This window comes from Protomyctophum parallelum (genome assembly GCF_964188405.1).
Source record: "Protomyctophum parallelum genome assembly, chromosome: 1".
NCBI lineage: Eukaryota > Metazoa > Chordata > Actinopteri > Myctophiformes > Myctophidae > Protomyctophum > Protomyctophum parallelum.
The window spans coordinates 12,588,397-12,732,575 of NC_139697.1; the positions used below are offsets into that span (position 1 = coordinate 12,588,397).

The window sequence follows — 144,179 nt, forward strand, 5'->3', positions numbered from 1 at the left end:
TTTTTATGTATTTTTGGAAATTATTGGATTTTTAAATTTAATTCATGCAATATTTCTGGCGGGAAAAATGAAATAATAATTGATAATGTTGTGATTTGTTGACTTTTCTTTTAGTTTAAAATGTTTTAAAATGATAAATAAAAATGTAAGGAAACAAAAAGGGGGATATTTCACACAACCCTTCCATAATAATTGGTCCATGACCTGAACATGGGTACCAAATACCAATGTTGTACTTAAAGATGCTCTGCCTCTGTAAATACAGTGTATTTATAAATGCTGTGTATTTATAGCACCTGGGTCATGTTGTTGACCCAGTCAATAATGCTGTGAAATGTCATACAGTAAGTCTGAGTTATTCTGTACCACCGTCCGGTGTCTAAATGTATCATTACTAAACCTGTCTCTTGTGTTCTATACCCACAGAAAAGGGCAGAACTGTTTCAGAAAGGTAAGGCCCTCTCTAGTAAAAAAAACAATATTGCGCCTCCAAGATAATCATTTATTTTCAGATTAAAAAAAATATATAGAGCAATTCAGGGCATTCAATATTTGGCCATGGTTATCGGACCTATCGGTTTGAGCCATATAACCTACAGTAGGTGATGATTTATCTATTCATAGTTCTATTTACCCAGGGCAAATACAGGCTTTTATCACTCTCCTCACTATAGTGCTGCACAAGTAATCTAAAAATTATCAAGATCTAGATTCAGACACCTACCGGTACACAATCTCTAATTTCTCCCTAAATTTGAGCAAGAATGGTGCAGCACTTGTTGGCTGTCCAATTTATTTTAGTTACTCTTGTGTTTTTGCTACAAAAGAGATACTTTAAGAGAGGTTTAAGTCAAGCACTTTGATGTTGTCTGGTTAAAGCCACATTAGCAGCAAGGGCAGAATCCATTTTCTTGCGACCGACGGCCGTCGCGACGGACCTGTCCGTCGGGGGGTCCGCCGGTCCGTCGGGGGGTCCGCCGGTCCGTCGGGGGGTCCGTCGGTCCGTCGGGGGATTCGTCGGTCCGTCGGGAGGTCCGTCGGTCCGTCGGGGGGTCCGTTGGTCCGTCGGGGGGTCCGTCGGTCGGTCGGTCCGTTTTTGCGTCGCGACCGTCGGTCGCAGGGTTAGGGTGGATGGATTCTGCCCTTGCTGCCCAAATGGTAACTCTGTCATTTCTCTACCGTTTTGGACGGGGGTGGTCTCTTTGGAATCGTGTGGCCCCCCTGGAGGTTTCTATGGGGGTCTCGAGGTTCGGGGACCCCTGGGGACCCCCACGGACCCCCAAATGGTAACTCTGTCATTTCTCTACCGTTTTGGAGGGGGTGGGCTCATTTGAATCGTGTCGCCCCCCTGGAGGTTTCTATGGGGGTCTCGAGGTTCGGGGACCCCTGGGGACCCCCAAATGGTAATGTCACCTGTGGACACTAACTGTAATTGTCTCGCTGTCTCGCTGCTGCGCTGCGCCGCACAGACAGCAGCTTGTGTCAGTTGTGTGTAACATGTGCGTGTTGCTGGTATATTATTATTATTATATTTTTTGCGCCGCCGCGTTGTCTCGCTGCTGCGCTGCACAGACAGCAGCTTGTGTGTAACATGTGCGTTCGTGTTGCTGGTATAGATATTATTATTATTATTATATATCATATCCTCCTTCCCAGCCTCCCCGTCCTGGACGGCGCAGAACAGCGTTGGATCGCCGGCCGCCTATCGTTGATCGCCCGCCGTCTCCTCGAGGACCGCCGACGCAGATGGTTTACTGCTATATGCCATAGTGTTTATTATAGCTACTATTATTATTGGGCATTTGCTAACTTAACGGTGTGGCACGTATTATTGTAGTGTACAGTACATTGGGTACAGCGGTCATTCAGGCTTCAGAGGGCTGCTTACAGGGGTGGAATATTCTCAGGGTTGGCTTCACCTGTCTCTTAGCGCCCCTATATTGGTGAACACGCATGTTTGTATTTTACTGCTGTGATTGTCGATAGAAGTGTTATCCTATTTTGATATAGGCTTATTGCAGTGATCGTTGGTGTGCACTTGATTTGCCGTGGCATCTTTTGTGGTCGTGTGTACTAATGTGTATACGATAATCGATAATATATGTGCATTGTGCACTAATCAATCTTTGGGCTGCTTAGGAGATTGGGTGGGAACAAACACTGTGCTATTATCCAGATTCCTGAGGTGGACATTTCAAGAGGAGCTTGTGATTATTGCTTGCCTAGGAATAGGATACAGTGTGTTAAGTTATGAGAAGTTCTGCAGCTTACACGTTGCATTCGGAGAAAAGATTAGATCCATTTAGCCAAGCATGGCATATTTATTATTATATTAAGGGCTCCCTGTCACGCATCATTCTCACGGTGACAGACCCAATACAATACAATCACTGAATGAAAAAACACCGGTCCGCTCCACACACAGGCAGTGGTCATGTGACCCGAGTTACCTGATCACGCCATAGGAGACAAACATGCATCCCATACCTTGCGCCTTGGCGCCTCACAGTGGCACAAGCACAACACTGCATATCACACAGAACAGCAGTACAGAATTACACACAATACACAAGTGAGGACATACATCCCGTCAAATCTCAACACAGTGCCTATTTATATTGCTATTTGCTACGTTTTAATAATTGCCAGTCATACAGTATAAATTGCCACATTGTTATACCTATACATTTACGTATTTTACTTGTATAGTGTTATATTTGATATCCTGCTACATGATTTTATACTTACCTGTTTTATCTCCGAGCTTATAATAAACTTTGTTACTTTTCTATACGACCTGCCTGCTGCTGAATATATTCAGAGTATACTCTTCATTAGCAAACTGTAAATAAAGTACTAAACGAAGGAAAAACCCCCGCGGGGATAACTGACGTTATAAGAAGATAACGCCCCTGCATGACACCTCCCTGGCCACCGTATAGCGCATTGACAGGTCTGTCTGTCTGTCTGTCGTAGCATGCAGATAGACAGATAGGGGGGGGGGGGGGCAGTTTGACAACAGCGGCTGACACATGTTCATTGATGATGATTAATAGGCCTACTGTATATGCTACTGTGCTGCTGGATCGTCGATAAATGGACTATAGGCCTACTGGACTTTGATGTTATACTGCACGGATATAAGCGAACCAGTTTATCAATGTTGGATAGTTGGATACCTGCATGCGCTCTTTGCATGTGCACGGCAGATGGAGAGAGAGAGAGAGAGAGAAAGAGAGAGAGAGAGAGAGAGAGAGAGAGAGAGAGAGAAATGAGCTCCGTTCATTGGCTTTATAGGCAAGTGCAGAAGGTTTATAACGACAGGTGCCCACCTTAGAGTAGCCATATATATATTAACTTATTATTATTTTGCCAGCGGGTGCTTTGGCTCTTGCGCGGAGTTGACGCCGTTGTCTATAGGCCTACGTGCCAGGATGATTTTAAATAAATATGTCTCTGCGTCTCTAGAGCTATAAAATATATAGCACACATCATGTGTGACACATGTGTGCACATACACACACACACACACACACACACACACACACACACACACACACACACACACACACACACACACACACACACACACACACACGCACACGCACACGCACACGCACGCACACACGCACACACACACACACACACACACACACACGAGATTCTGACAGAATGCAGCGGCGCATTCTTAAAATAAACAGATATACAAGCTTATAGTGTACCATAGCGTACATACCAGCATACTTACCGTTCAATAATAATTAGCATGTATTATTATTAACGAAAAACAAACAGTTTTTTCAAACAGTTGTTTGAAACAACTTCTGATTAGTTACTAACTTTACTAGACCAATTTAAAATAGTATTAGATGTTTTTCGTTAATAATAACTTATGCTAATTATTACTGAACCATTTTAGATGTTTATATTTCACCAACAGGCATGATATGAATTTATAGGAATAATAGGCCATCAGTGGCCACCGGTCGACTCCATTTTGCGCATTACGGCGCCTAGATTGAAATGACCACATTAATCAACAATAGACCATACTGTTCATTGAAAATAGCTGCAAAATCACTATAGTTGTGATGGGATAAAGTAGACCTTTTAAGTATAGTTACCAAGTAGGCCTACCATTAACCCCGCGATGCTGAGCGTGTGTTCCAGCTAAAACTAAGGGTAGGTCTATAGATTTTTAGGGTTAATTATTAGGACCCGATTTTTAATTTCATTCAGAGGGAGAGTCAAGGTATATATTTTATATATAGTGAAACATACATTTCATCGATATCCTTCATCGTCTTCATTTCTTTCATAGTTAAAGCAATTGCTAAGTGGTCTATTGTCTAAAAAAAACACACACAAGCATGAACAGTAGACATCTATTCATCATTATTTATTTCAAATCAAAATACAAACCACTGTCACCAACTCGTCTCGAAGTTCGCGCACACACACACACACACACACACACACCCACACACACACACACACACACACACACACACACACACACACACACACACACACACACACACACACACACACACACACACACACACACACACACACACACACACACACACACACACACACACACACACACACACACAACGAACGGTGTGGTCACGGTACCGCTGGCTGGCCTCTGTTTTAACGTTAACGTCAAAGTCCAGTAGGCCTATAGTCCATTTATCGACGATCCAGCAGCACAGTAGCTGTATACAGTAGGCCTATTAATCATAATCAATGAACATGTGTCAGCCGCTGTTGTCAAACTGCCCCCCCCCCCCTATCTGTCTATCTGCATGCTACGACAGACAGACAGACAGACCTGTCAATGCGCTATACGGTGGCCAGGGAGGTGTCATGCAGGGGCGTTATCTTCTTATAACGTCAGTTATCCCCGCGGGGGTTTTTCCTTCGTTTGGTACAGTTTGCTAATGAAGAGTATACTCTGAATATATTCTTTCAAATGAGGTTTGGCCTTATATCAAACATACATGCTCAGTATTTTTATTAATACATTTGCAACTATTTGAATAAAGGTTGTATATCAGTGAAGCCACCACAGCTCATGAAACATAATAGGCTGCATGGCTAACAGGGCTTAGTGCTTCCCTATACCATATCTCTCCTTTCTCTGGCTCTATGACTTATACGCCCATGAAAAATGGAAAATATAAATTTCATTGAGTGTATACCATTTGGAATTATACCAATCGGTTGAGATTTGGCAGATTATAGCCAATGTTAAATATCAACTTTTTGCGCACGGGCCATTGGGACTGTGGCGGCGGTGTTTTACCTATAGGACCTCTGCTTGGATTCATGGTGAGTGCGCACCGAAAAGTAATTGGAATATATTTTTCTTGCCACATTATAAACAAGTTTACTTTACCTCCTCACTGTCCTCAGTGTTTGGGACGGGATGTAGGCCTGTATCATGTGCTGTCTGCGTGCATATAGCGCTGCGCTCCAGTGAAATTGTCATTGCTTGAGAAAAACGGATAAGGGCAGCAGGCAGGTCGTATATAGAAAAGTAACAAAGTTTATTATAAGCTCGGAGATAAAACAGGTAAGTATAAAATCATGTAGCAGGATATCAAATATAACACTATACAAGTAAAATACGTAAATGTATAGGTATAACAATGTGGCAATTTATACTGTATGACTGGCAATTATTAAAACGTAGCAAATAGCAATATAAATAGGCACTGTATCTATAGGCAAGCAATAATCACAAGCTCCTCTTGAAATGTCCACCTCAGGAATCTGGATAATAGCACAGTGTGTAATAATAGTAGCTATAATAAACACTATGGCATATAGCAGTAAACCATCTGCGTCGGCGGTCCTCGAGGAGACGGCGGGCGATCAACGATAGGCGGCCGGCGATCCAACGCTGTTCTGCGCCGTCCAGGACGGGGAGGCTGGGAAGGACAAGCTGCTGTCTGTGCAGCGCAGCAGCGAGACAACGCGGCGGCGCAAAAAATATAATAATAATAATATACCAGCAACACGGCACGAACGCACATGTTACACACAACTGACACAAGCTGCTGTCTGTGCGGCGCAGCGCAGCAGCGAGACAGCGAGACAATTACAGTTAGTGTCCACAGGTGACATTACCATTTGGGGGTCCCTGGGGGTCCCCAGGGGTCCCCGAACCTCGAGACCCCCATAGAAACCTCCAGGGGGGCGACACGATTCAAATGAGCCCACCCCCTCCAAAACGGTAGAGAAATGACAGAGTTACCATTTGGGGGTCCGTGGGGGTCCCCAGGGGTCCCCGAACCTCGAGACCCCCATAGAAACCTCCAGGGGGGCCACACGATTCCAAAGAGACCACCCCCGTCCAAAACGGTAGAGAAATGACAGAGTTACCATTTGGGCAGCAAGGGCAGAATCCATCCACCCTAACCCTGCGACCGACGGTCGCGACGCAAAAACGGACCGACCGACCGACGGACCCCCCGACGGACCGACGGACCTCCCGACGGACCGACGGACCCCCCGACGGACCGACGGACCCCCCGACGGACCGACGGACCCCCCGACGGACCGACGGACCCCCCGACGGACCGGCGGACCCCCCGACGGACAGGTCCGTCGCGACGGCCGTCGGTCGCAAGAAATGGATTCTGCCCTCCCTCCACATTAGTTGGCTCCAGGTGCCACATTTTGAACGTAGTAATGTTTAGCAACTACAGACCAAAGACAATCAATAGAATCGTGATCTTATTTCTTGTGGAGGAAATCAAAATTCACATTTGAGCAAGGATCGTGCAGCACTACCCCTCACCCAGGGAAAATTCAGGCTTGTATCACTCCTCTTACCCAGGGCAAATAAAGGTTTTGTATGTGATAAACGTCAAAGACACTTTTAACTTGAATCAGATTATTTAAAATGACTTGTGATGGGATTAGTTAATAGCCTGGTTTTCAGCCTGATTCGCAGCTTTCCGTGAATTTGTATTGTCACTTTGCAAAGTGATAATACAAAAGAGTCATTAAATCGCACACATGGTATTGTAACAACATCACTTCCAAGTTCCTCTACACAGCTACAATGTCTATCTCGCATGGGATTTCAACACAAATGAATACCTCAACCGGATTATCACACACCACCCCAGCCTGCACACACTACCTGTCTGTCAAAACAGACGAGGGTCCAGTACTTAGAGTTTACAACAGTTACTGTATTCATTAACCTGTAACCTCTGTTCTGTTTTCTTCTTTTTCTTTCTGGATGCTCTCTTCCTCTGGTTTTCAGAAGTGTCCTATCGCCCAGGTAAGATCTTTTTTGTTTGTCATTTTCTGCTTTATTTTGGAAAGCCATGAGAAGGAGTATAATAGAGAGCTAGATAGATTATATAGATGGGGAGAGAGATAATGTTTATATCGCAATGATGACAGACAGAAGTACATAAATAGTGGTCCTTTATTGTGAAGATGGGCCATGCAAAAGCCAACCGTCCATGGACTTCCGTTCCATGGACGGTTGGAGTGTGAGGTCAAGAGGGGACATCGACAACTACCCTTGCTTATATAGGCAAACTCACATGACAATTGACAACCATTTGTTGTTTTTAAAAACTAGCCTCTTTCATGACATGGAGCAAACAGCCTGACTAACTAATCTGTCTATTTGTCTAATAACCATATGTCTGAGTATTCACTCAAATATACAAAATGTGCAATTATGAATCTTGCATATCACCGTATAGTATATCAATTCCATAACAATATCAGACACAAGAGAGAGAGATAGTTTAATTACAGTATTACTTTAATTTTTAATTTACCCAAATGCACTCGCATGAAGGGCGCAAAAAAATGCACTCACAAAAGGGCGAGTCATAATATTAAAATAGCAAAACCGACATCCCAAGATAATGGGGGGAGGGCAGGATGGGGTGCACTTTTTTGCATGGACAATCAGTGAGTAGTCAAGCAGTGAGAAGGGTACAGCCCTTCCTCAAAAGGACCACAATGGAAACAAGCCTACGGTCTTACTTGTGTATTTATCCTTATAATTCATTTTCAAATAAACTGCTCAATCAATCCAAAATGCATGGGGAATGTGACTGTCTTAAGAGAAAAAAAAGAGAAAAAAAAGAGTCTGCAACACTGGTATGAAAAACTCAGCTTCAGGTTTATTATTATTGTGACATTGGAAACTGGCTAATTGGTTTGGGCTTAGGTGGCATGAGTCACCACCCATCGTTAGAGCCAATCAGTTGTACCCCTTCCTGTATATAGGTACACATCCATTCCCTGTCACACTATTCCTGAAGAAGATCCTAAGGGATCGAAACGTTGAATCAAATAAACCAGTGGAGCTGAGTTTTTCATACCAGTGTTGCAGACTCTATTTTTTCTCTTGTACTGCCTTTTGTCTAGCACCTGGGCTAGAGTGGAGGTGCATGCTCTATTTCCTTTGAATGTGACTGTCTTCACACGGAGAAAGAGAGAGACAGAGAGCTACACACGTGTAACCTCTTCCTTTCCGGAATAATCCTTATCCTAAAGAAAGAACGATACCGTGCTGGAGAACTGGTGATGTAATAACAAAAATAGATTAAATAAATCCATGTGAATGGCCAAGGGTTAGACTTTTGTATCACCTGTAGTAAGGAAAAATATCACTTGCTCTGTTTTAGCACGACCACTTACCCTCTACACCAGAACAGAAAGGAAACAAGAGAACAATCCCATAACTCCTTCCAGCCAACCTGTGTATACAGCATAGGGTTACACACGTGTGTGCGTTTTGTGGCTACACAGTTGCAGAAGATAACCTAGTAGAAACCTAGTATGGAAACAGAGAGATGCAAACAACACATACCACGTCTGTCAACCCGCCCCGTTATCTTAATTATTTGTCTCAGTGTGTAGAAGCATGAGTGGAAGCATAATACTTAAACATGGTGATTGTGAGACCTAAAGACAAAACCAAACTGTCACTCGAGTGTTCCAACTTCACCTAGTGCACGGTCACCTCACCCTGCTTTTGTGTGTGTATGTATGTGTGCGGTCAGGGAAGGGCAGGCCTTGTATGGATGGGCAAGATAAGCAAACATGCACGTATTGTTCAGCCCTGATGAAGACCGTTTATGTCGAAACATGTTGGTTGTTCCCTCTTTTTAACACTGAGTGCCCGGATCTCCCTTTTTTTAATCTAATGTCTTATCTCGTCTGATCTAGCAGCACCTTTTACTATTTTAACTTTTTTGACTTGTAAGTCTCCGGTGAGCCCTTGGTTTTCTCTTTCTCTCTGTCTTTGTGCACATATCGTTGCTGTGTACGCTGTGTACTTAATGGTACATAACATGTGTATTGTAATTGTACATCATTGAAGACCCACCTCTTCAGACTCCATCTTGGCCCGTAGCACTTACCGTAGCACTTGCCCTAGCCCGACAACCTTACAGGGCAGCGTATGCGAAGACTCAACTTATTTAACTTAGAGATAGCATTTAATGTAGACATAGCACTATATAGTATACCGGTATATGCATAGTTACATTATATACATCCACTGTTTAGCTTACGTATGATTCATGATGACGATTTTTTGTTCTTGCTTACTGGATCTCGCTCTGGATTAAGAGCGTCTGCCAAATTCCTAAATTGAAAATCATAGCCAGTACATTATGTGCAGACATGCAAAGATTTTTACGTTTTCTTTCCCTGACTTTTACGTTTTCTCTGTATTTGTCCAGCTATGTATTTAATTTTTAATTCTTCAATACATTTAATGTTGTATGAAAATTGTTTTTCAATATTGTGCATTGTTGATGTTTTCCATGACTGACTCTCTCTTACAGTTCTTGTGAACCACATTGACATTCTGGGAAGGGACCCGCAAGTAGGTTAGTAAAGTGTGTATGCGTGTGTTATAAATTCATAAGTCCTATACTTAAGGGAACAAACGATCAAAAACCAGAATATCTAAACCAGAATGTGAGGTAAAGGATGACCACAAACATATCTATTTATATATTTATTTGAAGGTGGCAATAAAATATCAGTACATTAAGTTATAAAAAACTGTTTCATTGCATGTGGGGTTGATAGCCGAGGCTAATTTGCACGCTGAGTCCCTGGTTAGGCCTTTCTATACATCGATAATCGATTACAAAAAGGACATACATGAAGCTCTTGATCTTTAATTGAATTTACAATGGACAAAGTCTCCCTATTATATTAGACTGAGATTATCTTGTGTGTAGTTGACGTGTTTTTTGTATTTGCTTCCCTCCTAGGCTTGTCTCTGGTGACACTGTGCTTGGATTCAGAGGATGGCTCGCTGTTTTACCTGTGTCACGTGTGTGAGCTCTTGATTTCGGGCAGAGTCGCCAACCATCTCCACTCTCCTGACCACTGTCGCAATTACTATGTAAGTGTTCACCACCACTTTATACAGAGATGCACATCAGCTTGGATAAAGGCTCTTTGTGCTTGAGATTTGTAGTTCCTGTGTTGTCCCAGATATACACCAACCCAGACGTTCTGAAGTTCTCCTGGATTCCCGGCCCAAAGAATGACACTATGGTGGATCCTGAGGTCCACCGCAACATCAATAACGAGTGGAAACAACAACAGCCTGGGGACCTGCAGGTCAGTTGGCATGCACAGAGCACTTGGATTTGATCACAGTGAAATTGTGGTAATGACTACTTTATTCCCCCTTTTTTTGTTTGGGAATGAATTCAAAACATCCAGCACACACGCACACGCACATGCACCGCACACGCTCACTCATTCATTCACTCATTCATTCACTCATTCATTCACTCATTCATTCATTCACTCACTCACTCACTCACTCACTCACTCACTCACTCACTCACTCACTCACTCACTCACTCACTCACACACACACACTCTCTCTTTTCTGTTTGTTTCTTCTTTTTTAATGCATAACATAATGCAACGCACCATAATCTGTATGTTAACACAATGTTATTTATACAATTGGGGTGGTTGTATTTTTGTCTCTCTGCTCCTTCTATTGACACATTTAGATTGTGTCACAAAGGTTAGTCTCTCCTAGACACATGATTATACAGGTGAAGTCCAATCGAGATAAAAGCTCTCTTTTTTTTTACGAGGGAGCCCCTTTAGGAGAGAATACGTAGGAAAAAAATCAGCACTGAACTCTGGGTAATAAATATAGAACCAAATACTAGCGACAAATCGACAAGATCAGAATGATCTTACAGTTCTCTGGGATAAGGTTCATGGGTCCACGGAGAGAGATTATATATATATATATATATATATATATATATATATATATATATATATATATATATATATATATAATTTTGTTTGGCATTTGTTAGGTGCAGTGATACAAACAAAAAATAGACTTTGCCTTTAGTTGGCCATTTTCATAAAATGCCTTTGATGTAGATAAGCTGTTTTCTTGTTGTGTGCAGGTTGTGGACCTGCCTCCAGATGTGTTTGAAACGGTGAAAGGTACCAGTTATAGGAAAGGTACAGTGATGCTGCCCTTCTGTTTTATAATATGTTTTTTAAATGTTAATCCTGAAGATCATCAGTTAGATTGACAGCACCATGCGGTCAAGTCGTTTTTGATTTAGGACACATGATCACAGACCTCCACTACAGTTATCCATTGGCTAACGAGAACACGTTTACATTGAATTTCTGCAACAATGCATTAATTATACAAAAAATATAATATTTCACTACCACTTATTATTCTTGAGTGGTAAACTGAACTCATCATTCTCCTCACTGTTTGACAGCAAGGGACGCTCTGAGTCAGAATGGCAACCTTCTGAAGCTGACCACAGGTCAGTTGATAAGTCAGTTATGCAGTTTGACTGAACCCTTCAGTAAGAGATCCTTCTTCCAATCAATATGTGTGGTCCATCTCTTCTCCACAGATGCAACACCAACAAAGATGACTATACAGACATACCTGGAAACCCCCAACAGGAAGCATCCTTTTCTAGGTCAGTGGATCACAAACATTTTCCTTCCTGTCAAGGGTGCCCAATCTGATGTGTATATTTGGCTGTGGACCCCCATTTGAAAAGATTTGTCCATGTTTTGTAAATGGTCAAAAAGTCAAATAGGGCTTACGTATTTCATATGTTTCCCTCAATTTATTGGGGACCCCCCCTGGGCCGTGGAACCCCCTCAAGGACCCCTGGGGGTCCCTGGAGTGGACCCTTACTCTGTGAGAGCCAGTTCTATCTCAGACTCTTCCTGCCAGCATGACCTATTATTCTGAGGACAAAATAAGTACACATGTGCTTTTATGAATGCACACACAGTCTGTGGAATAAAAATGTCTTCAAGGCAGAAGAACGATTCTGTTGATCTGAAATGTCAGGGTCAGACCTAGCTCATCAGAGTAAATGCAGCTTCTTTCTGCAACTGTAGAACCACATGCTGCTTAATTGTTGCACTCTGTTGTACCTTTTGATCCCTGCAGGTCTGGAGCACCTGGTGGAATGCAGCTGTGAGGAGCAGACTGATAGACTTGTATATCTCTGCACCGTCTGCAAACTCACTCTAACCGACCACAAGATCATCTGCCATCTCCTCAGCTTTCATCACATCCGCTGCTACATTGTAATTTGCTAACTCACACTGTTGCATACAATGGAAACGTTCCAGTCAGCATGCTCAATATATAGTTTATCAGCCTACTTTATTATGTATCACGTCTATAACAATGGTGTAGCCTCCCTGTTTGACACTGCAGGGTTGGATTTAGCCTTGCGTAGCTGCTGCCAGCCTTCATCTGCATGCTTTTGCAATGTATTGCCCCAGGCAGATTAAGTCTGGCCCGTCTCAATTGTGGGAGGACTTCACGCCGAAATGGTGATGGCCAACCAGATTTGTCTGGAACCAGGCTATAACCAACCAGGGCCGAGTATTCCAATATGGGTCGGTACATTGCGGAGAAAATAAAAAATGAAAATCTAACACTGAGAGTGGACAGACTAATATCCACGCAGTGATATTAGTATCGCTATGCAAGGCTAGGTTGGATTGGGTGGTATATTGTGTGTCCTTAAGTCCATGAGGTGTGCTTGTACATCAAGCTGCCTCACACTATGGAAACAGCAGACGCAGTAGGCTCCTGACTTACAGATGTACACAACTGATAATGTCAGCACCCCCTTTCTCTCCAGCTCTTGTGTAAACAAAGTGAATGCAATGTCCGAGCAGGATGACCCTGTTAGGCTACTGAACAAACACTCTTTAGCAATGAGTACTATCAGAATATATCTGTAGAGCTACAATACAGAGAGTAAAACCTTTTAAAAACAGAAGTAAAACATTAAACGGAAGAGTGAAATTATAAACGTTATTAGGAAACTATCTCTAGTAATAAATAAATGGTAAATTCTCGATACTAAAATACTAAATACTGTCTGTAACTGGACGCCTCAGTACCTCTGTATACTACTACTACTAAATGGCTTTGTGTCACCTAAAATAACTGGTAGATGATTGTTTATACTTGTTTAACATTGTGGAACTTTAGAAACTCATGGGCAAGAAATACCACAGGAAGGGGAAGTACAAATCTACAAAAGTTGACTATCCAGGATGGAAATAGCAAGACATACCATCTCCGTTTTACTCCCTGTATCGGATTCCTTTTAGGAGACGGGAAGCAGGTCTATTCATTCCAATGGGAAAGTGAAGGTGGAAACGGCTTCTGAACCATTCTTTAGCTCATTCTTTAGTTCACTGAACTAAATATTGGACCCGATCACCACACAATATTCCCAAGATTTTCCTTCAGACAAATCAGGACAAATTTTAAGTTGACTTGAGTGTTGTTTGTGTTTCCAAGAATGCATGGCATCCCTCTACTCTGATGCCGCACAGCTTCTATAGAGAAAACCGTAGGTTTCACAGCATGATGCAGGATTTGGCGAAACAGATGGAAGAAATCCATGGAACGACCATCACTGATATGAAGGTAATGAAGTGCAGTACACTCTAGAACAGGGTTTCTCCCATGTAGATATTTTTGGTGAAGGGATTTGATTAATGTCCCCCCCCCCCCTCCAGAATAGAAGATTCTATCCTAAATAGAGATTGATATCCTCTCATACTTTCCTCATGACATACTGTATCTTAGGGGAAAAGATTTGCATATTTACGTACTATAATATGAAATAAATATCGGGTTCTATAAAAACAATTAATTCAGGGGGTGCTGTGGATGAAAATGTTACAGGGGTAACTGTAAGGTTTGAGAACCACTACTCTAGAAGTAAACTATCTTTAGAACACATTTCCTAAGATGCTCTGTTGGTGTCTCATATAGTTTTAATAATTGTAAGACCTTCTGTTATAGAAAGTGACCCTGGCGCCTGCTTTCTTCTCATCAGTGGAAATGTCTGCCTACGTAGAGGGTAAGTCTTTATTGTCTCCGCTGTGTGTGCGTTGTGCATGCGTGCGTGCGTGTGCGCCACGCCTTCGGAACCGTTGGACCCATCAGCATGAAACTGTACCACGTATACTGCCAAATTCAAACCTGCTCCAAATGTCTCATATTGGCCTGTTATAGTGCCACCAGAAGGACAATATTTTTTTAAATAATGTGATAAAGTCTGACTGTCATATTTCTATATTCCATCCTGATTGGCTAGTATGAGTGGCCCGTTTTAAACAAATGCCTCAAATCATGCATGCAGAGTCCCGATTACCCTGAAACTTTGCACTCATATTCCCACTTTTGCCACCATGCAATTTTCGAAATCTGCCTCATGGTGGTGCTATAAGAGGCATATTCACAATTGGCTTATCATACTATAATTCTATTCTAATACTATAATTCTAACAATGTCTGTCTGTGTGTGTGTCTGTCTGTCTGTCAGAAACACCGCCGTAGCTCCTCATTGCCTGCACCAATCGCTCCCACTTTTCACACAGGCATTGACCATATGAATATGGAGGGCGTAACGAAGCCCTTTTAAAAAGTTAAAAACGGTTACATATTGAGGTAGGGCGGTCTAAAAGCAGGTTATTAAATTGTCCATAGGATATTGGGGTTAATTTTCAGTATTTGTTGTAGAGTGTTCCATGAAGTAGGTGCATCGAAGCAGAAAGCAGATTTCCCCAGTTCAGACTGCACAGATGGAACCTCTAGTGTAAGACATTCACTTGAACGGGTCTGACGAGTATATATTGTCCAGTTTAGCAGCAACGTGATGTTAGGGTGGTAACTTCCCATCAATAGCTTTAGAAATAAACTGATGCCAGTGCCTGGATCTCCCCTCAGAGAGGGAAGACCAACCTACCCTGTCATAGCAGGCGATTCACCCGTTATCACTGTATTAAATATACAAAATCAACCGTTATCAGGACGTTGAGTCAGGTCTGGTGGCCTTCGCAACGTGGCTCAAGGCCACCAGACACGGTGCGCCTTCGTCATTGACATCATTGTCACAAAAAGCAAACGCTCCCATAGTTTCTCTTCCGGATTTCCTAGTATGTTGATTATCACATACTGGGGGTATTTCTAAGGTGCTGATTATGAACATTTTCTGAATGGGGTGGTCATAGACTAGGGTACAATGGTGAATATATGGGAATAGAATTATAGTAAAGCTTACATGTCTTACATAATATGTAAGACATGTAAGCTTTACTATATTATAGTAAAGCTTACATGTTTGTAGATGTCCATTGTCCAGATAAAGGTTTAATTGTATACTTATTGCTTGACTGACAATCTTTAGCCTTGAAGAAGCTGGAAGACTGTAGGACGGAACGCAAGGAGAGCAGCTTGATAACTACCATCACACCAGGAGACAAGCTGGGTAAATATTAGGGTTTGTCTCATGTGTTCTATATCATGTTTAAGGCTCAGATTATTATTATTGTTTATACTTTTGTGGCCTACTGGGTTGGGATTGGGAATGCATGCAATGGAATCCAAAGGAAAGTACGCACATCTCTAAAAAACGTCCAGGTGCTGAACAAAAAATATACGTACAGGAGAGGGAGAAAATGTCCGCACACTGTTGTTGAGTATCTCCCACAGGAAAATGTTACTCTTAAAGGAATGGGATGCAGGCCCCACCATGGCTTTGCAATAGAGGGTATGCGTGTGACGTCATCATACCCGGAAGTTATGCGGGAACGCCTGCTGAGTGGCAAAAACTACTTACTGGCCTTAACAGCCCATACATCCGAACAGAAAAGTCCTATCTGATTGCATTAAACGACATTAAAGTCACTTTGCCACTCGCTTTGCCACTCACTTTATGCATGTGCATTTACAATTTAGGCATTTAGCAGATGCTCTTAATCCAGAGCGATTTACATTAAGCAAGAACAAAAAGCATGGCAATACATCACATACTGTACATAAAAAGTAGTTATCATGAAACATGCGTAAGCTAAGAACATAACCTCTATACCAGTGTTGTGGGGCGAAATCCATGCCTCTGTTTTTCATCTGGTTGAATGCCGCAAATGTGGGCGTCCAGGTCTGGATGTCCGTTTTAGATAGATGGATCAGTCGCCCAGAGGCAGCACAGCAGTTACAGAGTTACAGGTACAGACAGTAAAGAAAGTACTGTTGTAATAGTACTATATACAAAGGCAAGCAAAACAATATGAAGCACCGTCAATTCAGAACAATAGTATACATGTAGTCTCACGGGTGTTAATAATATAGGAGTAGACCAAGCTGTGTGTGTGTGTGTTCAACGTATAGCCCATGTGGTGTGTGGATAATCATTGGATAGAACTCCATAGTGTGTGTGTGTCTTATTCAGTATTTAAGTCCGACGATGTTTTGTACAAGTGTCCATGACAACAAAAATATATGATGTGGAGACAATAAAGACTATTATTATCATTATAATGATACCGAATATTACCGAAATATCTGTAAAATATTTCGGGGGCATATTTAGAATGTTGAGTATGTTGAATCTAGTTTGCATTAATGAGGATTTATAAAATAAAATAAAATGGCGATAGTATTCCATGTGGGGCAGACGGCCTGTCACAGCCAGATTTGGGAGAGCGGCGCAGCTTTGTTGTTGTGAGGAAAGCGGTAAAATTAGACTTTCGTGGTTGTTTTCGTCTCAGATTTAGTCCGACGGAGCGTCACAGTATAACTATAGGGACACAAAAGTGACACAAAAGTAGGACCCGGATGTACTGTATCTCAGGAGGGTGCGCTCACATCACAGCTAAAATACTGAATTAGTCACATGTGGTGTGTGGATAATTATTGGATAGAACTCCATACAAAGGTGGCAAGGTCTCCCATTGATAGACTTTCGAAAGTGGGAACTGCATGACCTGTATGACCTATGGAGCCGTTGTGCACCTTAGTATCAAACTATTTCTTAAACCCAGTCTTCAGAGTATGGCACTATTTGCATGGAATATGTGAACATAGATCTAAAATAGCGTAAACATTATATTACAATGTGAAATACATGACATAACATTACATTATGATGTGGGTGCGATGCGTGTGTTTATTCATGAATTGTTCTAAAAGAAAATACATTGTATTAGATGTTGTTCTCCCCCAGAGGGGGAAGGGTGATGGCTTCTGTGTGTGTCTGGCTGGTGGATTTCAACTTGGGCTGATGCATAGTACATAATTTAAGTATCTGCGTATAATATTTGCGTATAAATATTCTTAAATGAACACCGTTTTGTGTTACTGTTAATTTTGACAATTACCGGTAAAAAAAAACTAACAAATTTAAAATAATATCGGCTATCGGTCTCTTTGATCACTACTAATCGGTATTGGCCATGAAAACTAGGGATCTGTCAATCCCTAGTTCGAATGTCACAAATGTTTTTAATCATATTGGGGTCACACTCACAGAGAGATACTGTACATACATGGAACATTGTTAATTGCAACAAAGTGACAGCGTCATCTAAAAGCAAGAGTGACAGGCTGCCACCAAGAACACAAGACCTCATCAATCAAAGAAGGAGAGAAGACTGGGATTGTTTGCACCAGATAGTGCTGTCATAGCTACAATTATTTTAGCTTAAAGCTGCAATCTGGAACTTATTTTATTATTTAATAGTGAGCGGTAGATGGTTGGTCTCGGTCACACTGGAGACCAGGATTTGAATCCCAGCTAGTATCACAGAAAATGGGTTCACAAGACTACCTCTGTGTGTGTGAGTGACGTGGGTGACGTGGGTGCCTGGCCCTTTAGAACAGTGGTTCCCAAACTTTTTCATGTCAAGGACCCCCAAAGTGACACTACTTAGCCCGCGGACCCCCATTTGAAAAGATATGCCAGGGACCCCCATAAGAGAAGATTGTTACGGCTCTAGCAGTGATTATCATTATCAACCATTATAATTTCAAGGACCCCCAGTTTGACATGCATTAGGCTCCCCCATTTGGTTCCATTTGTACACTCTCAGAGTTCCAGACCCATAAGAGCCATTTGGTTCCATTTGTACACTCTCAGAGTTCCAGACCCATAAGGGTCCATTTGTACACTCTCAGAGTTCCAAACCCATAAGGGTCCATTTGGTTCATTTTGGTTGAGCTCAGCAAATGAAGTGGGGAAATGAGGGGATGTAGGGCAACCACGTACACTTTGGTTACCATTCTGTCCACAGTACCATTTTTGTACTAGCGGAGAGTCTAATTATAAGATTCCGGGGCATAATAAGTGTTAATATCTTTGGTAGAACATAAATGTTACAGATTGCAGCTTTAACATTGTGATCATGATTATTAGTCAAGATCATTGTCTTTTTTTGTTTTTTGTTTTTAGATTAACCCAAATCAAAGCACTCAAAAAACTTGACCTTGATACATTTGGAGGTGATTTTTTTTAATGCCCTTGTTCATTGTTTTTATCTGTGCTATTTTTATGGGTATGAGAGCGTACACTTGAATATCACATGTTTTGTGATTTAAAAGCATGTCTACTGGTAGGCTATTGGGAAGAAAAAAAATATTTGCTTGGAATCATGCTTGGAATGCAAATGTGAATTCCTTTGCTTTGGCCTAGTCCCACACACCTTTATTATGATTAGAACCCTCCCATTGCTTAGATTGCACACTCTATGATGTGGAGGTTGAACAGACTATGATGGTAACTAACAGGTTTACGGAACGATCAGGTTTTGCCAAGAAGACATTCTTGGCAGGGGCGGCTGTGGCTCAGGAGGTAGAGCAGGTCGTCCAATGATCCCTGGGTCGGCAGTTCGAATCCCGGCTTCTCCTGTCTAAATGTCGAAGTGTCCTTGGGCAAGACACTGAACCCCTAATTGCTCCCGATGTGCTGGTTGGTACCTTGCATGGCTTCTGCCGCAATTGGTGTATGAATGTGTGTGTGAATGGGTGAATGTAATGCACAATCTATGTAAAGCGCCTTGGATAAAGGCGCTATATAAATGCACCATTTACCAAGAATACAAAAATAAGCATAGGAAACCAACACATGCCACAGACACTGGCCCACATCATTTAGCTACTTTTGGTGTTTATAACTTTAAGAGTAGGAACCTTGCACACAGTGTGTTACGACCGAAGACGTACAAACTTAGTTTTACGTTATTCCAAGATTATGCATTTTCTGTATTTTTTATGTACACATCTATGTGTGTTTATTATTATTGTTGTTGGAAATGTCTGAGGAATCCAAAACAATTCCTGCCAATACAGCATTATTATGTTTGTTATTATTTTGATGATGATGTCTCTAAGCCCGAATCTGACGATGGATGTGAAAATGTATTTTGCAATGTATTGGTTATTAAATATTATGTAATGATGAGACGAGGGCAAAGAGCAACAGATGACCAAGTGAGATCAGATTTGAAATATTTTTCTTTTCTTTTTTTCAATGTTGCTTGTCTTTTCAGTTCCTGTCCCTGGCAAGACGACAACCACCAGCAACACCTCTAAAGAGCCAGTGTCCGGTAAAGAAAGTAAAGTTGCTACAGAGAAGAAAGTGTCAACAGAGTGCCCTGACACTGAGACGGGTGAGTTTTTGGGAGTGGGAGGTACCAAAACACAATTGATGAGATGCATCTGGCTTTGTAATTAAAGCTTCCATGCTTCATTGATTTTACACGCATACTGTACGTCTTTTTACCACTTTTTCTCCCCAATTTAGTCATGATTCCCCCCACACATTTCTGTGTTGTCTTGTCACTGCTGTAGTCTACTATCCATTGTATTGTAACGCAGAGTAAGTAACGCATCTTGGGTGACCAAAATACGTAACTGTGTTCCACCTCAGCAATCCATCTCCAAGAGGTTTAGCACTTTGAAAAGGGGATAGCCCAAAAATGTAATCCATGTACTGTAACTCGAGAACCGTTCGCCCAACCGACAAATTCGACACACGCGTTCCACACCCCCAGTGTCAGACCCACGGTTGTCCAGACCCACCACAAAAGGCCTCTGCCCGGACTCTTGACAGGGCCCCTGCCCAGGGTCCATATATATAGGGTTGCTGGCCTGCCCTGTTCTGACATGTCACATCACAACACTCCATATTTGGGCATGCCTGGCGCAGAACCATATTTGGGCATGCCTGGCGCAGAACTCCATATATAGGAATAGAGAGATCCATAAATCTCCATATATGGGCATAAATGGGACACAGACAGATGGGTGGACGGGTACTCTGACACGGGTAACAGGTATTTCATAGCCGGGTGGGGCATGGATCTCCAAATTCCATCGTTATCGACTCTGTGCTCTACAGCCGGGCACCGGTCTATAGTTAACTTAATGGCAAAATGGCCGTCATGTGAATATTGTGAATTGAGTGAAAAATTCAGGCCGAGTTCAGGTTTTCAATCTGAAATGACACGTCGGCTGGACTCAACTGTTTAGTCGAATATAGGGGCTTTCCTACTGTAGATGACAGGCCCTTGAACAGGGAATATAGGGGCTTTCCTACTGTAGATGACAGGCCCTTGAACAGGGAATATAGGGGCTTTCCTACTGTAGATGGCAGGCCCTTGAACAGGGAACATAGGGGCTTTCCTACTGTAGATGGCAGGCCCTTGAACAGGGAACATAGGGGCTTTCCTACTGTAGATGGCAGGCCCTTGAACAGGGAATATAGGGGCTTTCCTACTGTAGATGACAGGCCCTTGAGCAGGGAACATAGGGGCTTTCCTACTGTAGATGACAGGCCCTTGAGCAGGGAACATAGGGGCTTTCCTACTGTAGATGACAGGCCCTTGAACAGGGAACATAGGGGCTTTCCTACTGTAGATGACAGGCCCTTGAGCAGGGAATATAGGGGCTTTCCTACTGTAGATGGCAGGCCCTTGAACAGGGAACATAGGGGCTCTCCTACTGTAGATGACAGGCCCTTGAGCAGGGAACATAGGGGCTTTCCTACTGTAGATGGCAGGCTTGAAGGCAGGCAAGAAAAAAGGGAGCAGGACCCATCGCATGCAGAAAATGTACTGTACTAGAATTGTTTTGCGAGCCTCCGCCGCGCTCAAGAAGGAATTTGCGGTGCGATGCTAGGGGTAATATTGGCAAAAATAAAGTAAATAAAAATATGCAAGCACATTGAAGGTAGTGAAATAAGCTTACATTGATGCCAGATCACAGACCAATGACGCGCGAGGGGCATGGAGGCACGCAGAGCGCCGTCACGGTTGGATATAGAAGTGGGAGCAGTGTTAGCCTAGTGCAATGCTACCGAATATGGAGACGTGGAAATGGTGTGAATGTATTTATGATGTAATATCACTGCCTTTCTAGGGATAGCAGTGAAGGAGCTCTTCGTGAACTCTGAGAATAGTGGAATAGCAAGGTATGGGTGGAGCCGAGAGTCGTTGGCAGTTGCCCAGTATGGGTCATATTCAGACCGCAGCCATCTTGCAGATGATTTGATTGGCTGAGCAAAGTATATATTGAGGATAAAAAGTGAAGACAGGGCCCAGGCCGTAGCGTAACGGTCTGGGCACCGGACTGGTAATCCAGTCGCAGTGTGCCGCGGGTTCGACTCCCGGACCCGACACGGCCTTTACTGCATGTCATCCCCCCATCTCTCTCCCGTTTCCTGTCAGCCTACTGTCTGTCCCTTCAAAAATCAATAAAAGGCGTAAGCCGCAAAAAAATATCTTAAAAAAAAAAAAAAAAAGTGAAGACAGAAAAGTGAAGACGGAAAAGTGACACCTTTATTGTTGTAATTCATATTATAAGAAGTTACGTAGACTGCCGATGTTTACAGTTACCTTTGAGGCATCAAAGCGTCGTAATTCTACCTCCTTGTGATGATTATCCAGCTGAAAATAGTCCCATTGTTTGTTCCCCAGTCGACACTTAAGGGCCTTAAGAATGATAGAGAATTACGGAAGTGGCAAAAACAGCCACTACGCTGTTTTGCCACAGACACTATGATGAGTCAAGCAAAAAAAATTGCTTTTCTTTTGTTTGTTGGTTACAGTTTATTTTGTTACAGTCACAAATCAAATGAGATTCTAAACGTGGTGCAGGGCTCGGCCAATCTGTGAATCCGATGGGTTTGGTTGGTCAATCAGGGAGTTAAGGGAGGACCTGCTTCTGGGAGGCCGGTGGACCACGGCCAGGTCACTTGTCGTCAACAATACCATCACTGGTTGGTTTATTGTGTTTTCAGAACGTCGTTGTTTAATGGTAGCTAGTCATTCAACACTCCTCTCACGCTGATACTGATGGTATGTATGCTAATGGTTGTGTGAAAGTGGAACCTCCAGTAATGAGGTGTCCTCCCAATGGAAGAACAACTATGAAGAGAGCTACTGTTGGGGAATAATTGAAGTATAAGAGACCCCCTGGGGTGATCTATACAATATTCAGCCTGTACCATGATGGGCACTATATACTGTAATACCACATGTACCCCTAATGTTCCATGGACTTATACCTATGTACTGTACTGCTGTACTGTTACCGCCGATGCACAGGTTAAACAAGGCCTCTCTCCTCTGACCTCTCCAGTTAAACAAGGCCTCTCTCCTCATCTGACCTCTCTCCCGGTTAGAGAACTGCGCGGCCGCGTGGCAGAAAGCACATCTGTTATCCAGATGTTGTTATTGCAGGATAAGGAATGTATTATTGCGGGAGCAGAGAGGTGAGGTGTCGAACAAAGATCCATCACCCGGGGAAATTGGCAAAGAACAATCGCAGTTTAGGCCGTCCAAGGGACACCTCATATCCCCCTCTACGTGAGTCCACCATATTTGGGCCCGGAGGACCGTTGATTAATGGATGTTATTGAAGGGTTGACGACTGTTATGACGACTGTTATTGAACAGAGTGTAACCGTGGTCAAAACAGAGCGGGTGTTGGCGACCCTTCCCGTGCGGTCATCTGGAGAAGTTTACGTTGGAATTCTTCTAACATAAAATGGCGTCGCGAACATCGTAGATCATCCGTCAATCCAGCGTATGACAGGGTCACCATAACAACCAGGTCAGTCACAATTTTTTTTAGCCAACTCAAAATTAATTAACAGATTTGGCAACCAGCCAAATTAATTAACAGATTTGGCAACCAGCCAAATTAATTAACAGATAAATAAACCTTGTATTGTTAAAATAAAATATAGTATTTACATAACTTGATTGTTTAATGTAGCCTATTGTGACTGACTTAAATAGACAGTTTTAAAAGTTTTCAACTGGGAAAGGAAACTTTTCAAGAATGCAAGTAGAAAGTATAAAATACGTTAAAATAAACGGTAATACAAAATGTAGGCCTACAATATATTTTGGGGGGCAAGTGGCCATGAGCTCAGGGCAAGTGGAACATGACCCTTACTTGCCCCGAAGGGCAAGTGCCTCTGAGACTTTAGTGTCAACCCCTGATATATCGTAAATTGATTAAAACTGGTGAGAATCTAAATTAATTGCGCAATAAATCGCAATTTGAATCGTGATGCAAACAGCAGAAGGCACATAAAAAAATAACTAAATACAGGATCTGAAGAGAATTGAAAAAATAAATTATTTCGTTATTTGCTAGCGGAGGGACTTTAATTTGCACACATCAGAGATCACGAAGGTTCCCATAGAAATGAATGGACTAAATGGAATCTGCGAGTTCAGAGGAAACAAGGCATAAGTCACCTGCGCGAGACTCTGGCCATGTTTACACAGTAACAATCAGAGCAGAAAGCGTGCCGCTGCGTTATCACTTTTAATCCTGCGCTCACGTGGAGACGCAACAGTGATTGAAAACGCTGTAGTGTGCGGTATTATGGCAGTTGGCATCCTTAATAGTTGCATTATCGCCCCATTCTGTTGGCAGTGCCAGAAAGAAAATGTGTAATTAATGTTGCATTTGGAATCAAATAAGGTAAAACAAATCTTTGAAACTTGATATATGAGGTTTCTTGTGGACAGAGTGGAACAGAGAAACAGGGAACGGGTTGGGAGGGGGCAGAGGTCATACGGTTCCCAGACCAGTTCAAACACCTACCAATGGGCATCTCACTGCCATTGTCTGGAGTTCTTTTATACTATTGAAATGGATTATTCACACATCATATTGGCAAGAAACACACACACACACACACACACACACACACACACACACACACACACACACACACACACACACACACACTTTCAGTCATACATGCACTCACATGCAAACACACGCACATGGTTCACATGCATTTAGTGGATGTGTTAGTTGGACCTCACTTCTCAGAGAATATTTTCCTGTTTAGTCATGATTGTGTCAAGCTCATTGGTGTTCTTGAAATAAACTCTGAATTAGAAAGAAAGGACACTGCCTGGACCCTCTCTTTTTTATATACAACCTGCCTGGTATATATCCACCTATTATCAACACGCAATAGACTACAAATCTGGCGAGCTAGCCAGGAGGATTACAACCTGTTGTGTCATTTCTCGAGGGGACGTTGGTAAGTTGTTTTGCTGCTTACTGCGTTTCCACGAACAGGTTAACGGAAAGAACCTTTATTGATTTGGCGTCGGGGTGTTGTATAATGTGGATATATGGCCTTTTGTTGCAGGCAGACTGAGGATGATTAAATAAAAATCCTTCTCTCACCATAATCTAAAAAAATCGGCTCATGGTGCCCCTCCACCCCCTATTCTTCTTTTTCATCTTTTCTTTTTTTTCCTGATGCAAGCTGAGGACGGCGCCGAAATATGGCTGCAGCTGTGTAGCTCTAATTGTTGTCTCTATCCCCTGTAACTGCATGATGAGCCTGCACAAACAAGAATTTCACCCATGTTACTTGTAATGTGATGTGACAATAAAGTTTGATTCTGATTCTGATCTTCTGATCAGAATCAGTGATTCCATACACTGGCCATGCCATTCAGGGACCTCCATGCAAGTGCCTTCCTCACTTTTAGATCTTGCTCTGTTGAGTTGACCCATGAGCCCATGGGTACTTGAAGTCCTTGACTTCCTTCAGAGCAGACAGTGCCTCCTGTTGTTGTGAGAGGTGGATGTTCCATTTGGATGTTATAGATAGATGGATAGATAGAGATAGCTTTTTATTGTCATTGTAACAGGTACAACGAAATGATGATGTGCTGGGCGTGCACTGAGCCGCTGCGACTATGCACGCCGCCACTGATTTCTCCACTCACATCAGAAAAGAAAGGAGAGGGAGGGGGGGCAGGGTAAGGCACTGGTGGGGGGTGGGGGTATTGACAGAGAGGTGATCACCTCAGTTTTCTTGGCATTCAGCCGAAGGCCAACCTTTCACACTTCCTCCATGTGGTTGGAGAGCAGGCTGATGTCATCCACATAGTCTAGGGCTACTGCAGGGGGATACTGGACTACTCGCCCCGGAGCTTGCCCGTTTTTCCTCCCGGAATTTTCCCCAGTGAGGGGGATAACTTTGTAATATGCTATTGGCTGTTTGTATTCTTTTTGGAAAAACATAAAAAGATACTCCTGGGAAAGGCTATATTATTTGACTTATATTGAACCTATAAACAATTTAGTATTATTTAGTATAATGTAAGGTTTTGCCCCCTCAAATGGTACCTCGTCAGATAATGCCCACATATCCTACAACAACTTCTGTGAACAGACTTCAATGTAGTAGCTTTTCATAAATTATATTTGTACTTAGGCTGTGCGGCTGTCATGGAAGTTTATAGTTAGAGAAATGCAAAGTCCAGCCGTCTGCTGTCCAGCCTCTCCCACACCCCTCACTGGGGAAAATTCTGGGAGGAAAACAGAAACGGGGCGAGTAGACTTGTTACCCTGCAGGGTGTCTTCTTGACCTCCTTGGTGTAAGAGTGAGGCCAAGATCCTGCTCTCGTCCACTGATGGCCTTCCTGAGCACGTAGTCCAGGACTATGACAAAGAGGAAGGGGGCTAGGGTGTCTCCTTGCATTAGCCCAGCCAGGATGTCAAACTCCTAACTGTTGCCATCTGGGGTAAATCAAGCTTGTTTTGTTCCAAAAAGAAGAATCCGAGATATTACGATTCTAAAAACTGCATTCCCATAGACAGTGGAATTTCTATTTCTATTTCCGTTTTTGTCTCCACCAGGCCGAAGGCATGTGGGGAGAGTATGTTTTGCACTCCGTCCGTCCGCGTGTCCGTCCGTTTGTGTGTCCGTCCGTCCGTCCGTCCGTCCGTGTGTCCGTGAGCAGCTAATCTCGGCCACCGTTAACCCGCTCGATGCCAAATTTTGCACACACACTCCCTGGATGCCAACGATGAACCTCTGCCCCAAACTTTCCAGAACGGCCTGTTATAGCGCCACCAGGAGGCCGCTTTGTGCAAAACAAGTTTTTGCACAGTACACCTACAGATTTTGTCCAAACATCGCGCAAATTGGTACACAGTCTCTCTAGAGCCATTCAACGAAACGGGTCTTTCAGATTTCTCAGACTCCATCCTGATTGGTTAAGATTGGCTTCCAAAGTTCACAGGAGTGCTCAGTTTCAAACAAAATGCTGCAAATCATGAACACATCGCGTGATTTCCGTGAAATTGTGCACGCACATTCCCACTAGGCCGAGGACGAAATGACACATGAACAATTTCAACTCAGCCTCAAGGTGGCGCTATAACTGGCCCAAAAGTGTTTTTACCTCTAACTGCACGGATCTGTGGATAACTTTGTATGCCAACTCCCTAGAGGCCAAGGAAAAACCTTTGCCTGGAATTTTTCACATCTGCTCTTTATAGCGCCACCAGGAGGCCGACATATGTAAAACACATTTTCTATTATTACTCCTTCAGATTTTATCCAAATTTCACGCAAATCGGTACACATGATCTCCATAGTCATGTGATCAAGACAGGTTTTTTTTATTTCTCATATTCCATCCTGATTGGCCACGATTGGCTCCTACACTTTTCAGGAGTAGCCCGCTTTGTACAAATCGCCACAACTCCTCAACGCAGCGTCCGATTGCGATGAAACTGTGCACGCATATTCCTACTAGGCTGAGGAACAAATGCCACTTGACAGTTTTCAACAGCCTGAAGGTGGCGCTACAACAAGCCAAGTCGCGTCATGCACTCGTACACACACACACACACACACACACACACACACACACACACAACCGGTCGATGCCAAATTTTGCACACACACTCCCTGGATGCCAACGATGAACCTCTGCCCCAAACTTTCCAGAACGGCCTGTTATAGCGCCACCAGGAGGCCGCTTTGTGCAAAACAAAAACATTGTACCTGCATCCCTCCAACACCAACCTCCGGCCCAAATCTTCCTCAACAGCCTGTTATAGCGCCACCATGAGGCCACAACCTGACCTGCCCTGGTGGAGACCTGTGCCGATTGGCACTTTATCTAGTTCTTTTTTCTTTTCTTTTTTTTCTCCTTTTTTTCTTCATTGCACTGCGTTACAAGTGAGTACAGAACACAGTTTACGGTAAAAAGTAAACGATTCAGTAGTCCACTGTCAGATTCAGTAGTACAAAAAGAAATGACGGCTGTGTGGGGTGAGTTTAGTGAATGATAAGGGGACGTTGCAGGACAACAGCAGTAGCTGCGCAGTGCGCATTGATACAACGTCAAACTGGTGTTTTTCCTCATCCAGCACCACAGACCAATCAGAAGCCTCAGCTCCATTTCAACCTTCATATGTCACGCCTACCTGTGGAGAATAGGAGACTCTCCAGACTGAGCAGCGCATTGACATGTTCAGATCCGCGGAACGCAGAGAATCAGGCTGGAACCCAAGCTGACTGTGCTCTGTACTGTATTTTGATTATGTTTTGAGAAAACATCTTTGAGAAATGACAGCGTTACCGTGTGGGGGTTTCCCGGGGGGTCCCCGGAACATCCAGACCCCCAGGAATGCGCCCAGGGAGCCTCCGGCCCAATATATTCAGGATTTGACCGTTATCCAGAACCGTAGACGTGGTTTGGTCTCGAGCAGTTGTGTTTATTGAAATCAAGTACATCTGAGTGAATACATGGTAGCCATACAAAGCTGTTATGTGTTCCCGGGGAGTTAGACAGCCGTTAGCTAAACATTGTCCTTTGCCAACTATGTTGTTTACCAGAATTAAGACACCTTCTTGTCTTCAATACCGTACCAAATAAGGATGCCTTTCCCATCCCGTGGTTTCTTTCTCAACCACAACATCACCCTGTTGTAAACAAGTGTAATGCTTAATTGGGTCGTCCACTCACAGTTAACAGTCTTTGTATTGAGTCTGTGCTTGAAATGTACTGTAAATTCTGCAAACTGTTAATAAATATTTCAATCAATCAATCAAAACCATATCAGTACATAGTGAACTGGAGTCATGAACTGGAGTCAATGAGTCATGCAGCCAGTCACGTACACAGGAAAATATGATTACAGACTTGGTAATTGTAAGAGCAAGGCCTGTGATGTAGAAGTATACAGCCTGAACACATGGATACAGTATGAGTTCATACAATGTAGATTACAGTTCCAATGTAGATACAATGATCATATGTCATTCTGATCACGGTGTACTACATTAAGAAACCGCTGTGGGCGTTTGGATCAGAAGGCGTTAAAAGACGATCTTGGCGGTAAATTAGCATTAGTTAATAATAATGATAATAATAATTGATTAGTTTTCTTTTTATCATTTTAAAGCTACTGCAGCCGTTGAGCCGCCTGGTGGTGCAATGACAGCACAGCATCCCTCCAATACAGAGTCTTCAACTACAGTCTCCAAGCTGGAAGGTGTGTGTGTGTGTGTGTGTGTGTGTGTGGCATCACTTTTAATTTGTCCTGTGTTAACATTTGCATAATCATTTGTCTTTCTTTCTTTGCATTTTGTTTTTCACAGCAAAGCATCCAGTCACGTCTTGCGTTCTGCGCTGCCAGGTAAACATGAACCCTGTTCTCACCACCATAGTCTTGACATCATCGCCACACTGTGCTTGCTTGCCTCTTTCTATAATTCTGTAAAGCAGTGGTTCCCAAACTTTTTCACGTCAAGGACCCTAATTGGCACTAATTAGCCCGCGGACCCCCATTTGAAAAGATATGCCAGGGACCCCCTTAAGAGGATAGTTTTACAGAACACAGTCATTCTCAACCCGTTTCATTTCAAGGATCCCCAGTTTGACATGCATATTAGTCTACAGACCACCATTCAATGGCATTTCTATCTCTGGAACCCCAATTTATATTGTAAAACCAAATGGGGCCGTTAGGGTCACTCTCAGAGTTAGACCCATAAGGGTCCATTGGGTTCCAAACTTTATGAATAATTCAGAATCACGGAACGCAGCGATTCAGGCTGGAACCCAGGCTAGGGACCTCCAGGAACTCCCTCAAGGACCCCTGGGGGTCCCCGGACCCCGCGTTATAAAGTACAATGGAAGATTCTCCGGTAGACTACAGATGATGAATTTATGTTTGACTGTATCATCCAGGACTGCAATGTGAAATGTGAGACGCAACGCAAATATGCTGCTCACGTGAAAGGATATCTTCACAAGATGGTGAGCCATATTTTCATATTATATAATATTATTCACAAGTAATGAATTGACTTGCTCAGAAGTTACTAGCTGTGTCCCTATTAAAGGTCTGTCTGTCTGTCCACAGAAAATGAAGACAATCTTTAATACAGAAGGTACTACTACAGTATTATACTCTTGTCTGATGTTAACCACATAAACGTAAAGTATGTTGCATTAATGCATCTTCTTAACCCTCTGTTCTACAATCACAGGAGGTGAAGTGGAGCAAGGACAAGGTATGGTTTATTATTATTCTACTTGTTCTACATGCTATCACGTGCTATCAGCGTGCGAGCGTGTGTGCGTGGGGAATTGACCGGATGTATTAGGCGGGATATAGATCGGATCTGAGCACAATAGAAAACAGGCTTTCCAGTGTTAGTTAATGAAAACAGCTTCATGCTGCGGCTAATCCTTTTGCCATAAGAAAATTGCATGAAGGCACATAGTGAAGCTTTTTCTACAATGAGGCAAAATGCCTTCACTCAAAAGCGCCTCAACCAACTGCAACCTCAGAACACCGAGTTTGAATGAACATGACAAATAACATAAAACACATTTTTATAAAACCTGCAAAAAGTATGCATACTCTAACTGAAGCTTGCTATCATCTTAGTGTTCAACATTCCTGTCTTCACTGCATTCATCAACTACATCAAGAATAAACAGCGCGCTGATCCAGTCATCGGTGAGTTGGACTGCATTATTTGTCATCTCAATATAACTTGGTGGGCCCCCAGTTATAAATATGATTATTTTGGGGGGGTCCCCAAGCCAAATATGATTTATTTTTGGGGGTCGCAGCCTGAAAAGGTTGAGAACCACTGCTTTATCACACTTGACTCTTGTCCTTCAATAATAATGAATGGAGCATTTTCTTTTGGCAAGGTCTACTTCATATTGTGATGTGTGTCAGCACCAGAGCTAAGGTTGAAGCTTTTTGCATGTGCCGGATTTGCCAGAGGTTGATCCTTGCCTCCCAATTACGATTCCATCTGGGAAGTGATCAACACATCAAACAGACCCTGGTGAGTTATTCGTTTTGTAAATTATTTGTGGCGTAGTACGTTTTGATTTGGTTATCTAGGTGGCAAAGAGACCACATCATCACTTATTTGAGTTTAAACTTTTGCCGGTCTGGAATTGTCAATGGTCCCGATGGTCCTATGTTTAGCCGACGACAACGGAAATCCTAAAACGTTAATAACTCACGATCTAAATCATCCCGTCCAATTCTGAGAAAAGATCCTGTGTTAGATGGCCCTCCGCTGTCCAGTCGCTAGTCGCCTCCCGTGGTTGTCGATCGCATCAAGAGTGTTTTGGCTACATTTAGCTGCTACAGCCACATCCGGCATAACATCCGGTCCGTCTGTAAAAGTGCTCCGTTGCTATAAATCGATCGGGTGCTATAATTTATTGGATTAAATAACCCTGGACAATTAGAGTGTTAATGACTGACTGACCAACCTACCATGTCTGAGCAGCAACGGCTACAGAAAAGACGGATTGCTTATTACGGCGGCTAAGCCTCCACCAGAGGCCACTAAAGCTTTCTGTTTGTATTCTCTTTGTTTCGATGTGTGCTATAGATGCACCAGAATCCTACACAGTTACCATTTGCCTGGATAGATATGGAGCGTAAGGAGGTCCTGACATCATCGGCCTGGGAGGAGGAGAACGCTCAAGGACCTGGACACATGGTGCTCCAGGTGAAATAGCAAACAATTCTTATAATTTTTATCCCACGATTTTGTATCCCATTTTTCACCCCTGTGTCAATCATCTAATGTGATCCTGGGCTCTACACACCCTCCAACGCCAACCTAGTCCCCATATATGGGGGACATGGGGAGAGCAACGGACTTGAACTCATGCTTCCTTCATGCCTGAGTGTCCAAGTTGCTCCTTTACACCTGACAGGGGGGAGTTTCCCTGGTTGGCGCGTGGAAGGAATACGTTATTCCAACCAGTTCCTTTCCCCTCCATCAGGCGCCCCGGCTGATGGAGTCCATAATTGAAAATTAGAAAAGTAGCTCATTATGCAGAATGTATAAAATGAATCTTTTGAAAATAGCAGATCGACAAGACTCACAGATTGTACAGTAGATCAGCTATTTTCAAATGGCCGAAATGTACAGTATATAGGGCTGAAGTGGTTAATGTATGTTTCGTAATAATAAGAAAGATATACAAAGTAACTAGTAACTCAAGTTTTCAAATAATTGTAGTGTAGTAAAAGTACAATATTTGCCTCTGAGATGTAGTGGAGTAGAAGTAAAAGTGCGGAAACATGGAAATAATCCAGTAAAGTAAGAAATACCTCAATATTTTACTAAAGTACAATGCTTGATTTAACGTACTTACTAGTTACTTTACACCACTTTATTGCAATAAACCTGGTTATGTTATATGTTTTTCAGATAATTGACCTTCCATGCAGGGTTTTTAACATGCTCGGCAAAAGCTATCATCATGGTGAGTACTGGCCAATCAAACATATTGGCCCACCTGAACGCACTTCCTACTTTATCCAATTGTTAATTATTTTCTTCTCCTTTTTTCCCCCATTTTGAATGGCCAATATTTTTTTCTCCCCAATTTAGTCGTTATGGCAAATAATTCCTCAACACACACATATTTGTGTTGTGTTGTTGTTGTAGCCTACTCCCTACGGAGCCCTCACCGGGAGGACGATTACTCCCCATAGACATACAGTATAAAGGTAGACGCCTCTTCCGGCTCTGGGGCATCTGTATCTCGAGGGAAGGCAACATGGAGGCAAGCTTTCCCGAGATTCCTTGCGAAGAATAGTGGAAGCAAAGCGGAAGAACGGAAGGGGACGTTCGGTACGGCAATCGGAGGCGCGACTCCCTAATTCCCAGCGGCACTTGCTTTGGCAATGTAAATGGAAGATCCCGGAAAAGACGTTCTGTGATTGGCCACTAGTCACTTGAGTGGCAGTGACGCAGCGTGCCTCAGCACTTCCGCTTGACTTCCTCCTCCCGTTGGAGACAGGTCGCTCCGACGAACTGCAGCGGCAGTTGCCAGAGTTAATTAATTGCACAACACTTTCCCTGCGATTCGCGAGTTGCCCGAGTTAAGTTTTCATTGTTTAATCCACGTTTTTTAATCAGTTTTAAGTCATACGGGCAATCCACCAGACAGAATGGGATATGAGACGCATTTTGATGACGTCATCGCAAAAAGGTCTGTCGTGCCGGCGTGCAAAGAGTTATGGGAAATTGAGTCCCTGTCGTTTACATTGGGAAAGCTGCCCAGCGTGTGTTGTTGTGATTGGCACTTTGGAATATCTTTTGTCTGGTGAAAAACTGTAGTTGTCGATGGTAACACACCTGTACCAAAATGAATGCCCTGTAACAAAACAAATACGTGTTCTGGGTTTTTTCTTACAGTCTGCGAGATTCTTGATCATCAGTACTTCCAAAGTGGCTGGCTACAGGGTTAGTGATTTTAATATGGCAGTTCATTATCTAAATAATGTTTGTGTTTTATATAATTACATTAGATTTTCTGTTTTTGTGTGCGTACGCATAGCTCCAAAGAGATTCACCACACTCGATGGGCTGCAGAGCAGCCACAAATATCCTCAACTAGGTGAGTACCACTACATCCATAACTATAATTATTATTATACAATTATGATATATAATTATGTGAGCATCCACATGAATAGTTGTGGTGTTTCCAGCAGAGCATGTGAAAGGAGTGGAGCGGGGAGGGGGAAGCCGCTCTGTTGTTACGATTGCTCTCCGCTCATGTTGATTCCCACCCGCTCAGTCGCTGAACTTGTTTTTTGTGCACCGGTCGCTCCGTGCTCTGCTCAGACCTGTCCGCTCAGAAGCAATTTTCTTCTAATTATAATAAGTATTTTGCTGCGTGTCCGCAAAATCACGCACACTGTCCGTGCGACTGGGCATGCTCAATCGACAAAATGTGGTGCAAGGCCCCGACCAGAGCGTCTTGGAGCGACAGGCGGGCCCTCGAAACACTCCTTGGGCTAAAAACGGCCATATCCGTCACAACAATTGTGATGAGGTAATACCATTTGGAAAAGTGGCTATGGACGTTTTTAAGCCCAAGGTGTATTTTTCGTGCAAAACCAATGCTTGCAATGGATTCAGAATCATGAACAAGCCCTAGTTTGACCCCTCACATGCTACTTAAGTTAAAGCAAATGTTTGCCTACATATACAGTAGGTTATTATACCCCAACTTTCAGCATCTGTCACAGATTCTCCTATCTTTGTGGGATGTGTTACTAGACACTTTTACACATTGGTGAAGACATGTATTGGTAAGGAATTTATTCCCAGATTGTATTAACCCATTTAGACCTGGTGCACCCTATATGTTGTTTTACTTTGAAACCGGATGATATCTCTGTCTTATTGCTATACAGGTACCAAGTACCAACATAATTTTTTTTTTTTTTTTTTTGGACTAAGAATTTGGAGGTTTTCCGAAACCTTAGGTTATGCTTTAGAAGGCGTTTTTAGAATCGGCCTCAGGTCTATATCCCCTGACTAAGTGTACCCACCGACTATTAAACAGCAGATTTTACGGCAGACAGACGCTTTCCAACTCTTACCACTGATGATATCTACAACATTGTCTTCTTTCTCTGTCAGGTCTTCAGTTTCTAGTTCAGTTCAAATCTAAAGCCGGACAGTGGAACTCCTTGTGTTTACTCTGTGAGAGGTACCTGCAGTCGCTTGAGTTCTGCTCACACGTGTTCAGTCTTGAACATGTCAAAAGGTTTCTGGTGAGTAATAATGGAAACAAGGCCCTGACTGGGGCCTTTTGTGTTGTCCTTCTAGCATAACCTTTGACTCTACCGCCTATACTGATAATAATAATTAATAATAATAATAATTCAATAAATAAATAATAAATAAACCTTCATTTGTGTGCCCGTGCACATGCATGTTGTAGAAAAAAGCCCACCCGGGCTCCCTGGATTCTGAAGCTAAGAGAGCTCCTGACAAGTTGCTGAACATAGCAAAGCAGGCAGCGGACATCCACTTACCCAGTAGCATACAGGTAACACTCTACACATCACGTACACTCTTCTACATGTCATGAACTATGTGCAGCAATCTGTTTCCATTTCAACATACACTTAATCTCTGTATGTTCTATCTTACAGAAAGTGACACTGACCATCCCCATCCATGGACAAGCTACTTATGACTACGGTGAGTGTGGTTGTGGGCAGAAGGAGAGAAAGTCGTCAGATCGTTCACGTTGGTGTTTGCTTTCAAAACATTTGTTAACAAGAAAAATGTTCTCAGCACAGCACTGACCTCCAGCTAGGTAGGAGGCACCTTGTCTATAGACAAATTCAGAGACGGGTCCCCTGGTCGCAGGCAACCTATTTCCTGTAGGCGAATATCTGCGGGGTACACAGTCGGCTCTTCTACATTGAATGGGAAGGTGACTGATGTTAGTCGGCTCAAACGTTACTAACACTAACGTTACAAAGATGCCCAGAACCTCGGGATGAACCTGTGTAGTTTATGGCTGCGCAGTAGTGGCAAAATTCGACTTTGGAGAGAAACGGAATGTCAAATACGAGCGCCCGCCCGCATTTAGCGGTGTAATTATGGCACCCCTCAGCGGTGGTTCAGGAGCTTTCACTGCTTCGTCTCAGCCACCGCAGGGCTGCTGAGCGGTGCCGTAATTGCACTACTAAATGCGCAACGAAGTTCAGACGGACACTCGTATATGACAATCTGTTTCTCTCCAGAGTTGAATTTTGCCACCACTACGCCGGTTGGAGCAGCCAAAAACTACACAGGTTCATCCCGATGTTCTGGGCACCTTTTGTAAAGTCAGTGTTAGTAAAAATCAGGTAAAAGAGTAACGTCTGAGCAGAGCAAACATCAGTCACTTTCCCATTCAATGTAGTAGAAGAGCTGACTGTGTAGTACCGCAGATATTAATTTGGAAATTAATTTGTTGGCTGAGACACAGTCTCTGAATGTGTCTATAAGAAGTTGCAGATCTTCTAACACCATGATGTCCCCATTTGGCCAGTTAATCACTTCTTACTGAACCCTTTCATATAATCTTCTGACTACACATACATCATACATACTAGTATGAGTGAAAAGGGGAAGGGGATCAACGTTAAGTGATTCTTTGGCCCGCAACAACCTGGATGTGTGGCTCAAAGAATATGATTATTATATCGCAGATTGTTTAGAATAATATTTGTCCAGTTTAAATTTTTCGGTGGTTGTTGCAATTACCGGCACTACAATACGTCACCATATGATGCGATAATATCGTCATATTATCGACATTTTATTAACACTTAAAATGTAACAACGTGACTAATGATACTAAGAGCTCATACAGGATACAGGATAAACAAGTGAAAGTGTAATTGAAGAATTTGCAGACAAAATCGGAGCTGAAACACTATAAAAGATTACTTTTGGGGGTTTTATTGATTCAGTTTGAGATCGCCCATCACCACCATGTACATATGTGTTTAATCAACTGTACTCTAATGCTGACCAACGGAAGTGACAGTCATATCTGACAGAACAAATGATCCATCTCTTTGCTATTATACTTGCTTATTGTAATACCCTGTTTTTTGTGTTTTGTATTTTGTGTTTGTTTGTTTTGTTTTGTGTTTTAGTTGTTTTAGTTTTTCTTTTTTTTTCTCTTTTCTCCCTTTTGTGTATTGTATTGTATTGATGGTAGTTAGGACCCTCTCGAAAACGAGATACTGTATCTCAATGGGGTATTCCTAAATAAAGAAATTTCAAACAAACAAACCATCTGTTTAGCTACTGGTCCTTTTGCTTAGCCGTGGTTCCCATACTCTGGGTCGGGACCCATTTGTGGGTCACGGACAGTTTTATTATGGGGTCTCGATTAAATATGTATGTACATTAATGTAATTTATGGTGGAAGTACAGTTCATGATTTAGCTGCACATATCATATGTCTGTTTCAGCTGTCAGCGCCCTGAACAGTCAAAAGAAGATGGATGGTGGAAAGCTTTTTCCTTATTTACGAGTGAGACAGAAATTGGGTAAGTCATTTAGTCGCTTATCGAAGTTAAGTGTAGCAACAGTAAACACTCTTCATTCTTAAAAGGACCTGCGTATTTGGTCGACATCTTGCATTGTGTTTATAGCAAACTAAAAACGGGAGCTTCCCACTCAAACGCACTTGCCCGTTGGGCAACCTGAAAGAAAACTCCACATGGCCGAACGTTTTATTTACTTGCTGTTAGTGTCAACCCCTGACTCTTGTCTTGAATGCATTTGTTTAAGTATATTTTGTCAGTTGCCTGTATTAACTAATTTTGTTCCTCAGTCCCTACAGAAAGTCCCGAAATGACCAAGAAACCTGAGGGAGATGCTGCCACTCCACAGCCTCCAGATGTGAAGGATCTCACTCCACAGCCTCCAGATGTGAAGGATCTCACTCCACAGCCTCCAGATGTGAAGGATCTCACTCCACAGCCTCCAGATGTGAAGGATCTCACTCCACAGCCCGTTCCATTGGAAAAGGAAGCAGTGCCTGAGAAGGATTCCAGTGTCCATAAACCTGATGAGAAGAAGTGTCCCACTCAGAACTCCTCTGTGGAACGTAGAGGAGATCCAGGCATCAGTGTGGACAGAGACACTCTGAAACAAAGTACCGAAGGACAAAAGACTGAAAAAGACCAAGCGACGGGGGTGGCTGTGAAGTTGACGGGGACAGGGCTGAGTTCTGAGAGTCAGGAGACGACCCGGAAACGAAAGTGTGATGCGGTAGAAGTGGCCGGAACAGAAAGGGGTGCGACTGGCGAGGACACAACGCCTAGGGTGGTGGGCGACGCGGATGTCGAAAAGGAGAGCAAAAAACAGAGGAGTGAAACTGCCGTCAGGCCAGAGGCGCAGTGTAAAAGGCAAAGACTCTGCGACGTGGAGGAAAGGTCGGCCTGTGAGACTTGCGAAGAAGGAGGAGTCCGAGCAGGAGACATGAGCAGTATCAGTCAAACAGCGGAGGCTTTGAGTGACATGGCAGCAGAGACAAACACACATGATCCATGTGTGACACGTAAAGGTTTGTATCTATCTGCTAAGTTATTTTATTGTTCAGTTGGTCTTCTCTGGTGGTGGGGCTTCGTTTAAGCATCTTGTGTCTGATCAGAATAAAATCGAGGGCCTATGGTCGGTCAGTGTCCTGTCATTCTGTTAGTAGACCCCCTTTCCCCCCCTTCTCCACTAAATCTCTTTGCCCCAGAATATGTCATGGGATGCTAGCGTTCATGTGGTTAATGTTGTATAACTTTGTGTTCATTGAATGCCATATTTAAAACATTGTCTATAGTCTATACAGTATAGCTGCCCTTGCCAGCGATGCAGAGCGTTTTCACTAACCTCTGAAAAATCATAGAATATTATTCTCCACAATGATCCCACCCACCGATGGCTTTGATGGGAGGCTGTGCTGCCACGATAATCTATTCCATAGTTATGGGTTGCTTGTTGCAGCTTCTTGTTTTTGTCGAAAATCACCAGAAAGCAGATCTTTTAGCATTATCCTAAACCAGTTTGAAAATTACGTTATCACGTGATTTCTGGGTGTACACTTGAATATGAATAGGGTAAGAAATCTCATCATTGGCAGGCATTGAGATAACAAGACATTTATCATAAATCATATTAAAGGATATGTAGCTTCAATACAACCTCTTCACGGCTCAGAACATCTAAGACATTTGTCTTTTTCCACTAACCCATGTAACCAGTCAGTCCAGGTGTTTGAACTTGTCCAATTATGTTGTGTGTGTGTGTTGACAGACTTAAGACTTGTTGCTGAGGGAGAAACTTTGCATGGACTTGAATCAGCTACAGACACCGTGGCTGCTTCTCAGGTGTCCAACAACATCCAGGTCAGCCCCACGCATCCCCAGGGCCTTCAAACCCCTCCATCCACATCTGACGGTCAACCCCGGCCAAGTACACTCATCTCTGCTGTCCAGGAGCCATTCAGTGTTCAGCCACCAACCGACAGGTGTCACCCCCAGGTCACTCCAGAGGACACCATGGACCCTGCAGTTACAAACACAGCCCTGTGGCACTACCTCAACGACACTGGCAGAACGGAGCCAGTCATTGGTCAGCTTACACTCTCATTTTTGTGTTTTCTTAATGTTCTTACTAATTATTTTTCCTATCGCAACATGCAAACATTGCTAAACATAGCAACACGCCACCAGTGTTAATTTTGTTGACTAAGACTAAAAGACTAAATATTTTGATATTAGTTGACTAAGACTAGACTAAGACTAAACAATGCCAGATGATTAAATAGGACTAAAACTAAAAGTGGTGCGTTATTCTAAGACTACATTTTCTGTCAACATTAACACTGGATTAAGGTCATGTACTGATGTAGCCTACTTATTTCTTGTCATTTGATACTAAACTGAAAACGATATTACTACTCTAAATCTGTGTCTGTATTGCACATTCAAACCAAACATTTATTTGACTAAAAGAGAGACTAAAAGAAAGAAATATTTTGCTATTTGGTCGACTAAGACTAGACTAAGACTAAACAATTCCAGATGCCTAAAATAGGACTAAAAGGCCTCAGACGGCTGGCGTGGTCATTTGGCCACCGAGGCCGCTGATGCCGCCCGACAGCGTGTCCCAGGTTCCACTCCCGATCCTGACAACATTTGCTGTGTGTCACTCCCCATCTCGCTCTCCCCATTTACTGTCAGTCTACACTAGTCTCTACCAATAAAGGCACAGTTATCTTCTACTCTCCGTTGTGTTCACTACGTGACTGTTCTGTGTCACTGTCCTCCAGGCCTGAGCATGATGACAGAGTTCCGGTGGCCGCCGGAGGTCAACAAGCCCAGCTATTTCCGCTGTTGTTCCGGAGACCTCGTCGGTGCCCAGTACATGTCTCACATCATAACTGCCAAACATCGCTACAACTACATTGTAAGTGTGTGAGCCTGTGGTGGCAAAGTAAACCTTATGTAGTATGTATGTACTAATGATTCATTTATGCTTTGTCATACAATGGTGTTGTGTGCTGAAAATAGCCATTCTAAAAGCTCATAACACTGTCGAACGATGGAGTATAAATCGGGTTTAAACGTGCCGTGTTTGCTGTACTACTGATGGAAACATGAGGAGGTGCTCAGGATACAGTGCATTATTGTCTCCACCAGGCCGAAGGCATGGGGAGAGAGTATGTTTTGCACTCTGTCCGTGTGTGTGCGTCCGTCCGCCCGTTACCAGCTAATCTCCGCCACCGTTGGCCTGATCCATGCCAAACTTTGCACACACACTCCCTGGATGCCAACCACGAACCTCTGCCCCAAATATTCCTCAACGACCTGTTATAGCGCCACCATGAGGCCGATTTAGGCAAAACACATTTCTGTACTACATTTTATCCATACATCACACAATTCGGCATACACTATCTCCATAGTCATGTGATCAACATGGATCTGCACCATTTCCCATCTTCCATCCTGATTGGCTAAGATTGCCTTCCAAAGCTCACATGATTGGTCCGTTTCGAACAAAATGCCACAAATCGGTGTGCAATTTCTGTGAAATTATACACGCACATTTCCACTATGCCGAGGACGACATGCCACAATTTTTTTCCCCAAATCAGCCTCACGGTGGCGCTATAACAGACCAATTCCTGTTTTTAGCTATAACTGCATGATCTGTATACAACTTATGTATGCGCACTCCCTAGAGGCCATGGAAAAACATTGTCCCTGCATCCCTCCACATCTGCCGGTTATAGCGCCACCATGAGGCCGATTTCTGCAAAACATATTGCTTATGTTAGTCGCACAGATTTCATCCAAATCTCACGCAAATCGGTACACATGATCTCTGTAGTCATGTGATCAGGACGAGTCTGTTGGATTTCTCAGATTGGTTAAGATTGCCTTTCAAAGTTTTCAGGAGTGGCCCGTTTCGTTCAAAATGCTGCACAAGTCCTGCTCATCCAGAATTCTATCCTCATGCTATGAGTAATCTGGCTCTGCATTTCCTCAACAAAATGAAGAAAATTGTTGCAAAAAACTAACAAGCAAAAAAACATTTTGCCAAACATCTCACACAGTCCTATCCTCCTGGTGGAGACCTGTGCCCAGAAGGGCACTTTTTCTAGTCTGATTATACAATGGAGCAAAAGCATTGAATGCAAAGTTCAGCAGTGCTCAATGTGTACTGACGCTTTTATGTCGAATAGAGATAGAGTGAGCTTTTTTGTATTTGTATTCTACTTATAAGCAGCATGTGCCGCCTTTGTTCATTGTATTCCACTTGTGAATATTTGTGACCGTGAGTAGAAAACAGTGTGGCTGGACTTGATCCGACATAGACCTGTCCAAGAATGATGATGTTCCGTTGTTACTACGTACATACTAAACTGTAGTGTGACAGTAACTGCATTGCATGCTTTCTGCATGAAGGTGGAATTCATAGCAAAAACTTTGCTCATATAGCTAGAGAGACTGATTCAAACAGAACTCTGACTTAATACATGTTTGTTTGTTTTCTTTGCAGAAAAAGGTGCGTCCTCATATGGTCAAAGATTGGCCATGCAGTGTGCGAGACCTGGCCCAACAGGTGGAGAGAGATGAGGGCTGGGGAAGATTGAAGGTAATCTTTTGCCTTCATCGTTTTTATCTTCTTGGATGAATTCACTAATAACTTTTCTTTGAACGTTTCCATCCTATAATAACATAGAGATGACCTAAATAGAGTTTGTATTGCGTTACAGAGCAATAAAGAAAAAATAAAAGCAAATTGTTATGTTATTTTGCTTAGCCATTTGATGTTAAACAACTGGTCACTTAATATTAACATAATATTATGTGCTGTTTTAAAGTTGACTGTGGTCGGGTCGTCCACAAGACAATCCCTGAAAGCTACTGCCAAATCCCATAGGACAGCAGACGGCACAAGCAAAACTATGAGTCCTTCTCTTAAAACGAATGAAGACCTCAAAATTAATAACATATCCAGGACTGTGGCTGAATTAACGGAACTGTCCAACAGCTTGGCAACTGTTGAAGATGCAGCCAAGACTATTTCCAAAAGCAACGTTGTCACAGCCACCTCACACACTGGTGGTAAAACGACGACAACCTCCAACGTGCGTGCAACCAACTCAAAACTTGACCTGCAATCCACTGCAACCATCTCCAAACCTTCTACATCTATGGGAGTTGTGTTGTGCAAAGCTGCTTCAGAAAAACCTTCCAACACCTCCAGCCTAACTGTCGCACAGGCCTGTGATACAACAGCAACCAACAAAAAAGTTAAGATAACCTCCAATGTGCTCCAAACCAACTCAGAGCCTACCAAGTCTACTGCAACCACATCCAAATCTGTAACCCCACCTCAAGCTGCAACCATCTCCAGTGCGTCAGATGAAGCTGCCTCCACCACCACCTCTGTCACAGAAGCCTTTGATGCCCCCAAAGACGAAGTCCCCTCCAAAACGTCCAAATCGACTTTGAAAACTGCAACCAACCAACAAGTTACTATTACCTCCAATGTGCCGGCAACCAATTCAAAACTTGCCATCAGTTCCAAAACCACATCCAAACCTGTAGCCCCATCTCATGCTGCAACCATATCCAGTGCAACATCCACCATCTCCAATTCTACTGGAGCCAAGTCACACCTGACCCAGACTACCTCCAGTGCAACTGTAACCATGTCAATAACTGCCGCCAATTCCAAACCCACTGCTCACATCTCTAGTGCAACTCCAGACAAATCCACTGCAGCCATCGCCAAATCTACTGAAGCTTCAGATGAAGCTGCCTACTCCACCATCTCTGTCGCAACGCCACCCATCTCATGTACTACAGCCGGCTCCAAACCCACTGCACACATCCCCAGTGCTGCTCCAGCTGTGTCTGAATCCACCACAACCGTCGACAAATGTTCTACTTCTACCATCACCTCTAAACCGAGTACAACACTTGAAGAAGAAGGAGACGGAGCGACAGACACGAGTAGTATTAGCCAAACAGCAGAGATTTTGAGTGACGTGGCAGCAGAGACAACCCCACAGGATCAACGTGCGACACCTAAAGGTTTGTATCTGCTGAGTTCCTTTATTCTTCTTCGGTCGGTCGGTCTTCTCTGGTGCTAGTGTTTCTACCCAATTAAGACGTGAGGCCAATTCTACAAATGCCTTCTAAATGTCCTACAAAGCCAAAGTGCAGTAACTACATTTCTGGACCCACTGACTTATTTGTGTATCCCGAAAGTCAAATTAGCCTTCGTAATTTCGGGGGATAAACAATTACCTCAAGAACAGATATACAATTAGTGCAATATCAGCCAATATCACATTTGGCTGACCAGTTGAAACACTTTTAAACCTATTTTTCAGTTACATTTTTGTTCGCCGTTACTGCACTTTGGTTTTGTAGGGCAGAGTAGTTCTCAGACCTTGTGCCAAGGGCCGCACGACGGACCCCCTCCATCTGAACATGTTTTGTGCCAGCAGGGAGAAGAAGTAAAAAAGGAAAGAAGCCAATCCATGTTGAGCCACCAGAGCTTCCAGAGGACATGGACCCCACGGTTACAAACACAGCCCTGTGGCACTACCTCAACAACGCTAGAAGAGGAGAGCCAGTCATTGGTCAGCATATCGAGTCTCTCATATTTGTGTTCTCTTAAATGTTCCTACTAACTTTGTTAGCAACATGCTTAACCCATTTTTTACCTGAGATCAGATTCTAAAAATGTCTTCTACATCCTGACAGTTTTCTGAAAAAGCTATGTTTCTATGTCAGTTGTTCTTCGATTTTTCAAAAATAGCAGACCTACAAGCTCGTAGCGCGCCACTCGGTGGCTATTTTTCAATAGCTAACACCAAAAGGGGTTCCCGCCCAAAATGGGTTAAAGACCCTTTATGGTATTGGCTCAGATGTCGTGTGATTAGCATCTTCTACTTGACGTCGTGTTCACGATGTGACTGTTCTGTGATACTGTCCTCCAGGTCTGAGCATGATGACAGAGTTCCAGTGGCCAGAGGACAACGCTCGCAACTACTTCCGTTGTGACTGCTGTGACATGAACGTTATCCGTGGCCAGCACATGTCTCACATCATATCTCCAGAACACCGCTTCAACTACCTAGTAAGTGTGTGTGTAGCCGGTGGTGGCAAAGGAAACCTCATGTAATGCTTAATTTATACTTTGCCATGCAATGCTGTACCATTAAATACCATCCGGGGCTCCTAGCCCATTGTTCTGTATACCCCGAAGAAGGCAGTATATCTGTCAGAATAGTTGGTTTCTCTGTGTCCTCAATAAAAGTGTGGCATTGGCAGCTACGCTATACATTTTTTTTTTCATTTAGGGAACTGTTCCTCATATTCATTTCAACTCACAGGGACCCTCGCTCTTATGAACCTCTGCAAAACTATATCTAACCAACTTCCTGTTCTGTTTTCTTTAATGCTTACAAAGCACTTATATGTGGACAGTTCATTATAGACTGTCATTTGTACTTTCTTTCTTGTCAGTTCAAAGTTCTTATTCATTAGTGAATTTTCCACCACATTATTTTTCATATGGTTCGGACTGATTCAAACAGAACAGTGACTTACATATAATATATATTTTTGTCTTTCAGAAAAAGGTGCATCCTCATATGGTCAGTAATTGGAAAAGCAGTGTGGACCATAAGCATTCTATATATCTGCGATGCCTGGCCCAAGGAGTGGAGATAAATGAGGGATGGGGAAAATTGAAGGTAATTTATTTTTCAGGGTTGGGGCCGAAATTTCTGACGAGCCAAAATCATTTCGGCACTACAGCAACAGTAATTAAGTGAAGAAATCAAAGACAAATCTAAGAAATTACATGAATTAGAAAACAAATGTTTAATAAGTAGTGAAAATAACCAATCAACAAGCTCAAAGCGTAGAGCCACACGTTGTGAGCTTGTAGATCTCTGTAGATCGGCAAATGTCTAATTTCTCTTTTGATTCTCGAGCTAAAACACGTGGGAACCTAGAGAACCGTCTGACTGTTCAAACGTGGTGTGTGCATCATCACGGATCATGAATCTCTTTTGTGTCCATATATGGAGAAGATTAATGTGAAATGTTATGTATGATTCTGAAAGAGCTGCCTGCAACAGTATTGGAAACGGAGGGGAATAGTTATCATAACTTGTGCTTAGCCATTTGAAATATGTTAAATAACTAGTCTTTTACACAATGTTGTGTGCTATTTTAAAGGTGACTGTGGTGACGGATCCTTCTCTTAAAACTAACGAAGACCCGGAAATTAATGACACATTCATGAGTTTGTTGAATCAGTCTGTGGCTGAATTAGCCGAACTGTCCAACAGCTGCCTACCTGAAGATGCAGCCCAAATTGTTTCCAAAGGCAACGTTGTCACAGCCCCGTCACACACTGATGGTAAAACCACGACAACCTCCAACGTGCTTGCAACCAACTCAAAACTTGACCTCAGTTCCAAATCCACTGCTATGGGGGTTGTGTTGTGTAAAACTACGAGCGCTTCAGATAAACCTGCCATCACCTCCAACCTAACTGTCGCACAGGTCTGTGATACAACAGCAAGCAACCAACAACTTACGATAGCCTCCAATGTGCTCGCAACCAACTCGGCACCAACCAACAGTTCCAAGAAGACTGCAACCACATCCAAACCTGTAACCCCACCTCAAGCTGCAACCATCTCCAGTACAACATCTGCCATATCCAATTCTACTGGAGCCAAGTCACACCTCACCCAGACGACCTCCAATGCAACTCCAACCGTCTCAAGAACTACAGACAATTCCAAACCCACTGCACACATCCCCAGTGCATCTCCAGCCGTGTCTAAATCCACCACAACCGTCTCCAAACCTACTACATCTGAGGGAGTTGCGTCTAAACCAATGAGCACTTCAGGTAAACCTCCCACCACCACCTCCAGCCCGACTGTAACAGGGGCCTATGATACTACAGCCACCCTCAAAAATGAAGTCGCCTCCAAAACGCTTGAATCGACATCGAAATCTGCAACCAACCATCAAGTTACGACGACCTCCGATGTGCTTGCAAGCAGCTCAAACGTTGCCACCAGTTCCAGAACTACTGCAACCACATGGAAACCTGTAGCCCCATCTCATGCGGCAACCATGTCCAGTGCAACATCCACCATCTCCAATTCTACTGGAGCCAAGTCACACCTGACCCAGACTACCTCCAGTGCAACTCCAGCCACCTCAAGAACCACAGCCAACTCCAAACCCACTGCAACCATCTCCAGTGCAACTCCAGCCGTGTCTGAATCCGCCACAACCATCTCCAAACCTACATCTAAGACCACCTCTAAACCAAGTGCAACAGTCTGCCATTCCGCTACAGTCATGTCCACGGCTGCAGCCTTCTCAAGTACAACTCCAGCCATCGCCAAAGTGTCCACATCCTCTGCAACCATCCCCAAACCCTCTTCATCTACGGGAACTTCTGGTAAAGCTGCCACTACCTACAGTCCATCTGTCGCACTGACCTGTGATGCCGTTGCTACCCCTAAACACAAAGTCACCTACAAACCTTCTGAAACCGCTCAGAAAATGGCAACCAACCAACAAGTTGCAGAGTCATCTGTGACTGCCACCAAAACCCATACAACCTCAACTACCTGTCAAGCCAATGAAGATGGCTCCAGGACTGACCATATACAGACCTATGCGAGGTCAAATAGTCATGATGCAACACGGAAGAGAGACACACACCCTCTACTCTCTACTCTCTTCAGAGCCGCGTCCCCTGCATCTACTTGTGGGAGCAGCCCTTCTTCGGAAACGTCGGAATCCAGCATGAGATCCGATTCCAAAACATATGGAACCGCAGTGGGTCCGTATTACTTTTCAAACCACTTTAACACTGCCATCCATATTTTGGGCATGTCATTATTGGCATGACTTTTCCCACAATTGTTTTACTCTTTTCCCTTTACAAATCTCAAAATTAAATCTACATGCCCACAACAACTTCACACAACTTGTTAATTCTGTAGTTACTTACTGTCTCGTTATCTAATTGGAACAATGTGTGCTTGCTTGCAAACCTCTCCAGGTGTGATGTTCATGGTTACGGTCACGCATGAGAAAAGGTCCACGTTGTTCTGTCTACTGTGCAAGACCAAGCCGACTGGCTACAGACAACACAGGGCATGCATCATGCATCAGTCAAACTACGTGGTGAGTGATTTAAACATCAATATTATGCTGCACAGTTTTATGAAACCAGTTAGTTTTCTGCATGTAATGTGATGCATTTAGGAGTGGTTACATGTTAACCGGGCCGTGTGCTCTGCATTTAGAGAATGCAGTGTCCAGAGTTGACATCGGATCTATCAGACTCGGAGCTGCAGACGATTGTCACAGACTTGGCTAAGCAAGAGACAGTCAACATGCCACAGGTGACTCACACCAGATGTTTTCCAAACTTTGTCATGTACCCCAAACTGATTTTCATTAGTCCATATTTTTCAATTCAATTTTATTAAAGTGTCAAATTACGAAGAAATATAGACAGGGAAAGAGATACAGGCAAATACAAGTAGTATTGTTTATTTCAGTTTTTTGTGCAGTCTGTGTTTTTATTTCTTTACTGCACAGCTGCCCCCCTTTGCCAACTTGTAGACTTATGTACTGTTCTTTATGAACTTTTAATCTTTTAAACCCATGACCTCTTCCTACAGGAAAGGATTCCAAATAAGCCAGCTGGCTTCTTCCCTTCCTTGCATTGTATTTTTGTTCTTTGATATGTTATTGTCTATTTTTTGTACTACATGCTAAATAAATAAACCTAAACCTAAACCTAGCAATAACAATATTAATTAATGTAATAGTGTAAGATATGGTATAGTACATACAATGTTGTCAGATAATAATTATATATAATGTATAAGAATATTAAGATATAGTGTAGTGGTCTAATAATATGATAGCAGTCCATGGTCGTGCTCTGAGGAGGCCGGGTCCACTGTCACACTAAATCTGTCTGAATGTCATAATTGTACACGAGGAATAGATTCATAGTGGCGATATTGAAACATATTGTGAGAATAGTCACTGTTGCAATGTTTGCGTTGTGATCATGTCAAGTGAATTGAACTGTAGTTTAAATACTACTACTCCCCATTTGGCTGAAGGAACCCCAGGAACTCTCTCTAGGGCGTCCCGGAACATCACTCTTCTACAGAGTATCCACTCTAGACATTGATTGATCGATTAAGTGATTGATTGAGTGATTGATTGATTACTTTATTAACATGATTATTAACAGTAGGCTACAGGTAGTACAGTCAAAGGTTATGCTACGGAAAAGGCTCCAGGGGCTTGTTTCCATTGTGGTCCATTGCACGCACACATGCGCACACACACACACACACACACACACAAATTGCCTCATTGTTTTAATACGATTGTCTCTTTTATCTTTGCATAGGCGGTGATAATGAATAGTAAAAGGGAGTATGAAGAGCTGATTAAAGCAGACGTACCAGAAGGTAAATCACGGCACGGCGACACCATCTTGATATCTATATATCATCTAGGGATTGATTAAATACTTTATTAACAGAGGTCCAGTTATGCAATCAATGCTGAAAGGATAACGCATTGTGGTCCTATGTATTCAATTCATCAAGACATATTAAGCATGCAATACTATAAATAATACTAATACAACATCAATACTAGGAAGGTATTTTTCCAGTCATTTATTTTTGGCAAACTTGAAGACGTGTCTACTGTCTAGGTCCTGTTGCAGATGGGTGCACTTTTACAGTGTCTTTTGAGGGAGGGTAGGGAATCACACTTTTTAATGGCTAGTGCGATAAAGACACAATGATGGCAGTGGAATTGTGATTCCCTGTTTGTGGGGAAGACTGTAAGATCTAAGGGTCTGCACCAGAAATGATACGCAGTTCCTGTTTAGTTTTAGTCTTAGCTGTTAGCTATAATAAATAATCTTGATGTGCGACACAGTGTTCAGCACAGAGCTGTGTTTTTTGAATATTTTGTACATGATTGTGTTTTTTCTCCTTCAGCCCTGGATAGAATAAAAGCCCTCCTGAGACAGCAGAGAGGGCCACAGGATTCACCTTCTGCAACTCATCCTCAACCAGAGAGCCTGAAACACCAGGACATGTCAACTGGTTTACATGATCCTTCACGTCACCCTGATGGTAAATGCACCAACCATCCTCACTGTTTCCTAAAACATCAGCTGAATTCAGCCTTCTTGGCTTGCACAGACCAAGACAATGCGCGTGACATCATCGATCATCATACCCGGAAGTTATGCAGGAACGCCTACTGAGTGGCAGAAAACTACTTTCTGGCCTTGACAGCCCATACATCCAAACAGAAATCAGATTAAACGTTAAATGACGTTAAAACTCATTTGACACTCACTTTATGCATGTGTATACCCTCTATTAGTCAGTTTGTCGCAGATTAATGTACAAACCAGTGGGTGCACTTTCTATCTCTCTCTCTCTCTCTCTCTCTCTCTCTCTCTCTCTCTCTCTCTCTCTCTCTCTCTCTCTCTCTCTCTCTCTCTCCGGCTTTGAGAAAGAGAAACAGAGCTAAAGCGAGAAGTAAATGTAGGCTACATTTCAAGTTTTGCAATTTGATTATTGGCGGATGATAACAATTAGCAACGGATTAATAAGCAGACTTTGAAGAATACAGAGAGTGTTTGAATGACAGACATCCCTTCAGAATTGCGTGCGATATGGTGTATGACCGGGTATGGTAAATGGTGCATTTCTATAGCGCCTAAAGGTGCTTTACATAGATTGTGCAATACATTCACCCATGCAGGTATCATGCATCCTGCGCAGTGCACACGTTACAAAGCATTTCCGTTTATTTGCACTCATCCACAAACTATCACTTCCAGGTAATAAAACAACTCAAAGACCAGATCCTTTGGGCACTTGCTCACCATCCTCACCCGTGCACGCCTTACCCCTGGGCCCTGACACCCAGCCAGAAGGTCCACAGAGCTGTGATGTTCAGCTAGAGAGTTATGAGACCAGGACACATCCAGTGGCTCTTCAGGCCATCAGCACACAGCCAGTGGCTCTTCACGACATCAGCAAACAGCCAGTGGCTCTTCAGGCCATCAGCACACAGCCAGTGGCTCTTCAGGCCATCAGCACACAGCCAGTGGCTCTTCAGGCCATCAGCACACAGCCAGTGGCTCTTCACGACATCAGAACGCAGTCCAGAACACAACCAGTAGCCCCTGAGGACAGCAGGACACAGCCAGTCACTCCTCGTGACATCAGCACACAGCCAGTGGCTCCTGAGGACTCTATCCAGCCACAAGGGGTTCCTCAGACTTTCAGGGAACGGCAGGAGGCTCCTCCAGACCCTGGTACATGGCACCAGGCTCCTCTGGGTTCTGCCGCACAACCCTGGGCTCCTCAGTACTCCGGTACGACTCAGAAAGAACCTCAACACCCTGGTGTACAACCACAGGTCACGGCACAGAGGCAGAGCAGAAGCATCAAACTAGAGGAGACACAGCAGCCACTGGAACGTCCAGACAGACGGCCGTTCTTGGAACCAGACGGTGGACACCAGCAGCCTTTTTTGCAACCGCTGTCCCAAAGCAATTCAGCAGGTATGTGTGGATTGAGTCGACATCTTTATTTTCTAAACAATTAGAATTATTTCATGAGGTTTTATGTTTTCATTTCTGTGTGTGTGTATTTGTTTGTATCTATTGGTCTGTCACTCACAGTGAAAAGCCGCGTGTCCAGTTTCGTATATGTGAAGCTGTCAGAAGCAGAGAGAGAGAGAGTCATAGGTGAGTGTTTCTTTGACTTCATGCACAACTTAAATATCCTTTGTGAAATATCCAGCAAAGGCAGTGGATAGTCATTCACATAATTTGGCAGCCTTGATGGAGATGTTACACAATAGTGTCTTTTTCGATATTAGATGACTATTACAGATATTGTTATCTTTAGCGTATGTAATGCTCGCACAAGAGTCATATAACGTCATGGGTTGGAAATATGCTTCCACTGCGACTTCAGCTGCAGGTGAAAGAGTTATGTAAATGATAAAGGTGGAGATCGAGGGAGATTTACAAAACAAAATAAAGCGGAAATACAAACCAACTCCACATTATGCCAATATGGATTGCTCATTACCAGAGCATTTGCAAGAATAAATGGCATTTTGCCCCCTGACTCGCAGTGTTAATTTTGTTGACTATTATTCAAAAGACTAAGACTAAATCAGAATTAGCTGTCAAAATGAACACTACTCGTGTGTGTGTGTGTGTGTGTGTGTGTGTGTGTGTGTGTGTGTGTGTGTGTGTGTGTGTGTGTCTGTGTCTGTGTCTGTGTCTGTGTGTGTGTGTGTGTCTGTGTGTGTGTGTGTGTGTGTCTGTGTGTGTGTGTGTCTGTGTTTTTTATCCCAGGTCTGAGGTCGGTAGTGGAGTGCCAGTGTGGAGAGATATCTAAGAGTGAGAAGCTCTTCCCATTCTACATGTGTCGCAGCTGCAAAGCGACTGTCCAACTGAAACATATCTTAGGACACATCATCAGCATCGATCACCAGCGCAACTATATGGTCAGTGAGGCTCCGGTACTTCTCACGTATTGTCATTTTTACCAACTAAACAGAGGAACTCTTATGATTGTGACATGCGCTAAAATGAACCCCCCCCCCCATGATCAAATAATTGAAATGCAACGGCGTGTGCATGTTAACGCATATGAGGCCTGACAGGAAGCTTAAAATGTATTTATTTATTATTATTCAAATTAACCAATATGCCGATAAGCATATTTTTTATATCCAAATATAGCAGTGGCAGTGTTGAGCTACAGTCTGAAATGTCTTCTTCTATGTTTGTTGTTTAGTGGGAGAATTTCCATCCTATAATGGCTGGAATCAGGGATCGGTTGAATATGGACGAGGGCGCCTTTGAGCTGGCCGTCAACGCAGTCGCCAAACGGGAAGAGTTTTACCAAATGGATGCTGAGGTAATCATTTCGTTTAGAAGATCGTTATTTGATAAAAAGCCGCCTGAACTTTTAAATGTCCCTGTAGTGTCAGTCCTGAACTGACACCACTGACTGGTTACTGAAAGCGAGATCTAGTTTAGACGTGTATAATAATAATAAAAAAAACAAAGAACTGATGTCCAAACGTATGACTTCGTTTTGAATTAACTGGTATTTATTTACCGTCACTCAGCAGGTTTAAACAACGACAAATTCAACAGCCTTTGTTCTCATGATTCGATACAACAAACTGTTGCATCCTTCACTTCAGTAGCACCTGTGCCTTGTTGCCCACTTCCTGATATAGACAGGGCGTTGGCCTTGAACGTGACGTCAATTATCGAAATAAAAAGCATAGAAACGAAATGGCTCTTACACACCAGCCCCTAATTGCTACTGGCATGCAAGACAGAGCAATTCTAAACAAAAAAAAACCCAAAAGAGCCAGAAAAAACAAAAGAAAACAAAAAACCCTTTTAGGCATTTACCTCGGCAATATTCAATATTGCACTATACATTGACATAACAACGCGTCATCAGAGCCCCCGGGGTAAGATTTGTGATTTGTGATTTGCTCTCGTTCACTGCAATGCAATTTGCGGCATTTTCAAAACAATATTGCGCAGAGTAGCGATTATCTAACGTATTTGCAATGCCATACGTTGAAAGATCTGTTGCCCGCGGACAAGGCACGTTACCTCCGCAAGTTAGATATTATCGGCATAGGTGTTTGCCGTATGTGATTAAGGATTGGAAAAAGTTGCATTGGCAGCCATAGAAAATTCTGCCCGGGGTAAAACACCGGATGTGATGTTTTTGGGCGTTCCTGTCTTGTTAAAAAACCGGCTGTGACGTTTTTGGGCGTTCCTGTCTTGTTTCGTGTCAGTGTATTCCAAACTCAAAGTGGTTAATCTGCACCCTCACATAAAAGGCAGATTTTTGTGACAGGTCTTTCAATCACACTTTCAATCACAAAACTTAGTTTTAAAACGAACTGAACTCAGTCATGTTTGCAATAAGCAATACATATAAGGACCTTAAATGTGACACTTCATTTGTTTGAGGCCTTTGATTTGCCAACAAAGAACATTGTCTTTGTCCAAACAAAATGAGCAATGGTTTACAGTCCTAGTCAGGAGGTCTACTGTTTTTGCCTCCCACCAAAGCACCGTGTAAGAGTAGGCTCTTTTTCCTATGTTTCTTGTAGTTCATCCTTTCCTTCCTTTTTGATTTCCTTGTGGATGTATGTTTGACATTTTTACCTGGAATAGGCATAGCTGATGGTTTCTTAGGTAAGAGGAGGGGATGCTCTTCAGGCAAAGCTGCTTTATTCAGTCGACCCCCAACAGATCTCCATCTATTGTTGGATCCAGCTTGTAGATGGAGCTGCTCATTTGTACAGGTTTTCCAGAGGTTAATGCTGTGATTTCATCGTGAAATCTCTCTTGCTGACAGAAAGAAATTATAGATTTCTCCGCTTCTGAGAGATCGTCAAGCGACAACTTCTGGCTTCCCAGTGATAGTGGGGTTCCGTCTCCATGTTAAATTTAGTTGTCATTTACAACTCATGTAAAAGTTTCACTTTCAGTACTAATTTGAAGGTGAGGGTCTATAGAACCATTTTGGTTCGAGTGGCAATCACCAAAATAAAATAATTGGCCTATAGGGGGCGTAGTCAGGTGCCAACCCCCATCAGCCCTATACCAAAATATGTAAACTGTTGTAACTTTTGATTAAATTATCCAATCTGAACATATGAGATATGTATGGATTCACAATCAGGAGTAGCATTTGGTACTTAAACCTTAGTACACATATAATATTTGTTTCCACCCAGTATTTGTGTAAATCCACAAAAATAGCAGGAAAAACGAGCTAAAAACTAGTAGTGGGGTCCCTAGACAGACCGTCATTTACAACTCAACAAAAGTTTAACTTTCACTTCTAATTTGTAGATAATGACCTATAGAGCAATTTTAGTTCGAGTGGCAAGTCTACAAATTAAAAAAAAATATATTTTTGCCAAACTTCCAAAATGGCCAAAATCGGAATTATGTTTATTTGAAAAATGTCTTAATTTTCTTATATTGCTGTTTTTTCTTTGTTTTTCTTGCTATATCAAGTTAATCCTGTGTGAGGAATCAACTGGATTTCAAATATTAATGTTTTGAATAATCTGATATAGAAACAAAATAAAGATGGCTGCCAATGTACATTGAATTACTACATTACGCCTAACTTCTATCCTGTTGAACCTAGAATGGTGATGTTGGTGCCTATACCTATGTTATCATGAATGACTAATTGTATAAAAACAAAATATATATAATAGGACAATATATAATATTTCACACAAATGAGACAATGCAGTACATATGTGGGGAACTAAAGTTAGATATTGGAATATAATACACCACTCCTGTGTTATATTTGTTTATTTTATTTAATTAGTTATACTATGTACTGCCACTATAGGGGGCAGAGTAGCAGGTGTGTCTTAATTGTTCAGACTTGGTAGCTTGTTAGTTATAAGACTAAGCATACTGCAGAAGAGCATGAGCTGCACTGATTGCTCTCTTGTGTTATTGACATTTTGAAGGTAAGCAAAAAAGTTAAACACGTCATGAAGGATCCTGTTTTGTGTGTTTTTTATGAATATGGATAGTCATGTGGGATAAGTGGCCAAAGTACTACATCCCAATAGTATGAGCTAGCATTAAACAGTAGCCTATAGCACAGACTAAAACTAAAGGCTAGCTACAGTATAGCAATTATGCTGAGGAAGAAATTTAGTTTTCATTATTTTCATTATTATTACAATGGTAAATGTGAATGTAGCTATATGCACTGCTGACTGTTTTCTTGTATTATGTTGAGGCAAACTGTTAAATACAAAAGTTATATAATAATATAGTAATATAATAATATAATATTTTCTATATTTTGTCATGATATGACCCTAACAGAAAACTAAACCTGGATAAAGTATTTGTCTGTTATGGCTGGGACAACGAAATGGCAGTTGTGCATTTTGTGCCAAAAGCAAACTGAGGAAAGACTTGTTGGAGGTGCTGTGGCATTGGCAAGAAGATCATGCCGGACTGGTGCACCTGTTAATCGTAATAAATGTCTCTTTTGTGGTGAAGAGACATATGCAGCAGACCATTAATTCCAGAAGGTAGAACTCACCCAAAAGATAAACGACAAGGCAGTTGCGCTGGGAGAAGACCGTATCGTGGCACTCCATGACTATCCATATTCATAAAAAACACTTTAGGATCCTTCATGACATGTTTAACCTTTTAGCTTACCTTCAAAATATCAATACCACAAGAGAGCAATCAGTGCAGCTCATGCTCTTCTGCAGTATGCTTAGTTTTATAACTAAAAAGCTACCAAGTCTGAACAATTAAGACACACCTGCTACTCTGCCCCCTATAGTGGCAGTACATAGTATAACTAATAAAATAAAATAAACAAATATAACACAGGAGTGGTGTATTATATTCCAATATCTAACTTTAGTTCCCCACATATGTACTGCATTGTCTCATTTGTGTGAAATATTATATATTGTCCTATTATATATATTTTGTTTTTATACAATTAGTCATTCATGATAACATAGGTATAGGCACCAACATCACCATTCTAGGTTCAACAGGATAGAAGTTAGGTGTAATGTAGTAATTCAATGTACATCTTTATTTTGTTTCTATATCAGATTATTCAAAACATTAATATTTGAAATCCAGTTGATTCCTCACACAGGATTAACTTGATATAGAAAGAAAAACAAATAAAAAACAGCAATATAAGAAAATTAAGACATTTTTCAAATAAACATAATTCCGATTTTGGAAATTTGGCAAAGATATATATTTATTTAATTTGTAGACTTGCCACTCGAACTAAAATTGTTCTATAGGTCATTCTCTACAAATTAGAAGTGAAAGTTAAGCTTTTGTTGAGTTGTAAATGACGGTCTGTCTAGGGACCCCTAATATTCTTTTGCTCGTTTTTCCTGCTATTTTTGTGGATATACACCAATACTGGGTGGAAAGAAATATAAGTGTAATAAGGTTTAAGTACCAAATGCTACTCCTGATTGTGAATCCATACATATCTCATATGTTCAGATTGGATAATTTAATCAAAAGTTACAACAGTTGATGTTGTAGTACAGCTCTCCGGTTCTCTTTTTGGCAGATCAGTGCTACCTCCAAAGCTCCCCGTTTCTCTGTGTATGTGTAAAATACTGGAATGCGTTTGGCTGCAGTGGGAGCACTTCATTCGCTTGACACAACTTTTAGCCAAGTGCCCTGTGCACAAGCACCCGAAACACAGGCCTTTCTCCTTCAGAAAGTCCAGCCTTTCCCTTTGTGTCTTTTTTCCCAGCTGCCAACATTGCTCAAAAGTATGCCCACGTAAATTGCAATAAAGACAGGATGTAGGGCTTTCCTTGGGGTAATTATTGGACCTATTCGGGGGAGGATCTGCTTTTGCTTCATCATCAAGCTCAACATGGGTTGCAAAACTGTTTTTGAATTGTGACTTGGTTTGCTGTTGAGGTTTGGGTTTAATTGTTGTGTTACCCAAAGGACTGTCCTGGATATCACCAAAGACAGGATCCGAAGCAACTCTGACTTGATGTTCAAGATATTTCACAATGTCTATGAAACATGCTCTTCGGTCGAACTTGTCAACAATGTCACATGCTTTTCCTCTCCACCGATCTCTTAGTCTGTATGGGAGCTTCTGTATGAGGGCCTTCATGTTAGCAGGCATGTTTAGCTCCTCCAAGTACTGTAACTCCCCCATTTGCACACTCTCTCAAATAAAGTGCATATGCTTTGAGACCTTTAAGATCCTCCGATTTGACATTGGGCCATGTCCTTATTTTTTCCATGTAAGCTGCTGTTATTTTTAATGGATGCCCAAAATGTTCCCTTAGAAGTGTTTTGGCAGAAGGATAGCCCTCCTCAGGTGACATATGAAGGCAACTGCGCACTAGGTCTCTTGGCTGCCCCCTAGTGAACTCCTCAAGATAGTACAAACAATCACCAAAATCACAAGTTTTAGCCTCCACACAGTGCTGAAAAGCCTTAATGAATGATTGGAACATTAATGGGTCACCATCGAAAAGTGGAATTTCCCTGTGAGGCAAGTACTGAGAGTTTTGGGTTTGAACCAGGAGTAATGTTATTTAATTTTGCCTCTGTAATATGTTGTACAAATCTCCTGATACCTGGTTATGGACTTGAGATGGCAAAACTGGTTAAGGTAATTTTTGCCTTGTTTTTGTTTTGACAGGATCCAGAGTTGCTGTGTGCACTGATTGTTTTTGATGTTTGTGATGTTGAGAAGTGACTGGGTTTTTCATTGATTGCGGTTGTTGAGTTGAGTATTGCTGTGTGACGATAGGCTGGATTTTTGGTTTAGCACCTTGTCTGAAATAAGACTCCATTCCATCTGACCTGTTGCCAGTGACACTGCTGCCAGCCTCCTGCAGGGCTGCTATTTTGGCAGTAGAGGCTGCTATTTGACCATCCAACTCCACTTGCTCTTTTTTCCTCCTTATGCCCTCAGCCAGTTCCTCCTGTTTCCTCCTTATAGCCTCAGCCTGTTCCTCCAAAGCATGTAGCTTTTTTAGTGTTGCAGCACGAGCCACAAGTGCGGCCTTATCCGCCACTGCTTTGATGCGTGCAGTCTTGCAGATGAGGTGGAGGATCTTTTGCTGGATTTTGAAGCATCACTTTTATGACCCTCTGACACATTGGACTTGATATTTGAAATGCTATCATGTGGCTCAACCTCAACCACATCATTGTTATGGGCAGCAACAGAGCTCTCAGTTTCAATGTTAATTTCATCACCTTTATTGTCGCCTGTGGCAACAAAACCCTCACTCCCAGCAATTACATTTTCATCATCATCATCATTGTTATCATCATCACCTGGAACAAAAAACCTTTTACCCATTTTCTTCATAAAACCATCAAAATTATGCATTTTTGCATCAAACCATGTTTGTTGTATTTTGGCTTCATCAGCCGGTATATTAAGCCCCAAAAACTCTGTGTGAACACTTTTCGTTTCATCATATAACCCTTTGAAAATATGAAATGCATCTTTTGCCTCGTTTTCACGTGTCTCATCCAACAAGGCAGAAACATTTTCCCTCAGATTTGTCAGCTTGCTCAATTTGGCTTTTATTTCCCTCTGCAACCTTCCAACTTTCTCACCCAAAGCCTTTGGAGTCATTTTGACCACACGTTTTCCCATGGCCATTTCCCCAAACTCAAGTTCAATTTCAACTTCATGGTCATCACCAGCGCTCTTTAGCGCCTCCATTTGATCCATGTTAATTAGAACTTGTTTTGTTCAATGTTTTGTTCAATAAAGTACTTGTTGCAGTTCAACTTCAAAGTTCAAACAATAATAAACAAAGTGGCGCTCCTTTACCAATGCATTGGATTTGTTTTACCTATTTGTGTTTGTGTGCACACCTTGACTAACAATGGCCATTGTTCTAATGTCGGCGCTGCGCCGTTAAAGCCTATAGCCTACCACACGCACGTTGCTGAACGCCGTCAGCGTTGATGAGATGCGAATCATGCGATCCCGATCGCCGTGCGCCGCAGCCGCGGTCCGGTCCAGTCCGCTGCTGTCAGCTGCGGCGGTTGTGGCAGGCGATGTCCCCGTAGCATCTCCTGTAATTCAGAAGAAGAGGGGAAACGTTTCTCTTCATTATGTTCTGCTGAAATGAACGCCCAGAGGCAACCACGGACAACTCTCTTTATTTTCTAATCATAAGAATAGAGAGAAGAAAATATGTTATTTCTCTGTAGCATGTGCCGTGTGAGTTTTAAAACTCACAATCGAGTCTGGCCTTACAGGAGACTTATTTTCTATTAGTTACACACCCAATGAAGCCTTGAATTCATGAGATTTGTTTTTGTTTGATTTTGTCACATTCCTAAATAAATTATTTGATGTATAATGTTTTTGTTTAACTTTCTCTTGACAAGGTTATACTGCTTGACAAGATGTCATATCATCGAGTGCGAGTGGCTCCATACAGTGAAGGTACAGTAGTTCTTCACCTTTTTTCATGTCCCCAGCAAATATGCTTCATATCGGTGTCATTACATATCCATGTCTATTCAAGGCTGTGGTCCTTGAATGTGTGCTGTTGTAACTGTAGTGGCTTGATTGTTGTCTGTAGGCATCCACATCCTGGAGGACATCTTGAGACAACAGAATGTGACCTCCTCCTGTCCACCTGCTGACCAACAACCACCAGGTGAGAACCTCTCCATCTACAGACAAGCTTTATGTTCCACTAAAACAATGTTAGAATGAGATGGAGTCGTTGTTCTGCCTTCTGTTGAACAGACCAGCAGAGTTCACAAGACCCTCCTCACACAGAGGAGTCATCCAGGCCAACAGAGGCAGACAAGAGCAGAGATAAAGGTATACAAGGACCAACATCACACACAAAATACACTATGTCCCATCATGTAGTAACCCATGTTGGAGTTCATAATGATTGTTTTTTCCACATTGAGATGTGACAGACAACAAACCTTCAAAAAAGAGTCTGACTGAGACACAACAGTGTCTCACAACCCTGAACACTCACAACTCAAACGTAACATGTTTGTGAGGTCAACATGACTCCCAACACATAGAATGTTGAATATGTCTAATTGTCTCTCTGCTGTTTCCAGTCACCATTAAACAGGAGGTGAAACAGGAAGACCACACCCACAGCTCTGGATATACAGGTAAATGTATATATAATAATAATAATAATAGCTCAGATTTATATATCACTTTTCTAAGTACCCAAAATTGCTTTACATAAAGAAAAGGAAGGAACGTACTTTAATAAAGAAGAAAATGAAAACAATAAAGGCATAGCCTTCTAGGTGATAAGCAGGAGTTTGTAGTAGCAACGTAAATCTCAGGAGGGAAAGACGGAGAGAAGGAGAGACAGAGGGAGATACAAGCAAATACAAGTAGTAGAAATAATTAATAGTGTTAGATAGTATATAATAATGTAATATTTAGAGCAAGATAATGAGGTTATCCTCTCAGGTCTTCATCAAGCAGCTGCTTCCTCCTTTAGTTTCAAAATGTGGTTACCTAACATATGTCCTTTTTACTTTTCTCCCCAGAAATTGGAAGACCATTGGAACATGGTTTGGATTGCGTGTCATGGATTGGTGACGCAGGGACGGTCAAACGGAGAAGAATTTCAATGTCTCCCAATGGTGGTGGCAAGTGTGACGGTCCTTCAGGTTCTTATTCTAATGTCCTGTCGCCTGCCAGCCACTGTCCCTCTCCCCAATACCAAGACACCAGAGTGAAAGTAGAACCCAGCCAGAGCCCCTCTCCCCAAATCCATGAGGCCAGAGTGAATGCAGAAACCACATCGGTCCCTACAACTGTAGTTTCTCAGTTAGTGCAGCGCTGTGAGTCTTTAAAAATGCAGCCTGAGCGAAAATTAGAGCTGGTCTTGAACTCACTTAAAACAATAGCGTCCTCTAACTTCAACCTTGAATGCCCTCCAACACATCCAGCTGCATCTACTGAGCCGTCAACCACAACTTGGTTCATAGATTCATTACTGGCTAAACAGCACGTCCTTCAGTCCACACCATCCACCGTGTCCGAGGCTAAACAAGCCTCGCCATCACTACAGTTGACCTCTGTAACCACCGACCCGCTGTCCCCTCCAGCTAACAAAGATCTGCCCTCTATTGAACCCATAACATCCATCGTCGACATGAACAAGTTTAAACACTTTCCATCTTTGGTGCGAACCAAGCAATCGGGGAGGGATGTCTCCAGTCAAGAAATCCCTGAAAATGCAATTGTAGGTCGTGTGAAGCCCAGGGTGCAATTGGACTCAAATGTCAACTTGCGCAACTCGTGTAAACGTGCAGCCCCGAAGCCTGCAGACGACGACGACGTCTGGAACTACGAGAACCGGCAGTTCATGCCAGGAAGAAGAGCTGCCGAATATGATATAGATGATGTCCAGTCTCTGGAAAGCCACTACAGAGCAGCCAACCCTGCAGGTGAAGACTTTCCTGTTGCCTCCAACCCACGGCTGGACTGCAATCTGGGCATGAGTATGGGTGAACCCAGTGCCACTCCAACCACAGTCATTCATTCAAACGCTGCTCCAGCTCTGGCTACTAGTGCATATAACACCATGGCCTCTCCTTTTAATATCGGGGTCGGTCCATACATGGGCAGTCCCATGACTGTGGTGAACCCAAACCCCACTAGCCAGCGATTTACTGGTTCTGCTTACAGAATCAATCAGCCCACTGTATCAACGGTAAGTCCCACTGACTCTCTACCAGCTGCAGGCTATGGCACACCACTTTATCCTTATAGTCAAGTCACCCACAACCCTTATTTCACACATGGATATCCATATGGAACTGGGCCCCAGAACCCTTATTTCACACATGGGTATCCGTACGGAACTGGACCTGCAGGTATTCACCAAGCTCCAGGCCAGCACTCTGTGTCCTCACAGTATGTAAACTACAGTGATGGCTCTACTGGAGGATTTTACCAAATGCAGACCCCACCTCAGCAGGGAGCAGGACAGGAGGCGATTCCTGAAGGCACAAATCTAACTGCAGAAGCCTGGCTTATCATGCATAGACAACAGCAGCATCAATAATGTTCAATCACTATGGTACTTTGGCATTTACTGTTCACCAGGCACAGTTGATTCACTATGCTTTACTGTAGTTTGTACCTCTTGTTTTTTCTCAGGTGTTTTTGTTTGTTTTTGGGGATGTCCAGGAGGTTGGCATGACCAGTCCACTCAATTAATTAGTTAATGAAGAACAGATGTCCTGCACTCAGTATTAATGGAGGACCGTAAGGAAAGGACTTGACTCTTAATAATTTGTTGTTGGTGTCTGTTGACCGGAGGTCAGTCATGTTGCCTTAAGCCATAAGCCTTGACTTATGTTTCACTGAAGTTGTACATTGAAGAAGCTGAGTTAAAAAAATAAGCTTTGTTTTGTTTAAGAATGATGTTTGTTATAAAAAATGTATTAATGTTCCAATGTACACTACAGTATAATTGATTTTTTTAAGCTAATCTGGGTCAGAGGTTGCCTCAGCATCTCGATTCCTTCGACAGTTTTTAAAAAGAGACATGCTTTGTTTTTTTTATTGAGCCAGAAAGTATTATCACAAGGTTGCGACTAAAGGTTTTCAAAATAATATAGATCGTTTTGGTATTTATTTTTAAATAATCTATACATTATACATCTTTACATACATTATGATCTTTGAATGTATAATGTGAAGCTTTTAGTTTATTTTTTTGTATTTTTCTGAATAAATGCAGTATAATTGTCTACCTTAATGCTTTTTTAGTTGTCCCTTCTGTTGTGCAAGCGAAATGTTGAGTTCTACTTGTGAAGGCCACATTGTACGGAAGCTGACTTGATGAGGGCCAGATGTGTGGCTTTGCTTACATTACCTACACAGCTGTCTCAGGTACCGTAGGAGTCTCTATAGGTCGTCCTCAGATGAGCCCTCCATCCTCGCTTCCAGTCAATACCAGTTCTCCATACATATTCTCCAGTTCATTGGTACTTTGCGCTCCTGCATCATTCTTGAGAATTTTGAGTATATCCACGTATGTTAGTGTCGGACGTCTTTGTGACCGATGCAGCTCTTGATGTCTTTGGCAGTGTCCTGCCAAAGAGGGATGCATGGGTTATAGTGCCATTTCAAGTTATTCCAATGGGTAATTGGTATTTGGGCTGTGATCTTTAAACCGTATAGATATTTTAAAGCTATTAAATCCTATTTTAAAATATAATTTCATTAACCCTCTAAAACGAAAGTAATTTTAAGGCAGGGGAAAATAAACAAACAACTTTAACGCCAGTTAGAAGCTATATGGTGTTTCGCCTCTTGCTGCTTTTGTCCACTTGAGGGCGACCTTGGTCGACGCGCTGTTGTAAACAAGTGTAATGCTTTTTCAGTGTGCTTCTGCTTAATGCTTTATCGTCCACAGACCACAGTAACTGTCTTTGTATTGAGTTGTGCTTTCATGTGAAATGTACCCATTCTGCAAACTGTTAATAGTATACATAGAAAAAAATAGAGGCATCCTAACCATAGACAGACTAAAAACGAAAGATCCTGAGTCATCATGGTCACAGGAAGAAAAGAAAAAACAGCAGAGAGAGCAGACTGGTCGTCGCTGACAACTTTAAGAGTTGTAGGCCTACTCTACTCCAATTGTGTCAGCTCATTTCTTTGTGGCATCCCTTACAATTCCACTTCTTTAATTTAATATGTAGGCAGTAGGCCCTATCCCATTCCTGACTGCGTTCCCTATGCTGATTGCATAAGATTTGTATCCAAGATTTCAGTTTCTGAAAATGCATGAGAGACAGATGGAGGTCCCCGGCCACTCGGCCAGACCTATCCTGTATCCTTAATTCCCTTGCAAAAGACATTTGTCCTAATACTGCTTCCGGGGACAGCCCCACCAACACTAGTTCAGACCTTGAACTTGAAGTTAAACTGGTAAGTCACAAAACGATAATACTGTAAATAAGTTAACAATTGTAAACAAATGGACCATTAAGGCATGGTTGTTTGTTCTAATGATGTTTATTAGAACAGAGGTCTAAAAGATAGGCCTACATTCAAAGACAAAAATAGCGTGGTGCTGCAGACGGCACAATCGTGAAAAACAAGTAGGGTCTCACAATTCACTTTAAAATGCTTCAACGTTTATTCAGAGCAAAAAATGGCGCTTCGACCACGTAAAGTAGACTTGGGTAGGCCTACCACCTTAGTTTTTCTACCGTGTAGTGTAGACCAACACATTTAAATTAGGGGTGGGTCGATTCACTTACCTCCCGAGACTATATCGATATAGGCTGCCGATTACATTTATATTGTGATACTTTATTATATTGCAATTTGATTCGATATTGCGATTTTGCCCCTAAGTTACTTTGCTTTTTTTATACTAGAACATTTTAAAATTAAAATAAAGGGAAGCTCCGCACACTCAGATCTGCGCACAATCAATTTATTTGGCAAGCTTTCGGTCTACTGACCTTCAGGCATAATCAAAAAGTGACATAGGACAGAATATATGTTCATCACTTGATTGTATGATTGATCACACCTATGTCAAACATTTCAATTTGAAGGATAACTCATGGGAGTTGTAGTTCTCAGTGAAACTACAAGGCACCAAGTGTCAATTTAGATAGATAGATAGATAGATAGATAGATAGATAGATAGATAGAAAAACATCACGAGGAAGAAATTACAATTATTTACAAACTAAGTAAACGATAAACAAAAGTCAATAATGCAAACCAATGCAAACATCAGGCACATAGCCATCATAAAGCAAAATGCAAATGTAATCTTTTGTTATCTGTTTATAGAACAACACTCATATCGAAATCTTCATTGTAGACTTTCTAAAGTGTGGATCCAATAGAGCTCTCTCTGGCATAACCTTCTGTCGACCATCACCCCCTCTCTGAAGAGTAATCTGCTCTATTCCCTGGAACCTAAGGGAGGAGATAGGATGAGAGTTATTATTAAAGTGACAGGCTACGGGGTAGTTTTCATCTTTTCTTCTGATTGAACTTTTATGTTCACTGATCCTTTGTTTTAGGGGACGGATAGTTTTACCAATATAGATTTTATCACATGGGCATTTTAACAAATATATAAAAATAAATTGTGTTACATGTGATGACAGTTGACACCCTTTACTGGAAAGGCTTTACCTGTTCTGGGATGTCTAAAGACATTAGTTTTCAAAGTGTTGTTACACTGGGCACAGTTGCCACAGGGATAATTGCCTGGTTTAAGGGGGGCCAGGAGAGTTTGTTTTTTATAAAAAAAATGGCTTACCAAAAAGTCAGTTCTACAGACTGAGACGACTTTCTGATGAAGATTACTTATGAAAAGCCCTGGAAATGAAAAAACGCTTCCAAGAAAGGGGATATTCCAGTAAATGTGTTGATGATGCCTACCATATTGCTCTAGACACATCCAGATCTGTTTTATTGACAAAAAGTGTAAAAAAGGAAAAACAATATTCAGTTTCCTGTATCACTACCTACACTCCCCAGGCCTACATGATTAAGAGCACAGTCATGAAATATTGGCATATTTTGACATCAGATCCAGCTCTCACACAACATTTTAAAGATCCACCTCTGTCTGTATATAAAAGAGGACCAAATATACGGGACAAGATTTCGATATGAGTGTTGTTCTATAAACAGATAACAAAAGATTACATTTGCTCTTTGCTTTATGATGGCTATGTGCCTGATGTTTGCATTGGATTGCATTATTGACTTTTTTTTTTTTTTTTTTTTTTTTGGGTGCCTTGTAGTTTCACTGAGAACTACAACTCCCATGAGTTATCCTTCATATTGAAATGTTTGACATACGTAGGTGTGATCAATCATCCAATCAAGTGATGAACATATATTCTGTCCTATGTCACTTTTTGATTATGCCTGAAGAAGGTCAGTAGACCGAAAGCTTGCCAAATAAATTGATTGTGCGCAGATCTGAGTGTGCGGAGCTTCCCTTTATTTTTTCTCATGTTCCCTTTGTGGCTCCAGCACCTCTCTTAAGTTTTTTCAGCGGATGAGCGGTGGTTCTTTTTCTATTTTTATACTAGAACATTTTAAAACGATTATAAAGAATATAAACCATGAATCATACACTTCAATGCAACCAGATGTCAGTTAGTACTAATGTCATGATTTATTTTAAAATAAAAAATAAAAGTGCTGTCTATCGTGGTGTCTTCAGAGAGATGAGATCTTCTGATGCAGAAAGACAATTCAGATGTTACACCACAAGGATTGTTCATTTAGCAGACTTTACTGATCAGGGTGTTCCACTAGTGGATACAATGTCCATCTGGGTCAAAACAGTAGCCAGTCAATAAATACAATGTCCAGCTGGGTCAAAACAGTAGAGTTATTCATTTTGACCATTGATTGAACAGTACCTCCCTGGCTGAACACCATGTGTAAGTGGTCAGAAGTTCAGACCAGATTAACATCCATCCGTTTTCAACAGTGGTACCAAATTATTGTTATCGCCAGGGGTCCTCAAAATGTCCACAGACAAATCTGTGTCCATGGCAAAGACTTGTCCTCGCCCGGGGGAAATTTTAGATTTTCATTTTAACGTTAAAACATAACGTTATTTTGAGCATACCCAATAACTGAATGTCATGTCTTCAGGTTTTCTTCAGAATATGTATGACACTGAATTACTACGACTCTTTGGCAAATTAGGAGTCCACTGGTAGGCCTACTAGTGGTTCTCAAATGTTTTATTTGCAAGGATCATGACAACTCTGAGTGTACAAATGGAACCTGTAGGGGCCATTCATTCCATTTGAACACTCAGTGTTACAGACCTGTTATGGTCATTCATTCAGGGCTATCTCTTTGTGGTTCTGGTAATATTGTGCACTCATGTTGTATGTCCGTGGCAAAAACGATATTTTGACAACATATCCACCACAAGCCGGTGACCCCTGATTATCTTTATTAACAGGAAGCGTTCTTATAGTATCTCAGTTTTGTGTCCTAAATCCAGACCTTGAAAGGTCAAGTGTTATTTTCCAGCCAACTGTTATTACCGTAGCAATTATTTCATTAGATCAGTTTACAAAACAAGTAACAACAAACAAAGAAATACATTTTTAAAAACTTACAAAATGTTCTGCTCTCTCTCTCTCTCTTCCTCGTCTTTACTTTGTGTAGAGTACAGTGCTGCCAGATTGTGCGTGAGAAACAAACGCAAAGGAAGCGACCATAGGTCACTCATGCACGCGCGCACGCACATACGCACATACGCACACACAATGCGTGCCTAGGGCACGCGCAGCCGGTTTACGCATCAAGCCGGACAGGAGGAAGTACATGACGGGATCCAGGCAGCTGTTGAAGGCGGAGACCAAGACCATCACCTGATGGGTCTGTTGTATCCAGCACAGGTCATAGGCCGATGGGTTGAACTGAGACCTGATGTAGACGGGACGGAAGACGTGGTACGGCACAAAGCACACGGTGAACAGCAAGAGGACAAAGAAGGACTTCCTGGCCGTGCGTCCATATCGGCTGGTGGCGATCTTCCCGTAGGAGACCACCTGCATGATGAAAACTACCCAGAACATCACCTCCAGAGCCACGTTAATGGACGCTATGCACCCAAATGAATCCCACCGCGTGTACTGGAAGCACTTTCTGTCTTCTAGGTCCTGAGGTATGTTGGCCTCTCCGTACACCATCAGGGCCAGCGCCAGCCCCCACACCAGGCCACAGACCACCCAGGTCCACGGCATGCCGCATGGACTCCTTACCGGCGCACACTGCGCGCCGCCGCCTCCGCGGCGACTCAGCCAGGCATAGCGGGCATAGCCGATGAGGCCCAGCATGGCGATGTTGACATACATGTTCATGTAGAACACGTTGGTCACCAGACGGCACGCCCAGGCGCCCAGCCGCCACTCGTCCCCGTTGGCGTGATAGTACACCCTGAAGGGCAGTATGGACAGCAGCAGCAGGTCGGACAAAGCGCTGTTCACGAGGAGGATGTGCATGGAGTTCCACCGGCGCCGGAGGAACAGGAACACCCACAGGGCCAGGAGGTTCACCGTCAGGCCCACGAGGAACAGCAGGGAGTAGAAAAACGCCAGCGGCACGCGCAGAGCCTCATCGTGGGACGGACAATATGTCTGGTTGTGGGGGCTGGAGGAGGGCGACCCGAGGATTGTTGAGGGGATGGTTGCCATGAAGCTGAGAGGAGAGAGGATGGTTGCCATGGAGGAGGGTGGAGTGACGGATGACATGGTGGAGAGAGAAGAGAGGATGGTTGACATGGTGGAGGATGGAGGGATGGATGACATGGAGGAAGGTGTAGAGATGATGGTCGACATGGTGGAGGATGGAGGGATGGATGACATGGAGCTGACATAAGACAGGATGGTTGACATGGTGGAGGGTGTAGACAAGGAGGAGGGTGTAGAGAAGGTGGAGGGTGTAGAGAGGATGGTTGACATGGTGGAGGGAGAAGAGAGGATGGTTGCCATGGAGGAGGGTGGAGTGACGGATGACATGGAGAGAGAAGAGAGGATGGTTGACATGGTGGAGGGTGTAGACAAGGAGGAGGGTGTAGAGAAGGTGGAGGGTGTAGAGAAGGTGGAGGGTGTAGAGAAGGTGGAGGGTGTAGACAAGGAGGAGGGTGTAGAGAGGATGGTTGACATGGAGGAGGAGAAGACGGATGACATGGTGGAGAGGGAAGAGAGGATGGTTGACATGGAGGAGGAGAAGACGGATGACATGGTGGAGAGGGAAGAGAGGATGGTTGACATGGTGGAGGATGGACGGGTGGACAGAAGGGTGGAGTTGGAGTGAGTGAGAAAGGAAGGTTGGAAGGACGGAGTGCTGTCCATCGTGGTGTCTTCAGAGAGATGAGATCTTCTGAGGGAGAAAGACAATTCAGATGTTACACAACAAGGATTGTTCATTTAGCAGACTTTACTGATCAGGGTGTTCCACTAGTGGATACAATGTCCATCTGGGTCAAAACAGTAGCCAGTCAATAAATACAATGTCCAGCTGGGTCAAAACAGTAGCGTTATTCATTTTGACCATTGATTGAACAGTACCTCCCTGGCCAGAAGTGGTCAGAAGTTCGGACCAGATTAATATCCATCCGTTTTCAACAGTGGTACCAAATTATTGTTATCGCCAGGGGTCCTCAAAATGTCCACAGACAAATCTGTGTCCGTGGCAAAGACTTGTCCTCGCCCGGGGGACATTTTTTACTTTCATTTTAACGTTAAAACATAACGTTATTTTGAGCATACCCAATAACTGAATGTCATGTCTTCAGGTTTTCTTCAGAATATGTATGACACTGAATTACTACAACACTTTGGCACATCAGTGTTACAGACCTGCATGTGGTTCTGGTAATATTGTGCACTCATGTTGTATGTCCGTGGCAAAAACGATATTTTGACAAAACATATCCACCACAAGCCGGTGACCCCTGATTATCTTTATTAACAGGAAGCGTTCTTATAGTATCTCAGTTTTGTCTCCTAAATCCAGACCTTGAAAGGTCAAGTGTTATTTTCCAGCCAACTGTTATTACCGTAGCAATTATTTCATTAGATCAGTTTACAAAACAAGTAACAACAAACAAAGAAATACATTTTTAAAAACTTACAAAATGTTCTGCTCTCTCTCTCTCTTCCTTTTTCTCCGTCTTTACTTTGTGCAGAGTACAGTGCTGCCAGATTGAAGGAAGCGACTATACAGTAGGTCACACATGCACGCACGAACACACACACACACACACATGCATTGAGAACTACTGGTTTAAACAATATTAGACAACAAGCCCATATAAGCAACTTACACTAAGCAATCCCTCCCCAAAAGACTTATCTTATCTATCTACACATGCCGGTACTAAATACCACTGTTTGTCAGACAGAAACCTTGTATCTCCAGTGCTCCACATCTTTCCTTTTTTTTGTAAATGAATGCCCTACTTCATCACGCAAGAGTGTCACATAAAAGTAGTGAAAATAGCAGTGTATATCTACAAGCTCACAAGGCAAGGCATTGTAGATCTTTTTTCACTATTTTAAAATGTTTTTCAACTAATTTGTTTTGCACATGCCAGGTTTCCACCTGACAGCAACGATATATAAACACATCCTGCCTCAAGTCTTATCTATCTAAATGATCAAATGCTGTGTGTGTGTGTGTGTGTGTGTGTGTGTGTGTGTGTGTGTGTGTGTGTGTGTGTGTGTGTGTGTGTGTGTGTGTGTGTGTGTGTGTGTGTGTGTGTGTGTGTGTGTGTGTGTGTTTGTGCCCGCCCGCCCGCCCCATCAGGTCGCTGCTGGATGCCTACTTCCCCCCACTCTGCAGGCTGCAGGATTGCTTTTTCTTTACGCTTGCGTTGTTGTGCCCCTCTTGAGCAGACCTGGAGGAGACTCTATACTACAAATTCATACACGTAGTTAAGGCTTAATTAAGCCTTAATTAAGGCTTAGCTCATGATTACTATATGCATCACCTATCATTAATTCATCATTAATTCCTTCTTCAATCAATTAATGCTTACGTAACCCATTACTTAGCCATTACTTAACCTCTGTTAATCTATCAGTATAGTTACAGTAAGTCTGTTACTTAATGTGGTGTGTTTAGTGTTTGTAGATTATCGGTCAGTTCTATGCCCAGGATAGATTAAGTAACAGGCTTAATCAATCAATGCTTCTCAGAGCTATTCATGTCAAGGACCCCCAAATTAATGTCAGGGACCCCCATCTGAACGCTATGTTGTACCAGGGACCCCCATCTGAACAACTTAAAAATGTACAGTAAATGAAAAACCACGGCCCCCTCATGTATTGGGACAATCAGTCACCAGAAAAAGGGTTGGGTATTTTCGATGAATCTATCATGGTTAAAATAGACTTTGAAGTTACAATGGGTTTGTATATGAAGGCAGCTAAAATGAATATCAAATATCTAAATACTGAATCAAGCAACTTAAAAACTGTCTGCGGTGTTCACATAAGCCTGAGTAGACAAAATGACAAAGCGTTTTTTAAAGTGAAATATCACTTTAATATCATCATACTATAATTCTAACAATGTCTGTGTGTGTGTGTGAGTGTGTGTGTGTGTCCGAAACAAAGCATTAAAGCATTATCTCCTCATTGCCTGCACCAATCGCTCCCACTTTTCACACAGGCATTGACCATATGAATATGGAGGGCGTAACGGAGCCCTTTTTTCGATTTGACACATTAATGATTAATAATGAATTTATTAGTGAATAAAAAATGCGACCAGGGCGCAGTACGCGGGGGGGCAAATATCTCACAACGGGTAAGGACTAGTTATATTAATTCTACACTGTATAAAAGTGTATTGTTGTTTTATGTATGTGTCTTGCAGGTTAATCATGTGACCTTGGTGTCATGCGGTGACCTTGGATGCAGTCATCAGGAGATGGCTGGTATTGGTAATGGTGTCTACTCGACTGAGCTGAAACCAGCCGGTGCCAACTAACTCTCCCTGAGATTACGAGGCATACAACCTACGCAGCTCTATTAATACCAGCTATAGTGGCAGAAGGCCCCACACGGTACGTACCCGGATTACATGTGGCTGTAGTAGAAACTAGGGCTGTGTCACCATTACAACATGTTAAGTTGACCATTCATTGTCATACAAATTATTGCGATTAACAATTTTAATTGTTTGACGTTGAATATATGAATACATACATTTCTTTGTGGCTTTTAGGCTTCATAAAAAAAGTTGCACAGGGCAGATATAACTAATTATATGCATTCATTACATTTATACTTTTCTAAAATAAATTAAAGGCACACTTTTGCACCACCAGATTTTATTTTAATGATGTTTGGGAGACAAACACTTTCCTGGGAGTTTTATGTGGGACTGGGAACTTTGTCATGAGTAATTCAACGAAAAATACTTATAACTCGCGCAAATAAATTGCATTAAACAGTGCTGCCAGGCAGTTCTTTGCACAACCGCTCCGCCATTTAGATATATGCGTAAAAACCCCAGGAAAGTGTTTCTTGTCTCCCAAACATCATTAAAATAAGATCTGGTTGCAAAAGGGGTGAAGTTTCCCAATTTACCTTATTCAGACCATGGCCATCTTGCCAACTAGGTGCAACTTCCCAATAACAGCCCATTCATCCAAACGGAGGTCCTATCTAATTGTATTAAACATCAAACTCACCAACATTGCAGCTGTACGAAATGCTTTAATTATCTCTTTCTATCTGCAAAGTGTTTGTTTCATAAAAATCCACCGTAGACATGTTATGAGCTACTTTCTGTCAAGAAATGTGATTGCATGTTATTTTTTGGAGTTTGGAAGTGCATGTGTACCATAGACTGTAAAAGATATGGACAAAGCGTTCCCCGGGTCTAACATGGACGTAAAATGAAGCCTGTAATTCCTTGCACTGTAAGTCGCCATCTTTCTAGATCCGTTTGGGCCCAGCTGGCTATTGGCTGGCTCCGTTTGGGCCCAGCTGGCCATTGGCTGGCCCAGACAACGAGGCGGGACTTCCCCCCTTACTCTTCGTTGGTTTTTATTTTGACTGAACGGGGGGAGTAAAATTAGCTGAGTGGAAATAATTTCCATTTTATTAAATGTTTGAGAATACCTTGCCTTTAAAGGTGTGTAATTCGGAGTATACAAATGGAACCACGGTTCTGTAACTCTCAGACCCCTTTTCCACCGGTTGGTTCCCAGTGGGAACCGGTTCAGTTCTTTTTGGTTTTTAGTCCATGAGCCAGAGCTCCAAAATTGGTGGGCAAACTATACCCTATATTAAATTGTTTATAGGATCAATACAAGTAAATTAATACATGATAACCCTTCCACAGTAGTAGCTTTTTCATGTTTTTGATTATTTTGCATATTTTCCTACATAATGCCTCATTTGCATATTTAAAAATGTAAAATTTGTAATACAATAAATCATTGTCTTCGTGTAAGTACTCAATTGGGAGAGTTTAATGGTGATAACAATCTAATATAGGTATGGTTTTGCCCACTCAATTCATAATTCACGTTTCAATTTTGGAGCTCTGGCTCATGGACTAAAAACCAAAAAGAACTGAACCGGTTCCCACTGGGAACCAACCGGTGGAAAAGGGGCCTCAGTGTACAAATGGAACAAAATTACGGGTCCATTTGGTGTGGGGGGGCCTGTCACAATTAAATGATTGTCCCATTTTAAAGGGACATTGAGTGACTGCAGTTTCTTCCAGCGGTGAATGGTATTTTTAGTAGATAACGGTAGCACAATTTGTGAGCTATGGACAGAAAAATAGGGTTTGACTGGATCGTGAATTCCTACAATGCTTTAGTGCACTTCACCTCCTTGTGGAGAGTGGGGAGGCTGCATGGAGGTGTTAATTTGTAGTCCAGGAAGGAAGTGAGACCACATTGGTTTTTGGTCATGATCATTGAATCATGACAAAAACATATTGCACACATAAAACCCCCAGGAAAGTGTTTCTTGTGATCTAAACATCATTAAAATAAGCTCTGGTTGCAAAAGGGGTGAAGTGGCCCTTTAATGGGTTGAATCGTTAATCACAATTTGAGTGACGATATTAAAGTAAAATAATGGTGACACAGCCCTGTCAGTGACTGTTATTAATACAGTAAAATAATGGTGACACAGCCCTGTCAGTGACTGTTATGACTTCCAAATTAAATGTCATCCTGTAGGCCGACAACTAAATGTTTGTTTTTAGTTTTTTCCCTGTCATTTCAGAATGTTTTGCCCTAGTGGCCTAGTTCTTCACTAGTGGACTTTGTGTGTACAAATGTGATGTGGAAATATGTTTATTATCTTTGGCTGTCGGGCAGAAACATTGTATCTCCATTCTCCATAGTTCAACCTTCTTTTGTAAATACATTTTCTTACGTCATTTGGCAGAAGAATGAAGTGAAGAAGACTGATGCAGGACTGAGACTAATGCTGCTGCTGTTTTTTGGTGCGTTTTGTCATTCTTGCGCGATGCTCGTCATGTGCGACTCCCGTCATTTACAACATAATTTACAGAACATGAAGCAAAGAAGAGAAGAATGCTGCTGCCATTGTGTAATTTTCACCTCGTATAATTTATGGCAATCGTCCACAATGACATATATATTGTGGAATCTTTCCATCTTTATTTTTTCTCTCCTTCCCTTTCTCATTTGGTGTAAAGATAAAGACACGTGATGTCTCCCCAGGATCTAAAAGCTTAACTTGTAGATCTGCTGTTTTCAATTTTACATTTAATTAGATTTTTCTCTATGTATTCTTTTGACACACTTTCTGTGAATGTTTTTTTTAATAATATTTTGACATGTAAAAATGTAGGAAACAAAGGGAAACTGGCAGGAAAAATACTTACCTTAAGGACAACTGCTTGAGCAGAGACCAAGCAGCAGCAAACATCTAGGTCATAAGACTATTTATTGTCTGTGCTGTATCATCAGATCTAATTTGTGTAAAGCTTCATCACGTCAGCCTACATTACATAATGAACGCAGGGTTAGGTTAGGTATGTGATGTGGATTGATGTATGTCTTTTATAATGTGCGAGTGAAGCATCAGTACACATCAGATATGAACACAGGCCCGGTATGTGATGTGTATTGATGTGATTATTTTTAAATTAAAATGTTTAATCTAAAACATTGATGGGCCTATGACCCAAACGTTTTATGCTGCACTTTTTTTTTTACTAGTAGTATGCTGGTGAATGACTGAATTATTTTAAGTGTCATGCACCCTCGTGGCCCATCCCTCATGGGATTATGACACCTTTTCATTGCGACCGGAGGTCGCAGTTAACTGAAACGTTTTTGACAGCTAAGCCATAATCCCCATCACTCTGACACATCACCTAACTCAAATCCCTGTCGCTCACCCCAGGTGCCCAGGTCATCGTGACATCACGTGACATCAGCCGCCATATAGTGTCCAGGTCATTGTGATTTATTGGTCAAAGTTCATCCCATGCCAAAGCGCCCGCACTCGCCCAGCAGTTTGACGTCACCCAGGCGGATGCGTGCACAAGCCAATCTGCCACAGCAGTAGGACGAGCAGTACGCTGTGGTCCTGCTGGGTCACAACGTACAGTCACTGGCAGAACTCAGACACTAATGGGGCTGCATTCGAAAATGTCTTTCAAAAAGTAATCTACCAGGCATGTCGTCATAAACAAAGTCAACCTGGGGACATACAACAATAACAATCAACTGGACCATAGTAATGGAAATCCAACCAGAGGATAGATCTCAACAGGGCTGGAAGTTAAGGTCTGGCTCTACCTGGACCCCATTTTTGTGGCCCGAGGCCCCGCCTGACACACATTTTACACTCTAAAACGTGTCCGAAAACTTGAACAATAACAAATGTATGTGGAAAAAAGGTTCCATAAACGGGCATTCCCAGCAGACACCCTAATGGTGTCTTCCAGTTAACAGTTTTGTATTGAGTTGTGCTTGAAATGTACTGTAATTCTCCAATCTGTTAATAAATTCATCAATCAATACTTGTATAGACATATATCGCCCTGTGCACAAATGTATTACAGACATCTTTGAACACGAAATGCATTTTGAGAAGCCACACTTTTTTACGCCTTTTGCGCACGCTGTGCGGCCCCCCACACAATCATTCTACAGTTGTGGCCCCGGCCTAATCTAGTTGAATACCCCTGCCCTAATACAATCCCTGACTGTGATCAATATTAAGCCCATATATGGGAATGCCAATATATGATATTGTGACAGTCTCATGGTAACCACTCAAAAGAACCACTCAAAATCCCCATACATGGGGAAAGCCCCATATATGGTGCCCAGGTCTCGTGACATTGCATGACTCCATCCCTGATGTCATAGTAAATGCGACCTGCTGTCACAATTAAACCCATATATGGAGATCCCTGATGTCATCAATATTAGTATATGGATATACCGGTATGCCAGAACCTGTTCTGACATTAAATATGTTGACAATTATTCAGATATACACTTTTTACACTCTGGTTACAAGCAATTTGTGGAGTGAGTCCTCCGGTTTTCAATTGTATAAAGACATAAACATGGCTATCATTCATGGTCTGTTAATGATTCAAATTGTATTTGTGTTTCTTTCTTGGTTAGTATTTTACCATATTTATCAAATGACCTTGCCGTGGGAGGTCGGGAAGAATAAGCTTTGTGCTTAATTTTCTTTTATATACCTTTGCCTACAATGTAAAATTGTGAAATTAATTTACTGTTGAAATAAATACAATGAATGTCATTGCTGTTGGACCTGTAAATTACAACAAAACAAAAACTGTGTGGTACTTCTGGTTTACCAGAACGGGGTTCAACTCCCTGCAGTGCTCTGCTCAATTAGTTGTATTTGCATGGTTTATTTTTACTGCTCATTGTGTTGCCTTTTCATAGATAACCCCCAGGTTCTTTACTGTGTTTTGTACTCCCTAAAGTTAGGGTACCAAGTCTATTTAGAGACAAAGCCCGAAGGGACACCTGGTCCCTTATTGTTTCTGTCTGTTTATCTCTTCTCCTTCATCCGCCAAAAATAGCAGTTCTGGCTGAACCGTGCAGTCGGCTTTTGCAAAGGTAGAGCGCTATACCAAACTGTGGACGCGAAGCCCACAACCATTGGCCAAGGGGTGGCGCTATAGCACTCAAATGAAAATGCAAAACGACATACTATAGTATGCCCTTTGTGACCATGGACTATATAGCCTTTTGCTTTTCTGCGATTTTCACCTTTTTTCAAATCATCCAAAATCGTGAAAAACGACATACTAAAGTATGCCGTCCGAGACCATGGACTATAATAGCCTTTCGCTTTTCCGCAATTTAAAAAAAAAAATTCAGATCCTCCGAAATCGTAAAAAACTACATACTATATAGTATGCCCTCCGTGACCAGCCTTTTGCTTTTCTGCGATTTCACCTTTTTTCAAATCCTCAACAATGATGAAGAATCGCGCACTATAGCGTGCCACTCAATGACCTTGACCAATATCAATGATCTTGAGCAGTATAAATGACCTTCATAAGACTAGTAAATTACCTTGACCAGTATAAATGACCTTGACAAGTATAAATGACCTTGACCAGTATAAATGACCACCAGTATAAATGACATTGACCAGTATAAATGACCTTGACCAGTATGAATGACCTTGACCAGTATGCCCTCCGACACCATGGACTGTAGCCTTTTGCTTTTCCCGCGATTTTCACCTTTTTTCAAATCCTCCGAAATCGTAAAAAACGACAATGAATGACCTTGACCAGTATGCCCTCCGACACCATGGACTATAGCCTCTCGCTTTTCCGTGATTTTCACCTTTTTTTCAAATCCTCCGAAATCGTGAAAAACGATGGATTATAGCCTTTTGCTTTTCCTTGATTTTCACCTTTTTTCAAATCCTCAACAATGATGAAGAATCGCCCACTATAGCGTGCCGCTCAATGACCTTGACCAATATCAATGACCTTGAGCAGTATAAATGACCTTCATAAGACTAGTAAATGACCTTGACCAGTATAAATGACCATGACAAGTATAAATGACCTTGACCAGTATAAATGACCTTCACCATTATAAATAACCTTGACCGGTATAAATGACCTTGACCAGTATGCGGTCTGTGACCATGGACTTTTGCTTTTCAGCGATTTTCACCTTTTTTTCAAATCCTCTGAAATCGTGAAAAACTACATACTATAGTATGCCCTCCGAGAGCCTCTCGCTTTTTCATGTTTTTCATCGTTTTTTTCAATTTTTCATTTTTTTCATCATTTTTGACCATGCGCTATAGCCCATATCATACGGCATACTATAGCACGCCGTTTTTCATCATTTTTGAGGATTTAAAAAAAAATGAAATGAAAAGAACGATGGGTAACTTATAGCCCATCGTTTTTTCCATTTTTCCCATTTTTTTATCCTCGTTTTTCATCATTTTTGACCATGGGCTATAGCCCATATCATACGGCATACTATATTTTCAATCCTCGTTTTTGTGCTATTGCCATAGATAATGCATTGGGCGTTTACGTTAAATAACTCAGAAACTACAAAACATTTCAAAGTAAAACGTTCCAGCATGTGTCTCCACAGTAAGCTGAATAATAAAAAGTGTGAATGTAGTTTCTAGGTAAAAGTGCTTTTTTGACGTGCCAATGTCTGCCATTGAGCCCCATTTAAAATTATCAAATTTGAAAGCACTATATTTCTAAAACTATGAAACATTTTAAAGATTCCTTTTCAGGCAAACATGTCCACCGTAAGATGAACCTAAGTAGGCTAGAATGGAGTTGCTAGGTGTAAGTATGTAGGACTAGTAGCATGCCAAAGTTTGTGCTATTGCCATAGAGAATGCATTGGGCGTTTAAGATAAACTAGAAAGCAGTTCCTGTAGAAACTGCGTGGGCTCGCGTAAAATGCTTTGCATAAAGTTATTGCCGTGTCAAGTTTGAAACTCGGGGACCGGAGTAATGGTGTTACCATTGGTGGTTTAAATCCATAATCAAAATTTCGGGACTGTAGCATATTGTAAACAAAAGTAGAAAATGCATTAAAGCTGAAGTAAAAGTTTAAAAAAAGTATGAAAATTTGTAAAAACTATAGTTTAAGCAGAATAAAGTGTGTGGAAGTTGTAGAAGTGTTTTTAAAAGTTTTTCTTTAAATGTAAAAAAAAAAAAAAATGTTTTTTATTTTTAAGTTTTAATTTTTTTAATTTTTTTAATTTTTTTAATTTTTTTCATTTTTTTCGTTTTTTTTCGTTTTTTTATTTTTATTTTTTTCAATTCTTTTCATTTTTTTTTATTTTTTTTTAAATAAAAAATAAATAAATAAAAAAACGTGTGTGCGTGCGTGCGTGCGCTTGCGAGAGCTGTGTAAAGGCCAGCCAATAGGAACACAGGGTGTGTGTGTGCGTGCTCTTGCGAGAGCTGTGTAAAGGCCAGCCAATTGCCAATTGTTTAACGTATTCGAATACGGTTTGAACCACGAAAAAGTCCAGAGTCGTGTGAGCTTTCTAAAGTTTAAATCACGTTTCTACGACAAAGTATGCCAGAGTAATGAGGCTGCAAAAGTGAGGTGGATTTAGAGATAAATCCCATACATTGTCGATGGGAGGAAAAAACTATAAATAAAGTTAAATATTTTAAAAAGTATAAACTTTTTCAAAACAACTTTTTCACCAATGAAAGTTCAAAGATAGAACATTATAAAGTTTGAATGAAGTTTCAAAGTGAAAGTATGACGGAGTAATAAGAGCTAAAAAAAAGTTAACTGTGAAAAATGGGACCTTTCTTCCATCGACTCTCACTGTGTGTAAAATGTAAAAAAAAATTAAAAAGTTAAAAAGTATAAAAAGTATAAAACTTTGTAAAAATTAAAATACAAGCACACATCACTGCAAAGAACTGAACAGTTTGAAGTTTGAACTAAATTTCTAGCATAAAGTATGTGGAAGTTACTAGGTCACAAAAAAACGGCGGAATAAAGAAGCGCAATAACTATTGTGTGCTCGCTGTGGCGAGCCCACAATAATAAATATAGACTGGCAATAACTATTGTGTGCTATAGCCCACAATAAAGCCCACAATAAAGTGTTACTAGAGTCTGGTTGCAACCACACTAATAATAAAAAGTGATTATAATGCAACTAAAAAAATACATGAACCTGTCTACTGGCGCCCTCTACTGAAAGTGACGTCAGACTTCGGTGCCCTATAGATATTCCACTGTTTATAGCTTATATGAAGACTTTTTACATATGTATTAGGCCTACCATGTTTTTTTCTATTGTGTGCTATAGCCCACAATAAAGCCCACAATAAAGTGTTACTAGACTCTGGTTGCCCTTTGGGCAACCACACTAATAATAAAAAGTGATTATAATGCAACTAAAAAAATACATGAACCTGTCTACTGGCGCCCTCTACTGAAAGTGACGTCAGACTTCGGTGTTCTATAGATATTCCACTGTTTATAGCTTATATGAAGACTTTTTACATATGTATTAGGCCTACCATGTTTTTTGTACTTGCTTACTGTAAATCGCTCTGGATTAAGGTAAGAGTGTCTGCTAAATGCCTAAATTGTAAATTGTAAAGTGCTTCACAGGAAGAAGAAATCACAGAAATAAGAAATATTGCGATTAATTTGCCCCCATAAGTTACTTTGCTTTTTTTAATTATGTTTTAGGCTACTCTATAGACTATAGGCCTACTATAACACTAACATTTTAAAACAATTTAATATAAACCATGAAAAGTTGAATCATACACTTCAATGCAGCCATATAGGACGGACGAACGAACGAATTAATGAATACATTGTGTGCCGCGTGCGTGTGTGTTTGTGTGCGCGTGTGGGGGGGGGGGGGGGGGGGGGGGGGGGTTTCCTTGAGCTGCGGTGCACGCATGCATGCAATTTAAGTCATCAGGTCGCACCACCGCACCTTCTGGTAAAAAAAAGTAACACGCCAACTCCCAACACGTGCCTGCTAGTGTTTGTAACTTACAACAAGCCGTTTGTTTTAATGAATAACTCGTAATGTAACATTTAATTGACATGGACATCGAGTAGACTAGACTCGTCAGTGTTTTTACCTGGCTGGTGAAAAACAAAAAAAGCTTCTACAAGAATCTGCAGTGGAAACACTGTCCACTCTGCAGCCTAGGTGAGTGTTTGGTGTTGGCTCATTTAGCTCAGTGGTTTTCAAGACCATTTATTCGGCATTTGAGGAGCCACGGATCACCATATGACATTTAGCCTCTCAGACCCATTTGAGCCACGGACCACCATTTGATGAGAATTATAGCCGACTCAATCAGACCCAAAACTATTAGAATATTTTGTTGTCGTTTAATAAGATTGCAGTATTTATTAACAGTTTGCAGAATGGGTACATTTTAGCCCAAACATTTAGAATCTCGTAGAGGGTTTTTTTTCGATTCTGACGAATCTCTCTACGAGAGTCTAAAACATAACCCCCCCCCCCCCCTTTACCGTCGAAATTTGAACGTTTGTGTCTCAAAATCACTCTTACCTTGTACAAATGCAAAATCTAAGCTGCTTTTAATGTTGCCCCACTTGTTTGTGAGGTGTACGGATTCAGATTAAACACGGAACATGCTTATTTTTCAATAAAAAAGCTATTTTAATCCACTCTGTTTCTGAATCCTCCATTGTAAATGCGGTAAACGGCGCAACAGAATATTGCCCGCGCCTCTAGCGGCCAGGGTTCTCTTGCGCATTTACAATGGAGATAAAAGCAAGATGACCGCCAGATTCCGAGACAGAGTGGATTAAAATAGCTTTTTTATTGAACAATAAGCATGTTCCGTGTTTAATCTGAATCCGTACACCTCACAAACAAGTGGGGCAACATTAAAAGCAGCTTAGATTTTGCATTTGTACAAGGTAAGAGTGATTTTGAGGCACAAACGTTCAACTTTCGACGGTAAAGGGTGGGTTATGTTTTAGACTCGTAGAGATTCGTCAGAATCGAAAAAAACCCTCTACGAGAATCTAAATGTTTGGGCTAGGTACATTTCACATGAAAGCACAACTCAATACAAAGACTGTTACTGTGGTCTGTGGAGGCACACTGATACAGCATTACACTTAATTGTTTACAACAGGGTCCACCATTTTCAATTCATCAGAACATTTAGAGACTAAAACATATTTTCTATAAAAGTTTGTCCACAATTCCATTCTGTATTGACGTTGGTACCATTAGGAGAGATAACAGGCAAACGTTGATCAAAATGACAATTATTTTACATCTAATTGTGTAGACTTCTGTTCTGGTATTACATTAATGAATGCAGATATTTACTCTGATTGGTCCATTTGGTTACAAACTCATCATTCATTTAGTTGGGGACCACCTTGCTGGAAGGACCAATGGTGCACTGGCTTATCTAATTAACTGCTTAATTATCATTAAGGAATTGATGGAATTGCCTGTGTGTAATTTCACTTTGATTTTCCAATTAATAAAGCAGCAACTAGTTAGTTAGAAGCATTGTTGTTTTGTGTGATGTGAAGCTTTTATTTGCTGAAGTTTTTCCCAATTTGACAATTTTGACACTGTGTTTGTTTGTGTGTGTGTGTGTGTGTGTGTGTGTGTGCGCGCGTGAGCAAAATTGTGATTTGGATTGCACGCACACCTGAGTCAAAATTACTAATTGACATCACCAGCTGCTTGATTGGAAATTTTGAAGTGACTGTTAAGTCATGTTGTGTTGTACATGTTTCCTTGTGTTACAACATATAGACCATGTTGAAGTAACAACACACAAGAGAACTAAAATGGTTTATAATGTGTTGACACTGTGGGGAAGCTAAATTATGTGTGGGTCACCTGCCTGTCTCATATGCAGTGTTGTTGGCAATCCTGTTGATTGGGAAGTTGCCAAAGCACTGTAGAGGGGTGTTCATGTTCATATCTGTATGGTGTTTTGTCTTTTTGAGTGGTGCAACCACTCCTATTTACCTTTTGCAGACCACGGCCATGTTTTTTTTCCAGAGTTTGGAAGCACTCGTTTTTAGTAAAGCAATGTCCTGCTGCCTCTTGCATTATGTGCTAATTCAAAACAGGTGGTACACAGGACAGTTGAGTGATATCTAACGAGCACTTCCAAACTCCAGCACTTAGAAAAATAATCACCTGCAAGGACACAAAGTAACTCATAACATGTATACAGTGATTTTTATGAAACAAACACTTTGAGGATAGAAAGAGAATAAGTCAAGCTTTCCATACAGCTGCAATGTTCGACATTGTGTAATACTGTGTGTGTGTGTGTGTGTGTGTGTGTGTGTGTGTGGGGGGGGGGGCGCTAACAGACAGATACACACAGGCCAGGGAGGAGGGCTTGTACAGTATCATTCACTTCAGATGGGTCTGATTTTTATAATTAATTTTGGAATTAATTGGGCCTTTGAAATATAGTGGAATCAGTTTGGAAATTCCTTTGATTAAGAGTCATTTAGCCACAATTTGCAACACTTAACAATGTGATGAATCTAGAGTTGCAATGCCCTCCATTGACATCCCATTGATCCAAATTGCATATACGATCTGTATTGAACAACGTTAAACTCATTGCAGCTGTAATAGGGCAAGCTTGAATTATCCTCTTTCAATCTGCCATGCTTTTGTTTCCTAAAAATCTTTTGAGCTACTTTCTGTCAATAAAAAATCCGTGTTGGGATATTTTTGAGTGACACAACCACTCCTGTAGACAGCTCTGTGTGGCTGTGCCCCTGGGTCCCTGGGTCGTTATAGCATTTGTTCACCATGTGTCATTGTTGCACAGCCAAACACACAGGCCACGGAGGAGAGCTTGTACAGTACAGTACAGTACAGTACAGTACAGTACAGTACAGTACAGTACAGTACAGTACAGTACAGTACAGTACAGCAGACATATTTCGACATGGAAGCATTGATACTTTAGCTTAAACGGATAGTTCACAATGTTTTAACTTAAGCTGTATGAAATACTTGCCATTAATAGTGGTTGCAACTTTATTGATTAATTGCCCGAGTCCCGTGGTGGGAGTTCTGCTCTGGTTTTGGTGAATATTAAAGGGACACTTTTTGCAATATATGTTAATGACGATTAGAAGATTTAGAACACTTTCCTGGGGGTCTTTATGTGTGTAATATGTGGTTTTAGATTTGAGTCCTTCCTGGACTAAAATTCCCGTAATGCTTTGGTGCACTGCTCCTCCTTTTGGATAGAGGGAGGGCTGTCTTACTGAGCCAACATGTAGTCCAGGAAGGATGTGAGCCCAGTGTCCATGACAAACTACATATTACACACACAAAGACCCCCAGGAAAGTGTTCTAAATCTTCTAAACGTCATTAACATATGTTTTGCAAAAAGCGTGACAAGTTACACGTGTGTGTGTGTGTGTGTGTGTGTTTGCGCACACACCTGAGTCAAAATTACTAATTGACATCACCAGCTGCTTGATTGGAAGTGACTGTTAAGTCATGTTGTGTTGCACATGTTTCCTTGTGTATAACATATAGACCATGTTTAAGTAACAACACACAAGAGAACTAAAATGGTTTATAATGTGTTAATTTATTGACACTGTGGGGAAGCTAAATTATGTGTGGGTCACCTGCCTGTCTCATATGCAGTGTTGTTGGCAATCCTGTTGATTGGGAAGGTGCCAAAGCACTGTAGAGGGGTGTTCATGTTCATGTCTGTATGGTGTTTTGTCTTTTTGAGTGGTGCAACCACTCCTATTTACCTTTTGCAGACCACGGCCATGTTTTTTTTCCAGAGTTTGGAAGCACTCGTTTTCAGTAAAGCAATGTCCTGCTGCCTCTTGCATTATGTGCTAATTCAAAACAGATGGTACACAGGGCAGTTGAGTGATATCTAACGAGCACTTCCAAACTCCAGCACTTAGAAAAATAATCACCTGCAAAAAGGGTGACAAGTTACACAAGTTAATTGATAAAATAATTCCCCGTTAATTTTCCTCATAGACTTTTCAAAAAGTATTTATTTAAAGATGTTTACGCTGCGGACAAAGCCAACTTGAGTTGTCACAAATCATGACAAACACAATATTTTGGGCCGATCAAATAATTTGTAATTTCTTTCTAATTATTTGATCATCCCAAAACATTGTGTTTATTGTCATGATTTGTCACAACTCCAGTTGGCTTTGTCTGCGGTGTAAACGTCTTTAAATAAATACTTTTTGAAAAGTCTATGACGAAATGAACGCGGAATTCTTTTCCGGGTCTCTCGATGGAGCGGGACTGCGACGCTCTATAGATCTTTAACTCTTGAGAGCGTTAAATGAAACCAAATATTTGGTTTCATTTTACGCTCAAGAGTTAAATTATTGTTAAAAATCTGCATTACTTAATTTACAAGAAGTCTACACAATTAGAGAATGTAGAAGGATTGTTATTTTGATCAACATCTGCCTGCTATCTCTCCTATAATGGTACCAACATCAATACAGCATGGAATGGTGGAAAAAATCTTATCCAACGACACCAACATATTCTTTAGTTTTGGGTCTGAGAGGCTAAATGTCATCAAATGGTGGCTCAAATGGGTCTGAGAGGCTAAATGTCTTCAAATGGTGGTCCGTGGCTCAAATGGGTCTGAGAGGCTAAACGTCATCAAATGGTGGCTCAAATGGGTCTGAGAGGCTGAATGTCATCAAATGGTGGTCCGTGGCTCAAATGGGTCTGAGAGGCTAAATGTCTTCAAATGGTGGTCCGTGGCTCAAATGGGTCTGAGAGGCTAAATGTCATCAAATGGTGGTCCGTGGCTCAAATGGGTCTGAGAGGCTAAATGTCTTCAAATGGTGGTCCGTGGCTCAAATGGGTCTGAGAGGCTAAACGTCATCAAATGGTGGCTCAAATGGGTCTGAGAGGCTAAATGTCTTCAAATGGTGGTCCGTGGCTCAAATGGGTCTGAGAGGCTAAATGTCTTCAAATGGTGGTCCGTGGCTCAAATGGGTCTGAGAGGCTAAATGTCTTCAAATGGTGGTCCGTGGCTCAAATGGGTCTGAGAGGCTAAATGTCATCAAATGGTGGTCCGTGGCTCAAATGGGTCTGAGAGGCTAAATGTCGTCAAATGGTGGTTCCGTGGCTCAAATGCCCAATAAATAATAGGCCTTGATATGAAAAGGGTTAAACCACCGATCTTAATGTACAAACTAACATATAGTAACGAAATATTTCAAATTAACGTAGTGGAGTAAAAGTACAATATTTGCCTCTGATATGTAGTGGTAAAATTACTGGAAATTGAAATACTCCAAGTAAAATATATATTCTTTTATTATGTTTTTCCTATATTACAACCGTCCAAACGTGTGTAACTATCATGCCAGAATGGTATACCCCTGCTTTAAAGGAGTAATGTCACATTTTTCTGGACGCCGAAGATATGCTCAATTTTTGTCCGAAGTAATTTCAAAGGCTTCAAAAGTAAAAGTTTGGTTTATTTTCAAGGGGAGTTAGTCCCTCCTATATTCGGCTCCAATTGACAATGAATGTTGAATTTACGTCGTGTGTCTTTTCAAATCGACATACGTTATGTCATGATGACACCCCTCACTTCACACGAGTGTTTTTTTTATACAGCTTTTGTCTCATTTCATTGACAATGAAAGGAGAAATTAGGTCAAATCTCCGCCAAATATGATGTAAATTAAACATTAATTACATGGGGACCATTGGGGACCACCATTCTTGATGATGATGTACAATGATGAGTGCCCCTCACTTCACACACACAGGTGTGATATTTTGGTGTTAAGCAATATGTTATACTTTAACTATTGAAAAATAGCAGATCTACAAGCTCATAGTGTTGCTATAGCTATTTTTGAAAATTTGTGAAATGTGGCACAAATCTTTTAATATATTCTCTCATTGCGAACGTTTTTAACTCAAATCTTTGCTTCTGGGGAGGTCCCTGGAACAGCATATTTTCAGATGGGGGTCGGCCGTCAATTTCATATTTTTGGGGGTCCTTGACATGTGTTTGAAAACCACTGACATAGAAACACACACAAAAAAACATGAGGATTTTCAGTAAACTGTCAGGATTTAGAAGGCATTTGTAGAATTGTCCTCGGGTCTAATCTTTTTTTGTTTATTTTTAAAGGAAAATGATGCCTGCTGCCCTTGTCTGGAACCCTCCTCAGAACGGCGGTGGGGAGAGGTACAGATTTGGCTCCCTGCCTCTCCCCGGTCTTTGGACCCGGCAGACTGGTGAGTGTGTTATTACAATGTTATTTTATTACAGTGTTAAGCGAACGCTTAACACTGTAATTTTTTAAGTTTGAGTACTTCGGTCATTCCTTAAAGATGGAGTGCCGTGATTTTTTTGTCCACCATAAAATTCGAACATGGGGCTAAATATGTTTTGTTTTTTTACAAAATGTTATAGCGATTTTTTTATTTACTACAGTCCTACTAGACATAAAATTACATCTAGCCACAAAAGATCACAGGATCTGTTGAATGTCAAGGGTGAGGTGACAAACTGACATATTGAGCCTATGACACAGTATGGCATCCCCCCAGTTTCCTCCTTCACATTCAGTTGATCCTGTGATCTTCTGTGGCCAGATGTAATTTCCTGTGGTCTAGTAGGGCTATAGTAAATAACCCCCTGAATGCCAAGACTACGTCAAGCCCATAGACTGCCATGTTAATTGACGTAGTAAATCAACAAATCCCTCCAAGCCAATGACGTTATCTGCGTAGTAGACGTACTGCCCTGTCAGTACGTCTTTTTATAACAAAATATTGCAATTGTTTGACATTCTTTTAATTATTTTTATGTAATCTACCAAAAACCGGCCGAAACCCGCGCGATCGTGCACTATCGTGCACGCGCGCCGTCTCTGTGATCCGCGGCAAAAAAATTGATATTTTGGGATGTTCCTGGTCGTTTTTAAGCTTAATCTGACTAAGTTATGACAAAGCTAATGTTAGTTTAGCAATCCGGACGGCCAAGCTATAAGCTAGGGGTCAAATTAGCTTCCTTTGTTTACCTCGTTTGACAGGAAGTGATTTAGCCAGATTTAACACTTTTGTCAAAATCAGAATAATGGAACGTTACTGCCATCAAGTGGAACTTCTGGGTATTACTTTGAAATCGAAAGTAAAACGTGATGTATTGTATTTAGATCGCTGATCCCTCTTATTGCATTAAAATGACGAATTAAGAAATGGGGCATTGGCCAGCATTGGCCAGATTTGGCGACTTTTTGAATGGCAATCGAAAAATGTGAGATATGACCACAATGTCACGAAATGTCTCATTTTATAGCTCCAAGTCACTACTTTACAATGAAAAAATAATTATGATTATAGCTTGTTCCATCGTTTACTTATAAGCTTTTTAGTAGACCTTGGTTTCAGTGATAAGTCAAACCAAGGTGTACTAAAGTGCTTATAAGTAAACGAAGGAACATGCTAGGAACATATTCTTTTTTTCGGTGTAAACTAGAGATGTGCAGCTTTAAAATTAGATATTTCGTGACATTGTGGTCATATCGCACATTATTCTATAGTCATTCAAAAAGTTGGCCTAAGGCACAATAAGATGATATTAAGGGTGGCCATAAGAGGGTTAAAGAAATCGTCATAACATTTTGTAAAAAAGTTATTAGCCCCATATTCGAATGCCCCCGCCCCCTTTCAAAAATAGCTAAAATCGCTAAAACGAAAGAAAGCAGCAAATGAAAATAAACAAATGAACACTAATCTTCTACTTTCTCTAATCACAACCTAAAACATGAACCTTGGTTGAAAAGAAAGAAAGTTGTCCTTCAAGTCAGAAATGAGAGTATTTATTCCAACACTGCTTATAAATACTTTTAAATAGTATTCATCATTGCTGTTAGAAAGATTGTATTTTTTGTAGCTACAGCATTGCAGTGGCAATACCTTGCACTGCGAGCTGTTGTGAGATTGTAGATTGGCTATTTTCAACTTGTCATAGCACACCTGGTCAGGCTCTGCCAGTGGGCCTAATCAGCCTAAATCCCCTCACTTGTGCAATTTCCAGCCTCTGCCTCAGCCAATTGATTGCCATGGCACCCCACACCTGCCAATTGATTACTTAACCAGTCCACTTTTCAGTCTGTTTGCACTCTTCACATACAGAAAGGGACACAGACAGACAGTTAAAAGTAAAACGGGTGCTATGACAAGTTGACAACGGTTATTATTGGGTTCCAAAGTTGCATCGTTCTCAAGTAGGCTGGTGGCCGACGGGTGTGTCTTTTTTTCTTTTATATAATCTTTTTATCCCACGATTTTGTAACTCATTTTTCACCCCTGTGTCAATTATTGAATGTGATCCTTGGCTCTACACACCCTCCGCCAACCTGGTCCCCATATATGGGGGACATGGGGAGTCATTTCTAACACTTTTTCTTTATATATTTTTTATTTTTTAAAGGATATGATGCCTGCTGCCCTTGATGTCTGGAATGCTCCTTGGGAACACCGGGGGCTGGATTGAGGGTCCGCCAGGACAGTGATCTTGGGACGTCGAGGGTCTCCTCGCCCGGGCAACGATAGTGGGCGCGCTATGTTGTCTGGAATCCCCAAATGTACCCCTGGAGCCTGGGTACATTGAGGTACATTAGGCCCGTCACAAGTATTAATAAATTATTTACATTACCAAAAAAAAATACATGAATTGTGAAAGTAGCAGATCTATGAGATCAAAACAGTTTTGAGCTCCTAGATCTGCTACTTCCACTACTTTCTAACATGGGAGCGATTATGACTATTATCCCAAAAGTATTGCGATTATCACAAATACTTATTATGTAGTAATTGTGATGGGCCTAAGGGTGTGTGGGGGGGGTGTGTGTGTGTGTTTGTGTGTGTGTGTGCGGGGGGGGGGGGGGGGTTTGTCTGTCTGTGTGTGCGCGCATGTGTTTGCCGTGTGTGTGTTGAATCTGTTTTTGATTGGCCCGACGCGACGTGTAATCTACGAGCATGTTGAATTTGGGGCCCGACGTTGACAACATTAAATCTACGAGCTGAACGACGCTGGATCTACATCAGTTATAGTGTAGTTCTCCCCGGGGTATGGGTTGAATCTGGGATAATCGGGCATAATGGGCAGGCGGGTCGTGCAGGAACTGGGTGGTGCAGGAACCGGGTCGTACCCAGCGGTCCCTCGTGCGACCCCCGTCCATTGTGCTCTGATACCCGGCCTCCCGTACCAAGGTCTTTAGTCTAGTTTCTCTCTTCTCTAGTTTCAGGTTTCAGGTTTTCAGGTTTCATCTCTTCACATCTCTTCAAAGTACCAACTGTTGAATATCTTGTTTCCTTCCCAAGGTTGTTTCCTTCCCGCCAGGTTGGCCAAATGTTTTCCCTATCTTGTACTTTCCTTCCCGCCAGGTTGGCCAAATGTTGTCGTTTCTGTTTGATTAACCTCTTTTCGTAGTACTTTTCAGGTGGCAAACGTTAACCTCTTTTCGTAGTACTTTTCAGGTGGCAAACGTTGAATTTGTGTCACTCTTCTAGTGACCCAAATTAACATATGAATTAGTGCAGCTCCGTACCGTATTACCCTACATAGCTATTAGGATGTTGTAGTGGTGTGGATGTTAATGCACGCGTGTGTGCGTATGTGCGTGTTTCATTCAATGAAACAATCTACCCATTTCATTTCATTTCCCATCATTCATTGGAGTCCCATCATGGCAAGGTAACTATATTACCTATACTATATTGATTAGGGGCATCTGCTAAATGCCTAAATTGTACATTGTTGATGAAATAATATTAAATATATACACAGCAAGGTGTGTGTATTTTATCAACAATTTGCAATTTAGGCATTTAACAGATGCCCTTAATCCAGCCAATTTACATTAAGCAAGAACAACAACTTGCTAATAATGAACATTTTTGTTTTGTTCTCTTTCTCTAGCCTATAGGTTGACGCTATATATTAAGTGACAGATCACATACTACTTCAACAGAAGATGATGCTACAGTTGTATTAAATAGAAATTTCACGAAATACCTTTCGTTTATCGGTAGGTTTCCTTCAAAACCTAGCTGCAGAACATTATTTTATGTGCTCCCAGGACAGAAAATTCTAGACTTTTGCTGTCCTGGGCTCTTAGGGGTGACGTAGGAAGCTACGCCCACGCCGTATAAAGCGGACGTGGCTACGTCATCCCTCATTCGGAACTTTTCTTCTGCTATAGAGAACAGAAGGGCGTTCCACGAAAGGTATTTCGTTCGATGTATTTATACAACCGTGGTTACTAAAGTAACCTTTAACGTTGTATTAAATAGAAGTTTCACGAAATACCTTTCGTTTATGGGACTTTATGAACTCCCGTGACCTGAACTTCCAGTTCGTAAGTCTTTTGGGAGGGACTCGGACCCTTTTGTTTCCAGAACCTAGTCCTTGTGGAGAACAGGAGGCAGCGCTATGCTGCCCTGATTTTCTACTGAGCCGCTGCCCCCAGCTAGCGAAGGCGCTGCCACATCTAGGTTATAGTATGTGGAGAAAGTCGAGGGTGTAGACCAGCTTGCTGCTGTGCAGACTTCCTGAATAGAGACACCCTTGTAGAGTGCCCAGGAAGCTGCCACGCCTCTCGTGGAGTGGGCCCTCAGGGCTTGAGGGGAATCCACGCCTTGGCTAGTGTAGGCCAGACGGATGGCTTCCACTATCCAGTTGGAGATAGTGACCTTCGTGACAGGCTTTCCTTTGGTCCTGGCAGGACACGAAGAGTTGGCTTCCTTGTCTGAAGGGAGCCAGTCTATCCACGTATATGCGTAAGGCTCTGACTGGGCAGAGGCAGTTAAGCCTCATGTCATGAGGCGAACGGCGGGGGGTGGAATGCCTGTAGGTTCACTGGCACACACACAGAGCATTTTTGGGAATGAAGGCGGGTTTGCTTTTAGGGTGACCTTGGTCGAACAATCATTGAACCTCATGCAGTCTGGAGAGATCGAGAGCGCATGTTAGGTCGCTGACCCTTTTTGCCGTCGTGAGGGCGATCAGGAGAGCCACCTTCAAGGTTAGGAGCTTGAGGCTCACGGTTTGTAGTGGTCCAAAAGGTGCTGTAGCCAGAGCCTTTAGAACCAGGGACAAATCCCACGAGGGAACAAGGGATCTGCATGTCCTATGTTCCGGTTCCCTGTGTACACCCTTCATGAACTGTTTTACCAGCGGTGCTTCCACACCGTCTGGTTAACAAGGCCCGGGTGGCAGGCGGAAATTGCTGCCAGGTGGACCTTGACTGAGGAGAGGCCTAGACCGTTGTCTAGGAGCTCCTGTAGAAATGTCAGGACGTCGATCACTGAGGCCTGGTAGGGGACAACTTGGTCTGGTCTTCGTGACGCTCGAAAACGCGCCAGGCTGTGTCGTAACGGTCCCTTGTTGACTGGCTTTCTGAATCGTTTCGATGACGATCGGAGGTAGGCCCACGGAGGTCAACATCACCCTTTGACGGGCCAGACGTCTAGGTCCTAGGGGGTGAGGGTGAAAGATCTCCCCTCTCGCTTGGGAGAGGAGATCCGCTCGAAGAGGAATTTTCCACGGCTGGTCGTAGAGGAGAGGGGTTATTTCCGACCTCCAGACCCCCAGGACGGGGCTATTAGGAGCACCGTCAGACCCTGAGTCCTCACTCTGTCCAGAGTGGGGCTGATGAGGGATAGCGGGGTAAAGGCGTAGAGAAGGGTTTTGGGCCATCGGTGTGACAGAGCGTCTAGCCCCGATGTTGAAGATCCCGTGTTTGCGAAGAAGAGGGGACACTTCGTGTTCTCCTCTGTGGCAAAGAGATCCACCCTGGATTTCCCAAACCTGCTCCAGACCTGGGACGCTGCATGAGGATGTAGCGACCAGTCTGCATAGAGAGATTGAGTTAAGTGTTATGCCTATGAAGTCTATTGACTGCGTCGGCATGAGCATGCTCTTCTCGTGGTTTATTAAAAACCGAGCGAGGCGAGAGTGGCTGAGCACGCGATGTGTGTGCAACAGTGCTTCTCGCGGAGAGTTTGCAAGTAGGATCCAGTCGTCCACATATGTTGCGAGACGGATTCCTTGCTGTCGCAGGGGAGCAATAGCTGCCGCGGTGCATTTTTTGAAAACTCTCGGACTCAGAGACATTCCGAAGGGAAGGACTGTGTATTCGTACACTTTTCCTTTGAACCCAAAGCGCAGAAATCTTCTGTGCGGGTGGTAAATCGGAATGTGGAAGTATGCATCTTGCAGGTCTATTGACGTAAACCAATCCCCCTCGCGGATTAGGCGCAGGAGGAGTGGTGGTGTCAACATTTTGAATCGCAAATGACGGTTCAATGCTGAACCGTCACTTGAAAAAGCTGCGACTCGAAGTGTACTCTTACACGGCCCGCCTGAGCCAAGAGAGAATAGACGCAACACTGCAGTGCGTGGCATCATTCAAAAGGGGACGCTCGATTCCCTTTCATGCATGCCTCCGAATGGCAGCGTTAATGGCCTTGGCGGTCTATCTAATCCGCCTAGCAAGACTACATATGAGACCTTTCCAACAATGGATAGGCTCTCTACATGTACCAATGCACCGTCGCCACCAGAAGGTAACAGTGACGTCACAATGCATACTAGCCCTTCAATGGTGGTGAGACAGAAAAACCCTCTCAGAGGGCGTCCCCATGGGAAAGCCTCTGATCAGGAAAGTCGTCACCACAGATGCCAGCATGACAGGCTGGGGAGCCACGCTGGAAGGATTCACAGCCAGAGGTTTATGGTTGGGGCCACTACGTGCCCTTCACATAAATTACTTGGAGCTTATGGCGATCTTCCTCCCTGAGACACTTCGAGCAGCGCATCCGGGGTTGCCACGTCCTAGTCAGGACAGACAACACCACGGCCATGTGCTACATCAACAGACAAGGCGGACTCGGGTCCCCTCGTCTTCATCAACTGGCTCGGAAACGAATCCTGTGGTGCAACACACGCCTTCTCTCCATAGTAGCGCGTCATGTCCCAGGTCTTCTGAACACAGGGGCAGACCTGCTGTCCAGAGGACCTCTCCGCTATGCAGACTGGTCGCTACATCCTCATGCAGCGTCCCTGGTCTGGAGCAGGTTTGGGAAACCCAGGGTGGATCTCTTTTCCACAGAGGAGAACACGAAGTGTCCCCTCTTCTTCGCAATCACGGGACTATCAACATCGGGGCTAGACGCTCTGTCACACCGATGGCCCAAAACCCTTCTCTACGCCTTTACCCCGCTATCCCTCATCAGCCCCACTCTGGACAGAGTGAGGACTCAGGGTCTGACGGTGCTCCTAATAGCCCCGTCCTGGGGGTCTGGAGGTCGGAAATAACCCCTCTCCTCTACGACCAGCCGTGGAAAATTCCTCTTCGAGCGGATCTCCTCTCCCAAGCGAGAGGGGAGATCTTTCACCCTCACCCCCAGGACCTAGACGTCTGGCCCGTCAAAGGGTGATGTTGACCTCCGTGGGCCTACCTCCGATCGTCATCGAAACGATTCAGAAAGCCAGTCAACAAGGGACCGTTACGACACAGCCTGGCGCATTTTCGAGTGTCACGAAGACCAGACCAAGTTGTCCCCTACCAGGCCTCAGTGATCGACGTCCTGACATTTCTACAGGAGCTCCTAGACAACGGTCTAGGCCTCTCCTCAGTCAAGGTCCACCTGGCAGCAATTTCCGCCTGCCACCCAGGCCTTGTTAACCAGACGGTGTGGAAGCACCCGCTGGTAAAACAGTTCATGAAGGGTGTACACAGGGAACATAGGACATGCAGATCCCTTGTTCCCTCGTGGGATTTGTCCCTGGTTCTAAAGGCTCTGGCTACAGCACCTTTTGGACCACTACAAACCGTGAGCCTCAAGCTCCTAACCTTGAAGGTGGCTCTCCTGATCGCCCTCACGACGGCAAAAAGGGTCAGCGACCTAACATGCGCTCTCGATCTCTCCAGACTGCATGAGGGTCAATGATGGTTCGACCAAGGTCACCCTAAAAGCAAACCCGCCTTCATTCCCAAAAATGCTCTGTGTGTGTGCCAGTGAACCTACAGGCATTCCACCCCCCGCCGTTCGCCTCATGACATGAGGCTTAACTGCCTCTGCCCAGTCAGAGCCTTACGCATATACGTGGATAGACTGGCTCCCTTCAGACAAGGAAGCCAACTCTTCGTGTCCTGGGGTGCCAGGACCAAAGGAAAGCCTGTCACGAAGGTCACTATCTCCAACTGGATAGTGGAAGCCATCCGTCTGGCCTACACTAGCCAAGGCGTGGATTCCCCTCAAGCCCTGAGGGCCCACTCCACGAGAGGCGTGGCAGCTTCCTGGGCACTCTACAAGGGTGTCTCTATTCAGGAAGTCTGCACAGCAGCAAGCTGGTCTACACCCTCGACTTTCTCCACATACTATAACCTAGATGTGGCAGCGCCTTCGCTAGCTGGTGGCAGCGGCTCAGTAGAAAATCAGGGCAGCATAGCGCTGCCTCCTGTTCTCCACAAGGACTAGGTTCTGGAAACAAAAGGGTCCGAGTCCCTCCTAAAAGACTTACGAACTGGAAGTTCAGGTCACGGGAGTTCATAAAGTCCCATAAACGAAAGGTATTTCGTGAAATTTCTATTTAATACAACGTTAAAGGTTACTTTAGTAACCACGGTTGTATAAATACATCGAACAAAATACCTTTCGTGGAACGCCCTTCTGTTCTCTATAGCAGAAGAAAAGTTCCGAATGAGGGATGACGTAGCCACGTCCGCTTTATACGGCGTGGGCGTAGCTTCCTACGTCACCCCTAAGAGCCCAGGACAGCAAAAGTCTAGAATTTTCTGTCCTGGCAGCACATAAAATAATGTTCTGCATCTAGGTTTTGAAGGAAACCTACCCATAAACGAAAGGTATTTCGTGAAATTTCTATTTAATACAACTGTAGCATCATCTTCTGTTGAAGTAGTATGTGATCTGTCACTTAATATATAGCGTCAACCTATAGGCTAGAGAAAGAGAGAACAAAAGAAAAGAAAAATGCTCATTATTAGCAAGTTGTTGTTCTTGCTTACTGTAAATTGGCTGGATTAAGGGCAATGTTAAAGGTTACTTCAGTAACCACGGTTGTTTAAATAAATTGAACGAAATATATGCGTTTCATGTTGATTGTAATATTATCATTATGCTTCATATTGACTTTAATATTGTGTTCTGTGCTGTGTTCTGTCCCCTCCCCCCCACCCCCTCCCCCCCACTCTCGGCCTGCACCTTGTCGTGGTGAGTGGGCTTTAAACCAAGACAGGCCATTCATACCCATTACCTCATTTACTGCCACAGTGAATGCATAAATGTGGCCAAATTTTCGTGACATATTGGTTGTTCAGTTTGACCCACCAGTTTTAGAGATATGGCTTATAGAGTAATGTCTTGCAGAGTTGAGAAAGCAGGCTTGAAAGGTTCACTTCTGTGTTCTCAAACTTTACACCTAGCTACATGTTTAAGCATTTATTTTGTATTTATTTACATGTAGATTTCAGCTCTGACACTTATTTCATACATGCTCCAGTTTGTGAAGAGTGTCTGTGCTATTAACTCATTTTGGATAAAAAAATGATCTTTTCTCCTCTGGTGAAAAGCTGGAGGTTGTGCGATGGCAGGCTCTCAGTCAAATCTGGTCACAAATAATCCACCCCTTGCCCGTGATTTTTTGTTTTTCCTTTCTTTTCTAGTAGTCACAGAATGTTTGTCTCAATTACGACCGTTTAGATAAACACAGAGGTTTACTCTGTTCCCCGATATGCTGTGAATGCTGGACAACATAACGACATGCGACACATAAAGTACAGTACAGTACGGTTCACCTATAACGACATGCGACACATAATGTATAGTACAGTACGGCTCACCTATAACAACATGTGACACATAATGTACAGTACGGCTCACCTATAACAACATGCGACACATAATGTACATTACGGCTCACCTATAACGACATGCGACACATAATGTACAGTACGGCTCACCTATAACGACATGCGACACATAATGTACAGTACAGTACGGTTCACCTTTAACGACATGCGACACATAATGTACAGTACAGTACGGTTCACCTTTAACGACATGCGACACATAATGTACAGTACAGTACGGCTCACCTATAACATGTGACACATAATGTACAGTACAGTACGGCTCACCTATAACAACATGTGACACATAATGTACAGTACAGTACGGCTCACCTATAACAACATGTGACACATAATGTACAGTACAGTACGGCTCACCTATAACATGTGACACATAATGTACAGTACAGTACGGTTCACCTATAACGACATGCGACACATAATGTACAGTACACCTATAACGACATGCGACACATAATGTACAGTACAGTATGGCTCACCTATAACGACATGCGACACATAATGTACAGTACAGTACGGCTCACCTATAACGACATGCGACACATAATGTACAGTACAGTACGGCTCACCTATAACGACATGCGACACATAATGTACAGTACAGTACGGCTCACCTATAATGACATGCGACACATAATGTACAGTACAGTACAGCTCACCTATAACGACATGCGACACATAATGTACAGTACAGTACTGTAGATCACATAATCACCACCTGTCTCCTTTTACTGTCGATCACATAATCACCACCTGTCCCTTTTTACTGTTACTGTAGAAAACCCCACCACTCTCCGGCTGAGAGTGGGGTGGAACCGGAGCTGATCACCTCATTCCTCCTCTAGTGGTGGGTGGGGCTATACTGAATACTAGTTGGGCACACCTGTGGCTGGCCTATAAAGGCTTTAAACCAAGACAGGCCATTCATACACATTACCTCATTTACTGCCACAGTGAATGAATAAATGTGGCCAAAAGGTTGTTCAGTTTGACCCACCAGTTTTAGAGATATGGCTTATAGAGTAATGTCTTGCAGAGTTGAGAAAGCAGGCTTGAAAGGTTCACTTCTGTGTTTCTCAAACTTTATACCTAGCTACATGTTTAAGCATTTATTTTGTATTTATTTACATGTAGATTTCAGCTCTGACACTTATTTCATACATGCTCCAGTTTGTGAAGGGCTTTTTCTCCTCTGGTGAAAAGCTGGAGGTTGTGCGATGGCAGGCTCAGTCAAATCTGGTCACAAATAATCCACCCCTTGCCCGTGATGTTTTGTTTTTCCTTTCTTTTCTAGTAGTCACAGAATGTTTGTCTCAATTACGACCGTTTAGATAAACACAGAGGTTTACGCTGTTCCAAGATATGCTGTGAATGCTGGACAACATAACGACATGCGACACATAATGTACAGTACGGTTCACCTTTAACGACATGCGACACATAATGTACAGTACAGTACGGCTCACCTATAACAACATGTGACACATAATGTACAGTACAGTACGGCTCACCTATAACGACATGCGATACATAATGTACAGTACAGTACGGCTCACCTATAACGACATGCGACACATAATGTACAGTACAGTCCAGTATAGTATAGTACGGCTCACCTATAACGACATGCGACACATAATGTACAGTACAGTATGGCTCACCTATAACGACATGCGACACATGATGTACAGTACAGTACGGCTCACCTATAACGACATGCGACACATGATGTAAAGTACAGTACACCTATAACGACATGCGACACATAATGTACAGTACAGTACAGTATAGTACGGCTCACCTATAACGACATGCGACACATAATGTACAGTACAGTACAGTATAGTACGGCTCACCTATAACGACATGCGACACATGATGTACAGTACAGTACGGCTCACCTATAACGACATGCGACACATGATGTAAAGTACAGTACACCTATAACGACATGCGACACATAATGTACAGTACAGTACAGTATAGTACGGCTCACCTATAACGACATGCGACACATAATGTACAGTACAGTACAGTATAGTACGGCTCACCTATAACGACATGCGACACATAATGTACAGTACAGTACGGCTCACCTATAACGACATGCAACACATAATGTACAGTACAGTACGGCTCACCTATAATGACATGCGACACATAATGTACAGTACAGTATAGTACGGCTCACCTATAACGACATGCGACAGATAATGTACAGTACAGTACGGCTCACCTATAACGACATGCAACACATAATGTACAGTACAGTACGGCTCACCTATAACGACATGCGACACATAATGTACAGTACAGTACAGCTCACCTATAACGACATGCGACACATAATGTACAGTACAGTATAGTACGGCTCACCTATAACGACATGCGACACATAATGTACAGTACAGTACGGCTCACCTATAACGACATGCGACACATAATGTACAGTACAGTACGGCTCACCTATAACGACATGCGACACATAATGTACAGTACAGTACGGCTCACCTATAACGACATGCGACACATAATGTACAGTACGGCTCACCTATAACGACATGCGACACATAATGTACAGTACAGTACGGCTCACCTATAACGACATGCGACACATAATGTACAGTACAGTACGGCTCACCTATAACGACATGCGACACATAATGTACAGTACGGCTCACCTATAACGACATGCGACACATAATGTACAGTACAGTACGGCTCACCTATAACGACATGCGACACATAATGTACAGTACGGCTCACCTATAACGACATGCAACACATAATGTACAGTACAGTACGGTTCACCTATAACGACATGCGACACATAATGTACAGTACGGTTCACCTATAACGACATGCGACACATAATGTACAGTACAGTACGGCTCACCTATAACGACATGCGACACATAATGTACAGTACAGGACGGCTCACCTATAACGACATGCGACACATAATGTACAGTACAGTACGGTTCACCTATAACGACATGCGACACATAATGTACAGTACAGTACGGCTCACCTATAACGACATGTGACACATAATGTACAGTACAGTACGGTTCACCTATAACGACATGCGACACATAATGTACAGTACGGTTCACCTATAACGACATGCGACACATAATGTACAGTACAGTACAGTACGGCTGGGGGCCATGGCTGCTGTTGGGGAGCTGGGGGCCATGGCTGCTGTTGGGGAGCTGGGGGCCATGTCTGCTGGGGGGCTGGGGCCCATGATCGCTGCTGCGCCGATGGTGGCGCGAGCTGGGGAGGGGGACTCGGGTCCATCTCTGATGGCAGGGTGATCCGTGCTCGAAGGACCATGAAAGAATTGTATACTGTACGAAGGGGTTTGCTGGTTGTAGGCTATATCACCCTTACACCAGTGTGCCTATTATAGCACCATGCAGGATCATAGTCGGCTTGTGGTTTCACATATATTTATTGAGGGTGACATGGAGTGATTATGGTTGAATTATATTAACGCATCAAGGTGGACAGAATCAGGTTTCTACCTCTTCTCCCATTCAACATTTCTATACCAAATGAGACCAAATGTTTTCTCTGAGGGTTACACCTGGGCCTTTATAGGCCAGCCACAGGTGTGCCCAACTAGTATTCAGTATAGCCCCACCCACCACTAGAGGAGATATGAGGTGATCAGCTCCGGTTCCACCCCACTCTCAGCCGGAGAGTGGTGGGGTTTTCTACAGTTAGTCGATCACGTAATCACCACCTGTCTCCTTTTACTGTCGATCACATAATCACCACCTGTCTCCTTTTACTGTCGATCACATGATCACCAACTGTCTCCTTTTACTGTTAATGTCGATCACATAATCACCACCTGTCTCCTTTTACTGTCGATCACACAATCACCACCTGTCTCCTTTTACTGTTAATGTCGATCACATAATCACCACCTGTCTCCTTTTACTGTCAATCACATAATGACAGTCTCCTTTTACTGTTACTGTCGATCACATAATCACCACCTGTCTCCTTTTACTGTTACTGTCCATCAGTGTCCCTCGCGGGCGTGGCGGTGGCCGGCGTGCGCGCGGCTGTTGTCCGCCCCATGAGGGCTGTCGAGCCGTGCGGGTCGGGCGGCGGTGGTTGGCGGCGACTCTGGACGCACGCCGGGCCCTACTCGCGGATCTCCTCAGCTACGGTTCTTGGAGTCTGTCCCCAGGAGTTTGTGGGGTATGCTAAGATAACCCCTGCCTGTCCGAGGTGTCGTCCTACCCATGAGGTCACCTCAAACTTCTTGTGCCTCAATTATTTGACCTTCGTTGCCATCCCTTACGGGAAGCAGCGTAGTCAGACAATTTCCCTGGTTGGATGTGGCTGCCGAGCTGGCCGAGCCCGCCTGTGCCGCATACAACCAGTCTTTGCCCGGCCCGCGGGGGCTCAAGGCCCCTTAAGCAGTTCCCCGACCGGTGCTCTCTACAGTACAGTACGGCTCACCTATAACGACATGCGACACATAATGTACAGTACAGTACGTTTCATGTACTATGTTTTCTCTGAGGGTTACACCTGGGACTTTATATGCCAGCCACAGGTGTGCCCAACTAGTATTCAGTATAGCCCCACCCACCACTAGAGGAGGAATGAGGTGATCAGCTCCGGTTCCACCCCACTCTCAGCCGGAGAGTGGTGGGGTTTTCTACAGTTACTGTCGATCACATAATCACCACCTGTCTCCTTTTACTGTCGATCACATAATCACCACCTGTCTCCTTTTACTGTCGATCACATGATCACCACCTGTCTCCTTTTACTGTATCACATAATCACCACCTGTCTCCTTTTACTGTCTATCACATAATCACCACCTGTCTCCTTTTACTGTCTATCACGTGACATAATCACCACCTGTCTCCTTTTACTGTATCACATAATCACCACCTGTCTCCTTTTACTGTTACTGTCGATCACATGATCACCACCTGTCTCCTTTTACGGTTACTGTCGATCACATGATCACCACCTGTCTCCTTTTACTGTTACTGTTGATCACATAATCACCACCTGTCTCCTTTTACTGTTACTGTCGATCACATAATCACCACCTGTCTCCTTTTACTGTTACTGTCGATCAGTGCTGTTCTGTGCTGTGTTCTGCTACACCCCCCAATCCCCCCCAACCCCTCCCCCTGTTTGTACAAGCTCCAAGTGTGTTATGAGCTTGCAGATCTTCCATGTTTGGTGCGCGGCGTGCCAGCGCAACTCACCATGTAACACACCGCCACCACAAAGTCATCAACTCACCATGTAACACACCGCCACCACAAAGTCCTCAACTCACCATGTAACACACCGCCACCACAAAGTCCTCAACTCACCATGTAACACACCGCCACCACAAAGTCCTCAACTCACCATGTAACACACCGCCACCACAAAGTCCTCAACTCACCATGTAACACACCGCCACCACAAAGTCCTCAACTCACCATGTAACACACCACCACCACAAAGTCCTCAACTCACCATGTAACACACCGCCACCACAAAGTCCTGAACTCACCATGTAACACAGTTGAGGCATTCAATTGTATTTGGTTACAGATACTTCTTGTGAAAATAGCCCTACAAGCTCACAGCGCCTCGTTGCGTTCTTGTGGTCTTGTAGATTTTCACACTTTTTTTGCATCAATCTTTGGTAATATTTTACAATTTGACCCCATGTTGGATTCTTGTTATATTGTTGATTACTTTTGATGCAGTAACGGTTTTATTTGTTTTCATTAGAGGAATTAAAAGTCCTTACATTGTAACTTTAGTGTCTTCCAATGTAAAACTTGACTGACTTTCCTTAATTAAAATTCAAGTCAAAATAGGACCCTGGCCAGACTGAGTAGGGAACAGTAATCAGTCTGGATTCCAGGCTAGATGTGTATTATGACTAATACTACCACTGTATAGCTATATCAGGGGTGGGCAACTGGTGGCCCGGGGGCCACGTGCGTCCCCCACCTTCACTTAATGTGGCCCGCATGTTAATATCAGAATACTGATATAGTATTGATTTCAGCTGCTGTTACAATTCCAAACCTGCTTTAATTACTTCATGACTAGTTACAATGTTGTCTTTTTGTGTCCAATGTAGTTATATTAACAGTTCATACAGTTAACATAACTATAACTAAATGCATTTGAAATTCAATAAAAAGGTTACTTTTCAGGATTCCAATTCAAAAATGGCAAAACTTATTCAGGTTTTCAATTCAAATATAGCAAAAATTGCTGATCTACTGTGGCCCCTCTGGAGTGAGTGTGGAACTATAGTGGCCCTCTGGAGTGAGTGTGGAACTATAGTGGCCCTCTGGAGTGAGTGTGGAACTATAGTGGCCCTCTGGAGTGAGTGTGGAACTATAGTGGCCCTTTGGAGTGAGTGTGGAACTATAGTGGCCCTCTGGAGTGAGTGTGGAAATATAGTGGCCCTCTGGAGTGAGTGTGGAAATATAGTGGTCCTCTGGAGTGAGTGTGGAACTATAGTGGCCCTCTGGAGTGAGTGTGGAAATATAGTGGCCCTCTGGAGTGAGTGTGGAACTATAGTGGACCTCTGGAGTGAGTGTGGAACTATAGTGGACCTCTGGAGTGAGTGTGGAACTATAGTGGACCTCTGGAGTGAGTGTGGAACTATAGTGCCCCTCTGGAGTGAGTGTCGAACTATAGTGGCCCTCTCCATGGTCCAAGTTTCCCAGTATAGCTGTATGGCTATACTATTCAGTATAGCTATACCAGGGGTGGGCAACTTTGACGATGGAGAGGGCCACTATATTTCCACATTCATTCCAGAGGGCCACATTGCATATTACTGTCGTAGCAAAAATAGACTATCTACAAGCTCAAATTTGAATTTAAATCCTGATTCTTTTCATTTTTGAATTGGAATCCTGAAATGTAACCTTTTTATTTAATGCATTTAGTTAGTCATTTAGTTATAGTCACTTTACAAACTAAATCCAAACACACAAAAAGACAATAACATTTAAATACTACTAAGCTACTAATATAGACTGAAGTAATTAAAGCATGTTTGGAATTATAGCAGCTGAAATCAATAACATATATCAGTATTACAATATTAACTTGAGGGCCACATTAAAGGACAACTTTAGTTTTTTTCAACCAAGGTTCATGTTTTAGGTTGTTATTAGAGAAAGTAAAAGATGAGTGTTCATTTCTTCTCATTTGCTGCTTTCTTTCGTTTTAGGGATTTTAGCTGTTTTTGACAGGGGGGCAGGGGCATTCGAGCATGGGGCTAAATATGTATTTTTTTACAAAATCTTATGGTGATTTATCTTTGTATTATTTACTATAGTCCTAATAAACTTCAGGAAATTACATCTGGCCACAGAAGATCACAGGATCTACTGAATGTGAAGGTAGCCTACTGGGGGGAAGGCTTATACTGTGTGTATAGGCTCAATATGTCAGTTTGTCACATTCAGTAGATCCTGTGATCTTTTGTGGCCAGGTGTAATTTCTTGGGGTTTATTAGGACTATAGTAAATAATAAAAAAATAAATCGCCATAATAATTTGTAAAAATAAATACATATTTAGCCCCATGCTCGAATGCCCCCGCCCCCTGTCAAAAACTGCTAAAATCCCAAAAACAAAAGAAAGCAGCAAATGAAAGAAAATTAACACTCACCTTTTAGTTTCTCTAATAACAACCTAAAACATGAACCTTGGTTGAAAAAAACTAAAGTTGTCCTTTAAGTGAAGGCGGATGCATGTGCCGCATGTGGCCCATGTATGAGCTATACAGTATCGCTCCCAGTTGTCTCACAGCATGGAACATCTCCCACCACTGTATCGCTCCCAGTTCTCTCACAGCATGGAACATCTCCCACCACTATCGCTCCCAGTTCTCCCGGTTGTCTCACAGCATGGGACATCTCCCACCACTGTATCGCTCCCAGCTTGTGTTGTTTTTGGCAGCACATTTCTATTAGTTTTAGTCAGTCTTTTTGAATAGTTTTCATTTAGTTTTAGTCACATTTTAGTCACCTGGACTGTGTTAGTTAAGTTTTCGTTATATTGTCAGTGAGGTGTCTCTGTATCGTTATATTGTCAGGGGCGGTGTCTCTGTATCGTTATATTGTCAGGGCGGTGTCTCTGTATCGTTATATTGTCAGGGAGGTGTCTCTGTATAATTTGCAACAGTCAGTCACTCATATATGATAGTCTGTTTCTAGTGAAAATGTAACTAATTCAGTAGCAGTAACGATAGCGTTTTCTCTCAGTTGATTCTTCATATCCATATGAGTGAAACGGCCGGGATGACATGTTTATTTTTCAAACAGTTCTTATTAACCTGACTCTGCCAGATGGGGCAGCAGAGAGTACACTGGGTTCCCCCCTCCTGCTCCCATCTGGGAACTCTCAGGCAGACTTGATGCTCCGGCCACCAAACGGCCTGGCCAATCAGCGGCAGCTAGAGGCGGGATCAAGGCAGCACTGTGTATGCTTTGATCCCGCCTCTAGCTGCCGCTGATTGGCCAGGCCTGATAAATAATGGACCTGTAAGTTACAACAAAACAAACTAAGGCACTGGTGTGGTACTCCTGGTTTTCCAGAACGGGGTTCAAGTCCCTGCAGTGCTCTGCTCAATTTGTTGTATTTACATGATTTATTTTTATTTTCTGCTCATTTGTGTTGCCTTTTCATAGATGATAACCCCAAGGTTCTCTACTGTGTTTGTACTCCCTACAGTTAGTTTACAGAGTCTATTTATTACTTGTGATTTCTGTTCACTAGACCCAGGACAAATTATGAGAACGTCTTATTTTTGTTTAAGAAAGTTCTCACACGTATAATTATTTCTTCTGCTAAGATTAGTGATGAAGTGATGTTTTAACACATTGATTGCTAGAGTTTTCTATTTGCTCAGGCTTGGTGGTGCTGAGCGATTAACATTGGGACTTCTGAACTTTTTCGGGGCCCACAGCGAGGGGCCTCTTATAGCGAGAATCACACCGCATAAATCAAAAGGAAGCCAAACTAGTCCACTTCAATTAAAAAAAAAATTATGATTCTACCATCTTCCATTCTGGAGATATTGACCTTTTTCTAACACCTGCTTTTCGCAGCACGCTGCTCTTTTGAAAAGACAGCAGAGATATGGAAGGTTGAAGTTGACAGACATTGACAGACAGATATAAAAATGAACACAAATAATATCATATACATACTACACACTGAATGAAAGCCCTGAATGTCTACTTTTAGGAGGAAAACAAATACACATGGTCCCATGTATAGTTTGTCAGTAATTGGCTATTGAATGCAGCTTGCGCCCACCAGAGAGGATTTCAGAAAATGCATGGACCAGAAGAACTATTATTCACAAAATAAGGCCTATAGCGAAATGTACATACTATATACCGTATGAAACAGAAGACTCTCTGCTTTCATAAGAAAAATACTTCTACTGTAATAATAATGAAAATCACACCCCTGTGAAGTGAGCAGTGCAATGTTGCGCAACATTGCACTGCCAATTACTGACAAACTATATTTGTATATATTTGTATATTTGTTTTCCTCCTAAAAGTAGACATTCAGGGCTTTCATTCAGTGTGTAGTATGTATATGATAATAATTTATTTATGTTTATATCTGCCTGTCAATCTCTGTGACTTTAAACCTTTATAACTCGCTATGATAACTTCATGAGGAAATGCTCACTTCACAGGGGTGTGATTTTTATTATTATTACAGTATTAGTTTTTTTCTTATGAAAGCAGAGGGTCTTCTGTTTCATACGGTATATAATATGTACATGTCGCTATAGGCCTTATTTTGTGAATAATAGTTGGACCTGAACAACTGCATTCAATAGCCTGACAAACTGTACATGGGATCAATATTATGTATTTGTTTTCCTCCTAAAAGTAGACAATTAGGGCTTTCATTCAGTGTGTAGTATGTATATGACAATAATTTATTTATGTTTATTTTTATATCTGCCTTCAGAACGATAGTATAACGGTGAGATGCGTTACTGGATCGGTGAGTTTAGTGGTTGAGGTTGACATGTCTGGACATGTTTGAGGAAAGAAGCACAGGAGAGAGAGATGATCAAATAACTGGCTGCTTTGTTGGACAACGCTATCTTCACTTTGTTTGGGCAAAGAAGCAGAGATCAGCGATGGAAAAGAGTTTTATCCACGGCAGATAAGTAATGACGTATTATCGAGGGACCGCCATGATCAACTAACTGCCTGGGACCGAGGCTACGTTGTCACCAGCCAATGCAGCCATCGCTATCCGTTGTGTGATTGTAGCCTTTTTATTCATTATAATTGCAGTGATAAGACCTATATCACAGCCGGGCGTCTCTCTCGATACCGTGGATATAGCCTACATCCACAATCACACAACGGATAGCGATGATGGCTGACGAAGACGTAGGCAGTAAGTTGATCATGGCGGTCCTTCGATAATACGTCATTACTTATCTGCCGTGGATATAAAGCTCTTTTCCATCGCTGATCGTGCTTCTTGCCCAAACAAACAAAGTGAAGACGCGATGGCGAGGCACACAACGGATAGCGATGGCTGGTGAAGACTGAAGACGTAGCCAGGCAGTTAGTTGATCATGGCGTGTGCCGTGTGCGTGTTGAAAACGTTATGAAATGGCGATCGTTGAAGATTATTCTTGGTTTATATACTGGCAGAGGGCAAATCGACACGACTGCGTTATATCTTTTTCCGAGAATGAGAGAGCGGTGCAAGGCGATTGCAAGGCGCAGTGTGGCCTGGGGCCAGTGGGGGGGGGAACTCAAACTGCAATGCTATCCGGGCAGAAGAGACTCCCCCCACAAAGATTCCTCGGGAGAAACCATGTAGAAACAGGAGGGGAGGGGGAATCGAGTGTATTCACAGACACTAGACTACTACTAGAGTATGGGTAACTCCATTTTAGATGCCCTGACATCTGCGTTGGTCTATGCCGTTGCCGTGCAGACCCATACGTGTAATGGAGGCATTGGAGGAGGGAGCGTCTTCGCCACAGACAGACCTCTTTTCAGGAGGGAGGGGCTTTTTACTCCCGGATCACATTATTGGAGCTTCCTGGAGACGATCGCTGTTATTTTCTTCGGTGTCCTGGAGCATAGGACGTTGATGTACAGTAAGCAATAAAAAAACGTATAAAACGTATACATACGCTTCGCGCGTACGGCGTTCGATATTAATAAAGCGTATGGATACGTTTCCAGCATTTTTTGTGTTAAGAGCAACACAACACTGACTCATCAAAGTTGGTTTGGAGACTTTATACATTGTGAGATACTTGAATGTGTTCTTATATTATCGCTTTACCCAAATACAGCTCAATGTGTTCTTATATTATCACCACTTTACCCAAATACAGCTCAATGTGTTTTTATATTATCACCACTTTACCCAAATACAGCTCAATGTGTTCTTATATTATCACCACTTTACCCAAATACAGCTCAATGTGTTCTTATATTATCCCCACTTTACCCAAATACAGCTCAATGTGTTCTCATTATTATCACCACTTCACCCAAATACAGCTATATATATATTTTTTTTTAAACTTTTTATTGAATTTTATCTGCCTCTCTTCTCTATTGATGATCATAAATACATAAGTACCTCAAACAGGTGCATCTGCTTCTACAGGTTAAACAAAATAATTTAAACAAAATCAGGTCTCATTGTCCCGATTCTGTAAATTAAATTTGTCTTTCAGGTCCAGGAAGCTCATCACATTACCCTGTTTTAAAAGAGTACAATATGCAGAGAGGCCATTCCCAATCCAACCTCTAAACCTCATGTCATGTGTACTAGGTCTGAAGTCTGGATCATATGCAAACCATTTGAGAATTCCAGTTTTGTCCTTCAGCTTATATCTCCTAATTATTTCACTCCACACCTTCAATGAACCCGTTATCATCACATTCTGAGGATCTGACAAGTGTTTGACCAAGGATGGGTCTCCCACCAGCATATTAATAGGTAGCCCCCTTCCCATTGAACCCTCTATATCTTTCCATCTTGATTTATAACTTGTCAAATACAGCTCATTTTCACCTTTTTTCAAATCCTCCGAAATCGTGAAAAACGACATACTATAGTATGCCCTCCGACACCATGGACTATATATAGCCTTTCGCTTTTCCACGATTTGCACCTTTTTTCAAATCCTCAACAATGATGAAGAATCTCGCACTATAGCGTGCCGCTCAATGACCTTGACCAATATCAATGACCTTGAGCAGTATAAATGACCTTCATAAGACTAGTAAATGAGCTTGATCAGTATAAATGCCCTTGAGACTAGTAAATGAGCTTGATCAGTATAAATGCCCTTGACAAGTATAAATAAAAAAGTGCCCTTCTGGGCACAGGTCTCCACCAGGATAAGAATGTAGGACATTGCAGCTTGCCTTCATCTGGTGGTTGGATAAAAGGGCAACAAAAGTAAATAAAAACACTTTTCGGCCAGTTATAGCGCCACCTTGAGGCTGAGTTGAAATTGTTCATGTGGCATTTCGTCCTCGGCCTAGTGGGAATGTGGGTGCACAATTTCACGGAAAAGAACGGCCGTTCTGGAAAGTTTGGGGCAGAGGTTCATCGTTGGCATCCAGGGAGTGTGTGTGCAAAATTTGGCATCGACCGGGTTAACGGTGGCCGAGATTAGCTGCTCACGGACGGACGGACACACACACACACACACACACACACACACACACACACACACGGACGGACACACGGACGGACGGAGTGCAAAACATACTCTCCCCCCATGCCTTCGGCCTGGTGGAGAGAAAAATAAGTGATATTTGAATAACCTTTAATGTAAACATACAACAGGACTGAAGCAGTCAGCAGGTCACAGCGCTGTAGGGCTTCGGACCCTATAGGCCAGGGGTGCCCAAAAGGTAGATCGTTTTTTTTGTGATCAAGTTTTTTATTTTATTTTTTGTTAAAAGAAAGAAAAAAGGGGGTTTCCCCCACCCCACCCTCCCTCCCACCCACCCACCCCACAGGTTGAACAGCTAAACAGACAGGGTCACAATACATCGAAAATAATCATAATAGTAATAGTAATCATAATAGTAATAGTAATAATAATAATAATAATAATAGTAAACAAGGAAAGACTGATACTTCACAACCAGAAAAATCAAACCAAGAAGGGGAGAAAACAGTCATCAGAGACGTTGGCATGACTTAAGTTTTTCCAAAAGGTAGATCGTGATCTAAATGCAACGCATTAGAGCTACGGACCAGAGCTAAGTGGGTCTCAGACTGGGGAATCCGGGGAACGGCCTGGCTGCAGTACTATATACCTGTCGGTTGCTGAGGTCTGGGGACCCCCTACAGTACCTACTGTTGGGGAATAATTGAGGTATTGAGGGGAGGGTATGGATTACAGGGTATGAACTGTATACAGTAATTCAGCATGTACTCTAATGGTCACTATATACTGTAATTCAACATGTACCCCTAATGTTCAATATACTGTATACACTATGCACTGTTATGCCTACTTCAATATACTATATAGGCCTACCCTATGTACTGTTATTCAATATTCATAGGCACCTTGTGTAACGGACCCGCAGTCTACCTTTTTATTGTGATGTTCAGGAAGTGTTGACATGCTGGCCCTTTAATTTGACATGGGTCTAGTTAAGGATAATTGGTGATTGGAACCCAGGTAGCTCAGCTGTGGAGGTGGAGACTGGTTTAAAACAGTCCTCCATGGTTGAGCATCAGAGACACAAGGACAAACATTTGTTGATTATGGATGGAAAGGAGCCAAAGTAAAGGCAATGGAACGTACAAACGTAAAGGAGAATTGGAACAAACCATGGACACACTGACTCAACAATTAGCACCAAGCTGGAAAGGGGACAAGGTGAAAATCTTTTGTTTATTATGGTCCGATGGTCTTGTGTTACATTCTTTGATGTTTATTGTTTTCATACTGTTTGATATCTGCACTGTATGGATTTAATTGGTTATGTAAATATGGTTTAAGTGAACAGCTTGTGCTTATATATGTCGTTCATTGATTATTGTCTGATTTATGATGCATATTATGTTTTTCTTATTTTAGTTCTACGGTGATTCACTAATAAAGCAACTTAAAATCATCAGTCAGTCTTCAACCTTTCATGGCCAGCTGGGTCCGCTACACCTTGCTAAATACATTTAATAGTACAAGGTTAGGCCTTATTTAACCTTCGTTCCTAACCATCTCTCCTCCTTCTGGCTCCAAAACTATGGAATGCACTTCTCATCACAGTCAGAACTGCAGCCTCACTCCCAATCTTCCGCCGTAGTCTGAAAACCCACCTCTTCAGATTCCACCATGGCCCGCACTTTATGTAGACTTAGATATATTTTAAACAGACTTATAGATTGTTACGTAGACAGCATTAGAATTGCATTTTATGTAGTCATAGCACTTTATAGTATATATGTATATAATATATATAGTATGTATAGTTTATATAGATACTCCACTGTTACGTTCTTAGTTTATACATGATTCATGATAACTACTTTTTATATATGTGATGTATGCCATGTTTTTGTTATTGCTTAAAGGTATATTCAGTGATTTCACTTAATTCAAATATCACTTATTTTTTTGTTTTGTTGTGATAATCCTCTCTACTATAGAGTGTGCTGACCATATAAGGAGTTCCTCCCTGTCCCCAGTTAACCCCTGGGGGTCAAAAAACCTTAGGTTTCGTTTTTGGCTCTCTATCCTGATTGGATGAAAGGCTTAGGTCCCAGCCAAAAACGAAACCTAAGGTTTTTTGAGTGAAATCACTGAATATACCTTTAATGTAAATCACTCTGGATTAAGAGCGTCTGCTAAATGCCTGAATTGTAAATTGTACACTCAAGACACTGCCCCAACTGCCACCCTTAGATCTCCAGCTGATCTGTTCTGACATTCCATTATGTTGATCAGACCTCATCAAACCCTGTACACACTCAAGGCTCCATATATGGCCAGTACAGAATTCTTTCCATATAGCCTATGTTGATCTGACCCAAAATGCCAGCGCTCGCCCAGCAGTCTGCTGTCACCCAGACGGATGCATAGTATACACGCGCCCCCAGGTGTCTTACTCTGGTGTAAGTTAGATAGCATTTTATGTAGACACTATATATTATATATGCATAGTTTAATTATGGATATATAGATCTATATACATATTCCACCATTACGTTCTTATACGTATGATTCCTAACTAATTCTTATGTATTGCCATGCTTTATGTTCTTGCTTAATGTTAAATCGCTCTGGATTAAGAGTGTCTGATAAATGCCTATATTCTTAATTGTGTGCTATTGCCATTGACAATGCATTGGGCGTTTAAGTTAAATAACTCAGAAACTACAACATATTTCAAAGCAAAAGGTTCCAGCATGTGTGTCCACACAGTAGGCCTAAGCTGAATTATAAAAAGTGTGAATGGAGTTTCTAGGAGAAAGTGATGTTTTTGACAAAATATTGTTTGTTCAATTTGAATTCAGCAAACAGACATTTTCAGAGTTTCCTTTTTTTTGTTTTTTTTTTGTTTTGTGAAAACGCTGCAAACGCATGAGAAAAATCACAAAATTGGTAGTAGGCACCTTTAGTATAAATATGTTGGTTCAATTTGAAACCAGCAAACATAAATATATGCCTATATATCACTCTAACATTTATAAACAATATCAAACGTTCAAAGTTGAATCATATAGGCCTAGTCTTCAATCAAGCCAGATAACGTCAGTCAATAAAAATATTATATATATATTGTTTTTTTTGTTGCTTCAGTAAGGAAAAAGTTACGTGACCAATGACGTCCGAAGCAGTAACTGGTTCATTTCCTCGAACTGGTTCAATACTTTGAGTTGCCACGGATCGGCTTGCGCAACCATGATAAAAGACATACAGGGAAACCCTATCAGTAAATTTCTTCCGTGCCTTGTTCGTTGCCTGCTGGACTCGTAAGCGTAGGGTCGAGAGTTCAAACCTGGGGTGGGGTACTGCAATTATTTTAATGCAATGCAGTAGACGAAAGTGGCACATCTATATTTGTAACTAAACGTTATTTAATCAATAGGTTTAATCAACATTGCAATGTGCATCTGTGCAATACAAAATATTAAATTAAATCTGACATGAATGTATTAATTGGCCATAAGCAATACATTAGATGTGTCAAATATTTCCCCATCCTACAAACATATATCACACTGCTCCATACAAAACACTATTGTGTGTTTGTTTCTTTGTTTCTTTTATTTTATTTCAATGTTTAATTACAGTTTAGGCATTTAGACACACTCAATCCAGGCCCATGAATTAGAGGATAAAGCTCACATGTTACCCAAATAGTTGAATACACAAATTAATCAATCAACTTCAAGTCTTTATTTGTAGAGTACATTCCTTCTAAGATTTCACAACAAAATTATAATCTGATAATATAGGTTTATTTACTAAAGTTTTGCTGTGTCCTGTAGTAAGTGTTTCACTGTCTCTGCTGCCTAAATTAAATGCAGTCTAGTATTTCGCCAGCAGATGTCATTATTTACTGAAGCGTCAAAGCTTAACACATTTTTGAACCAATTGGTTCAGAGGTTCATAAAAGCTTCATTGGCCCATCACTCATCTACTAGAACACGGTTTCACAAAGTAGTATTAACATATATAAACATTATAACAAGTATCTTGACAAGTATCTTCATATGTTTTAACATGTTTGAGCCACGGACCACCATTTTACATTTATAGACTCTCACAATGGTGGTCAGTGGCTCAAATGGGTCTGAGAGGCTAAATGGCCTCAAATGGTGGTCCGTGGCTCAAATACTGAATAAATAATCGACTAGAGGTGAAAAGAGTATTGTTTGGTTGGTAAAAAGGACAAACATTCTGTGGAATTGGCGGGAAACAAACAACAATTCTTTGAAATTGGCGGGAAACGATCCCGGGCATTCATCATATCAATGTCTGTCTGTGTGTGTGTGTCAAAAACACCGCCGTAGCTCCTCACTGCCTGCACCAATCGCTCCCACCTTTCACACAGGCATTGACCATAATAATATGGAAGCCCTTTTTCCAATTTAACAAATTATAAATAAATAATGTGAAAACGCACCCAGGGCGCAGTACCCCCCGCGGGCAAATATCTCACAACGGGTAGGGCTAGTGTTAACAAAGCAGTCACTAACCACCCCACTACAGTAATACATCATCAGCATTGTAAAGGATGCAAAGGATCAAAAGTAGCAATCTTCTACATTCTCTAATTGTGTCTTTTTTTTGGAAATTAAGCAGATGCTTTACAACAATTAAACTATTGAGAGTGTAAAGATCTACTATTGTGGTCCATTTGGTTACCTAACTTAAATTGCTCTGTATTGTGACAGTAATGACAGTAATCATTGCTATAGAGTGTGTGTTCAGTAACGGTGTTAAATAGCTCTATAGTGTGACAGTAATCATTGCTATAGACTATAGTATAGAGTGTGTGTTCAGTGGAATTGTAATGTAACAGACAAAATTATAACTGGAACATTAAGCTCATAAATAGCTTAATGTTCCTTTTCTTTGTATCAAAGAGCTGGATAGACAGGAATATTCTTGTTACTGGACACTTAACACTGTTACTGGACACACACTATAGCAATTATTACTGTCACAATAACTTTGTAATGCTACTGATGTTTGTGTGCGACATTTGAGCTGACAGGCCTTTTTATGTCAATCAATCAAGTCACCTTAATTCAAGTAATAGATTATATACAGGGGCATGCCATGTGGTCTATCTGCACAGCCTTTGTGATCTACAGATCACAATGTACCTTTTGGGCACCCCTGCAATACAGGATTCCTGTCCAGAATTGTTTTATTAAATATAGAGCGTTTAAGTCGTTCTAAATTTTCTCCGTCTTTCTTTCTTAAGACGGAGATCAAGGTAGACAGCTAGCCAGCAAGCCCGCCCAGTCAGCCAACGCAGCCAGCCAGCTCCGCCAGTCAGCCAGTGTAGAAAGTCAGGCTGCCAAGCCAGCGCACATCAGCCCTTGCAGTCAGCCATTGCAGCCATTTCAGCCTTGCTCAGTCAGCTCAGCCAGGCCTCTCTCGAGGCCTCTCTTTCGTGTCTGGGTTCCTCAGGTGGAAGCTGCATAGTTGGGTTTTTGATGGGTTGGGTTTCAGGTGGTTGTATTGTAGTAGCTTGACATTTCTTGGAGGCCACTTTCAAGGACAGACTCAATCTTCTGGAAGTCTGCTTGTTGGGTGGTAATGCAGAGGTCGTCAGCATTCTGTTGGTAGTGGCTGGTCGTTTGTGTAGATATTGAAAAGGAGGGGGGCGAGCACGCTACCTTATGGGAGGCCGTTCTTTTGGGCTTTCCATTTACTCCTCTGGTCATTTAACTGGACATAGAAGCGCCTGTTGTTGAGGAGGCTTTTCCTAAACATTGTGCGGTGTTGGACAGTGTTGTAGGCAGCAGAGAGATCTCTGAATGCTGCTCCAGTTATTTCTTTTCCCTCAAACCCATCCTCAATGTGTTGGGTGAGGTTGAGCTATGTCCAGCACACGAGCGGCCGGGACGGAAACCAGCTTGGTCTTTAGTCAGCTTGGTGTCTATGAGTGGCAACGAGGCGTTGGAGTAGCAGCCTCTCATAGAGCTTGTAGGTGATGCAGAGGAGAGAAATGGGTCGGTAGCTATTTGGGGATAATGGGTCTTTGCCAGCTTTAGGGATTGCAACCACTTTGGCCTTTTTCCAGACAGAAGGGATGGTTTTCTCTGCCATGCATGTGTTCAGCATCCCCACAAGCCAGGTCTTTGCGTTAGGTCCCAGGTGCTGTATCATTTCTGCCAGTATGTCATCAATCCCTGCTGCTTTTCCGGGTTTCAAATTTTCCATTGCAGCTTCGAGTTCTTCTAGGTCGGCGATGGTATTCTCCTGTGCGTCGGTGGCGTTGTTGGTTATGACTGTTGCCCACCAGTTGTGATGGGACAGAGTTCGCTGTGATCGTTGTGAATTATGGGTGGCTCCCTGAGGTCCCTGATCCCCATGGGGTCCAACAATGGTCATTGAAGCGTGCACACACACACGCACGCACACATGCACCTACACACGCACAGGCGCACATGCGCATGCTAACCAAATGTAACTCTGAGAGTGTAACACATGTAACCAAATGGACCCTTACAGGTCTGTCATTCTCAGACTTACAGATCCAACACTTTTTTTATTAATCATCGAATGAAATGTCAGAGGTTGGCAAGAGAAAGTTTAAAAAATCAAAGCAAATACTGGTAATTCGAAAATGTTATTTTTGTGCTTTTGTGTTTCTCTTCTTATTATATTACTTTACTGTTGAAATGTAAAATTTACATTTCAACGAAAGGACCTGTAAATGACAACACAAAAATGAAGGCACTGGTGTCGTACTTCTGGTTTACCGGAACGGGGTTCATCTCCCTGCAGTGCCCTGCTCAATGTGTTGTATTTACATGGTTCATTGGTCCATGGTCATAGTGCGCGATTCTTCATCATTGTTGAGGATTTTAAAAAAGGTGAAAATCGCGGATAAGCGAAAGGCTATAGTCCATGGTCACGGACCGCATACTGGTCAAGGTCATTTATACCGGTCAAGGTTATTTATACTGGTGAGGGTCATTTACAGTATACTGGTCAAGGTCATTTATACTGGTCAAGGTCATTTATACTGGTGAAGGTCATTTATACTGGTCAAGGTCATTTATACTTGTCAAGGTCATTTATACTGGTCAAGGTCATTTACTAGTCTTATGAAGGTCATTTAGACTGCTCAAGGTCATTGATATTGGTCAAGGTCATTTAGCGGCGCGCTATATTGCACGATTCTTCATCATTGTTTTTCAAATCCTCAAAAATGACGTAATAAATAGTGCTATAGTATGCCGTACGATATGGGCTATAGCCCATGGTCAAAATTATGTAAAAAGAGGATAAAAAAAATTATAATAAAAAAATGAAATAAAATAAAATTCAAATGCTCAAAAATGATTGCCATAGAGAATGCATTGGGCGTTTAAGTTAAATAACTCAGAAACTATAAAACATTTCAAAGTAAAACTTTCCAGCATGTGTCTCCACAGTAAGCTGAATAATAAAAAGTGTGAATGGAGTTTCTAGGTGAAAGTAATTTTTGACGTGCCAATGTCTGCCATTGAGCCCCATTGTAAATTTGAAAGCACTATATTTTTAAAACTATGAAACATTTCAAAGATTCCTTTTCAGGCAAACATGTCCACCGTAAGATGAACCTAAGTAGGCTAGAATGGGGTTGGTACGTTTAAGTATGTAGGACTAGTAGTGTGAGTGGTTGATGCTCAGCGACACCTTTTCCATACTCGTGTATATTCCCTTGAGTAGAAAAACTTCACAGGACTCCGTTGTAAAAATATCACAAAAAGATTTAATCCAAAAATAAAAAATAATAAAAATAATACAAAGTAATCAAAAACAAGTTCTCAAACTCAAAAATAGACTACGGTCAAAAAACCGTGTCGCTCTGATGTTGTATTGTGCACAAACTGACTGTACTCCTCTGCACAAACTCTGCCTCTGTCTGCCCTGCACACACTCCAGAGTCAATTAGCTGAATCTGCCCTGACCTGCACACACTCAGCTGTTAGCAACTGCAATTAACTCAGGCAACCAGAGCTCTCTTCTTAAAGCTACATTAACATCATTGTTTTTAACCTAAAGCACATCACCAAGAATTAAACAAATGAACTTATTTAAGCTTTTTAACATAGCTAATTTAACAATCATAATGCAATATGCATGAGCTGTTAAACCAAAATACAAAACACAAAAAATAAAGCTGTAATTATTCAAATAATCACAATATTCAAACTTGGCTCCCACATACCGGCCCCTAATTGTACTCTTAACTGGAGACAATTACACAAAATATATAACACACATGGAGCCAAAGACATTAAATCACTCTGTGTCTTCTTTCGTCGTTGCTTGATTACCATACTCAGGCTGTGTGTGTAAGTGTGTATGAAAGGAGGGGGCATAGTCTGTATGTAGGACTTTGAAAGCTTTGAAAGTCTCATTCAGCCTCTTGGAGAAGGCAAATCTTCGTGATTAGCCTGTCGAGCGAACTGGTTTTGGTCTTGATACGGACCTGACGTACCAGTCCATACTTGTCTGGGATTGTCTGAACGATCTTTCCCATGACCCAAGAATTGCGTGGGGCAGAGTCGTCGACGATCAACACAATGTCTCCAGTGACGAAGTTGCGTGACAGACGGGTCCACTTGTGGCGCTCTTGCAGCTGTGGAAGATATTCTCTTGTCCAAGATTGCTGGCTGCTTTGCCTCCTCTGGCAGAGCTGCCCTGCTGAGTCTTCCTCCTACTCTGAGGATGCCCTTTTGGAGGACTGGATTGAGCCTGCAAAGGCTGCTACCTTTCATTACGCCTTCGCCTCTTCGAAGTGCAGAGATTTCTTTAGAGAATGTCTTTTGTTGACAGTAGCGAAGGATCTCCTGTTCTGCAATGTTCTCCATTGTGAGCTTACAGGGGTCTGCTCTCAAGAAACTTGCCTTGAAGCCTTTCATCTCCCGGTCCACTTCAGGAGGAGAAGAAGTAGCATTCAACTCTTTCCTTTTACGCCCGAGGCTCAGTAGAATGCTCTTGAACTTAAGCATCCAAGCGACTGCCTTCCTAAGGCGAATCCAAGAAGAGAAGTACTGCATGAATTCCAGAACGGCATCTGCTTGATCTGTAACTGCAGTAGCACTGACCACGGCGTTCCTTACCTCTGGGTCCTCCGTGGTTAGGTCCCCAGGGTTGTCCAAGCTCTCGGGCCATTCTCCCATAGGCTTGGTGAGAAATTCCGGCCCCTGTAACCAAGCGTGGGTCTGGATGAATTTCTCTGTCTTGAGTCCCCTTGAATACTCTGTGTGGAATTTTGGATTCTTCACAAACTTCCGCCGTAAGTTTAGGGCGCGCTGCTTGGCAATCTTACGGTTGTTGGGCATTCTCATGTCCTTGTTCCTCAGTGGCAGGGCGATGCTGTAATGTCCCTCCACAAGTGTAGCTGACTGTGTGGCCATGTCAATAAACTGGAGATCTTCTCTTGACAGCGCCAGCCTTTCCTCTTGCTCACACTCCGGGAAGTCATTCTTGAACTGCTGACTCCAGAGTTCATCCAGTCTGGCAACTGATATACGGTTGGCTGAAACCTGTCTCAGTCTACTTGTTGTTCTGTGTCCTGGGTATTCTCTGAGAGGTCCGTTGATGGTCCAGCCAAGCCGTGTTCTTACAGCATATGGGCCGTCATCCACACTGGCAATGACCTGCCAGGGTTCAATAGCCTTGGGCGCATTAGTCCCGATAAGCAGTCCTATCTCTGCATCGACTTTTGGGAGTAACACCTGCTGAAGGTGAGGCCACCTATTGACGTCCTCTTGTTGAGGAATATTGTCTTTAGTTGCAGGAATGGTCTTCTGGGAATAGGTATCAGGGAGCTCCAGAAAATCATTACAGCCCAAACCGCTCACTTCTAAGCCTGAAACCATGTGGCTGTTAACAACTCTTTTGTCTCCCATGGTCTTCAGCAAGATGCGTGTCTTTCTGCCTGTCATGTTGAGCTCTTTCATTAGTTCCTCGGTACAGAAGCAGGCGGTACTGCCAGGATCAAGGAAAGCGTAAGTGGTTGTAACCTTTTGGCCTTTGTTGCTCTTGACCTGTACTGGAACTATAGCTAAGACACCTTCTGAATTCTCAGCACCTATAGCCCCACACGTAGTTACATCAGTACCCACATACCCACTTATAACTGACTGTCTTTCTTCCTCGGTTGTCTCGCCTTCAGTTCCTGGCTCCTTGTTTGCAACATTATTTTTGGCCTTAATGTGCAACACTGTTGGGTGTGTCTGTGTACAGACTTGGCAGCTCAGCTTCTCCGTACATGAATTACTCATGTGGCCTTGCTTTAGACAGCTGAAACACAGACCCTTTGTTCGTATAAAGTCAATCTTCTCCTTATGAAGCAACCTCTTAAGCTTCTTACATTGCTCCATAGTATGTTCTCCACCCTGACAGAAGAGACATGGTTTGGAAAAAGCAGAAACTTTGCCAACGACTTCACCCTTAGGCTTAGGACTCACTGCTTGGTTACTGGTGATAGTTGCGGCTGTGGTGAAGCCTGTCTTCCTTCCACTACTCTTGTGCAACCTCTCATCAAATTGACCTTTAGCTTGAGTATTCGTGGCTACATCCTTTATGTCGCCAAAGACCGGGTGCAATAATTCCTTAGCTTGCTTGTTGACGAAGTTCACAAGGTCGTTGAACTTGACTCTCCGATCTTCTCTGTCCTGAATACCACAGACTAAGCCTCTCCACCTTTCCCTCAGTTTGTACGGGAGTTTGGCAATAATGGCACGCATGTTAGCTGCATTGTCTAACTCTTCCATGTACTCCACATCAGTCATGGCGTTACGACATCCTGTGAGATAGAGACCAAAGGATTGGAGAGCTTCTCCGTCATCAGACTTGATGTTAGGCCAGTCCATAGCCTTATTGATGTATGCCACTGAGATCTTGTAGGCATTTCCAAAATGTTCTTCCAGTAGTCTCCTGGCTTCTCTATAGCCACGCTGAGGTTCCATATGGAGACAGCTCCTTATCAGCTCCCTCGGCTGTCCGCCTGTGTACTGCTCCATGAAATAGAGCCGGTCTTTGCTACTCTCTGTCTTGTCCTCTACTCCATGTTCGAACGCTCTTATGAACAGCCGATACTCCAGAGGGTCTCCCTTGAACACAGGTATGGTCTGAGGAGGCAGAGAGGTTAATCTTTGTTGCTTAGCTAGCATTTCGACAACACCTTGTAAAGACTGTGGTGTTGCCTGTGGAGTAGATGCAGCATTGTAGACATTAGGCTGAGCGTCATTAATTGGTGCTGTGACTGAGGGACGCTTTGATGGCTGGTTAACTAGCAAGTGTATAGCCTTTTTAGACTCGAAATAGGAGTTCATTCCGTCGTGACCTGCAGCTCTGGATGCTCTTGATGCTCTGGATGAGGCACGAAATGCATCATACTCGTTTAAGATCTTCATTTTTGCATCAGAAGCTGCTAAAGCAGTTTGCATCTCCAGTGCCTGCCTTTCTCTTCTTATTTGAGCTTCCAGCTCCTCATTTTGTCTTTTCAGTTTGACTTCCTGTTCTTCTCTTTCTCTTTTCAGCTTAGCTTCCCGTTCTTCCAACTGCTGTTTCTCTTTTAGAGCAGATGCTTGGGCAAGCAACGCAGCTCTCTCCAATTCTGCCTTTAATCGAGCAGACGAAGCAGACGTTGACGCACGTGAGGATGAACGAGAACCAGAAGCTGTCTTGCTCTTGCCAGCTGTGATGGACACACTATCTGATGGCTGCACCTCATTGTTACATTTTTCTGCTTCTGCAATACGTAGATAGGCCTCTTCCATCCAAGTGTTAGCACTGTCTACGAAACCATGAAAAGCTACAGCCTTGGGTTCAAACCATGTAGTGTCATCTGTTTTCATTTCTTCTTCAGAAATCTGTTGCAGTATCCCTTTAACACTGTTATGCGACTCACAAAACTCCCCAAACAGACTGTTGTATTCCACCATCAATACTGTTTGGATTTCTGTTAAGAATTTATCATCACCTTCATCCATTAGCTGGCGTATCTGGTTCATTTTACCAGTTAGTTTAGCTAGCTTAGCTTTCCGTGTTTTAATGGCACGTTGACATTTCTCATCCAATGCTTTGGGTGTCATTTTAACAGCCCTTGATTTCACAACTGTGACTGAATCTTCACATTCGTGCTCCTCCATTGTTTGAGCAAACTGGCTTACAGTGCAGTCTGGTAATTAGCGTCCAAAGTAGAAAGAGGCTAGTAAGCTGGCTCGTTAGGTGAAACAACACCTGGCAGAGAGTTGAACATAAAAACTTTACTCACGACCACTTTAACTTGGAAGATTTGGAACTCTTCTTTCCTTGCGGTTTCCAATCCTTAAAGAATGTCCGTTTTATCCAAGTGGAGCGGGTTTTTTGACTAATGTGAGTGGTTGATGCTCAGCGACACCTTTTCCATACTCGTGTATATTCCCTTGAGTAGAAAAACTTCACAGGACTCCGTTGTAAAAATATCACAAAAAGATTTAATCCAAAAATTTGTTCATTAATACAAAGTAATCAAAAACAAGTTCTCAAACTCAAAAATAGACTACGGTCAAAAAACCGTGTCGCTCTGATGTTGTATTGTGCACAAACTGACTGTACTCCTCTGCACAAACTCTGCCTCTGTCTGCCCTGCACACACTCCAGAGTCAATTAGCTGAATCTGCCCTGACCTGCACACACTCAGCTGTTAGCAACTGCAATTAACTCAGGCAACCAGAGCTCTCTTCTTAAAGCTACATTAACATCATTGTTTTTAACCTAAAGCACATCACCAAGAATTAAACAAATGAACTTATTTAAGCTTTTTAACATAGCTAATTTAACAATCATAATGCAATATGCATGAGCTGTTAAACCAAAATACAAAACACAAAAAATAAAGCTGTAATTATTCAAATAATCACAATATTCAAACTTGGCTCCCACAAGTAGCATGTCAAAGTTTGTGCTATTGCATAAGAGAATGCATTGGGCGTTAATTTTTTTTTTCAAATCCACAGAAATTATGAAAAACGGCGTGCTATAGTAGCCCATGGTCAAAAATGAAAAAAAAACGATGGGTTATAGCCCATTGTTTTTTTGAATTTTGATATATTTTTTTTATCCTCGTTTTTCATCATTTTGGACCATGGGCTATAGCCCATATCGTACAGCATACTATAGCACGCCATTTTTGAGGATTTGAAAAAAATGAAAAAATGAAAAAAACGATGGGTTATAGCCCATTGTTTTTTTTCTTTTTTTTTTTTTTTTTTTATCCTCGTTTTTCATCATTTTGGACCATGGGCTATAGCCCATATCGTATGGCATACAATAGCACGCCGTTTTTCATCATTTTTGAGGATTTGAACAAAATGAAAAAATGAAAAAACGATGGGTTATAGCCCATTGTTTTTTTTGTTTTTTTGTTTTTTTATCCTCGTTTTTCATCATTTTGGACCATGGGCTATAGCCCATATCGTACGGCATACTATAGCACGCCGTTTTTCATCATTTTTGAGGATTTGAAAAAAATGAAAAAATGAAAAAAAACGATGGGTTATAGCCGATTGATTTTTTGAATTTTTGATATTTTTTTTTATCCTCATTATCCTCAAAACGATGGGTTATAGCCCATTGTTTTTTTTATTTTATTTTTTATTTTTTTTTATCCTCGTTTTTCATCATTTTGGACCATGGGCTATAGCCCATATCGTACGGCATACTATAGCACGCTGTTTTTCATCATTTTTGAGGATTTGAAAAAAATTAAAAAATTAAAAAAACAATGGGTTATAGCCCATTGTTTTTTTGAAAAGCAAATACTGGTAATTCGAAAATGTTATTTTTGTGCTTTTGTGTTTCTCTTCTTTATATATTACTTTACTGTTGAAATGTAAAATTTACATTTCAACGAAAGGACCTGTAAAAAAACACAAAAATGAAGGCACTGGTGAAAAACGAGGCAAAAAAAAGAATATCTAAATTTCAAAAAACCCATGTTTTTTTTTATTTTGATTTTTTTTCAATTACTCAAAAACGATGAAAAACGGCGTGCTATAGTATGCCATACGATATGGGCTATAGCCCATGGTCAAAAATGATGAAAAACGAGGATAAAAAAAAATCAAAAAACTAAAAAAAACTATGGGCTATAACCCAACTTTTTGAAATTTTGATTTTTTTTCAAATCCTCAAAAACGATGAAAAACGGCGTGCTATAGTATGCCATACGATATGGGCTATAGCCCATGGTCAAAAATGATGAAAAACGAGGATAAAAAAAAAATCAAAAATTCAAAAAACGATGGGCTATAACCCAACTTTTTGAAATTTTGAATTTTTTTCAATTCCTCAAAAACCATGAAAAACGGCGTGCTATAGTATGCCATACGATATGGGCTATAACCCATGGTCAAAAATGATGAAAAACGAGAATTAAAAAAAATTCAAAAATTCAAAAAACGATGGGCTATAACCCAACTTTTTGAAATTTTGAATTTTTTTCAAATCCTCAAAAATGATGAAAAACGGCGTGCTATAATATGCCATACGATATGGGCTATAGCCCATGGTCAAAAATGATGAAAAGCGAGGATAAAAAATAAATTCAAAAATTCAAAAAACGATGGGCTATAACCCAACTTTTTGAAATTTTGATTTTTTTTCAATTACTCAAAAACGATGAAAAACGGCGTGCTATAGTATGCCATACGATATGGGCTATAGCCCATGGTCAAAAATGATGAAAAACGAGGATAAAAAAAAATCAAAAAACTAAAAAAAACTATGGGCTATAACCCAACTTTTTGAAATTTTGATTTTTTTTCAAATCCTCAAAAACGATGAAAAACGGCGTGCTATAGTATGCCATACGATATGGGCTATAGCCCATGGTCAAAAATGATGAAAAACGAGGATAAAAAATAAATTCAAAAATTCAAAAAACGATGGGCTATAACCCAACTTTTTGAAAATTTGAATTGTTTTCAAATCCTCAAAAATGATGAAAAACGGCGTGCTATAGTATGCCATACGATATGGGCTATAGCCCATGGTCAAAAATGATGAAAAACGAGAATAAAAAAAAATCAAAAATTCTAAAAACGATGGGCTATAACCCAACTTTTTGAAAATTTGAATTTTTTTCAAATCCTCAAAAACGATGAAAAACGGCGTGCTATAGTATGCCATACGATATGGGCTATAGCCCATGGTCAAAAAAGATGAAAAACGAGGGTAAACAAAAAATTCAAAATTTCAAAAAACGATGGGCTATAACCCAACTTTTTTATTATTATTTATTTTTTTCAGATCCTCAAAAACGATGAAAAATGGCGTGCTATAGTATGCCATACGATATGGGCTATAGCCCATGGTCAAAAATGATGAAAAACGAGAATAAAAAAAAAAATCAAAAATTCAAAAAACGATGGGCTATAACCCATCTTTTTGAAATTTTGATTTTTTTTCAATTCCTCAAAAACCATGAAAAACGGCGTGCTATAGTATGCCATACGATATGGGCTATAGCCCATGGTCAAAAAGGATGAAAAACGAGGATAATTATTTTTTTCAAAAATTCGAAAAACGATGGGCTATAACCCAACTTTTTGAAATTTTGAATTTTTTTCAAATCCTCAAAAATGATGAAAAACGGCGTGCTATAGTATGCCGTACGATATGGGCTATAGCCCATGGTCCAAAATGATGAAAAATGAGGAAATTTTTTTTTATCAAAAATTCAAAAAAACATGGGCTATAACCCATCGTTTTTTTCATTTTTTCATTTTTTTCAAATCCTCAAAAATGATGAAAAACGGCGTGCTATAGTATGCCATACGATATGGGCTATAGCCCATGGTCCAAAATGATGAAAAACGAGGATAAAAAAAAAATCGAAATTTAAAAAAAACAATGGGCTATAACCCATCGTTTTTTTCATTTTTTCTTTTTTTTTAAATCCTCAAAAATGATGAAAAACGGCGTGCTATAGTATGCCGAACGGTAGGGGCTATAGCCCATGTTCAAAAATGATGAAAAACGAGGCAAAAAAAATAATATCTAAATTTCAAAAAACGATGGGCTATATAACCCATGTTTTTTGAAATTTTGATTTTTTTTCAAATCCTCAAAAATGATGAAAAACGGCGTGCTATAGTATGCCCTATGGTAGGGGCTATAGCCCATGTTCAAAAATGATGAAAAATGATTGCTCTTGTAATCCATTCTTCTGCTATGTTGCGGAGGAATTTTTGACCATGGGCTATAGCCCATATCGTATGGCATACTATAGCACGCCGTTTTTCATCGTTTTTGAGGAATTGAAAAAAAATCAAAATTTCAAAAAGTTGGGTTATAGCCCATCGTTTTTTGAATTTATTTTTTATCCTCGTTTTTCATCATTTTTGACCATGGGCTATAGCCCATATCGTATGGCATACTATAGCACGCCGTTTTTCATCGTTTTTGAGGAATTGAAAAAAATTCAAAATTTCAAAAAGTTGGGTTACAGCCCATCGTTTTTTGAATTTTCGATTTTTTTTTTAATCCTCGTTTTTCATCATTTTTGACCATGGGCTATAGCCCATATCGTATGGCATACTATAGCACGCCGTTTTTCATCGTTTTTGAGGATTTGAAAAAAAATCTAAATTTCAAAAAGTTGGGTTATAGCCCATCGTTTTTTGAATTTTTGAATTTATTTTTTATCCTAGCTTTTCATCATTTTTGACCATGGGCTATAGCCCATATCGTATGGCATACTATAGCACGCCGTTTTTCATCGTTTTTGAGGAATTGAAAAAAATTCAAAATTTCAAAAAGTTGGGTTATAGCCCATCGTTTTTTGAATTTTTGAATTTATTTTTTATCCTCGTTTTTCATCATTTTTGACCATGGGCTATAGCCCCTATCGTTTGGCATACTATAGCACGCCGTTTTTCATCGTTTTTGAGGATTTGAAAAAAATTCAAAATTTCAAAAAGTTGGGTTATAGCCCATCGTTTTTAGAATTTTTGATTTTTTTTTATTATCGTTTTTCATCATTTTTGACCATGGGCTATAGCCCATATCGTATGGCATACTATAGCACGCCGTTTTTCATCATTTTTGAGGATTTGAAAACAATTCAAAATTTCAAAAAGTTGGGTTATAGCCCATCGTTTTTTGAATTTTTTAATTTTTTTTTTATCCTCGTTTTTCATAATTTTTGACCATGGGCTATAGCCCCTATCGTATGGCATACTATAGCACGCCGTTTTTCATCGTTTTTGAGGATTTGAAAAAAATTCAAAATTTCAAAAAGTTGGGTTATAGCCCATAGATTTTTTTAGTTTTTTGATTTTTTTTTATCCTCGTTTTTCATCATTTTTGACCATGGGCTATAGCCCATATCGTATGGCATACTATAGCACGCCGTTTTTCATCGTTTTTGAGTAATTGAAAAAAAATCCAAATTTCAAAAAGTTGGGTTATAGCCCATCGTTTTTTGAATTTTTGAATTTATTTTTTATCCTCGCTTTTCATCATTTTTGACCATGGGCTATAGCCCATATCGTATGGCATATTATAGCACGCCGTTTTTCATCATTTTTGAGGATTTGAAAAAAATTCAAAATTTCAAAAAGTTGGGTTATAGCCCATCGTTTTTTGAATTTTTGATTTTTTTTTTATTCTCGTTTTTCATCATTTTTGACCATGGGTTATAGCCCATATCGTATGGCATACTATAGCATGCCGTTTTTCATGGTTTTTGAGGAATTGAAAAAAATTCAAAATTTCAAAAAGTTGGGTTATAGCCCATCGTTTTTTGAATTCTTGATTATTTTTTTATCCTCGTTTTTCATCATTTTTGACCATGGGCTATAGCCCATATCGTATGGCATACTATAGCACGCCGTTTTTAATTGTTTTTGAGGAATTGAAAAAATTTCAAAATTTCAAAAAGTTGGGTTATAGCCCATCGTTTTTTTAGTTTTTTGATTTTTTTTTATCCTCGTTTTTCATCATTTTTGACCATGGGCTATAGCCCATATCGTATGGCATACTATAGCACGCCGTTTTTCATCGTTTTTGAGGAATTGAAAAAAAATCAAAATTTCAAAAAGTTGGGTTATAGCCCATCGTTTTTTGAATTTATTTTTTATCCTCGTTTTTCATCATTTTTGACCATGGGCTATAGCCCATATCGTATGGCATACTATAGCACGCCGTTTTTCATGGTTTTTGAGGAATTGAAAAAAATTCAAATTTTCAAAAAGTTGGGTTATAGCCCATCGTTTTTTGAATTTTTTAATTTTTTTTTATCCTTGTTTTTTATCATTTTTGACCATGGGCTATAGCCCATATCGTATGGCATACTATAGCACGCCGTTTTTCATCGTTTTTGAGTAATTGAAAAAAAATCAAAATTTCAAAAAGTTGGGTTATAGCCCATCGTTTTTTGAATTTTTGAATTTATTTTTTATCCTAGCTTTTCATCATTTTTGACCATGGGCTATAGCCCATATCGTATGGCATACTATAGCACGCAGTTTTTCATCGTTTTTGAGGAATTGAAAAAAATTCAAAATTTCAAAAAGTTGGGTTATAGCCCATCGTTTTTTGAATTTTTGAAATTATTTTTTATCCTCGTTTTTCATCATTTTTGACCATGGGCTATAGCCCATATCGTATGGCATACTATAGCACGCCGTTTTTCATCGTTTTTGAGGAATTGAAAAAAATTCAAAATTTCAAAAAGTTGGGTTATAGCCCATCGTTTTTTTAATTTATTTTTTATCCTCGTTTTTCATCATTTTTGACCATGGGCTATAGCCCATATCGTATGGCATACTATAGCACGCCGTTTTTCATCGTTTTTGAGTAATTGAAAAAAAATCAAAATTTCAAAAAGTTGGGTTATAGCCCATCGTTTTTTGAATTTTTGAATTTATTTTTTATCCTAGCTTTTCATCATTTTTGACCATGGGCTATAGCCCATATCGTATGGCATACTATAGCACGCCGTTTTTCATCGTTTTTGAGGAATTGAAAAAAATTCAAAATTTCAAAAAGTTGGGTTATAGCCCATCGTTTTTTGAATTTTTGAAATTATTTTTTATCCTCGTTTTTCATCATTTTTGACCATGGGCTATAGCCCATATCGTATGGCATACTATAGCACGCCGTTTTTCATCGTTTTTGAGGAATTGAAAAAAATTCAAAATTTCAAAAAGTTGGGTTATAGCCCATCGTTTTTTTAATTTATTTTTTATCCTCGTTTTTCATCATTTTTGACCATGGGCTATAGCCCATATCGTATGGCATACTATAGCACGCCGTTTTTCATCGTTTTTGAGTAATTGAAAAAAAATCAAAATTTCAAAAAGTTGGGTTATAGCCCATCGTTTTTTGAATTTTTTAATTTATTTTTTATCCTCGTTTTTCATCATTTTTGACCATGGGCTATAGCCCATATCGTATGGCATATTATAGCACGCCGTTTTTCATCATTTTTGAGGATTTGAAAAAAATTCAAAATTTCAAAAAGTTGGGTTATAGCCCGTCGTTTTTTGAATTTTTGATTTCTTTTTTATTCTCGTTTTTCATCATTTTTGACCATGGGCTATAGCCCATATCGTATGGCATACTATAGCACGCCGTTTTTCATGGTTTTTGAGGAATTGAAAAAAATTCAAATTTTCAAAAAGTTGGGTTATAGCCCATCGTTTTTTGAATTTTTGAATTTTTTTTTATCCTCGTTTTTTTATCATTTTTGACCATGGGCTATAGCCCATATCGTATGGCATACTATAGCACGCCGTTTTTCATCGTTTTTGAGTAATTGAAAAAAAATCAAAATTTCAAAAAGTTGGGTTATAGCCCATCGTTTTTTGAATTTTTGAATTTATTTTTTATCCTAGCTTTTCATCATTTTTGACCATGGGCTATAGCCCATATCGTATGGCATACTATAGCACGCCGTTTTTCATCGTTTTTGAGGAATTGAAAAAAATTCAAAATTTCAAAAAGTTGGGTTATAGCCCATCGTTTTTTGAATTTTTGAAATTATTTTTTATCCTCGTTTTTCATCATTTTTGACCATGGGCTATAGCCCATATCGTATGGCATACTATATCACGCCGTTTTTCATCGTTTTTGAGGAATTGAAAAAAATTCAAAATTTCAAAAAGTTGGGTTATAGCCCATCGTTTTTTTAATTTATTTTTTATCCTCGTTTTTCATCATTTTTGACCATGGGCTATAGCCCATATCGTATGGCATACTATAGCACGCAGTTTTTCATCGTTTTTGAGGATTTGAAAAAAAATCAAAATTTCAAAAAGTTGGGTTATAGCCCATCGTTTTTTGAATTTTTGATTTTTTTTTTATCCTCGTTTTTCATCATTTTTGACCATGGGCTATAGCCCATATCGTATGGCATACTATAGCACGCCATTTTTCATGGTTTTTGAGGAATTGAAAAAAATTCAAATTTTCAAAAAGTTGGGTTATAGCCCATCGTTTTTTGAATTTTTGATTTTTTTTTTATCCTCGTTTTTTATCATTTTTGACCATGGGCTATAGCCCATATCGTATGGCATACTATAGCACGCCGTTTTTCATCGTTTTTGAGTAATTGAAAAAAAATCAAAATTTCAAAAAGTTGGGTTATAGCCCATCGTTTTTTGAATTTTTGAATTTATTTTTTATCCTAGCTTTTCATCATTTTTGACCATGGGCTATAGCCCATATCGTATGGCATACTATAGCACGCCGTTTTTCATCGTTTTTGAGGAATTGAAAAAAATTCAAAATTTCAAAAAGTTGGGTTATAGCCCATCGTTTTTTGAATTTTTGAAATTATTTTTTATCCTCGTTTTTCATCATTTTTGACCATGGGCTATAGCCCATATCGTATGGCATACTATAGCACGCCGTTTTTCATCGTTTTTGAGGAATTGAAAAAAAATCTAAATTTCAAAAAGTTGGGTTATAGCCCATCGTTTTTTGAATTTTTGAATTTATTTTTTATCCTAGCTTTTCATCATTTTTGACCATGGGCTATAGCCCATATCGTATGGCATACTATAGCACGCCGTTTTTCATCGTTTTTGAGGAATTGAAAAAAATTCAAAATTTCAAAAAGTTGGGTTATAGCCCATCGTTTTTTGAATTTTTGAATTTATTTTTTATCCTCGTTTTTCATCATTTTTGACCATGGGCTATAGCCCCTATCGTTTGGCATACTATAGCACGCCGTTTTTCATCGTTTTTGAGGATTTGAAAAAAATTCAAAATTTCAAAAAGTTGGGTTATAGCCCATCGTTTTTAGAATTTTTGATTTTTTTTTATTATCGTTTTTCATCATTTTTGACCATGGGCTATAGCCCATATCGTATGGCATACTATAGCACGCCGTTTTTCATCATTTTTGAGGATTTGAAAACAATTCAAAATTTCAAAAAGTTGGGTTATAGCCCATCGTTTTTTGAATTTTTTAATTTTTTTTTTATCCTCGTTTTTCATAATTTTTGACCATGGGCTATAGCCCCTATCGTATGGCATACTATAGCACGCCGTTTTTCATCGTTTTTGAGGATTTGAAAAAAATTCAAAATTTCAAAAAGTTGGGTTATAGCCCATAGATTTTTTTAGTTTTTTGATTTTTTTTTATCCTCGTTTTTCATCATTTTTGACCATGGGCTATAGCCCATATCGTATGGCATACTATAGCACGCCGTTTTTCATCGTTTTTGAGTAATTGAAAAAAAATCAAAATTTCAAAAAGTTGGGTTATAGCCCATCGTTTTTTGAATTTTTGAATTTATTTTTTATCCTCGCTTTTCATCATTTTTGACCATGGGCTATAGCCCATATCGTATGGCATATTATAGCACGCCGTTTTTCATCATTTTTGAGGATTTGAAAAAAATTCAAAATTTCAAAAAGTTGGGTTATAGCCCATCGTTTTTTGAATTTTTGATTTTTTTTTTATTCTCGTTTTTCATCATTTTTGACCATGGGTTATAGCCCATATCGTATGGCATACTATAGCATGCCGTTTTTCATGGTTTTTGAGGAATTGAAAAAAATTCAAAATTTCAAAAAGTTGGGTTATAGCCCATCGTTTTTTGAATTCTTGATTATTTTTTTATCCTCGTTTTTCATCATTTTTGACCATGGGCTATAGCCCATATCGTATGGCATACTATAGCACGCCGTTTTTAATTGTTTTTGAGGAATTGAAAAAATTTCAAAATTTCAAAAAGTTGGGTTATAGCCCATCGTTTTTTTAGTTTTTTGATTTTTTTTTATCCTCGTTTTTCATCATTTTTGACCATGGGCTATAGCCCATATCGTATGGCATACTATAGCACGCCGTTTTTCATCGTTTTTGAGGAATTGAAAAAAAATCAAAATTTCAAAAAGTTGGGTTATAGCCCATCGTTTTTTGAATTTATTTTTTATCCTCGTTTTTCATCATTTTTGACCATGGGCTATAGCCCATATCGTATGGCATACTATAGCACGCCGTTTTTCATGGTTTTTGAGGAATTGAAAAAAATTCAAATTTTCAAAAAGTTGGGTTATAGCCCATCGTTTTTTGAATTTTTTAATTTTTTTTTATCCTTGTTTTTTATCATTTTTGACCATGGGCTATAGCCCATATCGTATGGCATACTATAGCACGCCGTTTTTCATCGTTTTTGAGTAATTGAAAAAAAATCAAAATTTCAAAAAGTTGGGTTATAGCCCATCGTTTTTTGAATTTTTGAATTTATTTTTTATCCTAGCTTTTCATCATTTTTGACCATGGGCTATAGCCCATATCGTATGGCATACTATAGCACGCAGTTTTTCATCGTTTTTGAGGAATTGAAAAAAATTCAAAATTTCAAAAAGTTGGGTTATAGCCCATCGTTTTTTGAATTTTTGAAATTATTTTTTATCCTCGTTTTTCATCATTTTTGACCATGGGCTATAGCCCATATCGTATGGCATACTATAGCACGCCGTTTTTCATCGTTTTTGAGGAATTGAAAAAAATTCAAAATTTCAAAAAGTTGGGTTATAGCCCATCGTTTTTTTAATTTATTTTTTATCCTCGTTTTTCATCATTTTTGACCATGGGCTATAGCCCATATCGTATGGCATACTATAGCACGCCGTTTTTCATCGTTTTTGAGTAATTGAAAAAAAATCAAAATTTCAAAAAGTTGGGTTATAGCCCATCGTTTTTTGAATTTTTGAATTTATTTTTTATCCTAGCTTTTCATCATTTTTGACCATGGGCTATAGCCCATATCGTATGGCATACTATAGCACGCCGTTTTTCATCGTTTTTGAGGAATTGAAAAAAATTCAAAATTTCAAAAAGTTGGGTTATAGCCCATCGTTTTTTGAATTTTTGAAATTATTTTTTATCCTCGTTTTTCATCATTTTTGACCATGGGCTATAGCCCATATCGTATGGCATACTATAGCACGCCGTTTTTCATCGTTTTTGAGGAATTGAAAAAAATTCAAAATTTCAAAAAGTTGGGTTATAGCCCATCGTTTTTTTAATTTATTTTTTATCCTCGTTTTTCATCATTTTTGACCATGGGCTATAGCCCATATCGTATGGCATACTATAGCACGCCGTTTTTCATCGTTTTTGAGTAATTGAAAAAAAATCAAAATTTCAAAAAGTTGGGTTATAGCCCATCGTTTTTTGAATTTTTTAATTTATTTTTTATCCTCGTTTTTCATCATTTTTGACCATGGGCTATAGCCCATATCGTATGGCATATTATAGCACGCCGTTTTTCATCATTTTTGAGGATTTGAAAAAAATTCAAAATTTCAAAAAGTTGGGTTATAGCCCGTCGTTTTTTGAATTTTTGATTTCTTTTTTATTCTCGTTTTTCATCATTTTTGACCATGGGCTATAGCCCATATCGTATGGCATACTATAGCACGCCGTTTTTCATGGTTTTTGAGGAATTGAAAAAAATTCAAATTTTCAAAAAGTTGGGTTATAGCCCATCGTTTTTTGAATTTTTGAATTTTTTTTTATCCTCGTTTTTTTATCATTTTTGACCATGGGCTATAGCCCATATCGTATGGCATACTATAGCACGCCGTTTTTCATCGTTTTTGAGTAATTGAAAAAAAATCAAAATTTCAAAAAGTTGGGTTATAGCCCATCGTTTTTTGAATTTTTGAATTTATTTTTTATCCTAGCTTTTCATCATTTTTGACCATGGGCTATAGCCCATATCGTATGGCATACTATAGCACGCCGTTTTTCATCGTTTTTGAGGAATTGAAAAAAATTCAAAATTTCAAAAAGTTGGGTTATAGCCCATCGTTTTTTGAATTTTTGAAATTATTTTTTATCCTCGTTTTTCATCATTTTTGACCATGGGCTATAGCCCATATCGTATGGCATACTATATCACGCCGTTTTTCATCGTTTTTGAGGAATTGAAAAAAATTCAAAATTTCAAAAAGTTGGGTTATAGCCCATCGTTTTTTTAATTTATTTTTTATCCTCGTTTTTCATCATTTTTGACCATGGGCTATAGCCCATATCGTATGGCATACTATAGCACGCAGTTTTTCATCGTTTTTGAGGATTTGAAAAAAAATCAAAATTTCAAAAAGTTGGGTTATAGCCCATCGTTTTTTGAATTTTTGATTTTTTTTTTATCCTCGTTTTTCATCATTTTTGACCATGGGCTATAGCCCATATCGTATGGCATACTATAGCACGCCATTTTTCATGGTTTTTGAGGAATTGAAAAAAATTCAAATTTTCAAAAAGTTGGGTTATAGCCCATCGTTTTTTGAATTTTTGATTTTTTTTTTATCCTCGTTTTTTATCATTTTTGACCATGGGCTATAGCCCATATCGTATGGCATACTATAGCACGCCGTTTTTCATCGTTTTTGAGTAATTGAAAAAAAATCAAAATTTCAAAAAGTTGGGTTATAGCCCATCGTTTTTTGAATTTTTGAATTTATTTTTTATCCTAGCTTTTCATCATTTTTGACCATGGGCTATAGCCCATATCGTATGGCATACTATAGCACGCCGTTTTTCATCGTTTTTGAGGAATTGAAAAAAATTCAAAATTTCAAAAAGTTGGGTTATAGCCCATCGTTTTTTGAATTTTTGAAATTATTTTTTATCCTCGTTTTTCATCATTTTTGACCATGGGCTATAGCCCATATCGTATGGCATACTATAGCACGCCGTTTTTCATCGTTTTTGAGGAATTGAAAAAAATTCAAAATTTCAAAAAGTTGGGTTATAGCCCATCGTTTTTTTAATTTATTTTTTATCCTCGTTTTTCATCATTTTTGACCATGGGCTATAGCCCATATCGTATGGCATACTATAGCACGCCGTTTTTCATCGTTTTTGAGTAATTGAAAAAAAATCAAAATTTCAAAAAGTTGGGTTATAGCCCATCGTTTTTTGAATTTTTGAATTTATTTTTTATCCTCGTTTTTCATCATTTTTGACCATGGGCTATAGCCCATATCGTATGGCATACTATAGCACGCCGTTTTTCATCGTTTTTGAGGAATTGAAAAAAATTCAAAATTTCAAAAAGTTGGGTTATAGCCCATCGTTTTTTGAATTTTTGAAATTATTTTTTATCCTCGTTTTTCATCATTTTTGACCATGGGCTATAGCCCATATCGTATGGCATACTATAGCACGCCGTTTTTCATCGTTTTTGAGGAATTGAAAAAAATTCAAAATTTCAAAAAGTTGGGTTATAGCCCATCGTTTTTTTAATTTATTTTTTATCCTCGTTTTTCATCATTTTTGACCATGGGCTATAGCCCATATCGTATGGCATACTATAGCACGCCGTTTTTCATCGTTTTTGAGTAATTGAAAAAAAATCAAAATTTCAAAAAGTTGGGTTATAGCCCATCGTTTTTTGAATTTTTGAATTTATTTTTTATCCTCGTTTTTCATCATTTTTGACCATGGGCTATAGCCCATATCGTATGGCATACTATAGCACGCCGTTTTTCATCGTTTTTGAGGAATTGAAAAAAAATCAAAATTTCAAAAAGTTGGGTTATAGCCCATCGTTTTTTGAATTTATTTTTTATCCTCGTTTTTCATCATTTTTGACCATGGGCTATAGCCCATATCGTATGGCATACTATAGCACGCCGTTTTTAATTGTTTTTGAGGAATTTAAAAAAAATCAAAATTTCAAAAAGTTGGGTTATAGCCCATCGTTTTTTTTAATTTTGAAAAAAAGAATTATCCTCGTTTTTCATCATTTTTGACCATGGGCTATAGCCCATATCGTATGGCATATTATAGCACGCCGTTTTTCATCATTTTTGAGGATTTGAAAAAATTTCAAAATTTCAAAAAGTTGGGTTATAGCCCATCGTTTTTTGAATTTTTGAAAAAAAAAATATTCTCGTTTTTCATCATTTTTGACCATGGGCTATAGCCCATATCGTATGGCATACTATAGCACGCCGTTTTTCATCGTTTTTGAGTAATTGAAAAAAAATCAAAATTTCAAAAAATTGGGTTATAGCCCATCGTTTTTTGAATTTTTGAATTTATTTTTTATCCTCGCTTTTCATCATTTTTGACCATGGGCTATAGCCCATATCGTATGGCATATTATAGCACGCCGTTTTTCATCATTTTTGAGGATTTGAAAAAAATTCAAAATTTCAAAAAGTTGGGTTATAGCCCATCGTTTTTTGAATTTATTTTTTATCCTCGTTTTTCATCATTTTTGACCATGGGCTATAGCCCATATCGTATGGCATACTATAGCACGCCGTTTTTAATTGTTTTTGAGGAATTTAAAAAATTTCAAAATTTCAAAAAGTTGGGTTATAGCCCATCGTTTTTTTAGTTTTTTGATTTTTTTTTTATCCTCGTTTTTCATCATTTTTGACCATGGGCTATAGCCCATATCGTATGGCATACTATAGCACGCCGTTTTTCATCGTTTTTGAGGAATTGAAAAAAAATCTAAATTTCAAAAAGTTGGGTTATAGCCCATCGTTTTTTGAATTTATTTTTTATCCTCGTTTTTCATCATTTTTGACCATGGGCTATAGCCCATATCGTATGGCATACTATAGCATGCCGTTTTTCATGGTTTTTGAGGAATTGAAAAAAAATCAAAATTTCAAAAAGTTGGGTTATAGCCCATCGTTTTTTGAATTTTTGATTTTTTTTTTATCCTCGTTTTTCATCATTTTTGACCATGGGCTATAGCCCATATCGTATGGCATACTATAGCACGCCGTTTTTCATCGTTTTTGAGTAATTGAAAAAAAATCAAAATTTCAAAAAGTTGGGTTATAGCCCATCGTTTTTTGAATTTTTGAATTTTTTTTTATCCTCGTTTTTCATCATTTTTGACCATGGGCTATAGCCTATATCGTATGGCATACTATAGCACGCCGTTTTTAATTGTTTTTGAGGAATTTAAAAAAATTCAAAATTTCAAAAAGTTGGGTTATAGCCCATCGTTTTTTTAGTTTTTTGATTTTTTTTTTATCCTCGTTTTTCATCATTTTTGACCATGGGCTATAGCCCATATCGTATGGCATACTATAGCACGCCGTTTTTCATTGTTTTTGAGGATTTGAAAAAAAATCAAAATTTCAAAAAGTTGGGTTATAGCCCATCGTTTTTTGAATTTTTGATTTTTTTTTTATCCTCGTTTTTCATCATTTTTGACCATGGGCTATAGCCCATATCGTATGGCATACTATAGCACGCCGTTTTTCATGGTTTTTGAGGAATTGAAAAAAATTCAAATTTTCAAAAAGTTGGGTTATAGCCCATCGTTTTTTGAATTTTTGAATTTTTTTTTATCCTCGTTTTTTATCATTTTTGACCATGGGCTATAGCCCATATCGTATGGCATACTATAGCACGCCGTTTTTCATCGTTTTTGAGTAATTGAAAAAAAATCAAAATTTCAAAAAGTTGGGTTATAGCCCATCGTTTTTTGAATTTTTGAATTTATTTTTTATCCTAGCTTTTCATCATTTTTGACCATGGGCTATAGCCCATATCGTATGGCATACTATAGCACGCCGTTTTTCATCGTTTTTGAGGAATTGAAAAAAATTCAAAATTTCAAAAAGTTGGGTTATAGCCCATCGTTTTTTGAATTTTTGAAATTATTTTTTATCCTCGTTTTTCATCATTTTTGACCATGGGCTATAGCCCATATCGTATGGCATACTATAGCACGCCGTTTTTCATCGTTTTTGAGGAATTGAAAAAAATTCAAAATTTCAAAAAGTTGGGTTATAGCCCATCGTTTTTTTAATTTATTTTTTATCCTCGTTTTTCATCATTTTTGACCATGGGCTATAGCCCATATCGTATGGCATACTATAGCACGCCGTTTTTCATCGTTTTTGAGTAATTGAAAAAAAATCAAAATTTCAAAAAGTTGGGTTATATTCGTTTTTTGAATTTTTGAATTTATTTTTTATCCTCGTTTTTCATCATTTTTGACCATGGGCTATAGCCCATATCGTATGGCATACTATAGCACGCCGTTTTTCATCGTTTTTGAGGAATTGAAAAAAAATCAAAATTTCAAAAAGTTGGGTTATAGCCCATCGTTTTTTGAATTTATTTTTTATCCTCGTTTTTCATCATTTTTGACCATGGGCTATAGCCCATATCGTATGGCATACTATAGCATGCCGTTTTTCATGGTTTTTGAGGAATTGAAAAAAATTCAAAATTTCAAAAAGTTGGGTTATAGCCCATCGTTTTTTGAATTTTTGATTTTTTTTTTATCCTCGTTTTTCATCATTTTTGACCATGGGCTATAGCCCATATCGTATGGCATACTATAGCACGCCGTTTTTCATCGTTTTTGAGTAATTGAAAAAAAATCAAAATTTCAAAAAGTTGGGTTATAGCCCATCGTTTTTTGAATTTTTGAATTTTTTTTTATCCTCGTTTTTCATCATTTTTGACCATGGGCTATAGCCTATATCGTATGGCATACTATAGCACGCCGTTTTTAATTGTTTTTGAGGAATTTAAAAAAATTCAAAATTTCAAAAAGTTGGGTTATAGCCCATCGTTTTTTTAGTTTTTTGATTTTTTTTTTATCCTCGTTTTTCATCATTTTTGACCATGGGCTATAGCCCATATCGTATGGCATACTATAGCACGCCGTTTTTCATTGTTTTTGAGGATTTGAAAAAAAATCAAAATTTCAAAAAGTTGGGTTATAGCCCATCGTTTTTTGAATTTTTGATTTTTTTTTTATCCTCGTTTTTCATCATTTTTGACCATGGGCTATAGCCCATATCGTATGGCATACTATAGCACGCCGTTTTTCATGGTTTTTGAGGAATTGAAAAAAATTCAAATTTTCAAAAAGTTGGGTTATAGCCCATCGTTTTTTGAATTTTTGAATTTTTTTTTATCCTCGTTTTTCATCATTTTTGACCATGGGCTATAGCCTATATCGTATGGCATACTATAGCACGCCGTTTTTAATTGTTTTTGAGGAATTTAAAAAAATTCAAAATTTCAAAAAGTTGGGTTATAGCCCATCGTTTTTTTAGTTTTTTGATTTTTTTTTTATCCTCGTTTTTCATCATTTTTGACCATGGGCTATAGCCCATATCGTATGGCATACTATAGCACGCCGTTTTTCATTGTTTTTGAGGATTTGAAAAAAAATCAAAATTTCAAAAAGTTGGGTTATAGCCCATCGTTTTTTGAATTTTTGAATTTTTTTTTATCCTCGTTTTTCATCATTTTTGACCATGGGCTATAGCCCATATCGTATGGCATACTATAGCACGCCGTTTTTCATGGTTTTTGAGGAATTGAAAAAAATTCAAATTTTCAAAAAGTTGGGTTATAGCCCATCGTTTTTTGAATTTTTGAATTTTTTTTTATCCTCGTTTTTTATCATTTTTGACCATGGGCTATAGCCCATATCGTATGGCATACTATAGCACGCCGTTTTTCATCGTTTTTGAGTAATTGAAAAAAAATCAAAATTTCAAAAAGTTGGGTTATAGCCCATCGTTTTTTGAATTTTTGAATTTATTTTTTATCCTAGCTTTTCATCATTTTTGACCATGGGCTATAGCCCATATCGTATGGCATACTATAGCACGCCGTTTTTCATCGTTTTTGAGGAATTGAAAAAATTTCAAAATTTCAAAAAGTTGGGTTATAGCCCATCGTTTTTTGAATTTTTGAAATTATTTTTTATCCTCGTTTTTCATCATTTTTGACCATGGGCTATAGCCCATATCGTATGGCATACTATAGCACGCCGTTTTTCATCGTTTTTGAGGAATTGAAAAAAATTCAAAATTTCAAAAAGTTGGGTTATAGCCCATCGTTTTTTTAATTTATTTTTTATCCTCGTTTTTCATCATTTTTGACCATGGGCTATAGCCCATATCGTATGGCATACTATAGCACGCCGTTTTTCATCGTTTTTGAGTAATTGAAAAAAAATCAAAATTTCAAAAAGTTGGGTTATAGCCCATCGTTTTTTGAATTTTTGAATTTATTTTTTATCCTCGTTTTTCATCATTTTTGACCATGGGCTATAGCCCATATCGTATGGCATACTATAGCACGCCGTTTTTCATCGTTTTTGAGGATTTGAAAAAAATTCAAAATTTCAAAAAGTTGGGTTATAGCCCATCGTTTTTTTAGTTTTTTGATTTTTTTTTTATCCTCGTTTTTCATCATTTTTGACCATGGGCTATAGCCCATATCGTATGGCATACTATAGCACGCCGTTTTTCATCGTTTTTGAGGAATTGAAAAAAATTCAAAATTTCAAAAAGTTGGGTTATAGCCCATCGTTTTTTGAATTTATTTTTTATCCTCGTTTTTCATCATTTTTGACCATGGGCTATAGCCCATATCGTATGGCATACTATAGCACGCCGTTTTTAATTGTTTTTGAGGAATTTAAAAAAAATCAAATTTTCAAAAAGTTGGGTTATAGCCCATCGTTTTTTTTAATTTTGAAAAAAAGAATTATCCTCGTTTTTCATCATTTTTGACCATGGGCTATAGCCCATATCGTATGGCATATTATAGCACGCCGTTTTTCATCATTTTTGAGGATTTGAAAAAAATTCAAAATTTCAAAAAGTTGGGTTATAGCCCATCGTTTTTTGAATTTTTGAAAAAAAAATTATTCTCGTTTTTCATCATTTTTGACCATGGGCTATAGCCCATATCGTATGGCATACTATAGCACGCCGTTTTTCATGGTTTTTGAGGAATTGAAAAAAATTCAAAATTTCAAAAAGTTGGGTTATAGCCCATCGTTTTTTGAATTTTTGAATTAATTTTTTATCCTCGCTTTTCATCATTTTTGACCATGGGCTATAGCCCATATCGTATGGCATATTATAGCACGCCGTTTTTCTACATTTTTGAGGATTTGAAAAAAATTCAAAATTTCAAAAAGTTGGGTTATAGCCCATCGTTTTTTGAATTTATTTTTTATCCTCGTTTTTCATCATTTTTGACCATGGGCTATAGCCCATATCGTATGGCATACTATAGCACGCCGTTTTTAATTGTTTTTGAGGAATTGAAAAAAATTCAAAATTTCAAAAAGTTGGGTTATAGCCCATCGTTTTTTGAATTTTTGATTTTTTTTTTATCCTCGTTTTTCATCATTTTTGACCATGGGCTATAGCCCATATCGTATGGCATACTATAGCACGCCGTTTTTCATCGTTTTTGAGTAATTGAAAAAAAATCAAAATTTCAAAAAGTTGGGTTATAGCCCATCGTTTTTTGAATTTTTGATTTTTTTTTTATCCTCGTTTTTCATCATTTTTGACCATGGGCTATAGCCTATATCGTATGGCATACTATAGCACGCCGTTTTTAATTGTTTTTGAGGAATTTAAAAAAATTCAAAATTTCAAAAAGTTGGGTTATAGCCCATCGTTTTTTTAGTTTTTTGATTTTTTTTTTATCCTCGTTTTTCATCATTTTTGACCATGGGCTATAGCCCATATCGTATGGCATACTATAGCACGCCGTTTTTCATCGTTTTTGAGGATTTGAAAAAAAATCAAAATTTCAAAAAGTTGGGTTATAGCCCATCGTTTTTTGAATTTTTGATTTTTTTTTTATCCTCGTTTTTCATCATTTTTGACCATGGGCTATAGCCCATATCGTATGGCATACTATAGCACGCCGTTTTTCATGGTTTTTGAGGAATTGAAAAAAATTCAAATTTTCAAAAAGTTGGGTTATAGCCCATCGTTTTTTGAATTTTTGAATTTTTTTTTATCCTCGTTTTTTATCATTTTTGACCATGGGCTATAGCCCATATCGTATGGCATACTATAGCACGCCGTTTTTCATCGTTTTTGAGTAATTGAAAAAAAATCAAAATTTCAAAAAGTTGGGTTATAGCCCATCGTTTTTTGAATTTTTGAATTTATTTTTTATCCTAGCTTTTCATCATTTTTGACCATGGGCTATAGCCCATATCGTATGGCATACTATAGCACGCCGTTTTTCATCGTTTTTGAGGAATTGAAAAAAATTCAAAATTTCAAAAAGTTGGGTTATAGCCCATCGTTTTTTGAATTTTTGAAATTATTTTTTATCCTCGTTTTTCATCATTTTTGACCATGGGCTATAGCCCATATCGTATGGCATACTATAGCACGCCGTTTTTCATCGTTTTTGAGGAATTGAAAAAAATTCAAAATTTCAAAAAGTTGGGTTATAGCCCATCGTTTTTTTAATTTATTTTTTATCCTCGTTTTTCATCATTTTTGACCATGGGCTATAGCCCATATCGTATGGCATACTATAGCACGCCGTTTTTCATCGTTTTTGAGTAATTGAAAAAAAATCAAAATTTCAAAAAGTTGGGTTATAGCCCATCGTTTTTTGAATTTTTGAATTTATTTTTTATCCTCGTTTTTCATCATTTTTGACCATGGGCTATAGCCCATATCGTATGGCATACTATAGCACGCCGTTTTTCATCGTTTTTGAGGATTTGAAAAAAAATCAAAATTTCAAAAAGTTGGGTTATAGCCCATCGTTTTTTGAATTTTTGATTTTTTTTTTATCCTCGTTTTTCATCATTTTTGACCATGGGCTATAGCCTATATCGTATGGCATACTATAGCACGCCGTTTTTAATTGTTTTTGAGGAATTTAAAAAAATTCAAAATTTCAAAAAGTTGGGTTATAGCCCATCGTTTTTTTAGTTTTTTGATTTTTTCTTTATCCTCGTTTTTCATCATTTTTGACCATGGGCTATAGCCCATATCGTATGGCATACTATAGCACGCCGTTTTTCATCGTTTTTGAGGAATTGAAAAAAATTCAAAATTTCAAAAAGTTGGGTTATAGCCCATCGTTTTTTGAATTTATTTTTTATCCTCGTTTTTCATCATTTTTGACCATGGGCTATAGCCCATATCGTATGGCATACTATAGCACGCCGTTTTTAATTGTTTTTGAGGAATTTAAAAAAAATCAAAATTTCAAAAAGTTGGGTTATAGCCCATCGTTTTTTTAAATTTTGAAAAAAAGAATTATCCTCGTTTTTCATCATTTTTGACCATGGGCTATAGCCCATATCGTATGGCATATTATAGCACGCCGTTTTTCATCATTTTTGAGGATTTGAAAAAAAATCAAAATTTCAAAAAGTTGGGTTATAGCCCATCGTTTTTTGAATTTTTGAATTAATTTTTTATTCTCGTTTTTCATCATTTTTGACCATGGGCTATAGCCCATATCGTATGGCATACTATAGCACGCCGTTTTTCATCGTTTTTGAGTAATTGAAAAAAAATCAAAATTTCAAAAAGTTGGGTTATAGCCCATCGTTTTTTGAATTTATTTTTTATCCTCGTTTTTCATCATTTTTGACCATGGGCTATAGCCCATATCGTATGGCATACTATAGCACGCCGTTTTTAATTGTTTTTGAGGAATTTAAAAAAATTCAAAATTTCAAAAAGTTGGGTTATAGCCCATCGTTTTTTTAGTTTTTTGATTTTTTTTTATCCTCGTTTTTCATCATTTTTGACCATGGGCTATAGCCCATATCGTATGGCATACTATAGCACGCCGTTTTTCATCGTTTTTGAGGAATTGAAAAAAATTCAAAATTTCAAAAAGTTGGGTTATAGCCCATCGTTTTTTGAATTTTTGAAAAAAAAATTATTCTCGTTTTTCATCATTTTTGACCATGGGCTATAGCCCATATCGTATGGCATATTATAGCACGCCGTTTTTCATCATTTTTGAGGATTTGAAAAAAATTCAAAATTTCAAAAAGTTGGGTTATAGCCCATCGTTTTTTGAATTTTTGAAAAAAAAATTATTCTCGTTTTTCATCATTTTTGACCATGGGCTATAGCCCATATCGTATGGCATACTATAGCACGCCGTTTTTCATGGTTTTTGAGGAATTGAAAAAAATTCAAAATTTCAAAAAGTTGGGTTATAGCCCATCGTTTTTTGAATTTTTGAATTAATTTTTTATCCTCGCTTTTCATCATTTTTGACCATGGGCTATAGCCCATATCGTATGGCATATTATAGCACGCCGTTTTTCTACATTTTTGAGGATTTGAAAAAAATTCAAAATTTCAAAAAGTTGGGTTATAGCCCATCGTTTTTTGAATTTATTTTTTATCCTCGTTTTTCATCATTTTTGACCATGGGCTATAGCCCATATCGTATGGCATACTATAGCACGCCGTTTTTAATTGTTTTTGAGGAATTGAAAAAAATTCAAAATTTCAAAAAGTTGGGTTATAGCCCATCGTTTTTTGAATTTTTGATTTTTTTTTTATCCTCGTTTTTCATCATTTTTGACCATGGGCTATAGCCCATATCGTATGGCATACTATAGCACGCCGTTTTCCATCGTTTTTGAGTAATTGAAAAAAAATCAAAATTTCAAAAAGTTGGGTTATAGCCCATCGTTTTTTGAATTTTTGATTTTTTTTTTATCCTCGTTTTTCATCATTTTTGACCATGGGCTATAGCCTATATCGTATGGCATACTATAGCACGCCGTTTTTAATTGTTTTTGAGGAATTTAAAAAAATTCAAAATTTCAAAAAGTTGGGTTATAGCCCATCGTTTTTTTAGTTTTTTGATTTTTTTTTTATCCTCGTTTTTCATCATTTTTGACCATGGGCTATAGCCCATATCGTATGGCA

At 40.6% G+C, this 144,179-nt stretch overlaps 3 protein-coding genes across 4 annotated transcripts; 2 read left to right on the forward strand and 1 right to left on the reverse strand.

Annotated features, from left to right (window-relative positions):
- Positions 1-7,289: 7,289 nt before the first annotated feature.
- On the forward strand, positions 7,290-45,888 carry LOC310858148 (uncharacterized protein; the record flags this gene model as incomplete). The annotated part of the gene is made up of 34 exons (XM_083764233.1): positions 7,290-7,303; positions 9,843-9,887; positions 10,281-10,414; positions 10,507-10,635; positions 11,460-11,517; positions 11,793-11,840; positions 11,934-12,002; positions 12,488-12,627; positions 13,865-13,993; positions 14,375-14,432; positions 15,762-15,842; positions 19,900-20,019; positions 29,102-29,191; positions 29,298-29,335; positions 29,890-29,958; positions 30,065-30,092; positions 30,192-30,215; positions 30,596-30,667; positions 30,868-31,007; positions 31,569-31,688; positions 32,400-32,454; positions 33,393-33,440; positions 33,535-33,594; positions 34,629-34,762; positions 34,933-35,040; positions 35,147-35,195; positions 36,971-37,048; positions 37,336-38,070; positions 38,811-39,128; positions 39,829-39,965; positions 41,565-41,660; positions 41,890-43,093; positions 44,023-44,162; positions 45,745-45,888. The coding sequence occupies exons 4-34, from the start codon at positions 10,567-10,569 to the stop codon at positions 45,886-45,888; spliced, it is 4,659 nt and encodes a 1,552-aa protein (XP_083620359.1). The 5' UTR covers positions 7,290-7,303; positions 9,843-9,887; positions 10,281-10,414; positions 10,507-10,566.
- A 208-nt stretch (positions 45,889-46,096) lies between these two features.
- LOC310857389 (uncharacterized protein) lies at positions 46,097-62,500 on the forward strand. 2 transcript variants are annotated; one of them, XM_083763040.1, is made up of 15 exons: positions 46,097-46,907; positions 47,130-47,254; positions 47,377-47,475; positions 48,507-48,567; positions 49,111-49,248; positions 49,968-50,696; positions 50,817-50,882; positions 51,504-51,655; positions 51,949-52,071; positions 59,124-59,181; positions 59,321-59,398; positions 59,491-59,568; positions 59,664-59,753; positions 59,826-59,882; positions 60,276-62,500. In XM_083763040.1, exons 1-15 carry the CDS (start codon positions 46,187-46,189, stop codon positions 61,799-61,801), a joined length of 4,101 nt encoding a protein of 1,366 aa, XP_083619166.1. In that variant the 5' UTR covers positions 46,097-46,186; the 3' UTR covers positions 61,802-62,500. The 2 variants fall into 2 exon arrangements, with proteins under 2 accessions (XP_083619166.1, XP_083619167.1); XM_083763041.1 differs by lacking the exon at positions 59,664-59,753.
- Positions 62,501-65,938: 3,438 nt separating this feature from the next.
- LOC310858242 (putative G-protein coupled receptor 34) lies at positions 65,939-67,955 on the reverse strand (the record flags this gene model as incomplete). The annotated part of the gene is made up of 2 exons (XM_083764350.1): positions 65,939-65,970; positions 67,058-67,955. 2 exons carry the CDS (start codon positions 67,953-67,955, stop codon positions 65,939-65,941), a joined length of 930 nt encoding a protein of 309 aa, XP_083620476.1.
- Between the last annotated feature and the right edge of the window lie 76,224 nt (positions 67,956-144,179).

Excerpts from the sequence above, each read along its gene's own strand:
- LOC310857389 (XM_083763040.1), top strand. The coding sequence starts at position 46,187 with ATGTCCAGTGCAACATCCACCATCTCCAATTCTACTGGAGCCAAGTCA. Across the intron at positions 47,255-47,376 it reads TGCATCAGTCAAACTACGTG|AGAATGCAGTGTCCAGAGTT; the intron begins GTGAGTGATTTA and ends CTCTGCATTTAG. Across the intron at positions 49,249-49,967 it reads TCCTTCACGTCACCCTGATG|GTAATAAAACAACTCAAAGA; the intron begins GTAAATGCACCA and ends TATCACTTCCAG.